The 144,179-nt window shown below is 46.9% G+C and overlaps 2 protein-coding genes across 2 annotated transcripts; both read right to left on the bottom strand.

Annotated features, from left to right (window-relative positions):
• Positions 1-42,419: 42,419 nt before the first annotated feature.
• Positions 42,420-56,529, bottom strand: LOC119440018 (adult-specific rigid cuticular protein 15.7). Its single transcript, XM_037704968.1, has 3 exons — positions 56,509-56,529; positions 49,500-49,640; positions 42,420-43,004 (listed from the first exon to the last, which is right to left on the bottom strand). Exons 1-3 carry the CDS (start codon positions 56,527-56,529, stop codon positions 42,420-42,422), a joined length of 747 nt encoding a protein of 248 aa, XP_037560896.1.
• Positions 56,530-80,490: 23,961 nt separating this feature from the next.
• Positions 80,491-130,056, bottom strand: LOC119440017 (shematrin-like protein 1). The gene is made up of 3 exons (XM_049662712.1): positions 130,000-130,056; positions 82,153-82,299; positions 80,491-81,075 (listed from the first exon to the last, which is right to left on the bottom strand). Exons 1-3 carry the CDS (start codon positions 130,054-130,056, stop codon positions 80,491-80,493), a joined length of 789 nt encoding a protein of 262 aa, XP_049518669.1.
• Between the last annotated feature and the right edge of the window lie 14,123 nt (positions 130,057-144,179).

The raw sequence follows: 144,179 nt of genomic DNA, 5'->3' as shown, positions 1-144,179 counted from the left end.
TTCCAGCCAATCAGGACGTGAAAGATTACGTTTATGCAGATGATATTGCATTCTTCGCAGCCAATAACGACATATATTCTTTATACCAAACATTGCAGATACTTGAGTATGCTTGAGGTATGGCTTGAATCAATTTGCATGACATTAAATGTAAGTAAAACCGCAATATTGTTGTTCCCACTTACGGATCCGGTTTCAGTCTCTATAGTTTACTATCAAGAACCAATTCCCCAGGTTGAGTCTCTTAAATATTTAGGTATCATTTATGATGGAATACTCAACTGGAGTCCACATATAAAAAATGTAGCATCTAAGGCACAGCGTGCTTTAGGTTTATTACGCAGACTGAGCAACCGAAAGTGTGGGCTACGCAGGGACGCTCTCATCATGATATACAATATGTACATGCGTCCAATATTGGAATACGGCTGTGTATTATTCTCAGGAAGCCCTGCTTATAAAACTAAGCCTCTGGTCCTTTTGGAGCGTGAAGCCCTGCAACTGTGCCTGGGACTCCCTAGGTTTGTAGCAAACAATGTTCTTTATCACGAAGCCCGCCTACCAACATTGCCCTGCAGATTCCGCATCTTAACGATACAAACATTTCTAAAATTTTACAGTTTTCCAATTAGACGATCCGAGTATGTATTTATAAACGATCCAAACTCCTTCTTTCTAGCTCATTGGCCACGTTTTCACACCCCACAGATTATTTTTGTACAAAAACAATTAGACAGTTTAAATGTAAAAATTCGAGACGTTATTCCATTCGTATGACTCAAATCAGAGTTTAAAGATTGAATTCGATGAAATTTTCCCACAGAACCCTAAGTTTCATTCAGTCAGGTTATTAAATAATTTATTGCAAGATTACCTTGCGCACGTACACACAATTAACATAATAGCCACTGACGCTTTTGTGAACGATGATAAGGCAGGCGTAGGCATTTTCTCGATGTCGCTTGGCTGGTCATTCTCCTTGAGACTGCCAGATTTTACTCCCGTATTTGAAGCTGAGCTCTTAGCAATGATTCTTGCACTGCGTAAACTCCCTTTACATGAATCCAGCGCGGTAATTATAACAGATTCCCTTTCTGTCTGCTCTGCGCTTACAGCTTCAACAAATTCGCCGGCTCTAAAGACGTTTCTAACATTAGCTCCCCCCCCCCCCAGCTGAATCATGTAAAATTATTATGGGTACCTAGGACACTGCCGATTACATTTCAATGAAATAGCCGGTTCATTAGCGTGAGCATCCCTGAATGGACCAATAATATCGGTCCTTCCAGTGGTGGCACAAATAACCGCGATCAGATATCGGAATTTTTCAATTCGTAGAGATATAATTGAAACAATAACATCATGGACTGAATTTCAACACCTAACATTTCCGTGGAAAATACATTGGTCCCCATCAAGACAATCGGAAGTAATAATCACAAAATTACGCTGCCGTGTCTCACCATTAAACCTATATTTACACAGGGCTGGTCTGGCGATATCGCCGCTGTGTCCATTCTGTCTAGAAATAGAAACCACAGAACACTACTTTTTAATATGTCGCCGGTATAAATTACAAAGAAAAAGACTTCTTGAAATTTCGTTCGCTAAATTAGGGCTAAATTTAATATCACAAATAGTACTCTCTTTCGGTGCCTCGGTATTCGGCTTTAGCCACAGGGACGTGTTTGATGCCGTTTGTGGTTTCATTCAATCAACTAAACGAATAAAATTTTAAATCCATACTTGTACAACTAGAGATATAGCATGACATTTATATTATAAAAAGTGCAGTATATGAAAATTATTCTGTTTGTTCTGATTAGTAAATTGCACTGTAACAGTAGTTTCAAAAACCGTATCTAAAAGTTCAGGTGAAAAATTCTTGGCCAATCCCCCGGAGTGGGTACGAGCCATGTGCTGAGGATATCATCATCATCATTAATCTTGCAGTGCCGCCGTTCCAGAACTGTTAATCATCTGCAGCGAGATGGCTGCAAAGCAAGGTCCTACAGCCGCAGGAGCACGACCTCCACGCCCGGCTGTCCCCGCCGGGAGAGGCGACAGGCAAGAGTCTCCACCGCCAATGCTGCGACATGCTGTGGCAGCGGTGCCAGATGTTCCCGGTGCGGGACTGCCTGCGCAAATTTCCGGCGCAGGATTTGTAGCTCCAGCGGTACCAAGACCGCCAGACGCGCTTATCACGCCACCGCTGCAAGAGCAGGCCCACCTGCCAGCGGCTGCAGCAGGCGCACCGGCCGCTGCGCACCGGGCCAAGGCTTCGAAGCAGAAGACCGCAGGCCGGGGCCACCGGGCGGGGGCCAAGCAGGCGAAGGCGGTTGCGGCCGCACCCGATGAGTTTGAGCAGACGGACGAGCACCTCCGCGTGTTGCCCGAGACGTTCGAGTCGCACCACCCGGTGGCTGCTGATGACCAGCCTCAGGCGGGGGTGAGTGCCCTGGTGATCGCAACCCAATTTACTTAAAATTTTATGCAGGGAGCTTCTGTTATGAACAGCCTGATCCATTGAGCGCTGTTTATGTAGCCCATACGTTCGGTGGTGTGGAAGAACCCTGTGACCATACTGAGCAGTTAGAACTAAAGAGGATACAGCAACAGAGTCGAATGTACAAGCATTTACTTGTCAGTCACTTTCCTCAAGAAGTGGTTGAATCTTGAATCGTAAGGTGCCCGCCAGTGAAATCTGCGATAGTTAGTTTGAAGCTTAAAAAGGGCAATAAAAGTTCATTCATTAATTCATAGTTTGAAGCCGCGAAGAAAGCGAGCGCCGCAGGAGGAAGGCGCCTGGATGTGGAGAAGAAAATCGCGCGTCGGGGAAAGTACGAAGGAGCGCGCCGAGCGCGCGGCAAATCAACGTGCCTTGAGGAAACTATAGGTGGCGTTGAGCGAAGTGGGGGAGGAGAAAAGAGGCGAAGCGTCGTGGAGGACGAGGGTAGGCGGAGGCGCGCTGGGTTGGCCTCCTCTGGCAGTTGCTACGGGTGCTGTGTGCGGAATGTACGTACCGGGTTCGTCTCGTCATAACGGATCGTCGGCTCAATCTCGTGTATGCAAGGGGGAAAACGGGAAGAAAGCGTGCCATATGCTCACCGGCGGCTGCTTTGTATGGCGCAGCCGCGCGAGCACTACCTTTACAGCGATGCCCGATGTGGATAGTCTAGGCTTCTAGACGCGCCGAGGGCCGATATCTTCGTGCGCGCTATAGCACCCATACGCTTGCGTGTCACCAGCGTTCACGAAGTGAAACGTCACTAGATCTTTTTTTGCGTAGTGTATGGGGGCAATCTTTTCAGAGAATTAAGGCCGTGTCCGTGCAATCGGGAGGATTGGTTGGAATTTGGGAGTCTCACGGACACATCGGGAGAGTTGTCAGCTATGAGGCTATGAGCGACGCAGTATTGGATGACGCCGGTGTAGTTTATACCACCTGCAGTTGCTTGACCTGCACGCAAATTAAAGCGCACGAGCGTTTCTCACATTTGCATGCATATGCTTCAAAATTAATTCGGTGTCCTCTCTATCGCCGCTCGTAACTGAACGCGCCACCTCGTGCTCAGCAGCGGAAGACCATATACACTGAACTGCACCACGGCGTGTGTCACTCTGGACCATTACTGAACTTATACACAGGCATTGCACAGATTAACAGAAATGTGGAGACTTGAAGTGGTCAACACACGGCGAACACATTGTCGCTTGAGCAAGTGTTCCGACAGGGGAGTTTATCTTTGTGACTGCCCCTGCGAAGGCGAAACTACTTGTCGGAAAGCTGGCTACGGTTGACATACTTTATTACATTACTGTTGTTCACTTCGACACCCATTGTTACAGTTCAACGCCGCCTTCTTCAGTAGTAGATTAAAGTGAACGTTTGAGTTCGCTTCGTGTCGTAATTGAGCGCCGTGTTTGAGTTCGATTCGTGCCGTAATTGAGCGCCGAACACGGAAGGAGGTATATAGTTGGGAGAAATATTATTTCTGAACAACTGGTAGTCCAAGTCTTCGCTGTGCGAATTCCGCTGGCTTTTATGTCCGTTTGAGCCCGTTGACCTGTTTTATGCGGACTACGAGCATTGGCTACAACGTAGAACGGGCCTAACTATTGTGGTGCAGCCGTCCGGAGAGAAAGGACGGTGAGTTCTTTCTCAATGCAGTCGCTTGCTCCGTATTTTGCTAAGTTGCCGCATCGTTCAGTGTATGGTTTGCCACTATTTAGATTTCTGCTACGAAGTTATACCCATACTCAATCACCGCTCGATGCTCTGACGGAGCAAGATACCTCGCGCAATATATTGAATAACTCTTTAGTATTCCTATTTAACCATTCTGTCTATCTTACTGTTGTCATATTTTGTCCTCTTTTCCACTGGCGTTCGTACTCTTTTCTTGACCGCGGCACACTATAGCACTCCGCCGACAGGTGAGACAGTCACAAAGACCGCGGCCAGTCCTCCTCCATTCATTCACTTTAAACAATTAAGGAAGCATGGCCAGCCGGCGTAAGTTGTGGTGCGCGTGATGCAGAGCAAACTTTATAAACAAAAACAAAGAAGCAGGCAGGAAAGAACGACATTGTTTATTACGCACTCGTCGTCAAGCACACAGACTAAACAATTTCGATGTTTTCCTTTATTAATTTCGTGCTAGGAGCTGAAAGTTACCTTTACAGTCTTCACTAATTCAGTAGACACATGATGAACCAGCCTATGTTTCGCAGAGGTATATTTGGACTTCGCAGTGTTGTTACCTATTTTAAACTCCGTCTTTTTAGGCAATAATTTCAGCAGCCTGAAGCTTTGATAATTATTTTTGCCAAATGAGGCCAATGAATGTTAATGTAGTTAATGTTAGTTATTCTTTAGCGTAATTGTATTCACGAAGCGCAGCAGCCACAAATATTGAGCCATAATATTGATGTGCGCATACTATGAAAAGCAGTGGCCAGTTTGGCAATCTGTCTTGTAAGTATTGACCCTTTTCGCGGAGCAGTTTGTTTTAGAGAAACGAGATGGCGCTCACGGCAGCGCGCCATTCGTCTCCTCAGCGACCGCGCACCAATACGAAACCATTACTGCTTCTACCTTGCTTCTGTGCGATCAGCTCTCGGAAATGCAACCGAGTTTTCGCTAACACACTGTGCTCCAATCATGCTAGATTGAATCATGTGGATTGAAGACGTGTGCAGTAGTTGGCTGCAAAAATAGTGACTGGCATGTTAAGGAATGGAATGAATCTGTGTGGCCAAGTTCGCGGACCGCTGCTGCAACTGTCCGAACGTATTACTAGCACTTCGAGATGTACAGCTTTTCTCGAGGATACAGAAATTTGCTCATCCGCCAGCCTTGTATCGCTCACCTTCAAAGAAAGGGCTTCATACCCAGAACGTCGGCAAAAGTGAGTAGTACCACTCGTTAAACATTGACAAAGGGAGTAGCGCCGCTTCCTGTCATAGTAAGTTTCGTGCACGTTCACATCTGTCTCAAATGGCAGGAAAACTTAAGCCCACTCTATCTATCGTCGACGTATCAAGAATAAGTGAATGGGCTCATACTTGAATATGTGTGCACTGTATGCGCGCAATAAATGACGGACTGCACCGATGGCGCACGAATGGTCGAACCTGAATGTTTCGCGACGGTCCACAAGCGTAAGCGAGTTACTAGCTGTAATATATATTTTCTACAAGGTATTACAATGTAAAAAACAGCTATGTTTCAAGCTTCGTGCGCAGAAAGAACAAATCTATCGGAACTGAGCACACGCGCGAGCGATTAGGCGGAAAATAATCAGATAGCCAGACCGAGGAACTTGAATGAGTCAGAAACTGACAAGCCACTTCTTCAAAATATTTGCCGAATAAAGAACAAAGAGCAAAACACACTAATCCTGTCTGAATTCATGAGCGGAACGTTTGGATAGCTTGATACATATGTAGACCCGCTTTTAGAACAAGCACCATATACGCTGCTTGCGCCGTTTGGGCATAGCTTAATCAGCTCCGAAAGCGCTTTTGCATCTTTTCTGAATCTGTGATCAAAGCTTCGTGTCATTCATCTAGTCACCGTTTACGATATATTCGAAAACAGAGGTTTTCTAAGCCAGGCCGGCGTCATACACTTCCTTTGTAAACAAGGAGGCAACGAAGGCAGTTGAGGCAAGCAATGGACGCGTCACCACGTGATCAAACATGGCAGCGCCCACGAGGTCGCCACGAAAAGGGTCAATAGTTTGTAAATAGTACTGTGCGCAATCATTTCTTCACTTGAACAACGATATTTTAAAATTTACTGCTGCTTTTTACAAAGGCTATCAAGGGTGAGTACAGGAAATGTTCAGTAAAATGCGCATGAGAAACGCTGCAAGTACAGCATTAGCTGGCGTAAATGCCGAAGATAAAAAAATGTAAGCCAGTTCCACGCTTGTGAAATCTGATGAAACAGTGGACCTCCGCAAGCGTGGGTGTATAGCGCAGTGGTTATGACGCCTGCCTTCGGACCGTGAGTACCTGGCTTCAAATCCGGCCTCTTTCTCTCTCTTTCTTTCTATCTATCTATACTTCTGTTTCTTTCTCTCTATGTGTCTCTCCCTTGCTCTCGCCCATAGCAAGTTGTGCTACCGTTGTCGGTACAAGGCAATAATATGGTTCCCATAAACGCATGTTAAAAAGGAAAAGCCGAACGTGCACTAACAAAGACAATGAGCCGATTTATGGCAAAAAAGTTTAAATTGTAGGTTGTCCAGTGGTTACTGGACAACCTAGGGTACTAGGTTGTGCAGTTACTAGGTTGTCCAGAAAGGAATTTCAGAACGGTTTATGTTAGAAACAAAATACACGAAAACGGCAGGTTACCCTAATCTTTGAATTAGGCGTCTCTTAGTGGCACTCACTCCTCGGCATTGGTGTGAGGTACTCAGTGGCTTCTAATTATTCCAACCACTTCAGTTACTCATGTAAGTAAGCTTGTGCTCTGACATCATATCTACAGTGACACCTATGAGTTTTGTAAGGTACTATATTTTTCTATTTTTTCTCAATTATTTTTGATTTCGTCTCAGCTAAATAATTCTAATTATTCCAGAGAGTTCAGCAGCCCAACTTGTAAATAAACTTATGCTGTCATATCATATCTATACTGAAACCCATGAAGCTTGTACTGTACTATTTTTTATTTATTTCGAATTTCTTCTCAGCTGATCAATTCTAATTATTCCAGACAGTTCAGCACCTAAACTTGCAACTTATGCTCTGATATCATATCTATAATGCAACTCATGAAATTTTTTTACGGTACTAATATTATATTTTTTTATGAATTTCGTGCCCGGTCGTCTCAGGAGGCGAACCGGAAGTGCTGTTCAAGAAACAAGCGTGCACTCGAAGCTCGTGCCACTAATAAGAAGTAACCTCGTGTGTCGGGTTGGCTGACAAGAATAAATATTCAAGAGAGAGTCCGAAAGGCTATCGTCCGTGCGGAGAAGGGAGTAGAAAGCGAGAATGAAGAAATGGACAGTTGCTTCGATGAATTTGACGAGTATATAGTTTAGTTAAGCGGGTCGTCTGAGACGTGCCTTTGTGTTTCGGTGAGCTAAGGTTTAAATGGTCTGCATGTACGTAATGCAGTGATTTGGGCTTGTTGGTATGACATTGTTAGGCTCATAGCGCGTGAAAAAGACAAAGACGAAGGAAGAGGTGACACACACACAGGCGCTAACATGCAACAATATTTATTTCGAGAAAAGCACCCACACGTATATACAACTTTTTCGCATACATCATCATGCATGCGCCATTTACAAAAATACCTTACACACCAATACGCAGGTAAGCCAACTCTTTGCATCAAAGGGCAATTGATGGTTGTGAAATACAGTTATCCCCGAGCCAATCAATCATTTCTGCTTCGAGAATTTCACGAGTTAATCTTCCTTGCGCTATTCCCACGGTGGAGCAGTCTCTGTATTCTGGAGCACACGTCGAGGTGTCACCTTCATCTGCCCCGGCTTCAGCCAACACCTTCTAGATTCCTAAGGCCTTTCCGGTGGTTGCGTGACGTGACCCCATGTGTCCGTGCGGGCGCTGCGTTCCGGTATTCCGGAGCTTCGCGCTCGCTTCTGCTGGTGTTGTACGAGTCTGTGATGGGTGCTGTTCCTACTATTCTTCCCCCTTTGTTATCAAAGGAAGGCTTTATGTGGATCTCATCAATCATCAGGGTCATAGTCTTCTCCATGGTCTTTCATTGACTTCACTCGCTCTCGTATGTAGGAAAGGTAGTACGTTTGACTTTGCTCTATTATTGGGTCAGCTCTGTAACTTGAACAAATGCGCCGGATTGTTGAAGGATGGGGCAAAATTACTCTTGACGCCGCTCTCGCGAAGTGGTATGCATGAGGAGAAATTGAGTGAGGAATACTGGCAAACACCAGTAGCTCCGCGCTATAGACAGGCTTTTTGGCAAGGAGAAGGTCCACCTGCTCACTCAGAAATTTCAACAAAGCACAATATTCTTTTGGCGTGCTAGTATCAGCAATTACGTCTTCAAGAAGCAAATTGATAAACCTCAGTACTTCAGCATGTGTTGTACTCTTTTCTCGTTTCAGGTAGCTCGCTTAAATGCCTCTCAAGCTGCTCCAACAGCAAGGATAGAGTAGGAGTGTCGAACACTCTACTTGTAACAGCGCTACCCCAAGGAAGCGATCGAAGTTGCCCTCCATTCAGCACCACAGAAAGTGAGAGATCTGGGAGAAAAGTCAGTGAGCATTTAACGTAAGGTGAAGGATTGTCTTCGATGACAAGGAACCTTACGCACTCGTCAATGATAGCTGCTGTCCAAAAATTATTATTGCAGATACCTGACAGCTTTGTCTTGAAGTCCGCATAGGAAGACTACTTGTTTCTTTTTTGCTCAAGTTCTCTAGACTCAAGTGACTTCTTTACGGCTTCTTGCAAAGCAGCGCTCTCCCTTCTTGCAATCTTTCTCGCTGGCGATTCACTACGTGTTGGCTTTGAGGACAAGTATTTTGGACAGTTTGGAAAGATAGAAGGTACAACATTGTGCTTCAGCTGGCGTCTCTCCCGATCTACTTCTACTATCCTTCCTGTTCATTCATCTCCATGTGACAGCGTTGTTATGAAATCCCCTGCATGGAAGTGCAGCTCACAAATCTGCATGCGCAAATAAAAAAAAGGCGGCCGTTATAAATGCGGTACACATGAAACACACTACGCGTAAATACAACCAGTGAATAGCTGTTCCTTCATAATTGTTTAACTGCGGTATACGCACGAAGTTGGTCAAAGAAAAAAACAATCAATGAAAGGAAATTACATTCTTGTTTTTGAGCTACATATGCTTTCGTTCCTGCATCGCGTCATGAGAATGCCATTTTTATAGTCGCAATAACTGGATACAGAACACGCTTGGCATAGTAGGATGGTTGCACGCACCAAGGTGCAGAAAACAAAACACACAGGCCAAACCAGGCGTGGTTTATGCGAGTAAGAGCAAAATAGAAGTTATTTTAACTATACCGTGAGAACGGTATCCTTTTGTCACTGTTCATTTACATATGCACCCCACTCTTCAATGAATATTCACGAGAAAGGCATGCTTCTTCATCGTCGTGTGAACGTATTCTCATTACGTATGAAAACAGCATTCCCTTTCGACAATTACACCTGTTGCAGCTAAGAACGTAGAAAGGTTCGCACGCCCAATAAAGCAATATTAAACAATTCCTTACCTTCGAATGCACTGTTGGCGTGAAATCCTTCCGTGGGATTGCTCGAAGCCACGTTTTTTTCTGTGCGTCATCACTTGTGAATGAATACACGCGCACTTTTGTCCCATTGTCATAGTTTCCGCGGCACCCAGGAACACAACACTGCCCCATGTTGCACGAACATGCAGTCGTTGCGATGGTATGCAATTCGCGCCAAACGTCACATCGTGCATTAACACGTGCACACCGAAAAAAGAACGCTCACATGGACACGAAGAACACAAATTGGGCAAGTAGCAGCAGCTTGGCGCACAGGCACTGAGTGCCTGGGCAAGCTAACCGAGAACGGCAAGCACGTTTTTCTGGTTTTTCCGTCGGCCTGTTGGCATGACGTAGCACGCGGGGATAGGAGGAAGCGGAGAGGCCTTAAGAATTTTTAGAGGGTGTTGCATCAGCCCACTTGCAATGCCTGCAGTGAGCGTCAAGGAACCCACCCCGCTCTCATCTCGAGCAGGGCATGAGCGGGCGAAGCTTCGGCGTGCAACGAGGCGACTGTGGGCGTCGTGACAGCCAAGAGTTTATCAGCGAGCCCGGTCATCTTGGGCACGTCTGTCTGCCCGGACGCGGTGATTCCTATTCGCACGTTAGCGGGAAGTCCTTGTAGAAAAAGTTCCCGCACTAGGCTACTGTCGAGGCTTGCTGTGCGGCCGGCCAGTTGCTGCTTGTAACGCAAAAGTTGGCCAGGTTCGCGGTCGCTCAGTACGGCGTCAAGTAGAAACTGCTGGAGACGCTCCGGCTCTGATAGGGTTACGTGTCGAATAAACATCTCCTTGAGTGCCTCGTAGGCGTTTTCTGAGGGTGGTGCAAGCAGTAGGTCACGCACCTCGATGGCTATCGCAGGCGGAATGGCGTCCACCACGTGAAGGTATTTAGTGTTGTCGGCGGTGATGCGGCGGACGCGAACGGTGACGGGACTTGTACGAGCGAATATTGCGGGTCGCCGGTCCAAAAGGGAGGCAGCTTGACGTCTAAGACCGATAGCGTGATGCTGGTGACATCCCCGTGTTGCTCCATGTGCGGGTCACCAAATTTGGGCACGTGCTCGGAACGAAGAGACCAGCGTGGTAACCAAATGCGTGTCGTGCGCGCAACGAAAACACAAGCGTGCGTCCAGGTCTCTCGATGACAACTCTTTATTTCCTTTCTGATGGCAGCTTCTCCGGACGCTAGTTACTCTTTTCCTCGGTTCTCGCGCTCGCAGCGCTACTTCTGAATTGCGGTGGATTTCGAGTTTACCACAAGGTAAATGATTCTGTTCACTTGCGGTTCTGGGAACAAATGATTGGGAGCCTGCAGTGGTTTAAAGATATGGTATGCTAACCTTATGCGGTGATAAAGCGGGTGTGAGCAAATGGTGCTGGAAGTATAAACAAGGAACGAAGAACGGCGTTGTCAAAATACAGCTTGTGACAAATGCATGACTACCTTCTACGACTGGCTACGGAGGGAAAATTAAGAGTAGCTTTCATTTCTGTGACGGTATAGGAATGCGATTATACGAGTAGTTGGCTGAAATGAAACGTGCTCGACGATTTTCTTCTGTATCAATAGCCTGTATCAGTGTAGTATCATTGCAGCAGCGGGCATAGGACCCTGTGGTTTGCTGGGAGTTATTGTTGAGAAAGCAGGACGGAGAGATAAGATCACGCCTAGTAACGCGCATGCTTTTGGTATTTGGCAATATTTAGCTCCATATGTCACGTGCGGCACCACTCTGTTACGTTGTCTTGATCGTTCTGAAGTAATTCCACGTCTTAATCGTCAGTTATTTGTCAGTAAATAAAACAGTCGTCTACGAACAAACAAATTCGGGAGGCAATGTTATTAGGCAAGTTGTTACTATAAATGAGAAATAGAAGGTGGCCAGGGACTGATTCTCGATGTACGCCAGAACCGAGTGGAGCTGGAGAAGGGTAAGAGCCGTTAGCTAGTAACGTACCGTAGACGCAAGAAAGGAATTCACGGATCCACTCAAGGACTTGCAGGTCAACAATTAACGTACTTAGTTTATGTAATACGAAAGAGTGATTAGCTTTATCAAAAGCCTAAAGAAATCTAAAAAAAAATACAATTCAGAATAACACCAGAGTGTGTATATATAAGTCATTTGTGAATGTGATAAGTTGAGATTCGCAGGAGAAAACTTGCGGAAGCCATGTTTCAAGGTCGAGAAAAAAACTTATATCTTCCACAAAGTTGACAAGATTTGTAAAAATGATAAGCTCAAAATTTTTACATGGAACTGAGACACTTGTAAGTGAAATAGTTCGACAGTTTAATGGGTTACTTCTTTGTCCCGATTTGAAAATTGACACGATTTTACTTATTTTCTAGCCTACGGGTGAAGAACCTGAATCGTACGAAAGCAAACAAAGAGACTGTAGAATAACTGAGAAAAGCTGTTTTTGTGTTTTAACACGAAAGTGTTTTATGCCGGGGTCCACCAAGACTTCACTGACGTATTTCCGTCACGGAAATACGTCACAGAACATAATACAAAGAAAGAAACCAGAAGAAAAAGTTCCACAAACATGCAAAATTTGGAAATCGAACCCACGACCTCTCGGTCCGCGACGATAAATCGCCGAGCGTTTAACCCATTGCGCCACAAACGCATTTGCAGAGAGCTACACAGACGCGCCTTATATATCTAACACTCCTCCGTGTACCCGCGCTCTTGCTCGGGGTGGTGCCGCCGCCTACGAGCAGAAAAGAGAAGTACTGCATTATGACACTAACGCGCACCGACAGTGAACGCTTCGGTGGTCTCAGCGCTACGACGCCTCGATGCCAGCATTCGAAGGGACGCTGGCATCAAGAAGCACTACCAACGCCACTTAGGTGGCGTTCACCGTACTCAGCACAGCGGAGCGTGGCCTCCGCAATTAGCTCTGAAAATGTTTCTGAAGTTGATCGCGGAGGCTGCAATTACGACGCGCTGTACGCGCTGATTTGACTCGGTGACGATTCAGTTACGTGCTTTGTCTTGCGCGTTGTATTAGTGTGTCAGTTACGTGCTTCGTCTTTCGCGTTGTGCTAGCGTGTGCAGCGTAGTGCAGCTTCCATATGCACGACGGTTGCTCATGGTCATCGACGTTGGTAGTCGTGATGGAGGAGACGTGCCACCAGGCGTCAGCGTGGGTGCATCAACGCCTAAGGGCGCTTTAGCCACAAAACACCAATAGACATTATATATCAATGTGCAATAAACATTACACTACTTCTGTGAAGACACGTTTCACTTTCGTGTTCTATACCGATTCCTATATAAGAGGGATCAACCACATTTTTTTAGAACTCCGTGTTAATCTGATCTACCCTACAAGTGCAGTTTGTCGATCCACTAGTGCTGCGATTTCTACCCAATAAAACTATCGGATCCATGGCAGAGTAGTTGAACTATGAAGGGTTGTGTATATTATAAGATGTTGTATGGGGGCAATCTTTCCAGAGAATTAAGGCCGTGTCCGTGCAATCGGGAGGATTGGTTGGAATTTGGGAGTCTCACGGACAAATCGGGAGAGTTGTCAGCTATGAGGCTATGAGCGACGCAGTAATGGATGACGCCGGTGTAGTTTATACCACCTGCAGTTGCTTGACGTGCACGCAAATTAAAGCGCACGAGCGTTTGTCACATTTGCATGCATATGCTTCAAAATTAATTCGGTGTCCTCTCTATCGCCGCTCGTAACTGAACGCGCCACCTCGTGCTCAGCAGCGGAAGACCATATACACTGAACTGCACCACGGCGTGTGTCACTCTGGACCATTACTGAACTTATACACAGGCATTGCACAGATCAACAGAAAGGTGGAGACTTGAAGTGGTCAACACACGGCGAACACATTGTCGCTTGAGCAAGTGTTCCGACAGGGGAGTTTATCTTTGTGACTGCCCCTGCGAAGGCGAAACTACTTGTCGGAAAGCTGGCTACGGTTTACATACTTTAATACATTACTGTTGTTCACTTCGACACCCATTGTTACAGTTCAACGCCGCCTTCTTCAGTAGTAGATTAAAGTGAACGTTTGAGTTCGCTTCGTGTCGTAATTGAGCGCCGTGTTTGAGTTCGATTCGTGCCGTAATTGAGCGCCGAACACGGAAGGAGGTATATAGTTGGGAGAAATATTATTTCTGAACAACTGGTAGTCCAAGTCTTCGCTGTGCGAATTCCGCTGGCTTTTATGTCCGTTTGAGCCCGTTGACCTGTTTTATGCGGACTACGAGCATTGGCTACAACGTAGGTCGGGCCTAACTATTGTGGTGCAGCCGTCCGGAGAGAAAGGACGGTGAGTTCTTTCTCAATGCAGTCGCTTGCTCCGTATTTTGCTAAGTTGCCGCATCGTTCAGTGTATGGTGTGCTAACAATGTCTGTTTTCTACTGCAAATATCAGCTGCCGCTCATTTTCGCAGCAACAACAGCAGCCACGCCGAAGCCACGGCCATGGACCATACGTTCGTCCTCGTCCATTGCCACCAGTGTGGCGACCTCAGCTACCGCTGAGGCGTCGCTCGCCGTCGTTATGGTCACCCGCGATGAGGCCGCCACTGGAGAAGCCCGCCCTGTACTCGGGCAGCGCCAGCGCGGTCGTGGTGCATGGCTACATACAGCCGCCTCCCCAGCAGCAGGGCGCAGGCGTAGTTAATGTGCAGGAAGGTGCCGGCGACTTCCTCTGCGCCGCCTACATGACCGTCGCACTCGCCTTCGTGCTGCTCTGGTTATACCTGGCCATTAGCGCCACCTACCGGAAAGGGCAAAGCGTGGCCGCCATCGTGGAATTCTCGACGATGGACGCGGACGAGCGGGAAATGGAGATGATGCTCGGTGCCGAAGAGGCCGTTGGTACCGCCAAGTCCCTGGCTCGTCACACCGTGTCGAATGCCTCGGACCAAGAGAGCGTAGCCGACATAACGACCACTATTTAGATTTCTGCTACGAAGTTATACCCATACTCAATCACCGCTCGATGCTCTGACGGAGCAAGATACCTCGCGCAATATATTGAATAACTCTTTAGTATTCCTATTTAACCATTCTGTCTATCTTACTGTTGTCATATTTTGTCCTCTTTTCCACTGGCGTTCGTACTCTTTTCTTGACCGCGGCACACTATAACACTCCGCCGACAGGTGAGACAGTCACAAAGACCGCGGCCAGTCCTCCTCCATTCATTCACTTTAAACAATTAAGGAAGCATGGCCAGCCGGCGTAGGTTGTGGTGCGCGTGATGCAGAGCAAACTTTATAAACAAAAACAAAGAAGCAGGCAGGAAAGAACGACATTGTTTATTACGCACTCGTCGTCAAGCACACAGACTAAACAATTTCGATGTTTTCCTTTATTAATTTCGTGCTAGGAGCTGAAAGTTACCTTTACAGTCTTCACTAATTCAGTAGACACATGATGAACCAGCCTATGTTTCGCAGAGGTATATTTGGACTTCGCAGTGTTGTTACCTATTTTAAACTCCGTCTTTTTAGGCAATAATTTCAGCAGCCTGAAGCTTTGATAATTATTTTTGCCAACTGAGGCCAATGAATGTTAATGTAGTTAATGTTAGTTATTCTTTAGCGTAATTGTATTCACGAAGCGCAGCAGCCACAAATATTGAGCCTTAATATTGATGTGCGCATACTATGAAAAGCAGTGGCCAGTTTGGCAATCTGTATTGTAAGTATTGACCCTTTTCGCGGAGCAGTTTGTTTTAGAGAAACGAGATGGCGCTCACGGCAGCGCGCCATTCGTCTCCTCAGCGACCGCGCACCAATACGAAACCATTACTGCTTCTACCTTGCTTCTGTGCGATCAGCTCTCGGAAATGCAACCGAGTTTTCGCTAACACACTGTGCTCCAATCATGCTAGATTGAATCATGTGGATTGAAGACGTGTGCAGTAGTTGGCTGCAAAAATAGTGACTGGCATGTTAAGGAATGGAATGAATCTGTGTGGCCAAGTTCGCGGACCGCTGCTGCAACTGTCCGAACGTATTACTAGCACTTCGAGATGTACAGCTTTTCTCGAGGATACAGAAATTTGCTCATCCGCCAGCCTTGTATCGCTCACCTTCAAAGAAAGGGCTTCATACCCAGAACGTCGGCAAAAGTGAGTAGTACCACTCGTTAAACATTGACAAAGGGAGTAGCGCCGCTTCCTGTCATAGTAAGTTTCGTGCACGTTCACATCTGTCTCAAATGGCAGGAAAACTTAAGCCCACTCTATCTATCGTCGACGTATCAAGAATAAGTGAATGGGCTCATACTTGAATATGTGTGCACTGTATGCGCGCAATAAATGACGGACTGCACCGATGGCGCACGAATGGTCGAACCTGAATGTTTCGCGACGGTCCACAAGCGTAAGCGAGTTACTAGCTGTAATATATATTTGCTACAAGGTATTACAATGTAAAAAACAGCTACGTTTCAAGCTTCGTGCGCAGAAAGAACAAATCTATCGGAATTGAGCACACGCGCGAGCGATTAGGCGGAAAATAATCAGATAGCCAGACCGAGGAACTTGAATGAGTCAGAAACTGACAAGCCACTTCTTCAAAATATTTGCCGAATAAAGAACAAAGAGTAAAACACACTAATCCTGTCTGAATTCATGAGCGGAACGTTTGGATAGCTTGATAGATATGTAGACCCGCTTTTAGAACAAGCACCATATACGCTGCTTGCGCCGTTTGGGCATAGCTTAATCAGCTCCGAAAGCGCTTTTGCATGTTTTCTGAATCTGTGATCAAAGCTTCGTGTCATTCACCTAGTCACCGTTTACGATATATTCGAAAACAGAGGTTTTCTAAGCCAGGCCGGCGTCATACACTTCCTTTGTAAACAAGGAGGCAACGAAGGCAGTTGAGGCAAGCAATGGACGCTTCACCACGTGATCAAACATGGCAGCGCCCACGAGGTCGCCACGAAAAGGGTCAATAGTTTGTAAATAGTACTGTGCGCAATCATTTCTTCACTTGAACAACGATATTTTAAAATTTACTGCTGCTTTTTACAAAGGCTATCAAGGGTGAGTACAGGAAATGTTCAGTAAAATGCGCATGAGAAACGCTGCAAGTACAGCATTAGCTGGCGTAAATGCCGAAGATAAAAAAATGTAAGCCAGTTCCACGCTTGTGAAATCTGATGAAACAGTGGACCTCCGCAAGCGTGGGTGTATAGCGTAGTGGTTATGACGCCTGCCTTCGGACCGTGAGTACCTGGCTTCAAATCCGGCCTCTTTCTCTCTCTTTCTTTCTATCTATCTATACTTCTGTTTCTTTCTCTCTATGTGTCTCTCCCTTGCTCTCGCCCATAGCAAGTTGTGCTACAGTTGTCGGTACAAGGCAATAATATGGTTCCCATAAACGCATGTTAAAAAGCAAAAGCCGAACGTGCACTAACAAAGACAATGAGGCGATTTATGGCAAAAAAAGTTTAAATTGTAGGTTGTCCAGTTACTAGGTTGTCCAGAAAGGAATTTCAGAATGGTTTATGTTAGAAACAAAATACACGAAAACGGCAGGTTACCCTAATCTTTGAATTAGGCGTCTCTTAGTGGCACTCACTCCTCGGCATTGGTGTGAGGTACTCAGTGGCTTCTAATTATTCCAACCACTTCAGTTACTCATGTAAGTAAGCTTGTGCTCTGACATCATATCTACAGTGACACCTATGAGTTTTGTAAGGTACTATATTTTTCTATTTTTTCTCAATTATTTTTGATTTCGTCTCAGCTAAATAATTCTAATTATTCCAGAGAGTTCAGCAGCCCAACTTGTAAATAAACTTATGCTGTCATATCTATACTGAAACCCATGAAGCTTGTACTGTACTATTTTTTATTTATTTCGAATTTGTTCTCAGCTGATCAATTCTAATTATTCCAGACAGTTCAGCACCTAAACTTGCAACTTATGCTCTGATATCATATCTATAATGCAACTCATGAAATTTTTTTACGGTACTAATATTATATTTTTTTATGAATTTCGTGCCCGGTCCTCTCAGGAGGCGAACCGGAAGTGCTGTTCAAGAAACAAGCGTGCACTCGAAGCTCGTGCCACTAATAAGAACTATTTTCTTCTGTCTCAATAGCCTGTATCAGTGTAGTATCATTGCAGTACCGGGCATATGACCCTGTGGTTTGCTGGGAGTTATTGTTGAGAAAGCAGGACGGAGAGATAACATCACGCCTAGTAACGCGCATGCTTTTGGTATTTGGCAATATTTAGCTCCATATGTCGCGTGCGGCACCACTCTGCTACGTTGTCTAGATCATTCTGAAGTAATCCCACGTCTTAATCGTCAGTTATTTTATTGCGATAGCAATTATATGGACACTTCCACCGGATTTCTGCCGTCGCCGTCGTCGTCGCCGTCGTCGTCGCCGTGAGGTTCCGTACAGATAAAATCTTCGCCGCGCGCCGTATGCCCGAGCGGAAGCGTGCGGGGACGCACGCTGTAACGGAGAGCGAACGCACTTAATCTTCCACGCGCAAGCAAGGAAGTGGGAAGCGAGCGCCCGAGGGAGGGGGGGGGGAGGAGGGTCGCATTTTTACTCTGCCAACAACCGCGCTCGTCGCTCGCTCGCACCGTCTCTTATCTCCACACGGCTCTGACCTTTATGCGCTTTGCATTCGTCGCTCAGTTTCCGTTGAAGCGATAGACCGCACGTACATCGCCCGCTGCGGCGTATATGCGCTTGCTGCCAGCGTTTTGACAGTCGTTGTCTGCAGTCATTCAGTGTGATCTATTCATGTTTGTTTGTGCGCGCTCACACCACAGTTAGTAATGGTCGGGCCACATTTTCCAACGCACCCTACACATGCAATGCTGCCCGGATCGGCAGTGCAGCGCTACAGGTGTGTCCCTTCGCACGCGCTGCCCACGGGAAGCGCTTCTCATCAACACCACCGTTTCACACGCGCCTTCTCGTGGTCATCCAGTCTCTTTTCATGTCGGTCTACTTACGCCGCAGCACACCTGCTTACTTAATCAGCTCATGTTTACTACAATTCATATTGCTACCAAAGCCGCTCACCTTACTTCGTATGACATTGCTGTGTTGCTATCGCATTCATTGCTTCGCCCTTAGGGCGAAACTGTGACATTTTTTTTTCAGTAAATAAAACAGTCGTCTACGAACAGACAAATTCGGGAGGCAATGTTATTAGGCAAGTTGATACTATAAATGAGAAATAGAAGGTGGCCAGGGACTGATTCTCGATGTACGCCAGAACTGAGTGGAGCTAGAGAAGGGTCAGAGCCGTTAGCTAGTAACGTACCGGAGACGCAGGAAAGGAATTCACGGATCCACTCAAAGACTTGCAGGTCGACAATTAACGTACTTAGTTTATGTAATACGAAAGAGTGATTAGCTTTATCAAAAACCTAAACAAGTGTAAAAAAATACAATCCACAATAACACCAGAGTGTGTATATATAAGTCATTTGTGAATGTGATAAGTTGAGATTCGCACGAGAAAACTTGCGGAAGCCACGTTTCAAGGTCGAGAAAAAAACTGATATCTTCTAGAAAGTTGACAAGATTTGTAAAAATGATAAGCTCAAAATTTTTACATGGAACTGAGACACTTGTAAGTGAAATAGTTCGACAGCTTAATGGGTTGCATCTTTGTCCTGATTTGAAAATTGACACGATTTTCTCATTTTCTAGCCTACAGGTGAAGAACTTGAATCGTACGATCGCAAACAAAGAGTGTGTAGAATAACTGAGCAACACCGTTTTTGTGTTTTTTAGGAACTCCGTGTTAATCTGATCTATCCTACAAGTGGAGTTTGTCGATCAGTGCTGCGATTCCTACCCAATAAAACTATCGGATCCATGGCAGAGTGGTTCAACTATGAAGGGTTGTGTATATTATATGATGAAATGACTGAACAATAACATCATTCAATACACAGGCGTTGAGAGCTGTCGGCACCTGATTTGATTGAGGTATACCTAAACTGAAAGTCAACATGCCACGATCGCTAAGGCCGGGTAAGTGGGTGACTGTAGAGATGGTGGAATTCACTGGCGCCAGATAAAGGCCTAATTGAGAGATAAGCTTTGTGAGACACGTGTTGGGAATACAAATATCTGCGATAGACTGAAATCAGCGCAATGAGTAATCAAATGATTAAACTCGGTTGATGAGGGATGTGAAAATAAGTACACGCTAGACCAGTTAATATTGGAAGGACGGCTAGCTGGTTCATACTTGAAGGATGGCTAAAACTGCGCGAAAAAACGTGGGCAAGTGGAAGGAACACTCAGTACACCACGAGCGCAGATATTCGATATTTCGCGCTGGCCGAACATTCTGTTTTTCTTCCGCTTGTCCTCGTTCTTTCACGCAGTTTTAACTTTCCTTTCAATTAATGTCGGGAAAGTGAAGATCCCCCATCAGAAGAATTTCAACACGAGGATGTCGTACAGTAATTTGGCAGTCATGACGACTTTCATTTTTGCTGTACTGCTTGATGGTGAGCGGTAACAAACACCGATAATAATCTTTTCAAAGTTCGTACTCAAACACCACACTGCTTGCAGATCAGCTGGAATAGGCACAAAAAAGAGCAGTTTTTCATTATTTGCAAGTAGTACACCGCCACCAATGGAATTTGTGCGGTCACTGAGATAGATTTGATATTATTGCGATAGAAATTATATGAACACTTCTACCGGATTTCTGCCGTCGTCGTCGCCGTCGCCGTGAGGTTCCCTTTAGATAAAATATCCGCCGCGCGCCGTATGCCCGAGCGGAAGCGTGCGGGGACGCGCGCTTCACGGAGAGCGAACGCACTCAATCACCCACGCGCAAGCAAGGAAGCGGGAAGACAGCGCCGGAGGGAGCGCGCGGGGGGGGGGGGGGGGCGCACTTTTACGCTGCCAACAACCGCGCTCGTCGCTCGTCCGCACCGTCTCTTATCTCCACACGGCTCTGACCTTTATGCGCCGTGCATTCGCCGCTCAGTTTCCGTTGAAGCGATAGACCGCAAGTACCTTCGCCCGCTGCGGCGTATATACGCTCGCTGGCAGCGTTTTGACTGTCGTTGTCTGCAGTCGTTCAGTGTGATCTATTCCTGTTTGTTTGTGCGCGCTCACACCACGCTTGTTCATTCAGTTAGTAATAGTCGGGCCACATTTTCTAACGCACGCAACACATGCAATGCTGCCCGGATCGGCAGTGCATCACTACAGGTGTGTCCCTTCGCACGCGCTGCCCACGGGAAGCGCTTCTCATCAACATCACGGTTTCACACGCGCCTTCTCGTGGTCATCGAGTCTGTCTTCATGTCGGTCTACTTACGCCGCAGCACACCTGCTTACTTAATCAGCTCATGTTTACTACAATTCATATTGCTTCCAAAGCCGCTCACCTTACTTCGTATGACATTGCTGTGTTGCTATCGCATTCATTGCTTCGCCCTTAGGGCGAAACTGTGACATTTTTTATGGCATTATAGCAATCCTGTGTTGGACACCTTGGCGGATAACCACCTTTCTGTAATGGCTGTGATATCAGCGTCAAAGACATCCATTAGGCTACAAATTTGCCTCTTCCGGGCATTCCACTACGCATGTTCGTAAATAGTACAGCTAATAGAGTGTTGTGCGTTTTCTCTGAGCCACAACCTCTCGGCGCTCACCTACCGCCTTTTTTTTTACTGTACCACACTTCCCAATCGAAGGAAAAGACTAGACTGTTAGCTTTCGCGGTTACAGCCTATTTGTTGAACAGAATCATTATTCGCGTTGTAATAATAAGATTTTCCTTCAACGCAAGCTTTTATAGCGACTGACTTGAAGCCTTTTGTCGAATTCAACCAGTTTTTTGGTAGCATGGCATGTTGCAGGGCAGAAATCTTCACTCATTATCACACAACTTTCTTTGAACTTCGAAGTTTCAGAAGAATTTGTTCCTTTGTTTTATGACGGCGAACTTCAAACCGATGCGGTTCTTCAAACCGTTAAAGCGTACTATCCTCTGGGCTCTTGCAATATTGTCGCTGGTTCATTATTATTAAGCGTATCAATAATTATTTCCATCACTTTTTTTCGGAGACTGGGATACGTTCTCTCAGCCGACGTCCTGTCTTCCGCATTATCATGCCTTACACGCAGTTCATGTGACGAATTCGCAAAATTTAGCGCTATTTTGTGTAGCTCATTCACTCCGCTCTGCCACGACATCGATGTTCACTGTTCAGTGTTCAAATTTTGCAAGCCTTTCAATAATTTCAGAGATCGCTGGAGTGATTCATATTGCAGCCATTCACATTGCAGCCATTCACATTTCAGCCATTCACATTGAACAAGTACAAAAACATCGATAATTTCAATAAGAAAGAACTCCGCTCTTACTTTGTACGCTTGTAATGTATCTGATGTAATTATTATTCTGCCTGTGTGTATGGTTCTGAGTATGTAATGTACAACCTGTTTCGTTTTTTTGTTGTTTTTTGTTTTTTTAGGAAATGTTAACCTCGTGAATTCAGTATCATGCTATGTTGTATAGCTAGTGTTGGATTGTTTTGTATAGCTTGTATTGCTTATGTAGTGTTGTTTTAAATGCATTTTCGTCCATGAGGAATTCCTGCGACAGTTAGAATTATGTGAATTATGTACATGTGCGCACACTGTTTGCTGTGATATTGCCTTGCCTGGTCTTTTGGGTCACGTCAAGCTACGTATGTAGCTTTTAACCCAAAATAACCGCCCAGAATGTAAACTGGAGAATAAATTGATTTGATTTGATTGTTTCTTCCTCTAGTTTAAGCTCAACGATTGTGTCAGACAACTTCCGTTGTACATCTTGCATTCTAATGGTGCTCTGGTTTAAATCTTTAACAGTTCCCAGTATTTTAGTTAGGGAATCAAGATATTCTTTAGGGGGCCAGGATTACCTTCTACGTCGCCACTTAACATCAGTCCAAATGAACAAAATGGACCTGTAATTTTGGCGGGGCAGGGGGTTTGTTGTAAAGTAAGCACTCTGGATTCTGAAGGCATCAAAATTGCGCGGAAGCAGTCAGTCGTTTGTTTAATAATGTGTTATCAGACGCTTTGCATTTCTCTCTCATTTGTATACGCGACTCAGCGTACATATGTGGTCCAACATAGTCTTTGTGGCATAGCCGGGAGAGCAAGCAGGTATATTTAGTTTTAATAATTTTGTACTCTTGGAAACTGTCAGAAGAAAGTCAAAGCTTATTCTCGGACAAAATATGATTTATCATTAAGGCAGGTATTCTGCCCTTCTCGCATATACTGAATAAATATTCTTGCAGAGGCCACAAAGTAAGCCTTCGCGACGATAACTGCCATGATAACAAAAGTAAAGGAAAGAAGCACACTGCATCAGGGGGGGGGGGGAGGGGGCGTCGTGCGGCCACAATCACTGGGATGAAGCACACACATGGCGGAAGCACATTTAAAATTTTGCGGAAGCGCGGAGCATTGGTCATCTCCACTCCCAGAACGTATATGGACGTTATTTTTTAACGTTGAAGCTGTTCAAGCTGGAGGTAGTCCGGTGGTGTACGCCCGCAATGTGGGCCGATCCTGGAGGTGCACAGAAAGGGTCGAACGAAGCTCAATGCCACATACCCCTGTGAACTAGCGAAGCTGTTTATGCTCGATGATGGTCCGTCGAGTGTACTGAGTGCACGCCGCAAAACCTCCACCTGGCGGTGACGCCACCATGCGTCGACAACAACGCTTCGCCCCGACTGCGCCGACCGTGCCCAGACTCGCCACAGCTGCGTGAGCCATGACGTCATCGCGCGCGCCGCATCACTTCGCCTTAGCTTTGCTGAAGCATGACGTCACCGCACCGTGCGGAGTGGCTGTCGCGACTGCGCAGAGGCAGACTTAGCCGTGACGTCACTGTGCCGACCCTCGTGATATATAGCTCCGCCTCGCCGCCACGGCGACACAAAAGCCCCGCCGTCTCCGCACCGAGCACATCGCCGCGAAGATAGGGCGGCCGAAAAATAGCGTCGCTCCCGAAGAAAAGGAAGCGCGGTGCGAAAGCTGTCGCGCCGCTACTCGAGAGCGAGTGCGACGACTTCGGCCCGATACCATGTATCGCGCCGCCGAAGCGGCAGCGAAACGTCAGCGATTCGCAAAAGATCCGGAGTTACGAGCCCGCGAAACCCAGCAAAAGCGTTTGAGCGTCCAGAAGCGTCCAGATACTTTAATTACCGAGTGTTCGTTGCTCCTTGGGTTCTGGGTGATTCCGGGGTGGTCTTGCGCAAAGCGTAGCCGATTCTCGAAGCATAATCTCGCAAAAACTTGGCCGAACCAAGATAAAGCTAAGTTGGGTCGCCAGCTTCGCTGTTTGCCCAGTCTTCGCACCCCTAGTGTGAAGCTGCCCCCATTTTTTTGCGCGATAGCAATTATATGGACACTCCAAGCGCATTTCTGCCGTCGTTGTCGTCGTCACCGTGATGGTCAGTATAAAGTCCAAGGGCGATGACACCGTCCCCGCATGCTGTATGCTGTATGTGCGACTGAAAGCGCGCGAGGGTATCCGGCGATCGCGCCTCAATCTTGTCCATGCAAGAGAGGGAAGCTGACAGGAAATGCGCCGTCTTCCGTCGTGCCAATGACCGTGGGCGTTGCGAGCGAGGGAAGAAAGGGCAGCGTAAGGACTCTGACACCTTAAATTTTACTTTGCATGGCCGTGCGTGGTCGCGCGCCTAATCGTGAAAGCCATCTGCAAGCGGCTCATACCTTTATGAGTGCGGCGGTCTCGTCGCTCAGTTTGCGTTGAAGCGTGATACACAGCACGAAGGTGACTTCGCTCGCTGCTGCTGCTGCGCTTGCTGACGCTATCGCTTTGAGAGCAAGTGTCAAACTGGCGAGTGTTCATATTTGCCTGTGCGCGCTGACACCATGCTTGTTAATTGAGTTAGCAAAACGGATATTTCCACGTTTATACGACCGAAAAATCTACTATGCGTACTTGGTATATAGCTGTCTACTAATTTACTATTGCAAACAATTTTTCGCCTTTCGGGCGAAACTGCTGCCCTTTCTTAATTTGGTGACCTTTACTCCAGCTCGGACGGGCAATCTAGATTTGATTTGCACTCACTATAAATGTATCACCCCTTTCGCTGTTTTTCCGGAAATAGTTTTATGCTTCTCTTTAACGGTGGTTGCCGTGCCTGCTTTTGAAAAACGCATGGCTCCACGTCCAGTCTGAACAGTGCGCAGCATTCCAGCCGCGGCGCACACACCCAAGCGCGTTCATGCACGCACTAAGAAACACAAATAAACGCATTCGTACTGCTAGACGGAAGATTCATAGAAAAATAGGGAAGGCAGAAACACGTTGCCGTTTTCTTTATTTCTCTTCGAATATCAGGTGAACCAGTACGCACCGTGCCGTGATGAGCATAGTTATAAAAGATACACACACGTGGGGTCGTTTTTCGAACATTTGACACGCGGCCTTTACGGGCTGTTTTGCTAGCTTCAGTCACAGGATGTAAGAGTGGTTTCGTCCGGCGAATCAATGTGCGTAGGTGGCCGAGCTGCACGACAAATTTTGCATGCATTCGCGGGCGTCTTTAACGCCCGCAAATAGATTTTTATGTAGCACGTGTTGACACTCCCCCCCCCCCCCCCCACCCTTTCGCACGACGGAAGACGGCCTGTTCCCAGTCAGCTTCTCTCTTACGCGCGCCAGAATGAGCCGCATTCGGAGTTGTCCATGTTTCTCTACAGTTTTATCATTGATATTTTGGTAATTAGGACTGTACTTCTCGCGTTAGATAATCACAATTACCTAATTAAATCTCAATAACGAAACAATTACTGGTGGGTAGTCCACTTTACTGCAAACAATATGCACTAGGTTTTCTTCGTGTAACGCAATTGCTCTTTTTCTAAGTCTGGGTGATATGATAGTTGGGACACTCTTTTTAGCATAGCACAAACGCGTGTAAAAAGATTGAAGATTAGCGACTAAATAGTCTCTAGCTTATGCAGCATCACAGATGGCCTCGCAACGCACATGCCATTGAAGTGTCAACGCGCGTGTCACCGGAAAAAATAGCAAATAATTTTTCATATTGGTAACTTGACTGTATCGAAGTAACTCGATTTATTGTATATTTGCGCCTGTGGTTGCACCTAACGAAACATTCGACGGCTGGGGTACCCTGATTTTTCACGCGCAGTTCTACAGAGCTTTCGTAAACATAAAACAACTGATGTGAGCAAAATGAAAGCCCAGAGATCTCAGAGTTTTCTGCCTTCGATACCAGTTTCGATGTGAGGAACATAATTTAAACGCAACAAGTTGCGGTGCTGCGATATATGGCATAACTGTTACAGGCACAGTTATTCACAACATCGTTTCTCCTCATGGAACAGCGGCACATACACATTGGGATCATGGTGAAGTGTTTATTCATTCAGGAAAATGTAAAACGTATTTGTCTCATAGTAACGGGGTAAAGGCGAGTAAAATATCGCTGAGATAGAAGAGTACATAAGCTGATGGGCGTGGGGATGGGTGTGTGGGGAATGGGGGGAGTATACATAAACCAAGCGGGGATAAGAAGAAAGTAGCGGCACACATAGATAGGCTAAAAGGGAAGCTGGGCCTTCTTCTCAGGAATTTGCAATGTTGGGCCAATTTTTCTTTATTCTGGCAGGCTCTCAGGAATTTGTAGAATTCGTGCGAAGCGTGTCATTACGCGCCTGCTGCGATGACGAAATCCATACGAAGAATTCCAAAAAAACTTTCGGTTGCCACATTATAGATATTGGTATGTGCAAATTCGAGGAGAAATTCTTGTTTGACTGCTGTTAGCGGCCGATAGTTAATATAAGTACGTTTATCAGGTATGAAGACTCGGGATCACCATCGTTGTTATATATCGCTGCAATATTTATCGGTATAGAAGTGAGGTTTCGAATTATTCATAGCCTATTTTATTTACAACTCTGCAAGGTAATACCAAGGTTTTTTACCAGCTATACCATGAATGAAAACAAATATAGGAAAAAAGCCAGGTATGCGCTTCATATGTAAGCAACTGCCGCTACGCTTTTTTTTGTTGTTGTTATGAACATAAACAATCACATTAGTTGCGATAACCTCATTAATGGAAGCAAGACTGAATAGTAATGGTAACTTGGGCTCGGAACATTTACGTCGAGACACTGTAAAAAAATGCAAGAAAATAGAAATTCATTTCTTACTTCAGAAATTTTTTTCAATGTAGAAGAAACAAGGATTATCTTAATTTACACAATGGCCCTTTAGCTTGTGGCAAAAAAAGACAACTTTTTTAGGTATTAACAGAACTGGTCCAAATATGATAAAGTGAGTGAGTGAGGAAAACAACTTTAATCGGTCCACAATAGGCGCGAGTAAACTACGAGCGAAATAATGTTTGTTAGTTCCTTTACTATCCTGAATTACAATGTGTCTGTAGCTTTACTAGCCACGTAAGTATAGGCAGATGGATCTCGTATGGGTGAACCAATTAGTCTTATTTTATGAATATGATTGAGGAGTTATGAGGGTGAGTCATGTCAGTCAGTATATGGCTATATAAACTCGTAGAGTGGATGCTTGGATGTTGTGGATGCTGTGATCTGGCACCATGGCAGGGGCGATGGCCCCAATACGCAGTAATCACATTTCCTATTATTTACGTAACGTGCAAATCTCTACGTGTATAATCCGTTACAACCACACCTCAGCATTTGACCCTTTCGTACTACATGAAAGCTGCAGTAATGAAGGGAGTAAACGTTACTCCCTTAATAGAATTAACTATATAACATTTATTTTCTGTAAATTACGGAAACACAATAAATAGATTTGGTGAAATTACCGGAAGATGTATCTAACAAACGTGATCACAAAACATAATTATGCCACAAATAATGTCGTACTCTTTTTTTATCACAGAAACATTTGAACAGCTGACGACGGCAATCAGTTCGCTCGGGCTCCTTTTTAATTTAGAAAGAAAAATGTATCAAGGTAGTCAATAAATAATGGCGGACTATCGCTTCCGGGGCGTTATTCGCAATGGTGACGGTGATGTTGATCCCCTTTGAAATGAAATGGGAACAAGTATTCCCCTATACTGCTTGATCTGAATCGTAACGTTCGTACTTAAAACATATATCACTATACTGCACCATTAACAACACGTCTAATGACTTCGGTTCAATCAATGTCTTCCCCGCTTTTCTTCCACCGATAGCCTAATCGTCTCTTACTTCGCAGCAGTCGGTATCGCGACTACCAGACGCACATGTCACATTCGTTGACACGTGGCATCGTACGATACTACTGCTACATTCCGTGACACCTGGTGGAATACAACTCAATTGCAATGCATTGTTTGCACGTATCGAGACTACGCGGCGAATATAGAAGCCCACGGAATTTAAGAAACTCACAATGAGGATCTCATGGTAAAATTGAACGAAATTGCGAAGCAAACCTGACTTCCTCCTGTGTCCCGAAATGAGCTCGAGAACGGCCATCGGCTACCCGCTAAAGCAGGCAGGACACGTGGAGTTATCGTGCGATTTGCAAACCAAGAATTCAGCGCCAAGTGGCTGCCAAGGGGGCGAGGGCTGAGAAGTGAAAGCAGCAGTGCATACATGTGTGAGAACATGACCCGGCAGGCGAGTGAGCCTTCAATGGCCAAGGAATGGGCGAAGAAATCGGGTTTCGCGTGCGTGCGGCATTCAAACGGTAAAGTGTTAGGCGAGCAAATGGAGAAAGGGCGATGGTCATTCGAGGAAGCGAGGATCTCTCACGTTTGACATGAAGGCGGGTAGCATTATGCACGTGCGTCACTGGTGGCCTTGGCTCAAGCTGGCGTACTCCACTGCCCAATTTCTACACCATATCCCAGTTTTAAGAAGTGAATTTAGGACTTTCTACTTTTCACTTAAATGTGAGAAGCATAGTGAACACATTTGATGAAATTATTATTTTATTATATCAATTCAACTGTTTATTTGATTTAATTTGCTTTAGTGAAAGATGGTTCTCATCAGATGACGATTGTATTATGGTTGGTGGTTGTGACTGCATCTCTGCATGCCCATTAGGAAAGCGTGATGGTGGCGTCTGTATGTATATCCGCACAAACCTGCCATATAGAATAATTCCTGAATTATTGTAGATCATAGCTATATAGAGTGTATAACGATAGAGTGTTTTGATGTGTTACTTTCTGTTATCTACCGCCCTCCTTCTGGGTGAATAGAAGGATTTTTGAATTTCACTGATAAGCTGCTGGTCTGCTCTCCAGAATCTGGCTTGGAAACTTTCTTATTTGGAGATTTTAATAGCAATGTGTCACTGTATAACTCTTGCTATGTATGGCTTAATGAACTAGATATGGGTCGCTCAGTAGCGAGCCGGATCTTTTGAGCCGCTCTTCTTAAAGAGCGAGTGAGCCGTGGTTCAGTAAAAGTGAGCGGCGGTGCTTTTGGAGAAAAGGAGCCGGTACTCTCTCCGAAAGAACCGCCGCTCACTTGAACCATGACTCACTCGTTCTTCAAAAAGAGCGGCTCAAAAGACAGCCGAAGGCGAGAGGGTCGAGGCGACTCTTGCAAGGAAGGGCGGGAGGGCAGTTGCCTTCTCGCACTGCTAATAGATGGCCCTTACATTGCACCCAGCAGTAGAGACGGAACGGTTGCCACGGCTCGGGAGAGAGCCGGCTTCCTATCTCCAAAGAAACAACCGCTCACTTACTGAACCACCGCTCCCTCGCTCTTCAAAAGAGCGGCTCAAAAGATCCGGCTCGCTCCTGAGCGAGTTCCGCTCAGGAGCGAGCGGTGGTTAAGTATGTCAGCGGCGGTTCTATCGGAGGCTCTCTCTCGTACTGCGAGCCATGAGTAACCGTTCCTAGAGAGCGCTCAGGAGCTAGCCGGATCTTTTGAGCCGCTCTTTTGAAGAACGGGGGAGCGGTGGTTCAGTAAGTGAGCGGCGGTTCTTTCGGAGAGAGAAAGCCGGCTCTCTCTCGTACTGCGAGCCGTGAGGAACCGTTCCTTGAGAGCGCTCAACAGCGTGCCGGATCGTTTCAGCTGGTCTTTTGAAGAGCGAGGGAGCGGTAGGTTAAGTGTGTGCGCGGCGTTTCTTTCTGAGAGAGGAAGCCGGTTCAGTGGACCATGCCGGACCGTGCCGTCAGAGCCTTGTCTTCTGCTGGGTTTCGAGATTTCGTTTTCAAACCGACGAGTGGTGGCCGGCGGGGGCAGACTCACGTTACTCGTACTCGCTCGCAGTGTGGTGTGCGCAGCAGTCCCTTTGTTTTTTGCGCGTCCCGTTGCCACCGAAGGGAGAAGTAAAGAAGCCTTGAGAGGAAAAGAGCGCGAAAAGACAGGACAAGAAGACAAGAAGGGAGAAAAACACCCGCACTGGTGTGTGTCTGCCTTCTTGTATTCTTGTTCTGTTTTTTCGCGCCGTTTCCCTCTCGAGTATGTACCGACTAGCCCAAGCCTCTACGGTGTTGTAAAGAAGCCTTAATTGACAAAGGATGGTACCTGTTCGTTGCCTGCTGCTGTTCGTAACGATGTCTCACGACTCTCACCGATCGCACATCGTGCGCTGGTGCAACAACATTTCGATGATTGTCTTCAGTGTGTTTAAAGACAAGAGGTGAACGTACAGTTTACGTACTGCTCTTCATTTGTGCTAATTAGCGTAGTCATGAAAATGTCGCCCATGGTATCCACTTCATTGCATTTTCTGAGCGTGTATCATAAGCACGTCAATAAAACTAGGCGAATGATCTGTTGTGTTGTAATAGAACTTCATTTCTTCTTTTCTTTTTTTTTTTGTCCTGGCGCATGATGGCATGGTCGCCAGTATCGCACGTGCGCTGAAGAGATAAAAAAAACGGAAGGGTACGTGCGGTAGTCTTGTGGATCTTTAGTATGATTTTTGTATTGTACTTCAAGAGATGATTTCGACATTCATTTTGCATGGCGTTACAGCTCACTCATATTATAGTGAGCGTGCTTATGAGAATAAATGAATATGAAAGCTAACGTACAATAATTTTGTGTTCTTATTTTGACCAAAGTTGATTTTAAAGTACCACAAAAACAGAAAAGCTCCTGTAATGATGATGAAGTTACTTTTATTTCTGAGAAAAGTACGTCGCAGTGTGCCTGTTACAGTAATATAAGCATTTTCTATATCCTGAATATGAGAAAAGAAAGTTTAATTACAACTAAAAATTCATGCTTTTAAGATATGTAAAAATAATCTCTGAACATAGCGAAAATACCAATATCAATTATACATATATCGGTTTTTTAAAGCAAAATAACTATAGAATATGCATGACACAGGTGAAACGTTTAAGTGAACCGGTGATCCCTTGAAATAAACCGGTTCATTTCAGTGAGCTGAGCCGTTCCGAGCCGCTCACTGATGTGAGCCGTTTTGCCCCTCTCTATAATGAACTATTCGAAGTATATGGCTGTATAAATGTAATTAACACAACAACAAGAATAATTGCTACATATGAAACAAATTTGGACCTATGTTTCACAAGCTTCAAACCGCATGATGCGAAAGCAGGCGCCATTTGTTGCGACATCAGTGACCATTTCAAAATACATTGCTTCTTACCAGGCAACCGTGTAATCCCAAATAATGATGAAGTATTATTTAGGAATTAGAGCATAATGTAGAACTTTTCAGGAACCTTGGCAGTAGTCTTAATTGGAGCACTATTATAGAAGAAACCGATCCCAATAAGTCCTACAAGATCTTCTTAGACTAATTTTTATCCACCTATGGAAAGTGTTTCCCCCCTAACGGCGTAAAAAAAAGAAATCAAGAAAAACAGACAATGCCGGATGCCGTGGAACTCAACAGAACTATACAACATAATTAGGTTCAGAAATAGCCATTTTTAATCATTTCTGTCGTCAAAATATGAAATGATCTACGCAATTACAAAAAACTCTGTAATGAACTGTACAAAGACCAGAAAGTAGCAAAATCTGAACATTATATCATCAACTTCGCTACTCATTCAGCAAATCCACGCATCCTGTGGGACACAATGAGCCAAATAACAAAAGGGCCATGACAAGAAGACTCAAGTTTCAAAGGCCGGGCACGAGGGACGCAGACATCGCCGATGATTTCAAGAAACACTTTCTAACTACAGGTGGGTTTACAAATGACAACACAAAAATGTATTACGAGAATTATATAGCCACAGACTGTCCATCCAGTGTTTGCTGGTTTGATCGAAGTCGAGAGATGCATTTTTCCACATGAAATGGAAAATTTAGTTTTGTCATTAAATGATAACTGTGCATGCGGCCCTGATCAAGCCGAAGCCGCTAAAAGCTACAAGTCACATTGTCACCTTACCTCTGACGCACATTTATAATTTGATGCTAACTTCAGTCGGTTTTCCCTATCAAATAAAAGTTTCTGAAGTGTATGCGATTCATAATGGTGGCTTGTTCTACAAACTCAACGACACACCACTATCTGTCCTTTCTGTATTTGGAAAAACACCCGAACAGACTCAAAATAACAGGATTGCAGGTTTTTAGAGCGCAGCTTTTAGGCGCGCGTCCCTACGGCGAGCGTCGGCGTCCCTCGTAACCAAGCGAACAAGCACAGCGAAGGATGAAAGAGAGAATGCGGAGCGCAGCGGAGGATGAAAGACGGCGAAAGCGAAAAGAGTGCGAGGAGGGTGCAGCGGAACCACGAGGCGCGAAGCAGAGGAGGAGGTTATGCCGAAAGTGTGCGAAGAAAAGTGTAGTGCCGCGCAAGTCGGGCTCTGCGGCGACGATGGCTACGAGAGGGCGCTACAGTAGCGCGCGTCAGCTATTCACGGATGGCGCCAACGATCCCATCTATGAAAACAAAGCGCTCCATGAGCGGAAGTCTGTCTGCGGCGGCGGCTGCGAATCGCGCCCACGCGTCACCCACGCGCTTCCACTCGCGATCTCATGATTAGCGAGGCAGTCGCGTTACACTTCGCTCCGTTTGCAACGGAGACAGATTGTCCGCCCCAGCCAATATATCGCGAAGTGAAAACACATATAGAGCTGCGCTCAGATTTCGCTCTCTCTCTCTCTCTCTCTCTCTATATATATATATATATATATATATATATATATATAGCGAGTATCGTAATCGTCGGTGCATATTTTACCGAGAAACCGTATTATGGTAAAAGAGCAGCATAGATTCTGCAAAAACAAATTTAGAAACCGCTTTATTAGTATCAAAGAATACACTCTCGGAATCTTTGAAAAAAACTTATACACTAGGAATATTTCTTAATGGCAGGTATGCATTTGACTGCATACAACACGGCCGGCTTTTACGGAATCTTCCATGCTAAGGTATTCTCTGTACCACGTTGCAACAGATGCAAAGTTATCTAGCATTCAGAAAGCAATACTCTACAGTAAGTAATATAGAGTCTCAAGTTGAATTCATTGAGGATGGTGTTCCCCAGGGATCCATCCTCGGACCTGTCTGATTTTTGCTGTTCTGTAATGATATTTAAATGTTGAAGGGACGTAAGAAAATAATACTGCATGCTGATGACACACACCTACTTTTCTCAGGTTCAGATGTGAACTCTATAAAGAAGGTAACGTATGCACATACAATCGAAATATATGGCTAAACGCAAACAAACCTCAGTTATACATAGCTAAAAGAATGTATATGCCATTCAAACCTAAAGAAGTAACAAACATATTGGTAGACGACTTTACTGCGACATCCAGACTACTTTACTGCGAGATACTGTACTGCGAGAGCAGCGAGATTCTGCAATCGACAACAATAGAATTCGTAGGAATGCATTTTTACGAACATCTTGCTTGGTCTCCGCCCCCCCCCCCCCCCACTGACACGATGAAAAAATTATTTTCAGAATAATCGGAATTAAAAAACAAACTCAGGTATGTCGTTACATCGAATGTTACGCGTCAAATTTACTATGCTCTAGTTCACTCACGCCTAACCTACTGTTCCTCCGGTGTGACTAACAACGACAAACACAAAGCTTTCAGGGGCTCAGAACCACATTTGGTTGAAGTCGAAGGATGCATTTGAAATTAAATTAGACTATTCCAGAAATACTTTGGCGAGAACAGTTCTTCATTGCGTTCGGCAGAAGCATAGTTATTGGTAATCCAACATATCTTTCGTGGCGCTTTCTCTCCTTCTTCAACGATTTGCATGCAAAGGCTATGGCGGAGCGTGGTGTGCCCACTACACTACACCTATTAAACGTCCGTGGCGCGCAGTTCAAATTTGATTGTGGATGCCCGTGTAGACGCCACAACTTCCGATTTTGGCGCCTACGACGCGCCAAACGTAGCCAAACTCGGCTGCCCTCAGCGAGCCTCAGTGCCGTGCTCAGTGCGCTCAGCCAGCCGCGGTATCTACGCTACGTAGCACACCGCAGCCACATGCAACTGCAGCGTTTCCTTGGTACACAACAGGTCTAGAGTGCGCGCTCGCACTTATAGGCCCCTGTCTGGCTGTGCAACGTGGTGCGGACCGACTTTGTCCTGCACCAGCTTGACCGACCGATAGTAGCCATATCCAACTTGCGCATTTTGAAGCGCTCATTACGAAGCGAAGTGTGCCAAGGCGTCCTAGCCAGGAGCGGCCAGGCGTAAGCGCGCTGGCACACGTGTGTGTGGTCTGAGCTTAAGTTTTCCTTGGTTCCAGGCTAGTTGAGTGTTCAAAGCTGATTGGAATTATCGAGCCGACGGCTACGGCAAGAATAAGCAGGGCGGCGAAAGCTAAATTCTGACGCGGGCGGCCGCGGCCGAGCTTGAGCTCGCGATTGTAGGCTACTTCTGAAAGTACGTAATTATTATCGAAATTCGAAAGCAGATTTTCGAATATTTAAGCCTCTTTATTAAACTGCGTCAATAAAAAGACACAGTAAACGCAGGAACATGCGCACTGTTCCAAACGCCCTTCCTGAATGATGTCATCAAATGGCCAATAGCAGCCGCGTATGATAATCTGCTCTAATATAAAATAAAGCGTCCGGAAAAGAGCGAGGAGCAGGCATCTGTTGACAAAATTCAGAGCCCTTCCCCTGTTGAGGAAATGGGGCCAAGCGAATCTTGTGGCAAGACGACGCTGTCGCAGCCGTTCAGCTTCTTTTGCCCTAAACTAAGGGTTGATCGCTCTTCGCTGACTTTTGGCCTCAACATCGCTCTCCCGCAACTCGGGCTCCGCGGCTCTTCGCTGAAGTTTCGTGTGAGCTTCGGAAGCCCTCACGCTAGAATCGGCACGTCTACGACGAGCCCTTTCCCGAGCGAGTTCGGGGCACTGTTGCTCAAACGTAGCCTGCTTCTCGACGGAACGCACCACGCGAGGACTTCCCATCCGGACGCCGAAACTGATCTGAGGCGAGAAAAGCCCACTGGAACGTGCACGTACCCCCTTTCCTTTTCTTCCCCGCGGCGCACCAAACGACCCTGATAGGTCGCACGCGTGACGTGATCCGGTGCTGGCGCAGCTGCTCTTTCTTTCTTTCCTTCCTTCCTTCGTTCTTTATTTCTTGTACCTGGCTCATACCCGCATATCCAATGCGGTTATGCGCCACACGTGATTTTTGCGTGACCTACGCCGCCACCGGAATCTGTAACGCAATACAAGCTTCGCTTGAAAAGAGAGCGTTTGAAAGAGAGGTGGTGTCGCGCTCCTCTTGCGAGATCGCAAAATTTAGCTCAGATATTCACAGCTGCGTATGCTATCCGCAAGACTGTATTGCTTCACCAATCCCGTGGCGGATTGCTTAGCCCGACGCTTTTCAATCTAACCATCATTATATTTGTTGACATCCCGTAAAGGGGGGGGGGTACTTTACGTCTTTGCATCTATGCGGACGAGATCTTCATTTGGGCATCAGGTGAAACACGACTTCAGGCTTCGCGCTTGGCTTTAGAAGGCAGCCACAATGACATCTTGGTACCTTCGTGAACAAGGACTTGAAATTTCATGTGGAAAGTGCGCAATGGTGGCATTCACCAGAAAGCCAATGTCTGCTTACGAAATATCAATTAACGGAAAACTTATGCCATACAGCAGAAGTCACAGGTTCTTGGAATTCGTAATTGGCAGAGACCTGTCTTCGACTCCACACGTGAATTACGTGAAAAAGCGGCTGACTGCTATCTGCCACTTGTTCAGGTTCCTTGCAGAAAAAAAGTTGAGGAGAATCTATACACGCTATGTTACAGCTGCACATGGTGTCGTTCGTTGGATTCCTGCAGTACAGCCCGGCTGCGATATCCAACACCGGCAAGACTAACCTGCGTACGATTTAGAGCATTCAAGCCCAAGCCCTTAAGATATGTCTCCGATTACCAGGCACTACGTTAACGGCTGAAACAATTTCCATTGCGCAGGATTACCCAATCATGACGCACATTACCGTTGAGACAATGTGGACGCATTTCAGACACTATGCTACGACCCTTCCAACTACCTGGCGAGCCTCACTGCTGAAAGGCCCCGCTCGACATTTAGCGCTACTGTCAGTGCACATCGTCCATCATTTACTTCAGGGTACCCACCTGCAGCCAAGCCAGTGTTTTCTCCGTGGTGTTGGCGCTGTCCCCAAGCACATATAATGATTCCAGTTCTACAGAAGAAGTCCGATCAACCAGCCCCTACTCTAAAACAACTGAGCTTACTCCTCGTGTATGAAAAGTACACCAACCACGTGCATATCTATACCGATGGATCGAATACGTCATCCAGTTCTACTAGTGCGGTGGTTATACCAACGCGAGGAACAACACTGCGATTCAAGACATAACATTTCACGACCTCAACGGGGGCAGAACTAACGGCTCTGCGTCGTGCACTGGAATTCATTGATTTTGAAAGACCCAGAAAATGGACTGTGTTTTCTGAATCAAAACCCGCATTACAGTGCATGCAGTCAGTTCTCTGACGCGGATGTCATGAACAGCTGACATACGAAATTGTGAAACTTCACCATCACTTCCGACTAAAAGGCCACGAGGTTGTCTTTCAATGAGTACCTGGTCATTCTGGAATCAGTGGCAATGATTCCGCAGATAACGCGGCTCGCGCATCACATCAAGAAGAGCACAGCGTTTAAAATCCGCTTTCGAGAACAGACGCCGCAAGGCTAGCTTCGACACCTGGTACGCAGGCTCTCACTGACTGAGTGGAACTCACCTAACTTAAGACTTACACGACTGCATCGATTAAACCCCTCACTGCTACTCCGACTTCCATTCCGACTTCGTCGACGTGAAGCTTCGCTTCTCTGCCGCCTTTGGTTAGGAGTGGCCTTCACAAAGGCACACTCTAGATTAATTGGAGTGACGAACAGTACAGCATGCGAGGTCTGCGGCACCGACGAAACTATCGACCACCTGCTGCAATCGGCCGGTTTCCGTGCAGGTGCTGCTGGAACACCGCCGCCATCGGTCGTCGGCCTATAAAGCGATGAAGGCACTTTTGTGCTTCTCGAGGACGACGGGCTTGTGTGAACATATGTGACTATTAGTGCAATACCACACGCGTCAGCTAACTCACCGCTAATTTCCTTCTTTCATTCCCTCCTCTCTCTCCCTGTTATCTTTGTGTTCCTCTTTCCCATTTCTCCGGTGTAGGGTAGACAATCGGACGTTATTCTGGTTAACCTTGTGCTTTTCTGCTTCCTCCTCCCAAGACCGACGGGTGCTCAGGTACCCTTTAATTACCTTCTAATTTTTCAAAAGCGCGCCAGAACGTGCAATTTCAAGCAGTTCACTCTACAAAAGCCCATGACCATATTTTAAAAACTACTAAGTATAACCTATGAAGCTGTTATACAGACACAAACTATGGAGATACAACATCCGTATCGGATCAACACATCACTATTATTGGATACATGTTATCTGAAACAAACCCCTTAGGAACTACGCCGTCACTTAATACACGAACCGAGATCAAGCACCAACTACTGAGACCAACGATTAACTTCACAAATACCAGACATGGTAAACCAAAGCCAGCCATACTACTTTTGCTAGAGCATGGAACTTCGTCTAAAGCATTAAAAAAAGAACAAGAGAACTGCTAGTTGAAAAATACGTAAGTTTTCACGATGTCTAGATTTCATGATGAATAATTTATTCTTTTTTTGACAAGATGTATCTTTATCGCTGTGCAGTAGTGCTAATAGTGTTTCAGAATTGTTTTAGTACTGTTATTCTCTCATGCGGTCAATGATTGTGTGCATGTACAATCAACTCGATTTTCTGTTTTGGCCTGTAGAGCATAAGTGTCTGGTTGTAAGGTGTCATGCGGTTCATCAGTGCAGCCAGGATGTGCCATTGCACTTGGACCCTTTCTGCACTACCGCCGGGAGCGGCCCGTTTGTCAGGGAGGGGCACGTTTGTAACCCAGCAACTATTTCTTTTATTTTACATTCTTTAGTAGCTTGACCTGCAGGGACGGGCCCCTACTGTATGTTTTACTTTATTCTTTGAGATTTGTCATCTCGCTCTTCCTTTCCTCCCTTCCTCCCCTCCTTCCTATCTTTCCTTCTATGTTTCTCTCGTCCTTTCCGAAGAGTAGGCAGGCGTTGTGCCCCTTCTGATGGCAGTTGCCAGCTTTGCTTCTCGCTTTCTCTTTCCTGTTGGTTATACCAACGCGAGGAACAACACTGCGATTCAAGACATCGCATTTCACGACCTCAACGGGGGCCGAACTAACGGCTCTGTGTCGTGCACTGCAATTCATTGATTTTGAAAGACCCAGAAAATGGACTGTGTTTTCTGAATCAAAACCCGCATTACAGTGCATGCAACAAAAGAAGAAAACAAAAGTCAGGCATTTCGTCAGCATTTAGCCAACATGCGTGGCCTTCCCAACCGGGCGCCGAGACTGATCTGAGGCGAGCGAAGCCCGGCGGAGCGCGCGTCAATCCCCTTTCCTTCCCTTTCCCTCTCCGCGAAACACCAACCGACTCTGATTGGCCGTGCACGTAACATGATCCGGCACCGGCGCAGCTGCAACAGCTGCTCTAGCTGTGGGAGCAGTCGGGTTTTTTTGCGTGACCACAACAACGCCTCCGAAACTTGTGAGCCATTACAAGCTTTGCTTTAAAAAGAAATATAGCATAGTTTGCACTGCTGGCGCAGTGCTATAAAGGGACCGCAGAGCTGATGGGCACCTGGCTAGTCCTGGCTTTTGGGCTAGGCTAAGCACTACCATGTCAACCCCAGTATTTACCGGAAATCATTGATTATTGATCGGTTATTGATTAGCTATTGATTAGTTGTCAGTTGGCCATCGCAAGGTATTGGCCATGTATTTGGGCTAGGTTAAGCACTACCACGTCATCCCCAGCATTTCCTGGAATGTATTCATTATTTGTCTATTATCGATTAGCTATTGAATGGCTATCGATTGGTTATCTCAAGGTATTTGCCACGTATTTGAGCTAGGCTATGGACTACCAAATCATCCTCAACATTTTCCGGAATGTATTGATAATTGAACGATTATCGATTAGCCATTGTTTGGTTATCGATTGACAATCGACGACTGAATAATCTTAAGTAGTTCCAACCATGCTTAGCTAGACTTAGCCAGGCTCAGCTTCGCTGTTTCACAGGGGTATGTGCCATTGCGCTTGGACCCTTTCTGCACTACCGCCAGGATCGGCCCGCATTTTTTCCGACGCATCATGGACTTACGGCCGGCTTAGCAGCCCCGCTGTTAAAACAACAACTTTAAAAGTGGAACGCGATAGCATTAAAAGATCCGTGGCTGCTTCGCACGCTTCCGGACGACAGCAGCCTATATAACCGTAATTTTTACGGTTACACGCAGGCGAGCTTTCTGGTAGAAACACGGCCTCTTGCGTGGGCCGATCCCGAAGGTTGTGCACAGCCGCATCAAAAAAATTCCATCATTTTTAGGGTACTATTTTTTTTTCGCACTTTCAATCATTCAGTCTGAGAATATTTACCATAAAATGCATGCGCTATCGGTGCTTCGTTCCATGACATTTGTTTGTGGGCTGTCATTCTCAAAATTTCGAGGAATAACTTTGTCAAGAACGTAAGACAACGTATGCGCAACTTTAGTGATAGAATAGGGTGGCAATATAACCCGCATATACCACATGTCATGTAGCAAGGCGTGGCGTACGCATATACCTAATTATATACTGAAACTGTCGCACATGGGCATCTCTGCCGACACCGACACCGGGGTTTCTGCGACACGGGGCCCTTAAGGTTAAAGGAACGCCGCCATACCGCTCGCTGGAAGTGACACATGACATGGTACGCGCAGCTCCTCTGCGTTGCCTAAGATATAAGCCCAAACCACACGTACGTTTGCTAGTGACAGCGCTTCTAAAAGCGCAATCTGGATTTATCTACTATTATTTGGCAAAGCTCGTGCAGAGCGACGCCGGCCCGTATAACGTAGCCAGGCTGCAGCACACAAGCGCGAGCCTCGTACTCTCGTAGTTTCTCGTAACTGCACAGCGCAGATACCGTCGCAAGGTGCCAGCGACGAGCCCGCTCGACGTAAAGCCCCTCTACCTTCGGCTTCAGCTCGACGTCGAGACACTCGGGCAACTGCGTGCTTCGCTTGGTTTCTGTGGGTGACGTTATTGTGGGGCCGTCGGCTGCCCGCGGCACCCTGCAAAATCTTATGTCATAGCGACACCACTTGGTCCGCGCACCGTCGGCTTAAGTGCGGCTGAAAGGCTGCTAATGAGAAAAACACACTGCTATTTTGGCAACATTGGTTTGATGGTAGAAACTGTTTAAATCAAGTGAAATGGCGTTGCAGTTGGGCTTTAATTTCTGACGGGACTTCTTCGTTATTGACATAGCGAAGAACATTGCTTTCTGCGTAGCTAAATGAAATTAGATGGCGTTATAATAAATAAATTTCAGACGCACTTAAAATGCAGAATGCGAAAGAAAAAAGAACTTGCGACACGTTAAAAACACTTGTCATTCCGGGATTATATTCTAATTGCCGCGCGACTGCGCTCCAGGCACTTTACGTGTATTCGCGGGCTTCTTTCAGGATCTGAAAAACACTGAGCATCAGAAAGCTGTATCGGGAGTTTTTCATATTGCTCTACAGTTTTCTCACTGACACTTTTCATCTAATAAGAACATTTGAGAAGTTAATTTGTTAATTAGGACTGATTATGTATTTAGGCGGAATGCAAAACATAATCTCACTATCTCCAAGATACAGCAAACAACATTACTTGGTTCTGGTACTGGTACTCCAGCTACGTGGCATTAGCATATTTTAAAATCTTGGTGCATGATAGTTGGGACACCCTGTAAAACAACGCGGATACACGGAAAATTAAGAATATTCATCGAAATAAAAAAGAGACAAATTAACGGTGCATCCATCTTCTGGACATTTCTTGCGACATTAACGTGATTCGCTATCCTTCTCATGATGGATGTTTAATTGGTGATGACATTTTTTTATGTTATGGTGATCATTGTTAGAATGACCCTTGTATCTCCATGCCAACCGTCAACCAAAAAACCTTACGCGCACATCAGCTGACTCACGAAGTGGCAACCTCGCTGCCGACCACAGTGGTGAATGACACTACGGCACAGCATATGTCGTTGTAATCACTGCAACCCAGTTGAGACTCCGTAGCAACCGCACTATTCCTAGTATTCTGCAACTAAGTTGCAACGGCTATCCATCGACCGGCCGCGTTCTGCGCTGCGGCATCTTTTGCGGATTGAGCGCCATAGCCTTAATATATTTAACGCCACCTAAACCTTGAGTCCACATGCCATATCCATTTTGGGTGATTGGTCAAGCGTGGGCACGTACCAGTATCACATGCACATTGCGAAGTTGTCTACGCGCACATACCCGACCAAAGTTGCCCACTCGACAGGGCAGCAACCAGCATTTACCTGGGGGCCCCATCTAGTAGACAACTTGGGTCCACTGGGTACGTGGAAGAGGTTAGATGCGTTATGCAACGAGCTAAAGTTTGCAAAGAATCCCAATCGCTATAAAATCCCGTAAAGGTTGTTCCTGCGCATTGCACTACCCATTGTAATTGAAAGTTGATAAAGTCTGACAAGAGAAATGCATTAGTCCGGTCGCGGATATATGCAGCAAATTCGCTGGGCAGTTTGAAGCCGTTTAGCACCCTGAGGGCTGCTACACAAAGCTAACAAAGAAATGGTGATTGAAAAAAAAAAGAAAAACGTTTACTCGCGTGTAGAGGTCAAGAACCATATGACTTTATTTTCACTGTTAGACTTCGAATTACTGCGAAGTATGTAATTTGGAGAAGGCCACACACACACTCATTATTAAAGATAGTCTCTAATGCTCACGTGTTGTTAGTGAAACGAGGTAATGGTTTCCTGAAAATAATCTGTGATTTTTTCCATGCAGAATGTTAGACTTCGGACCGTGACATTCGCCTGCTGTTTCCAAACGAATGATCTCCATTTTGGGACACGCGTTTTTGTCCTAATGTTATCAGTTTATTCAGAAAACGCCACCGTCATTTCTGCACTTTAGTTATAGTGTCACAGAACGTTTCCTTAACGACGGCGCCGGTATCCGTGATGAGCCGAAGGCCTACTTCCGTGTCCCGAAGGGGCGCCATATGTTCCCGGCGCGTAACCCGGCGCGTAGCCGGCGGCACCGTAGCCGTACGGGGATTGGCCGCCGTAAGCGTATCCGCCAAGTGCTGGGCCACTGGCAACGTAACCGTGACGCCCGTACGGTGAGTATCCGTAGACTCCAGCAGCGCCTCCGTAAGGGTTGTATCCGTATCTGCCGTAGCCGCTGTAGCCACCAGCGTTGTACGGTGCGGCTGCCCTAGCGGCATAGGCTGCGGGTGCACCAATCTGTGTAGCGGCTGAGGGGACCGGAGGGACGACTGGCGCAGCGTTGAAGACCACGTCGGCGCTGGCACCAGGGGCGGTTCCCGGCTCGTTGGTGTCCACAGTGGCCCGGAAGCCGTTCGCGTCGGCCACGTAGTTCACCCGCCGGTAGAGGCCGTTCGCATCACGGTAGCCGTACGAGCCGGTCTTGGCGTTGTTTGAGTCACCTTGCTCGCTGTGGAACTGTCGGTTGCCGTACTCGTCCACGTTGTCGTAGCCGAAACTGTACGGCTGAGGTGGCTGGAAGGTATAAGAATAACGAAAATATTTCGTCAGGCCACAGCTATGTAAAAGTTTAGCATATAACACCGTTGAGATGAATTGGAAACACAATTCTTGACTATATTCTGACGAGTGCCTAAAACATATTGCAGAACCCATAACATCAGCTAAGCATTGCAGCTATGGCGTCGTGAATTATATCGTTATAGAGGTCCAAACGAAGCAATCTTGAGAAGTTTTAAGCTACAAATTTACGAGAAACTCGGGAAACAGTGCCTTTACATCAGTAGTTAGTGTTCTCAAGAGGCTTTATTCTTCGGTAAGATTGTTTGGCAGTAAATAAGAAGGACTATGCCTTTTTTGTTTGTATTGAGCAACATCGTTATCGAAGAATTAGAGTATTCGTGGTCGCGGCGTTCTCCATGTGTTTATTATTGGCGTAATCCGTACCGGTTGTCCATCCTAATGCTTTGTTGTACGGAGCGTTTACAAAATGTGTTTACAGCTTTATGATCGCGAATGGCAAGCTTTAAAATATGCAGGACACCGTCGACATGCAAACAATCGCCATCTTACTAAGCCAGATAACGTGTTTTTATGCTCATTTCAGAGGAGCCCAAACAAAGAGTCAAGAGAGAATTTCACTTTGCAACTGCATCATTGATAAAGTAATGAATGAAAGGACGAATGACAGAGCGCAAAATATACGGCAAAATTTAGCTGGCAAAAGCTAGACAGAGAGCAAAAGGGAGAAGAAGGTTTAATGAGAGAAAAAGCAGAGAAGTTGTGGGGGCAAGAAGGATAATTGCTTTGAGCAGTAATCTCCCGCACAAGCTCTTTTGACGTTCATTTAATTACTAGCTACGAGTTGGGAGAGCCAGAAAATGGCCCAAAATTGTACAGGCATAAGTTGAAAGCATAAGTCGTTATGACTTAGTAAGGCGAAATATTGACGCGAAATAAGTTGGCACGTGGTGACACTAGCCCCTTGAGGCGAGAATGACGAAGTTCGTGGTTGCGCGCGCGCTCTCCGAGGTCCAGCCATTATTAAAGGCTGACGTGTTTTTCGCCTATCTGTTGCTGGACAACTATTCTAGCTGTACTAGCTGGGTGATATTTCTGGTACCATGCTGGGTACCGTCGATGTTAAGATCTCGGAGCTTACCCCAGACCTAAGCCCCTCGAGTAGTTCGGCCAGCTTACCCCTGTGCACGTACGTGCCAGCCGACGTCTCCAGGGACTCCAGCCACAGCACAGTCTGCTACCCGAACGAAGTAGAATGACGAACCAACCACCTCCTGCAGCTACTGCAGCATCGCACGTGGTCGTCAATCAGATCCGGACGCCGAATCCGTTCCACGGGAGTGCCTCAGAGGACGCCGACGACTGCCTTGACCATTTTAACCGGGTTGCCAACCACAACGACTGGACCCACGAGCGTAAGCTTCGCTACGTGTACTTCGCTCTTGAAGATTCCGCTAAAATATGGTTTGAGAACCACGAGGCGACACTGACGTCATGGGAAGAATTTCGTCGGCAGTTCCTCAATGCCTTCGCCAGGGCGGACAGGAAGGAGAGGGCGGAGTTAGCAATGGAGTCGAGAATTCAAGGCCCGAATGAGCGAGTGACGGCGTACGTAGAAGACGTGAATCGGCTCTTCAGACGTGCGGACCCCTCCATGACTGAAGCAAAGAAGGTGCGCCACCTAATGCGCGGCGTCAAAGAGGAAATCTTTCCTGGCCTCATTCGAAATCTGCCGACGACAATGGCAGAATTCCACGACGAAGCCACTACCATGGAAAAGGCCCTTCAAGAGCGGGCCAGGCGATACAACCGCGACGCCGTGATTTCAAGGGAGCTCTCTGCCGTTACTCTGGGCAACGACGTCGGCGCCTTGCGAGAACTCATCAGGGCTGTCATCAAGGAGGAACTGCAGAAGATGCCGACGACCACTGCCTCTGTGGGACAACTTTCAATTGCGGAAATGGTGCCCGCCGAGGTCCGACAGGCCGTCCATGTTCCTGAACAGTACGAGGCACCACAGCAGGGACCGCGTCCTCAAATGAGTTACGCTGAAGCAGTACGCCGTCCACTACCCTCAAGTGCGTATAGCATGGTACACCCAGCTCAGCAATTGGACGTAAGCTTCAGGAATCGCAGCCCACCGTACATCGCCGAAGCAAGAACTAGGAAGAGCGACGTCTGGCACAGCGCAGACTACAAGCCCTTTGGTACCATTGTGGCGAAGCCGGGCACATCTACAGAATGTGTCCTTATCGTCATGTGGGGCTCCGAGGATTCTCGCCGAATGCACCTCGTCCACGACCTGGTGAGCGGCCGCCAGAAATAAAGAGTCTCATCGCGAATCCTCGCAATGGTGAACAACGATGGCACGAGCCCCGTTCGTGGTCTCCTGCTCGTTACAGGTCACCATCCCCAAGCCAAGCCTTCTCTCGCGGCGCTCTCAGACGCCGCTCGCCTAGCCCGGCGGCTCGGGAAAACTGAGTTCAGCGACCTCCGGAGGTGAGGCCGCTGACGTCGACTGTGCGCAAGATCCTCCACTGCGACGGCAACGACGAAAACAGAACGACGCAGACGTACAGACGCAGTCAAATACCGTACGAGAGCTAATAACGTCGAACATTCTTGTCACCGTAGACGACGAAGAAATAACAGCGTTAATCGACACTGGAGCGGAAACCTCAGTTATGAGCATGGACCTTGCCTGCAAGCTGAAGAAAGTTTCTACCGAGTGGACTGGGTCGCAGATTGGCACTGCCGGAGGCCATCTGCTAACCCCGGTAGGAAGATGCACAGCCCGAGTGAGCATTCGTGTGTTTACGTACCTCGGAGATTTCGTTATCCTCCCAAGCTGTTCGAGGGACCTAATACCGGGAATGGACTTTCTGCAGGCTAATGGAGTCGTGATTAACTTACGAAAGTCACTGGTAACGTTTTCAACGGCGCAGGCCTTAGCAGGGAGCAGTACTGACGACACGTATGTCAACGCCTTGAGGATTGTCGACGAGAACATCACGGTGCCGCCACGCAGCAGCGTATTGACCCTCGTAACCTGCGACGCATGCGACGACTCTGAGGGTATTGCCGAGGCAAATATCCCGCTGTTGCTCGAAAGACACATCTGCATCGCCCGGGGCCTTGTTAGAATACAGAATAAGTGCTCGCCAGTTTTGTTGACAAACTTCAGCCATGAGTATCAGCACGCCCCTCATAGTACAGCTGTGGCCTTTCTGAACGACATTGCTGACTTCTCTGACGTCGGCACGTTACAAGCGACTTCACCAGATGCAACAACTCACGCCAGCTTGAGTTCCCAGGTCCACATTATAGCTGACTTAGCAGATGTACAGAAGGATCAGCTACTCGGCCTAGTGACAGAATTCTCTGACTGTTTCTCCACAGAATCTAAAGTCCAGCGCACCTCCATTACGCAACACCGGATAGTTACAGAGGAGTCGGCGCGGCCTGTTCGTCAGCACCCGTACCGCGTGTCACCTATGGAGCGGGAGACGATTAAGCGTCAAGTTCAAGAAATGCTCAATGATGACGTCATCCAGCCATCGACAAGTCCGTGGTTGTCGCCTGTCGTACTAGTAAAAAAGAAAGAGAACGCGCTCCCCTTCTGCGTTGACTACAGACGGCTTAACCGAGTCACCAAACGCGACGTTTACCCCCTGCCACGTATCGATGACGCTTTGGACCGTCTGCGTCATACTGAGTTCTTTACTTCGTTAGACCTAAAGTCAGGGTAATGGCAAATCAAAGTGGACGAGCGTGACCGTGAAAAAGCCGCCTTCGTGACTCCCGACGGGCTATATGAATTTAAAGTCCTGCCTTTCGGTCTCTGTTCCGATCCTGCTACGTTTTAACGAATGATGGACACTGTACTCGTCGGACTAAGTGGAAGACGTGTCTAGTCTACCTAGACGACGTTGTTGTGTTTTCCAGCACGTTCGATGAAAATCTCACCCGACTACGAAGTGTCCTTACCGCAGTACGCAAGGCAAACATCACCATCAAGCCTGAAAAATGTTACTTTGGCTTCCGGGAGCTCAAGTTTTTAGGCCACGTGGTCAGCTCCCAAGGAGTACGACCAGATGCAGAAAAGCTCGCTGCCGTTGCCGAGTTTCCTCACCCTAAAGACAAGAAGGCTGTTCAGCGGTTCCTGGGCCTCTGCGCTTACTACCGTCGTTTCGTTGAAGACTTCTGGAGGATTGCTGAACCTCTCACGAGACTGACGCGACAAGATGTGCCCTTTGCGTGGACGGAAGACCAAGAGCAGTGCTTCACCGAATTGCGCAAACGCCTTCAATCCGCTCCAGTGCTGGCGCATTTTTATGACACCGCGGCAACTGAAATTCACACAGACGCAAGCACCGTAGGACTCGGGGCTATTCAGGTTCAATGGCAAGACGGCTCAGAACGTGTAATTGCGTACGCGAGCCGTAGTCTTACAAAAGCAGGAGCTAATTATTCAACCACAGAAAAAGAATGTTTAGCAGTCGTGTGGGCCATTAGCAAGTTCCGACCTTACTTATACGGGAGGCCATTTCGAGCGATCAGTGACTACCATTCGCTCTGCTGGCTTGCCAATCTACGAGACCCGTCAGGTCGCCTCGCTCGTTGGAGCCTCCGCCTCCAGGAATACGACATGACTGTTGTCTACACATCGGGCCGTAAGCATAGCGACGCTGACTGCTTGTCACGTTCTACTATTCCCTTGACATCCTCCGACTTGGAGCACGATTTGCCGTTTCTTGGTGTCGACGTGGTGCGCATGACTGACTACCAACGTGCAGACTCTGAACTGCTTCCAGTCATCCGATATCTCGAGGGAGCTGACGTTGTTGTCCCACGCCCACTTTCACGAGGATTGACATCGTACTGCCTGCGGAACGATGTCCTGTACAAGAAAAATTTCGAGAACAGCCAAGAAACGTTCCTTCTCGTCGTTCCGACGGCGCTGCGCGATTAAGTTTTACACGCTTGTCACGACGATCCCTGTGCCGGCCACTTAGGCTTCGCGAGGACATTAGCGCGCATACGGCAGAAATACTATTGGCCACACCTATTTTCGTCGGTTCAGCACTATGTGCGAACGTGCCGTGACTGTCAGAGGCGTAAAGTCCCACCCGTCAAGCCTGCCGGCCTCCTTCAGCCTTTGGATCCGCCACCGGCGCCGTGCCAGCAAGTGGGAATGGATCTTCTTGGTCCGTTCCCCACGTCTTCCTTGCAAAACAAGTGAATAATCGTGGCAACCGATTATTTTACTCGCTATGAGGAGACAAAAGCTGTGCCGCGGGGAACTGCTGCTGAAGTCGCCAGCTTCTTCGTCCACAACATCGTGCTTCGTCACGGTGCACCCGCTGTGCTCATTACTGATCGCGGTGCAGCGTTTACAGCGGAGATGTTGCAACAAGTCACGCTGACGCATACCGACCACCGAAGGACCACAGCCTATCATCCCCAGACTAACGGCTTAACAGAGCGCTTGAACAGAGCATTGGACTACATGCTATACATGCATATTGATGTGGAACACAAGACATGGGATGAAATGTTGCCATACGTGACGTTTGCTTACAATACCGCTGTGCAGGAGACCACCGAGTTTACACCATTCGAGCTCGTTTACTGACGTCGCGTTACAACCCCCTTAGACGCCATGCTCCCGGTAGACCACGGAACCACAAGGAATGGCACCAATGAAGAGTTCGTCGAGAAAGCAGAGGAAGCTCGCCAGCTTGCTCGGAATCGCATCCTCACCCAGCAGAATACCGACGCCTGCCGTTACAACCGGACCCGACGGAACGTCCAGTACTCACCAGGCGACCGCGTGTGGGTGTGGACACCTATCCGACACCGTGGGCTTTCGGAGAAATTGTTGCGCCGCTATTTCGGCCTCTACGAAGTTTTACGCCGCCTCAGTGATGTGAACTATGAGGTGGTACCTCAAAGCTCTGATCCTGGTTCGAACCGACGCCGTCCCCGTGCTGAAGTCGTCCACGTAGTACGGATGAAGCCGTACTACGCACGCGAGGGATAAGTACCCTCACAAACCGCTTCAGCTTTGTGTACATTCCTCTATGTTGTTCTTTTTTTCATGATGGCACGCTTGCTCTTATTGCTCGCCAGCTGCGCTTGAAGCGACCGGGTCGGTCGCTTTTGAGAGGGGAGCAATGACGTGAAATAAGTTGGCACGTGGTGACACTGGCTACTTGAGGCGAGAACGACGAAGTTCGATGTTGCGCGCGCACTCTCCGAGGTCCAGCCATTATTAAAGGCTGACGTGTTTTTCGCCTATCTGTTGCTGGTCAACTATTCTAGCTGTACTAGCTGGGTGACAATATATCCTTATTACCGAGTGCGTCAGAAAATACATGCACTCATTTTCACGGAAGTATGAACTGTCAGGGCAAGTGACCGGAAATATTACATGCTCCCTTAAATGGCCTAAACTAAGTTTTCATAGAGAGAGATAGTGATACCCACAGAGGCATCGTATCTTCCGTAAGGTGTCCCTGCAGCAGCATAGCCACCGAAGCCGACGCCTCTGTATCCGGCTTGTGCCGACTGCTGGTGGTGGTGTAGTCCGTAGCCTTCGACGACGAGGTAGACGAGTACCACTTGCAACTGGGATTAACAAAAAGAACTTTTGTAATCTACAACAGCACAAAAACGTTCGAGCGAATGTCACGTTGGGCCTCGCTCCGAGGTGATATCAGCTCGCCTGTTATACGCTCTGTGAACAGTGGTACCTAAGTGAAAAAATACAGCGTGTGATGTATTAAAGGGGCCCTGAAGCACTGTTCTATCTTTCATGCATTAGTTTTACTAATAAAGCACGTCTTATCACGAATCCTTCAAGAATGTGTAGTTATCGCACCGATACCAGGATTTCCCTCTCTCTCCGTCTCCTACAACGTGCTGGAAGCTACACAGTGGACAAGCCAGGAAGGCGAAGCCCCGCCCAAAGCTTGAGTATCGCGGCTTCGAAACCAGCGAAAGCACTCGATGCAGCACCCCGTGGCGGCCTTGCTAGACTACGCTGCGGAGCACGCCGCTGCAACCACGGAGGTCCACGCGCAGACGACGCAGCTACGCAAAGTGAAAAGATAAATTGATTCTGCTTTTCTTGATATCGCAAACACATATATTTTTCATTTACTTAACTCAAAATTAGGAATTATGCATTAGTGGCAATGCTCTCAAGATCACGGAATCAGCCAGTTGCGTTGATAGGTCCAGCTGCTTTCGATGACGCTGCATGAAAGCATAGCGGAAGCGACAGCAAGCGACAGTTCGGTGGTTTCGAGACTAGACTGTAAATTCCCTGCTGCATGTAGTACAGTAATATTTGGCTCGTATGTTGACAGAAGCCTCTGCGACAGTTCGGCAATGTTTCCTTACTAGGGCCTCTTTAGAGCGAGGGCACTTATTATTCGTTTCCTTTTCCGTCTTTTGAACAGAAGGGACTTAAAATGCTTGAATGGTGCATTAAATGCTCTCTTGTAAGCTTAATTTTGGTGCATACAATGAGATCACTCGCTTATAGCTGATAAACTTAATTCTGTGTCAAGTCAAGTATTTGTAGCGTCCCTTGTAATCTGGTTAGGATAAGTGTTTGCGTGTGCTTCTCGGAATCATATTGCGGCCTTCCTGCTTAGTGTAGTCGTATTTTATGCGTTCTCGATAAGGTACTTTACTTCGGTTGAGTGCATCATGCAGGAGCCTAGGGAGGTTTTGAAGCGAACAGATCCACTTCCTTTACGACGTGCATATTTATTGATTGCATTAACAAAAGGTTATTGAATACGGGTTGATAAAAATGGCCCTCTTGAGCCTTGAAATAAAGCATGCGCGAGTTCTTCCTTATGTGGTTATGGAATGGAGCAGCAACATGTAACTCGGAAGCACTGTTGACAACGCTCGCAGAAGTTGTCACGCAAGATCTTCTAAAGCTTTTTCTGTAATTTACGTCCAGATAAACCAAACTGCTTGTAAACGTGTCCGGCAGTGTAGCTATGTACCTACTTCCTGCATTGTGCAAAATATATTTATGAATTTGAATTTCCAAACCGCAGCGGTCGCATTTCGCTGAGGGACTGTGAAACGCAATTACGCTCGGGCATTTAATTTAATTGCACGTCAAAGAACCCTACATAATTGAAATTTGTGAAACCCATTGCAGCGTCTTCAAGAGCCTCAGTCGTCCTTTGGGCCGTGAAATGGCATCATCATGAGTTGACCAATGCTAATGTTCTAATGGTACATCAGGGTATCACACAGTGGGGGACGTAAAAAGTGCAACCATATGTATGACATCAACATAAAATAAAGTTAGAATACATAAGAGAAGAAATTAACACTGCACACAGAACAAACAAGCGGGAGTACTTTGCAACACGCTGCCATCGTGTTGACTTTGCTTTGATGAACGTGGCCTGAGGAGCAAACAGCGCGAACGCCGATGACAATGTTCACATAGAAAATTCTCAGAATAAGAACTGGTCGAAGACGAAAGAACAATTGGGGTATGAAAATGCGCATTTAACCGATTTGCACCTGCTATGAAAACACCTGCTATGACAAGAAATAAATAAAATGAGCGCAAGAGAAACCCTGCGGAAGACAGGGAGCACTTGTACTGCTTCCTGTCTTGCCTATGTCTTGTTTGCGCTCTTTTCATTTATTCCACATCATGAACATCACTGCATGCAACAGTAGGTGGGGCAGGAACGATATCGTGACAGTTTTCTTTTTTTTTACCACTTCGCGCGAATCCTCAAAGAAGGAAAAGAGAAGCCAGCCTTCACTAAACGAATGTTGCCCGTTCTGAACTCAATGTTATAAACCATTCTCAGCGCTGCAAACATTTTTGCTTTCATGAAGATCCGGCAGGTTAAGCCAAGACAGCTGCGGCCCACCGAGTGACGTTGATGCGACAGCAAATGTCTTCTGGCTGCTTCTCGTGGGAACCTGGGTTTTATACAACAGCCAGCGACACTTGTCTCAATGTTGCGTATGCGTCACACGAAGTCGCAACTTATTTTGTTGGTTTGCAGTGGCCGCTTTGCTTTCCCATCTTGCAAAATTGCACTGTCGTGCGGGATGGCGCCATGAGTCCTCATTTTACGTAAGAGGCGTGTCCGCTCAGGAACAAATTTTGACGTGTATGTCGAGTCTGACAGCATTTATGCGAGAGATGTTTGAAAGCTTGAATTTAAATGTTTGAAGTTTCAAACTGCCTCTAATTGTTTGCAGAGGCATATCGCTGCAAATTTATGCGTTTCGCTAGCCGACTCGCGAACGGGCAGCCTTTGACTGCCAGGTAACAATATTGTTACGCTGCGCTGTGGAGCCGAAGAAGAGGAGGTCGAAGAACTGCGCGTGTGTTAGAGAATGCCCGACTGCCTGCGATCCCGTCTCTATGCCCCCTCTATCATCTTGTAAATAAACCCATCTCATCCGCAACAACTTTGGTGGAGGTGCGGGGTAATCGCTCTGGACAACCTTCTTCTACGCACATTGCGACGAAGCCGGCGCTTGGTCGGACTACCGCCTGAAGACACGGACATGAACGAACCGCAAGCAGCTGGCGGCAGCCATGACACAAGCATGCAGATGATAGTGAGCGCCCAAGGCAAGTCATCTGCTGGATTCCTCAAAAAGAACCACGCACCTTTTCCGGCAAAGCTGATGAGGATGTCGACGACTGGCTCAAGTATTATCACAGGGTAAGTGGTCACAATAGGCAGGAACTCTACGGCGCGACTTGCTAACGGCCTTTTCTTTCTTATCGGAACCGCACTTCGCTGGTTCGATAACAACGAGAGCACGATGACTACATGGGAAAGGTTCGTTGAGGAAATCAAGTGCTGCTTCGGGGACTCACTTTCAAAAAGAAAGAAGGCTGAACATACGCTTTCGCGAAGAGCACAGTTGCCCGGGGAAACATGCACAACTTGCATCGAAGAAGTATTGAAACTGTGCAGAATTGTCAACACGGGCATGTCGGATGAAGGTAAGGTTGGACATCTCCTGAAGGGTTTCGCTGAAGATGTCTACAATTTTCTTATCTCCAAGGAAGACCTGCGTACTCCTTCTGATCTAAGACATCACTGTCGTGCTTTTGAGGCGCTGAAGACGCGACGAGTATTGCCAAAATTTGGTAGACTTGACAACGTCACCACGGTCGCAAGTGTGGACGTCTCCACCTCCCACGACATCTCTTTGTTGGTACGCCAACTCGTTAAGGAAGAACTGGCGCACTTTCAAGCACCAGGTGAGGAAGAGACACAGGATGGGAGTACCAGCAATGTACACTTGACGCACGCTGTACTGAACAGCCGGTACTTTGCCAACTGCAAACTAACAACGAAAATCATCCTTTGCTTGATGAACGTGTCCGCGTCGACACGACGGAGTTCCGGCATCCTTCGCGTAACTTCGGACGCCGTCAGGCCGCACCACCCCAACGCATTTCACCCCGAAACAACCAGCCTCAGACCCCATTTTATGACAACCCTGTGTACCACGAGCCACCCATTTGCTTTAGCTGCGGAATCTGTAGACATATCGCCAGGTATTGTCGCAAACGGCAGCAGCACGTTTCGGCCATCCCCGAGTATCAATCTGGAGTGCACTACAGTACGCCGTGGCAGACCGCTGCGTCTCTTCGACGACATCCGCGTGAACACGTATCCCGGCGTGAGTCTCCAGCTTCCGACCGCAGCCTTACTCCACCTCCGACCGGCTATCGCCGCTCGCCATCGCCTCGCCGTCGCTCACTTTCACCACCAGTCCAGCTGGGAAACTAGCTGGTGCGACCAATGGAGGTGTGGGTCGCGGGACGGTCACGTAGTCCTTCACCTGTCGCCATGCTCAAAACAAAGTGTGTGTCTGTGTTGATGGTTTAAGTACTCATGCCTTAGTGGATACCGGTGCTACAGTTTCAGTGATGAGTGTGTTGTTTAAAAATCGTCTTGGACACAAGGTTATGTTCGCGTGGGACCGAAAGACTACTTTTTCTTGGAGTTGGGGGTGAAACCCTGCGGCCCGTTGGTGTTTTCTCTGCTCTAGTGAGTGTTGGTGGACAAGATTATCCAACTGAATTTATTGTTTTTGAACACACTACCCACAACATCATCCTTGGGATTGACTTTCTTGGTGAATGTGGTGCATTGTTAGATTGTGGGGCTGGCGAAATTTCTCTTCGAAGTCATGTGATATCACCAATACCAGAAGTATCTGACGTGGACACGCAGGGAGTCTTTTCCGTGTCCCATGACATCCTTTTACCGGCTCAAGCTGCGGCATTTGTTCCACTGATTTCGACGGATGGCCCTCCGCATCGCTGTCATGGTTTATTTGAGCCGTACTCCCCTACCATGTTGAAGAAAAATATATTGGTTCCTTGAACCATTATGGAATGTGTAGATGGTCGTGCACACGTGTGGGCGGTGAACACGTCTATGGAGCAAGTTTTACTGCCGACTGGACTCAAGCTAGCCACCTTTGACTCAGAGGCGATTGTCTCTATTGATGCCGTTGACGCTTCTACCGACGCGAGTGCAGCGAATCGCGACTACACCTTGGAATTCTCCCGGATGACGAACAAGTCGCTATCCTCTTCTGAGCGGACAGAACCGCAAAAGGTGCTCGTCCGCTATGCGCGAGTATTCGATTTCGCGTAAGACCAGCGTCCCATTTCGCTTCCTGATTCATGAACGCAACACCGCATAAACACGGGCCAAGCGACGCCTATTCGCCAGAAGCCGTACCGCGTCTCTCCTGCAGAACGAAAATTAATTGACGAGCAAGTTCAATAAATGCTACGGAAAGGTGTTGTCCAGGAGTCTTGCAGTCCCTGGGCAGCTCCAGTGATACTAGTTAAGAAAAAGGACAATTCTTGTAGGTTCTGCGTTGATTATCAAAGACTTAACGCCACCACGAAGAAGGACGTATACCCTCGGCCACGCATCGACGATGCTATCGATTGCCTTCATGCAGCCTCCTATTTTTCCTCCGTTGACTTCGGTGAGCGCCAGACTCTCGTTCTCGGTTTTCTCGTCTACAAAGATGGTATACGACCTGACCCTGACAAGACTGCTGCAGTGCGCGATGTCAGCCAACCGAAGACAGCGAAGGACCTCCGAAGTTTGCTGGCCCTTTGTTCGTATTTCCGCCGGTTTATTCAGAACTTCGCCCAACTTGCTCACCCACTCACGCGCCTCCATCCCAAAGACATTCCGTACGTATGGACTACAGATTGCGAGGACGCGTTCCGTCAGCTGAAGTACTTACTCACCGCTGGGCCAGTCTTGCGCCATTTCGATCCCGAGGCTATGACTGAGCTACACACTGATGCTAGCGGTGTGGACGTTGGCGCCGTCTTCGTTCAACTTCACCATGGGCGCCAGCACGTCGTTGCATACGCAAGTCGGACACTGACGAGAGCGGAGCGAAATTACACTGTCACCGAATTGGAATGCCTGGCAGTAGTCTTCGCCATCCAGAAGTTTCGGCCATATCTGTACGGTCGCCATTTCCAGATAGTGACGGACCATCATTCCCTTTGCTGGCTTGTTGGACTGCGAGATCCTTCTGGACGGCTGGCACGCCGGGCGTTGCGCCTTCAGGAGTACAACTTTTCTGTCGCCTACAAGAGCGGTCGGTGTCATACCGATGCCGACTGCTTGTCTCGTCTCCCGTCGCCACATTCCAACGCTAACGACGACGACTTCGACAACTATCTTGCCAGAATTACCGAGTTTCCTGACGTTGGTAGCTTCAATGTGAACAACGTCGAGATCCTACACTAATACCCCTATTGGAGGCTGCCCGCACGTCAGGTCAGACCACGCCGTTCACGATGTGTGACGGCCTGCTTTACAAAAAGAATTACTCTGCTTACGGCGCTTCGTTGCTCCTACTCGTTCCCGAATGCCTGCGTACTGCGATTCTTCGTGCTACGCATGACGATATCACATCGGGTCACCTGGGCTTTGCCCGCACGCTTCATCGATTACGCCAGCGCTTTTATTGGCCGAAGCTATGGAAGAGCACAAGACAATACGTTGCCAGTTGTCCAGGTTGCCAATGTCATAAGAAGCCGGCGACTGGTGGCTCCTGCTGGCTTATTGAAACCTGTGAAACCTCCTGCTTTACCCTTTGAAAAAGTTGGTATAGACTTGCTGGGCCCCTTTCCCAAGAGCTCTACTGGCCGTCGCTGGATTATTGTGTGCGTCGACTACTTGACGCGCTATACTGAGACTGCGGCGCTTACCTCTGCCACTGCCGCCGATGTGTCGTGCTTTCTCCTTCGTTCTGTCATTCTGCGCCACGGCGCTCCACGTGTTGTGATAAGTGACCGTGGACGGCAATTCACCGCCGACGTTGATGAAGATTTGCTGCGCCTTGGCGGTTCTACTTATCGCCATTCAACGCCATACCACCCACAAGCAAATGGCCTCACCGAACGCACAAATCGTACTCTTACCAACATGTTGTCATTGTACATCTCGGCTGATCACAAGAATTGGGATGCCGTGCTGCCCTTCATCACGTACGCATACAATACAGCCAAGCACGAAGTAGCCGGGTATGTGCCTTTCTATCTGCTGTATGCTCGCAGTCCCCAAAGTTTCTTGGACAAAATTTTACCATTCACACTCAACGAAGACACATCCATTGCAGAAACATTGTGTAGTGCCGAAGAAGCACGCCGGCTTGCTCGACTACGAACACTTTCTTCGCAAGTTTGAACCAAGGCACGCTATGACGCCCGGCATATACCTGTCACTTTCGCTCCAGGCGATCACGTTTTACTGTGGACACCTCTGCGGAAGAAAGGCTTGTATCGCAAGTTTATCTCAACGTACAGCGGTTTATTCGTGATACTAAACCGATTAAGTGACGTCAACTACGTCATAGCAAAACAGACCTCCAGTAATCGCCGGTCGTGGAAGACACAAGTGGTTCATGTGGCCCGCCTGAAGCCCTACCATCATAGGGCTCCCGAATCAAGCGGTACCAACCATGTGGTTCCTTAACTCGCTCGGCGAGCTTCGTCTGCGCCGGAGGACGATGTTACGCTGCGCTGTGGAGCCGAAGAAGAGGAGATCGAAGAACTGCGCGTGTGTTAGAGAATGCCCGACTGCCTGCGATCCCTTCTCTATGCCCCCTCTATCATCTTGTAAATAAACCCATCTCATCCGCAACAATATCAAACAGAATTTACAGATCTGTGGCAGATAAGATATATCACTTGCAAAAAAGGCCACTAGACGACTTTAGCCGCTGGAGATGTCGAGGTGCTAGAAATTATAAATCAAGTTATTCCAAGTCCGTGCTCTTTTTCCTAATAAAGTTTCGGGTATCTGATAAATTATACAACTAGTGAGACGTTCGTGCTGCAAACGACAATACAGACCTCGTGTTTCGTTGTTTTGCAATTGGTGCTTCGTTCATTTTAGTTCCTGCTACCTCATCTTGAATCGTGGCGTCTGCGACGTGGATTTCACTGATGACCTGTGGCGTAATTGTCCAATCTGTAAGTTTTCGTTTTACTAAAGCGAACTTTCGCAGATGAGATTTTCAGCACGGTGTGCTTTATGCTTCAGGCTGTTTGTACGGTCCTCTGTTTAACGTATGATGTTTCACATCGCATGTATATCATTCGATGTATGCATGTACCAGGGTTAGCAGCAACTGCGACGTTAATCCGCATTATAAATAATGCGGATTAAAATTATAAATAAGACTTTTGTGCAAATACTAGACATTTCGAACACAGATCAAATATTATTTGCTATTCGACTCAAGTATTTAATTCGAGCATTAGCTATTTGAACCTGTCGAATATTCATTTCTGTTCTAAAATAAGTAATAACAATACCTGTTGGAGTCTCAAAAAAAGATCGATGCCATTGAGAATTGTTCCGATTGATTAAGTTGTATGGGAAAGCCACGGTTGTTTCCCAGAGGCACCAGTTTCCAGTCGAACGCACCGGGCGGCTCAGTAATGTGCAGTCGTTCAATCAGGATTTCTCGTTTTAGGCTACCTATCTACCAATTTCCTTACTTGACTTAAAGAAAGCAATTTATTATTTGTCCAGCCTCACCATATTAGCGTGATTTCAATGCGATGCGCAGTGCTCCAGTATCACAATTTTTTTTAACTAACGCAACACTATACGCATACATCTGTTGACGTGCTGCTTCCTTGTTTCACACGTGTCCTTTCTAGTTGTTAACTGCATTACATAGATGAATCAAGTAGTGTAAATATGCCACCCTTTTCGAAGCGAACCTTGTATACGCTAGCTTGCGCCGCCGATGTAACGCTAAAGAAACAGCTGCTCTTAGAGCTGCACAGCTGGTCGGCATGCGCTCGTGCCACTTCTCCCGCGTTCGTCGTCGCCATCGTCTGCTTGCACAGTTGGCTGCGTTGCCACTAATCATTCCACCGTAGAATTTCACGTCTCTTCTGTCGTCTTAATCGGGAGGCCAAGTCTACGGGGATATGAGCCATTGCTTAAAGAGGCACTGAGCCTATTCAATGTCTTACGTAACGTACAGATTTAATTTTGAATAAACATCGTGGAAATCCATCTAGAAGGAACGCACTCGGGAAAGGGCTCCTCGTCGACGTGCCCCATTCTAGTTTGAGGGCTTCTGAATCCTAGGCGAAACGGCAGCGAAGAGCGGCAAACCCCGAGTTGAGGGAGCGCGATGTTGAGGCCAAACATCAGCGAGGACCCGCCGACCCCGAGTTGCGGGAGAGCGATGTTGCCCACGTAGCACAAAAAGTCTTCAAAACGTCGTATTAATGGATTCAACGTCTAAAACAAATTTTTAACCAAAATCGACGCTTTGAAAATGTCGCAGGCACGACAGCTTAAAAACGAAGGGTGAATACGTTTTGCAAACGTTTTCATAAGACTAGCCGTATCTGTTCAATTACCTAGCGTCCCGGGTTTTCGACGGCGCCGTTTTTGGTGGGAGGAATTCGTCATTTATCGAGCGGCATTCGTTGTGTCAGTTGCTGCTGTATTCACATTGCATTACCATGAGTTCAGCTAGGAAAACGAAGCCTTTTGTGGTGTTGACCTCTAGTCAGAAGAAACGAAGGATAAAAAATGAAGTTGACACCGCAACCGGAAGTGTTTTACACCACGAAGGAATGCAGCGCAAGTGCAGTAACATTGAAGCCGCTCTTCGTGACACGGACAACGGCTCCACGTCGACCTCAGAGCAGCGTTGCCAGTCAGCATATCGTGCTGCTGTTAGTGCTGATCCTTACAGCGCATCCACAACATCAATAGTTCTCACTTTTTCATAAACTTTATCATCACCCAATCTTTTCTGATGATATCTTTCAGTGCCTTGCAGTCATTTTTACTTACCACGATTACCAGTGCAAAGGTAAACGATCGATATGTTGCTCTCATCGCTTTGCAAATTTATTCATATGCCGCCCAATCGTCGAATGGAACCACTTGTTATCGTACGTCGCTAGTGAAGGAAACGCAGCAAAATTCGAAGAGCTGCTACATAGTGAGCGCACTGCCTTACCGCACTGCCTGTCCTAATTGATTTGTGTTTACTGTATCTCGCGTTTTGTTTTCACAGTTTCTTACAAACTGAGATGTAGCTTGCCGATAACGTTAAAATTTTATCCTGTATCATCTTGTAAGCAATATTTATGTGCTAATTTATTAGGCTCTAATAATATTACGCATACATAATGAGTATCGAGTTAATGAGCGAGCATCACTTTCGTTGCCACCGGAGGAATACATCGGTACAGCCGTTACTAGGAACGGTGCTCTGCAGAAAGTTTTGTGGCGAATGATACTGTGTGCACCATGTATAGAAAAGAATGTGCAGAAACCATCGTCGGTGATTGTCAGTACAACCGAATAGCCCGAACGAGCAAGCGAACGAAAGAACGAGAGAGATGCGAGGGAAATATAGTTAGTGAGAGCGAACGAACTAACGTTTTCCTTGCAAATCAACAATCCACCTGACCGACCGCCGACATCTGATCAAGCATAAAAACAGCCGGAAACAGAAATATATGCGCTTTAATTTTGCTGGAAGTCCAATGGTAAGGGCTCACCACGCTTGGGCGCATTTCGCAGTGTGATCACACCCGCTGAGAAGCGCTGATCGTCTCTTAAGACGCTGCAACACATTCGGCAGTGACAGCGTCCGAAATACAAGGGGGAAGGGGCTGCGGTAATGGAAGGCCTGCGGAAGACATCGTGGCAACTTCCAGCTCAACGCGGCATCGAACAAACGAGCCAGGGCACCGAAAAGAACAACGGAAGATAGCGCAGCGTCTGGCGCGACGCGATTCTCCGTCTCCGGAGAATTGTCCGTCTCCGGAGAGAAGTCTCCGCGGAACCTTACATCGTACCGCCCGATTGCACTTGCGAGTTGCATCGGTGCGGTCATGGAGCGGATGTTGCTATCACGTATGGAATGGTACCTCGAATAGCATGACATTTACCCTGACGCTATGCTGACTTTCGACGTGGAGGGTCTTCAATTGACAGCGTCATTGATCTTGTGACCTCCGTGCAACAACAAAACGCTCGGAAGCGCCTCTCTGTGGCACTCTTCTTAGATGTAAATGGTGCCTATGACAACGCAACCCACGAAGCCATCCTCCAAGCACTTGAGGCTGCAGAACTTGGACGCCACGTCTTTAGGTGGATTAGGAGTTATCTATCACGGAGATCTGTGTTTGTACTCACTGAAGATGGGCCGACAAATACATATATCTCCAGTCGCGGTGTCCTTCAAGGCAGAGTGTTGAGCCCTACTCTTTTCAATCTTGTTCTAGTCGGGCTCGCCGAAACGCTACCACAGACGGCTAATGTATCGCTCTACGCAGACGATATTTGCATCTGGGTGTCCGGCCTGACAAGGCCGCAAGTGCACGCCAGAGTACAGAAAGCAGCAACCCTGACAGCAGCATACCTTCGCTGTCAAGGCCTGACGATGTCCACAAAAAATGTGCACTAGTAGCATTTACACGAAAACCGATCGATGTATTTATTTATACCCGGTGTACATCGAGGGCCAGTCACTTGAGTGAAAGAAAACACACAGGTTCTTACGCGTTATTGTGGATCGCGACCTCAGTTGAAGTCCCCATGTCTCCGACATGAAGAAAAAGTTGCAGTGGCTTAGCTCGGCTATGCCAGGATAGACGTAGCGTTAGCAAAGGTTCAGCTGATTATTCTTAGCTTTCCTGGTTGTCTCCTACGCTCAACCGATAATTGCCAGGCACCTACTTCGGGATCCGATGAGTCAAGCTTCTCCGTTCTTCTGCGCTGTTGAGGAGCATTTGCGCTCTCCTTCTCCATGGCTATAACACACTGGAAAACGCCAGTCAGAAGCGCAGAGGCTCCAGTGCAGTGTCAGACGGCGACTGCACAGCGAGCGCGCGCCGGCGCCAGTGCGTCTACCACGGCTACGACGACACTCCTCTGGAATGCGCAGACCGGCGGCGGTGAGTCGCGCGCGCGGCGGCGGAGTGCGCGAGAGGTGCTGGCTCCGGTGGCTCCGGTGCGCAAGCCGTGTGACATCACTGATCCTTGCGCATGCGCAGCACGGCTCTTGATGTGCCGCGCGAAACAGGCTTGGCTAGGCCAGTGTAGCTCACGCTACAAAACTCATTTGTATTGAGAATATGTTTAAATTCGCAGATGGAACATCGTGGGGACCATCCGTGCACTCAATGTTACAGCTATACACAGCACTTTTTTTAGGATTCCTGCGATACAGTCTTCATGTCTAGTCTAACACATGCAAGACTAATATCCTAGCACTACAGAGCGTACAAGCCCCAGCACTTCGGACATGTCTTGGCCTCCCGAGATGTTCATCGACAGCTGCAACGATTCTCATTGCACAGGAGCACGCGATCACCACTCATATCGTCGGTGAGACGCTAAGAGCGCACATTCGACACATTTCACGGCTACCATCCCATCATTTAGCCGATTTTCCAGTGCGAAGACTACAAAACGTTCGGAAGCGCCTCTCTGTGGCACTCTTCTTAGATGTAAATGGTGCCTATGACAACGTAACCCACGAAGCCATCCTCCAAGCACTTGAGGCTGCAGAACTTGGAGATATGCCGAACTGAAGATATGCCGACTTTCTGCAGCATTATGACAAGACACCATGCCTCAATACCATCTGGCTTCAAGCCTGCGAAACGCCCCACATCGGCATTGTGGTGTCTCCGGCAAATTCTCGTGTGCCTCTCAATTCCTGGGATTAGAAAAAAGGCAGACTTCTCCACACTAGCCCTGAAGCAATTTTCTCTGCTTGTCATCAACAAGTATTATTCGGACCGCATACACATTTACACGGACGGTTCCACGATTTCCAACAGCTCTGCCAGAGCAGTAGTTGTTCCATCCGACGGCGTCATTTTGCAATTTAAATACTCGCTCAATACCACGTCTACAACCGCAGAACTTGCAGCTCTTCAAGGTGCAATCAATTACGTGCTCTAGCAGCCGCCAAATCGTTGGGCCATTTTCAGTGATTCCAAAGCAGCCCTACAAACTCTACAATATTCCCTACGACAAGCGTTACACTAGCAGCTACTGTACGAAATTAGGCGCGCTCATCATCACGCGCTCAAAGAAGGACATGCCATTGTATTTCAATGGTTGCCAAGCCATTGCGGAATTGTCGGCAACGACAGCGTAGATGAAGCAGCCCACTCGGCTCATTACAAGCATCAGCTGGTTCCTATACCACTCTCAAGAACGGATGCTGCGCACAAAGTTCAATCGACTGCTTGCCACGTCACACTTCGGCGATGGAATTTACCGGGTTTCACCAACTCACGTTTGCACTCTCTTGACCCTAACTTGCGACTTCGCCTACCACCTGAACTCTCGCGTCGTGAAACAACTTTACTGTGTCGCATGTGGTTGGGTGTCGCATTTACCAACGCCTATTCGTTCCTAATAGGGATGACCAACCGTGGGCGTGCAATTTGTGCGGGTGCGACGACACGCTTGAGCACCTTCTGTGTCACTGTCCATCTTTTGACACTCAACGACTTATTCGCCAAGCTAAACTGAACCTGTTAGATAACAGAACGCTCTCGGAAGAAAAGATTCTTGGACCATGAGCTATGCATTCTTGCATGCAAAAGGCCAAAAAGCCCTTCTGGAGTTCGTGAAGAGTACTCGATTGTACGAACGCTTGTGACAGCGGAGATTCTTCTGTGACTGTCTCTGCGAATGACTGACTCTATTTTTTTCTCTCCTTATCTATTCTTCCCCTTTCCTCCTCCCAAGTGTAGAGTAGACAACCGGGCACGCCCTTGGATAACCTCCCTACCTTGCCCTCTTCGTTTCTCTCTCTCTCTTACAATATCGCGCAAAAAGATGTTTGTCAATCTTAAACCCCCCTTTCGCACTCACAAGAACTGGTTTGTGCGACTTGTTCTTTCGCACGAGGATCACCACACAAACACTGCAAGAACACCGTCAAATTTCTGGATGTTAACTCTCGAACAGTGAAGAACCTGTCATCATCATCATCATCATCAGCCTATATTTTATGTCCACTGCAGGACGAAGGCCTCTCCCTGCGATCTCCAATCCGCCTTTTTCATTTTCCTGTGCTGCCCTCTGCCGCGCGCCGCTGGAAACGTTTTGGTAGGGGCTGGGGCTTTCGCCGGTTTTTTTGTGAACCTGCGCCCGTGTTAAGTGCGCATCGGTTGTGCGTTTCGTGGATTGCGAATAATTATTAATGGCTTCTGGGGGGGCAGCATGTCGTTCCTGGAAGCCATGTAGAACTCACCAACTATATACATGTAGGGTGAGCAGGCCTGAGTGTGCTCTTTTGTTTACAGTACGGCCGATAAAGGCACGCTGAGTTCCCTGTGCCGTAGCGGCTGCTTTGGAGTTTGTTGGCGCTAACTCCTGCACTTGCACCTCGCTTTTTTTTGTAATTCTTTTTACACATTCTTTAGACATTTCGCATAAATAAGATGTTTTCGAGTGCGCAGTCTTCCGTGTCGGATTTAGCAAAGCGATGCACTTGTTTACATCGGCATCTACAGCCACAGATCGTTGTTAGCGTCAAAAAATGGGGGAAAGGTGCATGTATGAAAAGGCGCTGATATGAAAGAATGTCAAAACGTACAATAAAACACACATATCTGCTCATATGAGCCGCGTTGTTCCATCGTGAGACGAGTCAGTATGAGCGGCTGAGCCACTTAAACAATGACGGCTGTGATCCAGTTACAAATATTGGGCTGTTAATTTATTACTGATTCTCGCTTTTCTTTAATTTCGCGATAGTTAGTTTGCGCGTGTCATAAAACATTATTAGAGCAAACTGCGCTTGCATAAGCGCTCATTTAAAGGCCGTGTTGTTCTCCTGCAAGAACGCGGATGTCATCGCTGACACCGTTGGTATATAACTGAGCGAAGCGGCTGTTTATGCTGATGTACCGAATGTACCGTCTCTTGTTTCGGGTTTGACGCAGAGATAACGAGTACATTTCAGCATGCCAACACGTAAAAACCCACTCATCTACGTTGCGAATACGACCGGCAGCCTACGGAAACGGTGACGTACAGATATTGGCACAGGCGTTGGGCACAGCGCTGTGTTCCCGCTTGCAGCTTATTGTGTACGCGGCCATCGACGCGAAGGGTAGTTTATTTCAAATCGCTAAAGCTAGAACTAGACTATAAAAACAGTTTCCTTCATCCTAACTTGCTTACTTTTTAGTACAGATCCGCCGGTAGCGGGCGCGAACTCGACGGCGCCAGGCCTGACCTCCGCTGAACAGGATCAACATTGGCTCAAACTTATGTGCACGGATTGAGAGGGTCGAATCTTGTGCATTTCAACTTCGTAGGCATGTTTTGACTAACTTTGAACGCGATTATTTATATATACTAACGAAGCCGTTGCGGCTATCGCGTTATCGGTTCGACGGCCGATCGCGCGGGGTTCGGTCGAATGATGGTCGGCACGCTGATTTTATCGGTGCCGTCGACAAGAAAGCCCGTCGCAGTACGACAACTCGCGCTCGTAGGTTACGTCTTGTAGGCCTGGTATGATAAAATGGTCTCAGCGACACAGTGCTGAATGGTCGGCCTATCGTAGGCGTGCGCGTCTTGTCGGTCTCGTATCGAGCCAGTGTTACCGCGCCTTGAACGAGTACGTGAAGTCGGGCACACGCTGCCACTACCAGCAAGCGAGGACTGACGCTACAAGAAGTCTTCGTCAGCAACGTGTTTTTAAGTGTCGTCCAAGTGTAACGCAGGGGTTTATCGATAAATTTGCTATCACAGCCATCAATGCAAGGCGGCAACTACGTGGTTCCCTGTGCAGTCTGGACGAAGCCCTCACCGCTTTCTGTTAAAAGTGGAGTTGCAGTCTTACGCTACGCACATTTTCGGTACCGCACCGACGTCGAGCTACCAGTGAAGTTTCAACGAGGTACACAGCACGAGGTTGCACTTGCAGTAGCGCGCGTGCGAGCGCATTTTTTTCTTTAGGGGGGGGGGGGGGGACGTTTCCCCGAGACGGGGCCGCACGGCCGCGCGCGCAACCCTTCCAAAACGTTTCGCGACTAATCCGCCAGGGCAGGGCGCATGCGCCGTAGCGCCGTGAAAAAGGCGGATTACCCCTGTCTTGCGCTAGCGTATTCCAACTTGCGCCTGCAAATTTCCTAACTTCATCATCCCATCTGGTTTTCTGCCGACCTCGACTGCGCTTCCCTTCTCTTGGTATCCATTCTGTAACCCTAATGGTCCACCGGTTATCCATCCTACGCATTACATGGCCTGCCCAGCTCCATTTCTTCCGCTTAATGTCAACTAGAATATCGGATATCCCCGTTTGCTATATGATGCACCCCGCTCTCTTCCTGTCTCTTAAGGTTAGGCCTAGCAGTTCTCGTTCCATCGCTCTTTGTGCGGCCCTTGACTTGTTCTCGAGCTTCTTTGTTAAACTCCAAGTTTCTGTCCCATATGTTAGCACCCGTAGAATGCAATGATTGTACACTTTTCTTTTCAACGACAGTGGTAAGCTCCCAGTCAGGATTTGGTAATGCCTGCCGTATGCACTCCAACCCAATTTTATTCTTCTGTAAATTTCTTTCTCGTGATCAGGGTCCCCTGTGAGTAATTGACCTAGATAAACGTACTCCTTTACAGACTCTAGAGGCGGACTGGCGATCCTGAATTCTTGTTCCCTTGCCAGGCTATTGAACATTATCTTTGTCTTCTGCATATTCATATTGAACCCAATTCTTACACTTTCTCGATTAAGGTCCTCAATCATTTGTTGTAATTCGTCTCCATTGTTGCTGAATAGGACAATGTCATCTGCAAACCGAAGGTTGCTGAGATATTCGCCGTTGATCCTCAATCCTAAGCCTTCCCAGTCTAACAGCTTGAATACTTCTTCTAAGCATGCAGTGAATAGCATTGGAGAGATTGTGTCTCCTTGCCTGACCCCTTTCTTGATAGGTATCTTTCTACTTTTCTTGTGGAGAACGAAGGTAGCTGTGGAATCCTTGTAGATGTTTGCTAAGATATTCACGTATGCCTCCTGTACTCCTTGATTACGCAATGCCTCTATGACTGCTGGTATCTCTACTGAATCAAATGCCTTTTCATAATCTATGAAAGCCATGTAGAGAGGTTGATTGTACTCCGCAGATTTTTCGATTACCTGATTTATGACATGGATATGATCCATCGTAGAATATCCCTTCCTGAAGCCAGCCTGTTCTCTTGGTTGGCTGAAGTCAAGTGTTGCCCTGATTCTATTGGAAGTTATCTTGGTGAATATTTTATACAATACTGAAAGCAAGCTAATGGGTCTATAATTCTTCAGTTCTTTAACGTCTCCCTTCTTATGGATTAGTATAATGTTGTTGGCGTTCTTCCAGCTCTCTGGTACACTATAAGTTGTGAGGCTTTGCGTATAAAGGGCCGCAGGCTTTTCAAGCATGATATCTCCTCCATCTTTGATTAAATCTACTGTTATTCCATCTTCTCCAGCAGCTTTTCCCCTGGTCATGTCTTTCAAGGCCCTTCTAACTTCAGCGCTAGTTATAGAAGGAGCCTCTGTATCCGGTTCATCACTATTTTGAATGAAAGTAGCTTGGCTGTTTTGGGCAGTGTACAGGTCAGTATAGAATTCTTCCGCACCTTTTACTATGTCATCGAAATTGCTGATGATATTACCATGCTTATCTTTCAGTGCATACATCTTGCCTTGTCCTATGCCAAGCTTTCTTCTTACTGATTTAATGCTGCGTCCATATTTTACGGCTTCCTCAATCTTTCCCACGTTATAATTTCGAATATCCCTTACTTTCTTCTTGTTGATTCAGTTTTGACAGTTCAGCGAATTCTATCTGATCTCTTGAGTTGGATATTTTCATCTTCTGTCGTTTCTTTATAAGGTCCTTTGTTTCTTGGGAGAGCTTACCTACTGGTTGCCTTGGTGCGCTACCTCCGACTTCAATTGCTGCTTCTGAGATCCATGCACCTAGTTACGGTTTCATTCATTACTTCTATGTTGTCTTTATCTTCCTTTTCTAAAGCTGCATATTTGTTTGCAAGCACCAGAATAAATTGGTCTGCTTTTACCCTTACTGCCTCTAGGTTGGCCTGTTTCCTCTTGACTAATTTCACTCTCTCTGTCTTCAAATTGAGAGAAATCCGAGACCTCACTAACCTATGGTCACTGCACTTAACCTTACCTAACACTTCTACATCCTGCACTATGCTTGGATCGGCAGAGAGTATGAAATCTCTTTCCTTGTTTCTCCATTAGGGCTTTTCCAGGTCCACTTCCTGTTGCTGCGCTTCCTGAAGAAGGTATTCATTATTCGGAGCCTATTCCTTTCCGCGAATTCCACTAACATCTCTCCTCTTGCATTCCTAGAATCGATGCCGTAGTTGCCAATTGCTTGCTCACCAACCTGCTTTTTCCCCACTTTTGCATTGAAGTCGCCCATGACTAAAGTATACTGAGTTTGCACCTTTCTCATTGCTAGTTCAACATCTTCATAAAACTGTTCTATTTCTTCATCATCATGACTAGAGGTTGGGGCATAGGCTTGTACTACCTTCATTTTGTACCTCCTATTCAGCTTAATTACTACAACTGCTACCCTCTCATTTATGCTGTATAATTCATCAATGTTGCCCGCTATGTTGTTATGCACTAGAAAACCTACCCCGGATTCTTTCTTATCTGGAAGACCTCTGTAGCAGAGGACGTGGCCGTTAGTCAGCACTGTGTAAGCCTCACCAGTTCTAACCTCACTAAGGCCAATAATATCCCAGGAAATGCCTGATAATTCTTCAAATAGTCCTGCTAAGCTAGCCTCACTCGAGAGGGTGCACGTGTTGAACGTTGCCAGGTTCAGTTTCCATTGGCGGCCTGTCTTGTGGAACCTGTGGAACGTACTAAATTTTACTGACTAGAAACAAGTTAAAACAGTTGCTCCGGAGTATATTGACCATTTCCAACCACTCCATTTGCTAGTCCGATCGCGCAATTCGGCCACCTGTTCTTGCCAGTTTGCTTCGCTGTTCTTGTAGAATTGCAAGGCTGCCCTAGATATTTAACTAGTGCGTTATCAAAATTGATGTTGGTGAAAATTTCTCGGGTCCCAGGCTATTCATCATGCCAGAACCCCGGGAACTTTCCCCAATTCACCGCACTTCCGCTTGCCGAACAAAACATTTTTAACCTTTTCCACCGCAAGCACAATGTTCTCATTGTCTGTTCAAAATATAGCAATATCTTCTGCCTCGGCGAGAAGCCATACTTCGGCCTCTTGGAGTTTGTTTCCACGCATACATTGTCTTTATAACACTTACGCAAAAAGGCTCAATATATAAACAAAACAACAGAGGTGATAAAGTCCATATATCTCTGCACACTTATAGGCGCATCTACTAGCCTGTTTACAATTAATTGTGTTAGGCAATCCCTCTACCGAGTGGGCCGGTTAACTTGAACAGTGATCTTAAAGAACAAACAAAAAAAAACCCAGGCGCTGAAGGGCATAGTAGCCGGAGTCGTGTGTACTTACAGCCAGTATTTTTTTCATCACGAAGTATTATTTATTTAATTGCTTTTAATTAGTGAACTTTTTCATTATTGCTTGAATCGCAAACATCTCAATTACAAAGCCCGAAAAGCTGAAGATGCTCGCCAACGCAGGCAGGCTAATCTCCACATCGTGAAAAGAATAGCTAACACAAGATAAACACAAGGGAAACACCGGCGAATCACTGCTCCGCACTTCCCCAGCTTTCACGTTGCGTGGAACTGCATTACCGCCGAGTTTTTTTTTAATTTCTTCCTTGCGCAGCCTGCCCTCGTGCTTGGTGTTCTACGTCACCGTCGTGTTTTGCCGAGCACTATAATCATATCCACGTGCTCTTGGTCTTCGCCTTCTGTTTCTTCGTGAGTGCAATTCGCCTCCCACACTTCACACATTTCTGCTGGGTACAGGTCTTTTAGAAGCGAGATTTTTCTCCGAACATCGCCGGGTTTTCTCCGAACATCGCCGAATAGGCCAACCAATAACAGTGGAAGAGTCGCGCGTCACAGACGCTTGGTTCGTTGAATACCCACCACATGGCTCTAGTCTCCGCGCAATCTGCGGCAGCTGCGGTGCTGGCCATGCGGCGGAAACACACACACAAAAAAAGCAGAAAGCTCCCCTTACCGCATTCGCGGCTGCACGGTAAAAATTGACAGTCACTTTAGCATACGCCAAAAAGGGCGAAGGCGAAAGCGTGCGTGCTCAGGAGATATTCATTAAATTACCATTGTCATTCAAATGCGTTGTTTCTTCTTCCTACTTGTTTTCTCCCACCAAAGGTCGCTGGTTCGAGTCTCTTAATTGACGCTACCTTAATTAACTATGCCTTAACTAACCTCGCCCTATTTAAAAACAAAGGTTGGGGGTTCGAGTGTCCTAATTGACTCTATGTTAACCGTACCTTAATTAACTTCGCCTTAAAGACAAAGTTGGTGGGTTCGACTCCATCATAAGCTCGAGAGTTTGACTGTCACCAAAGGTGGTGGGTTCGAGTGCCTGAATTAACACCAAGACGGTGACCCGCGCACAATCAGTATTGTGCCGTGAGCGTTGCTTGCTTACTCATAGAAGACGATGACGACGGTGACCCGCACACCGACGCAATTGTTGCGTGAGCGTTTGCATATACAGGGTGTTTGACTTAACCTGGGCCAAACTTTAAAAATATTCAAATGCGACGTAGTCCGACAGAACTAAGGTGGTTTTGTTGGCACCGCATAGAGATACGCAGATATTTTTTTGCATTCCACCGTCACTTACAGACAGTTGCAGACTAGGACATACGTCACACCAGCAACACTAAGCAGGATCAATCCTGACATTCCTACTGCATGCCCACACTGCGGCCACGAATACAACTTCGAACACATGCTCTGGCTGTGCCCTGCCAACGCGGGCACGGACTTTCCTGACCAGTCCTCCTGGGACTCAGCGCTCAGAAGTACAGAGCTCATTCGCTCAGCTGAAGGCTTTCCAGAGGGCCCGGGCCGTCGCCGAAGGACTCTGATTAGCGGCACCTACCTGGGTGGAACCACCGAATTGATTGGCGGGGCCTCCGGCCCCGCTTTAATTCTTTCTCCTCAGGACCTCAATAAAGTTCGTACTCACTCACTTGCATTCCACCTCACTACATATTTAGTTTTAAAGAATAAATCAACTTCTCAAATAATTAATTACATGAAAAGTCTCAACGAGAAAATTGTAGAGCGACATGAAAAACTATACAGTTTTGCGTCGCTGAATATGTGCTACGTAAAAGTGTTTTTCCGAGAGTGACAGATGCCTGCGAATACACGCAAAATTAGCGCCTGACTGGCCGCTCGAGGCATTTACCGTGTATTCGCGGGCATCTTTCACGCTCAGAAAAACACTTTTACGTGGCCTATTTTGAGCAACGCAAAGCTGTATCGGGAGTTTGTCATGTTGCTCTGCAATTTTCTCATTGAGACTTTCCATCTAACAATAATTATTAGGAAGTTGGCTAAATAATTAGACATAATTATCTGATTAGGCTGAATGTAAAAATAATCTGCATATCTCCCAGCGACGCCAAACAACATTACATTAGTTCTGGCCATTTACATAACATTTGAATTTTTTTTTTAAAGTTTGGCCCAAGTAAATTGAAACACCCTGTAGCTAAGGCACGATCCGGGTCGGTGTATTAAGTGAATTACTACACCCAGTCGTCATCGTGTACTATTTCGCGTGGAGACAGGGTTTTCACTAAAGGACGTTCAAGGTCGACAGAACGATGAGATATATAAGGCCCGCCTTAATAAGGAAATAAACGCTTCTTGCGGATAGAATGGATTCTATCTGCGCGACGTGTGGTTGCGCATGCTGCCTATGAAACTATGATGCGTTCCAGGCGTCTGTTGTACTTGTAGTGAATAATTCCGCCTAATAAAAGGCTCGGTATAATTTGTGTGTGTGTGTGTGTGTGTGTGTGTGTGTTTGTGAGTGTGCGTGCATGCGTGCGTGCGTATAATCGTGGTGCGACTCTGTAAGCACTTACACAAGGCTTCGCTGTTGATACATTCCAACTCATTGGATCTGCTGAATTTTAACAGCGGAGCTGTCTAAGCTGGCCGTTATTACGGCCGCGAAATATGTGGGCCGATCCTGGCGGTTGGGTAGAAAAGGGCCAATCGCAATGGCACATACCCAGCTGTGAACTGGCGATGCTGAGCCATGCTAAGTCTAGCTAGGCATGGTTGGGCCTACTTAAGCTTATTCAGTCATCGATAGCCAATCGATAGCCAAGCAATAGCTAATCGATAATCGATCAAGAATCAATAAATTCCGTAAAAATCTGGGGATGACTTGGTAGTGCTTAGCCTTGCCCAAAAGCGAGGACTAGGTAGCAGCCCACCAGATTTGTTGTCTCTTTAGCATTGCGCCTCCAATGCAAGCTACGCTAGTTTTTTATATCCTTTAGCATCGGACATCAAAAAATAACAAAACTCAACACTCAGTCTCTGAGTGTATCAATCTCGTGCCGTGCCGACGTTAGGAATGGATCAACGCCTACTTTTAAACACGCGATTGCGTGAGTGCCTAGTAGCGCCGTAGACATGATGAGACTCAGTGAGAACAAAAATTCGCATAGATGTCGTATGTCGCGGACATCGCATCTTAAAGCGAATAGGATATAAAAGGGTTTTAAGTGTCTTTCGATCTAGAAATGATGTGTACTTTACCACGAGCGCATTTGTGGCGCTTATCCAACTGGACAAGTATTGAGTACTCGTGTAAATTTTGGACAACTTTTTCCTGGTTGAGAAAAATACACCACTACCTTTCATTGACGCAGCGAACACAATGCAAAAATGAACAAACGCCAGAAAAGCAGCCCACCGCGTAGTCTCTACCGTCTCTTGCGTGCACAGCTTCAGTAAAGAAATGAGCTATTACGAACTTACTCAAAAGTCGATTCTCACAGCTAGGCAATACCTAGAGCATTCTCACGCAACCAGTCTGCTGCTTTACAGACGGAAGCAGCGATGAGCAATATCATCAAACTATAATAAGAAATATATTGTCACGTACAAGTGACTGTGAAGAAAACAGTCGTAAAACTGTGTATGTCAAAACTGTATCCTTATTTGGCGAACCTGTGTCCACAAAAGCAAACTACACTAAAAGAACAACAACGATAGCGGCGAACACAGTCGGCATTCGTCGAAATATGATCAGCGGCGAAACGCGTCGGCTTTTATACATGAGTCATGGAAGGTTCCAGAATAATCCCTGGTGCCCGCGTGCCTTCCAGAAAGTACTAGACAATACGCGTCGCTCATACAATCAGATTACATACGCGTCGGTGACAACTGACAACGGAGAGAAGCATCGATAACGTTCGATACACTTCCGATACATGCAAGCGCGTCTTGTCCCGAGCTATATAACGTTTAACATTTGTTAGCTGGTGAAAAGCGGTCACCGGAGAAAGTTAAACATGTGCACGTGTCAATACCCTCCCCTTAAAAAGTATCGACACGATGCTACAAACATGAAACCGAAAACAAAACCAAGCGTACTAAAGAAAAAAGGCAATAAAAAGCAACAAAGTACTTAACTTCGTCAGCCGCGGTAGCTCAATGGTGAGAGCATCGCACGCGTAATGCGAAGACGTGGGTTCGTTCCCCACCTGCGGACAGTTGTTTTTTCCTCCGTTTTCATTTACATTTATTTATCATTTCTTTAATTCAATTAGTAAGTACAAGTAATAATATTTAGTAATAATAGTACTAGTAATAGTACTAGTAACAAGTAATAATAATTAGTAAGTGCAAGTAACTAATATTTTTGGACCAGGCTATAAAGAATCCAGGAATGCAAGCGGGGATCTCCTCTTGGAGCTCCGTGATGTGAAGCAATATGAGAAACTGCCCAATCTAGTATCATTTGGGGACGCCCAAGTGACAGTAACCCCAGATCGTACTATGAACACCACCCGTGGCGTTGTCTCAGATGATGATTTAATGGAGCTAACGGAGGCTGAACTCTTGGAGGGCTTCAGCGAGCAGAATGTGATAAGCGTTAAATAAATTCAAATGAGGCGCGACGGCAAAGAAATCAAGACCAAGCACCTAGTACTTACTTTCGGTTCAAGTGTCCTGCCCGAGTCCATCGAGGCCGGGTACATCAAACTTCGTGTTAGGCCATACGTGCCAAATCCTCTGAGGTGTTTCAAGTGCCAGCGATTCGGGCACAGTTCACAGAACTGCCGAGGCCGGCAAACTTGTGCTAAGTGTAGTGCCAAAGAACATTCCACCGAAACTTGCAATAACACTCCACATTGTGTCAACTGTGATGGTGAGCTCGCTGCATACTCACGGTCGTGCCCGTCATGGAAGAAAGAAAAAGAAATTGTGACTATTAAAGTCAAAGAAAATATCACATTCAAGTAGGCACGTAGGCGGGTATCGTACCTGCCCAAGAACACCTTTGCCGATGTGGCGCGTCAGGGGGCAGCGACACAACGGCTTCCAGCGCCTGCGCGGCCCGCAAGCAGCGAGCCGGCAGTGACGCCATCCGCCCCCTCGGCGGCTGCAGCTAGCGCTGCTGCGCCAACTCACAAGAAGGGGCCATCGACCTCTGGGCTGGTAGCCTCCAGGGCCTCGTCCCTCGAGGCGAGGCCTTTCCGTCAAACCAACCGCTCGCAAGAGCGCGTGTCCAGCGCCTCGCAAGACGCGATGGACACAAGAAGCGGCCAGACGGCGCCGTTAGCGCCTAAGGAGCCGCGAGAATCTCGCGATCGCTCCAAAAAAGAAAAAGCCCGCATCACATGGCCCGACAAGGGCTCTGCATGTTAAGTTAGTCTGTTGAGCGCACAGCACAAAAACACTTTCAACATGAATACACAAATAATACACTGGAACGTCAGAGGACTCCTACACAACCTCGATGACGTCAAAGAAATCCTACACAGGTTTAATCCTAAGATGCTGTGTGTTCAAGAGACACGCCTTAAATCTACACAATCCAACTTTCTCCGGCAATACGCCATTTCCAGGAAAGACCGAGACGACGCTCTTGCGTCGTCCGGTGGTGTAGCAATAGTTGTAGACAAGTCCGTAGCTTGTCAACATGTACCCCTTCAGACGGCCCTTGAGGCAGTGTCAATTCGGGCAATTCTTTTTAATAAACTGGTCTCTGTATCTTCTATATACATACCCCCACACTATATTCTCGAAAAAACTGAGTTTTATAATCTTGTTCATCAGCTGCCAGAACCCTACATACTTGTGGGTGATTTTAATGCTCATAACACGTTGTAGGGAGATTCCCGATGTGACCCAAGAGGTCGTGTTATAGAAAACTTTCTTCTGAACTCTGGTGCGTGTCTCTTCAATGGGAAGGAACCAACATATTACAATCTTTATCATAATCCTTACTCTTCAATGGACCTGTCAATTGGCTATGCCTCTCTTTTCCCCGATTTAAAATGGCGTGTGCTTAAACATCCACTTGGAAGTGACCACATCCCAGTGGCACTGGACTTGTTGAAACAACATGACTCCCCTCCGCATGACCCTCGCTGGAAACTAGCCGTAGCGCACTGGAATTGTTTTAAAGAATGCACATACTTATCACGAGATTTTATAAGTAATTTTAGTATAGATCATGCTGTAATATATTTTACCGCTTTTATTATTGACGCTGCAGAAAAGTTCATCCCTCAAACAAAAGGTCGTTCATGCGAAAGACGAGTTCCCTGGTGAAACGTGGACTGCAGGCAAGCTCGGAAAAAGCAAAACAAAGCCTGGGGCATTCTGCATCGATACCCAACTGCAGAAGACCTTCAATTCAAACAATCTAAATCACAGGGAAGGCGCACGCGACGGCAGGCTAGGAGAGCAAGCTGGGAGAGGTTTTTGTCGGGAATAAATTCGTATACCCAAGAAAAGAAAGTGTGGAATGTGCTCAGAAGGTTAAAGGGACAGGAACCGCATCCGCTGCCTTTGGTAAATAATCAAGGAAACAAGTTAGAAGACAAGTCAGACGCTCTCGGAAGACATTTTCAGTATGTCTCTAGCTCCGCGCACTATACACATTCCTTAAACACAAATAGAAGAACGGAAGACACTGGACCGCAAATGCAGAGGAAACGATCTATACAACCGTCCATTCAACATTGCCGAGCTTAAAGCAGCATTGAACGCCTGCAAAAGCTCTGCGCCGGGCGCAGACAGGATTATGTATGACATGATCAAGAATATGCACACGGACACACAGATAACATTGCTCGCACTTCTTAATCACATTTGGGTAGCCGGACACCTTCCAGCGGCATGGAAGGAAGCTATCGTTGTCCCAGTTTTGAAACAGGGTAAAGACCCATCCTTGGTAACAAGCTACCGTCCGATAGCACTTACAAGCTGCTTGTGTAAGCTTTTTTGAAAAAAATGATACATCGCCGTCTTTTGCATTTCCTAGAATCAAACAACATGCTGGATCCCTACCAGTGTGGATTTCGAGAAGGCCGGTCCACAACCAACCATCTTGTGCGCATTGAAGCAAACATACGCGATTCATTTGCTCATAAACAATACTTCTTGTCAGTTTTTCTCGACATGGAAAAGGCCTATGACACCACATGGCGCCATGGCATTATCAGAGACTTATCAGGAATGGGTATCCGTGGCAACATGCTCAGCATAATTGAAAGCTATCTCTCACACCGAACTTTCCGAGTTAGAATTGGTAATGCCCTCTCTAGGCCATTTACACAGGAAACTGGGGTACCGCAGAGTGGCGTACTTAGCTGTACCCTTTTTATTATTAAAATTAACTCTTTACGTTCCGTTATACCACAAAGTATGTTTTACTCAGTATATGTTGATGATGTTCAGATTGGACTTAAATCGTGTAACATCGCAGTCTGCGAGCGACACGTTCAGTTTTGATTGAACAATGTCTCAACCTGGGCGAATCAGAATGGCTTCAAGCTCAATCCACAGAAAAGCTCCTGCATCCTCTTTACAAGGAAGAGGGGCGTTAATTGTCCCAGAGCCCACTATCCAGCTCCATGGTCAGCGCTGGATAACAAAGTCTCCCATCGCTAAAGGGGCTGGGGATTGGGGGTGTTGGCGGGAAGGGGAGGAGGGGGATCTTGAGTTCTGTGCTCTGGGCCAAGATGTGCGGCAGGGTGGTCTTTTTTGCAAAAAGGACAGAGCGTATCGTGCTCCGCAGGGTACATGCGGTTCATCAGTGGGCGATGCGCAAGCGATCCGCCTGCGCTCTACTTATCCAGGCTCAGCTTCGCTATTTCACAGGGGTATGTGCCATTCCACTTGGAGCCTTTCTGCACTACCGCCGGGAGCGGCCCGCATTTTTTTCGGCGCATCACGGTCTTTCCGCCGGCATAACAGCTCCGCTGTTAAAACAACAGCTTTAAAACATTACAAGATCCGTGAACAGCATTAAAAGATCCGTGACTGCTTTTCACGCTTCCGGACAACAGCAGCTTATATAACCGCATTTTTTACGGTTACACGCAGGCCAGCTTTCTGGTAGAAACACGGCCTCTTGCGTGGGCCGATCCCGAAGGTTGTGCACAGCCGCATCAAAAAAATTCCATCATTTTTAGGTTACTATTTTTTTTCGCACTTTCAATATTTCAGTATGAGAATATTTAACATAAAATGCATGCGCTATCGGTGTTTCGTTCCATGACATTTGTTTGTGGGCTGTCATTCTCAAAATTTCGAGAAATAACTTTGTCAAGAACGTAAGAGAAGGTATGAGCAACTTTAGTTGTAGAAGGGTGTGGCAATATAACCTGCATATACCGCATGTACATGTAGCAAGGCGTGGCATACACATATACCTAAATATATACGGAAACTGTCGCACACGGACAACTCCGCCGATACCGACACCTGGGTTTCTGCTACACGGGGCGCTTAACGTTAAAAGAACGCCGCCATACCGCTCGCTGGAAGTGACACATGACATGGTACTCGCGGCTCCACTGCGTTGATTATCCCCTCCAAGCTGAGGAAGTGGCAATAGCACTCGCGCTCTCCCAAACACAGGTTGAAGTCACAGTGACCGACTCCTAACAGGAGTGCCACAACTTCGCTAGGGGCATAATTCATGCCACTACGCTCAAGATCATCAATCAAAAGCCGCCAACCAGATCAGTCTTGATCATCTCGGCGCGAGCTCATGACGGCATTCCTGGCAACGAGGTCGCCAACCACGTGGCTCGAGATTTGACCCACCGAGCCGACGCCGAGGAATCTGAACCCGAGCGCAAGCACCCTCTAATCTCGTACGTATCAAGACATTACACAACAAAACAAGCTAACCCGCAGAACATACGCACCCCCACACAAGTCACTACCTAGAGAGCAGGAGCGATTCCTCCGAGCTCTACAGGATAATACATTCCATACCCAACCAGAAACCACCTCATAGCCCCTACACAATTCTCTCCGCAATGCCTCTTCTGCGCAGAGCCTACGTCCCTCACGCACATAGTAGGGGGTTGCAGAGAAGCACCATTGAATCCTCCGAACCATTACCACACCAACGAGCTTTGGGAGAGAGCCTTGGCCAGCTCCGACCTCGAAGATCAGCAAGGTGCCGCGACGAGCCCGCTCGACGTAAAGCCTTTCCACCTTCGGCTTTAGCTCGACGTAGCTCGCCGTCGACACACTCGGGCAACTGCGTGCTTTGCTTGGTTTCTGCGGGTGACGTTATTGTGGGGCCTTCGATGCCCGCGGCACCCTGCAAAATCTTATATGATAGCGACACCACCAGGTCCGCGCATCGTCGGCTCAAGTGCGGTTGAAAGGCTGCTAATATGAAAAGCCCACTGCTATTTGGTAACATTGGTTTGATGGCAGAAACTCTGTAAACTAATAAAATTCTGCTGCAGTTGGGCTTTCATTTCTGACGGGACTTCTTCGTGATTGACATAGCGAAGAAAATTGCTTTCTGCATAGTTAATTCAAATTATATGGCATTATAATAGACTATTTTCAGACGCATTAAACATACGGAATGCGAAAGAAAAAAAAAACATGCGACTAGTTGAAAACACTTGTCATTCCAAGATTATATTCTAATTGCCGCGCGACTGACCGCCCGAGGCACTTTACGCGTATTCGCGGGCTTCTTTCAGGATCAGAAAAACACTTTTATGTAGCACGTAGTGAGCAACAGAAAGCTGTATCGGCAGTTTTTCATAGTGCTGTGCGGTTTTTTCATTGATACTTTTAATCTAAATATACCATTTGAGAAGTTAATTTGTTAATTAAGACTGATTAAGTATTTAGGCGGAATGCAAAACATAATCTCACTATCTCCAAGCGACGCCAAACAACATTACCTTGGTTCTGTCCAGCTACGTGAAATTTGCATACTTTCAAATCTTGGTGCATGATAGTTGGGACACCCTGTATTACAACGCGGATACATAGATAATTAAGAATATTCATCGAAATTAAAAAAGAGAAATTACCAGTGCATCAATCTTCTGCACATGATTTCCGACATTAACGTGATTAGCTATACTTCTCACGATGGATGTTTAATTGGGGATGACATTATTTTTTATGTTATGGTGATCATTGTTAGAATGACCCTTGTATCTCCATGCCAACAGTGAACCACAAAACCATACGGGCACATCAGCTGACTCACGAAGTGGCAACCTCGCTGGCGACCACAGTGGTGAATGATACTACGGCACAGCATATGTCGTTGTAATCACTGCAACCCAGTTGAGACTCCGTAGCAACCGCTAGTATTCTGCAACTGAGTTGCAACGGCTATCCATCAAGCGGCCGCGTTCTGCGCGGCGGCATCTTTTTGCAGATTGAGCGCCATAGCGGTAATATTGCCACGGGGATGAGAGTGGCAAAAATGGATAGGAAAATTATATTTACAAGATATATACAGAGAGAGACGGCTGCAGGCAAGATGGCAGAACAACAACACAAGCGCTGCCCAGATCGTCGTCTTCACCGTCTTTCTGGCGCATTCTTCCATGCTCGGCATAGCGCGTAACAATATATTTAACACCACATAACCTTTGAGTCAACATGCCATATCCATTTTGTGTGATTGGTCAAGAGTGGGCACGTACCAGTATCACGTGCGCATTGCCGAAGTTGTCTACGCGCACATACCCGACCCAAGTTGCTCAATCGACAGGGCAGCACCCTGCATTTACCAGGGGGCTCCATCTAGTAGACAACTTGGGTCCACTCGCTACGTGGAAGAGGTTAGATCCATTAGGCAGCGAGCTAAAGTTTGCAAAGAATCCCAATCGCTATAAAATCCCGTAAAGGTTGTTCCTGCGCATTGCACTACCCATTGTAATTGAGAGTTGATAAACTCTTACAAGAGAAATGCATTAGTCCGGTCGCGAATATCTGCAACAAATTCGCTGTGCAGTTTGAAGCCTCTTAGCACCCTGAGGGCTGCTACACAGAGCTACAAAGAAATGCTGATTTAAAAAAAAAAAGAAAAACGTATACTCGCTGTAGAGATCAAGACCCTATGTCACTATTTTCACTCTTTGGCTTCGAATTACTGCAAAGCATGAAATTAGGAGTACGTCACACATGCACTCATTATTAAAGATAGTCGCTAATGCTCACGTGTTGCTAGTAGAAACGAGGTAATGGTTTCCTGAAAATAATCTGTGATTTTTTGCGTGCAGAATGTTAGACTTCGGACAGTGACATTCGCCTGCTGTTTCCAAACGAATGATCTCCATTTTGGGACACGCGTTTTTGTCCTAATGTTATCAGTTTATTCAGAAAACCCCACCTTCATTTCTGCACTTTAGTTATAGTGTGACAGAGCGTTTCCTTAACGACGGTGCCGGTATCCGTGATGAGCCGACGGCCTACTTCCGTATCCCGAAGGGGCGCCATATGTTCCCGGCGCGTAACCCGGCGCGTAGCCGGCGGCACCGTAGCCGTACGGGGATTGGCCGCCGTAAGCGTATCCGCCAAGTGCTGGGCCACTGGCAACGTAACCGTGACGCCCGTACGGTGAGTATCCGTAGACTCCAGCAGCGCCTCCGTAAGGGTTGTATCCGTATCTGCCGTAGCCGCTGTAGCCACCAGCGTTGTACGGTGCGGCTGCCCTAACTGCATAGGCTGCGGGTGCACCAATCTGTGTAGCGGCTGAGGGGACGGGAGGGACGACTGGCGCAGCGTTGAAGACCACGTCGGCGCTGGCACCAGGGGCGGTTCCCGGCTCGTTAGTGTCCACAGTGGCCCGGAAGCCGTTCGCGTCGGCCACGTAGTTCACCCGCCGGTAGAGGCCGTTCGCATCACGGTAGCCGTACGAGCCGGTCTTGGCGTTGTTTGAGTCACCTTGCTCGCTGTGGAACTGCCGGTTGCCGTACTCGTCCACGTTGTCGTAGCCGAAACTGTACGGCTGAGGTGGCTGTAAGGCATAAGAATAACGAGAATATATCGTCAGGCCACGGTTATGTAAAAGTTTAGTGTATAGCACCGTAGAGATGAATTGGAAACACAATTCTTGACTATATTCTGACGAGTGCTTAAGAGCATATAGCATAATCCATAACATCAGCTAAGCACTGCAGCTATGGATTCGTGAATTATACCGTTATAGAGGTCGAAACGAAGCAATCTTGAGAAGTTTTAAGCTAAAGCTACAATTTTACGAGAAATTCGGGAAACAGCGCCTTTACAAAATTAGTGTTGTCAAGAAGGCTTGCTTTTTCGGTGAGACTGTTTGGCAGTAAATCAGAAGAACTATGCCTTTTTTGTTTAGAGGGCAACATCGTTATCGAAGAATTAGCGTATGCGTGGTAGCGGCGTTCTCCAAGTATTTATTATCGTGGTAATCCATACCGTTGTCGATTGCAATGCTTTGTTGAACCGAGCGTTTGCAAAATGTGTTTAGAGCTTTATGATCGCGAATGGCGAGCTTTAAAATATAGAGGAAAACGTCGACATGCAAACAATCATAATCTTACTAAGCTAGATAACATGTTTTTGTGATCATTTCAGCTGAGCCCACACGATGGGTCAATAGAGAATTTCACCTTTCAACTGCATCACTGATAAAGTAATGAATGAAAGGACAAATGAAATAGCGCAAAATATACGGCTAAATTTAGCTGACAAAAGCTACGACTGAGAGCGAAAGGGCGAAGAAGGTTTAACGAGAGATAAAGCAGAGAAGTTGTGGGGCCAAGAACTATAATTGCTTTGAGCAGTAATTTCCCGCACCTGCACTTTTGACGATTGCTTACAATACTAGCTACGAGTAGGGAGAGCCAGAAAATGCCTAAAATTGTACAGGCATAAGTTCAAAGCATAAGACGTTGTGGCTTAGTAAGGCTAAATATATCCTTATTACCGAGTGCGTGAGAAAATACATGCACTAATTTTCACGGAAGTGTCAACTGTCAGGGCAAGTGACCGGAAATATTACGTGCTCTCTGAAATGGCCTAAACTAAAGTGTGCATAGAGAGAGCTAGTGATACCCACGGACGCATAGGCATCGTATCCTCCGTAAGGGGTCCCTGAAGCAGCGTAGCCACCGAAGCCGACGCCTCTGTATCCGGCTTGTGCCGGTTGCTGGTGGTGGTGTAGTCCGTAGCCTTCGACGACGAGGTAGACGAGTAGCACTTGCAACTGGAATGAACAAAAAGAACGTTTGTATTCTACAACAGCACGAAAGCGTTCCAGCGGATATCACGTTGGGCCTCGCACAGAGGTGATATCGGCTCACCTGTTATACACATGTTGAAACAGTGTTACTTTAGTGAAAACACACAGCGTTTGATATATTAAAGGGGCCCTACAAGTATCTAATCATAGAATGGTCTTACTAATAAAGCACGTCTTCTGACGAATCCTTCAAAAAATTGTAGTTATCGCACCGATACCTAGATTTCCCATTCTCTCCGTCTCCGCTAAGGTACTGGAAACTACACAGTGGCCAAGCCAATAAGGGGAAGTCCCGGCCAAAATTTGAGTGCCGCGGCATCAAAAACAGCGATAGCACTCGTCGTGACTCCGCGTGGCGGCCGAGGTAGACTGCGCTTTTCTAGCTGCTTTCGATGACGCTGCATGACGGCATTGCGGAGCGATACAAATTGACTCTGCCGTTTTTGACACGAGACTAAATTTCTTGCTTCATGCAGTTCAGCAATATTTCGCGTACTTGCTGAATGTAGCCTTGGCGACTGTCGGGGAACGTTTTTCTTACTATATTCAAAAAGTGTTTCTGGGCCCATTTCAGGGACACTTATTCGTTTCCTTTTTCGGTCTTTTGAGCAGCATGGACTCGAAATTCTTGACAGGTGCATTGAAAGCGGTTTTGTACTCTTTATTTTGATGTTTACATTGGTAGTACTCGTCTGTAGCTTCCAAACTGAATTCTGTGTCAAGTAAAGTATTTTTAACCTCCCTTGTATTCTGGTTAAGATAGGTGTCTGTACGTGCTTGACGGAATATTTTTGCGCCTTTATATTTGTTGTAGCCGTATTTTATTATTTTATGATTAAGTTTCTCACTTTAGTTGATTTCATAATGAAGAGGCCTGGGGCGTTTTTCGAGCGAACAGGCTGCCTTTGTCTACGACTTGTACATTTACTGACAACATTAACAGAAATGAATTGAATACGAGTTGATAGAAAAGGCCCTCTCGAGCCTTAAAATAAAGCACGAGCGAAGTTCTTCATTCTGTGTTTATGAAGCAGAGTGACAACGTGTAACTCGGAAGCATTGTTGGGAGCGATCGCACATGTTGAGCAAACCCGAGCGAGTTGACACGTAAGACCTTTTACTGTTTTTTTGCCACTTATATCCGGATATATTCAAGGGCTTGTACACGTCACTGATCAATTTCAATATTTAAATGGTACATCAGGAGTACAGTGGGGGACATAAACAGTGAACCATAAGTACAACGTCAACAGGTAACTAAAATTAGAAGAGATAAGAGAATAAATTAAGACACCACAAATAACAAACAAACGGAAATACTTATGCAACACACTCGTGACGTGTTGACTTTATCTTAGTTGGAGACGTGATCTAAGGAGTGAACTCCGCAAAAGCTGATCACGACCGTTCACGTAAACATTTCTCAGAGTCAGAACTTTTCGAAGATGAAAGAATCCTTGGCGCACGAAAGTGCGTATATAAGTGATCTGCACCTACTACCAACACATCAACTTTTCCCGCAAAAAGACGTGTACTTTAGGCTACTTGGTTCATGACGCGGAATAAACACAGAAAAGAAAGGAAAAACACGGAAAAGAAAGGAAGCACTTGTATTGTCACCTCTCCTGACCGTGTCGTCTTTTTTCGCTCTTTTAATTTATTCTACATCATGAACATCATTACATGCTACAATAGGTTGGGGTAATACTATATATTGAACAATTTTTTCCACCATTCTGCGTAAACCCTGAAAAAAGGAAAAGATCAGCCAGTCTTCTCTGAAACCAAGTCATCGGTCCGGAAAGTAGTCATAAAAGAATTCTCACCGTTGGAAACATCTTGGCTTTCACGAAGGTCCTGCAGGTGAAGCGAAGACAGCTGCTGCCCACAGATCAACGTTGATACGACAGCAAATGTCTTCTGGCCGCTTCTCTTGGGCACCAGGTTTTTATACACCAGCCAGCGAAACTTGTCTAAATGTTGCGTATGCGTGACACGCAGTTGCAACTTATTTTGTTGGTTTCCAGTGCTACCTTTGCTGTCGCATCTTGCAAAACTGCACTGTCGTGTGGGACGGCGCCTTGAGTCCTCATTTTACGTAAAACGCGAGTCCACTCTGGAACAATTCTCGTCCTCTATGGCGAGATTTACTGCATTTCTACGAGCGATGTTTGGAAGCCTGCATTCAAATGTTTGAAGTTTTCAACTGCCTGTAACGGTTTACAGAGGCGTGTCGATGCAAACTTATGTGGTTCGCTATCCGACTTGCGAACGCTCAACCTTCGAAGGGCAGTTGACAATGTCAAACAGAATTTACAGATCAGTGGCAGTTAAGTATATATTACTTGCAAAAAAAGGCCACTAGACGACTTTAGCCGTAGGAGATGTCGAGGTGCTAGAAATAATAAATCGAATTATCCTAAATCTGTGCTCTCTTTCTTAGTAATGTTTCGTGTATCTGATAAATTATACAAGTACTATAATGACTATAACGTTCTAATACCATTATATGGACCTCGTGTTTCGTTGTTTCGCAATTAATGCTTTGTTGACTTTAGTTCATGCTACCTCGTCCTGCAGCTTGCGGCTGCGACGCAGCTCTAACTGATGACGCCTGTGCGCGTAACTGTCCCATTTGTAAGGTTACATTTTATTAAAGTGATGTTTTGCAGATAGGATTTCCAACACGGTGTGCTTAGTGGTTCAGGCCGTTTCAATGGTCCTCTATTTATAGTATGACGTTTCACATCACATGTGAATTGTTGTATGTATGCCTGTACCCGGGCTAGCAGCATCTACTACGTTACTCCGCATTGTAAATAATGACATGTGTGTAAATATTAGACATCTAATGTGAACACAGTACAAGAGAGCACTCTTGTACTGGTAGTCGAAGGTTCGCGGCCGTACAAGAGGAAGAATGGGGAAAAGTTTGTGGTCGCCTGTGGTGCAGTGTTGTAGGCGAACGTGATGAATGGCAGAATGAGGTCCCAATCAGTGTGATCAGAGGCGACGTATTTGGAGAGCATGTCGCCAAGGGTGCGGTTAAATCTTTCCGTCAGACCGTTAGTTCAGGATGGTAGGCGGTGGTGGTGCGATGAACGATGCGACATTCAGTAAGGAGCGCGTTTACGACTTCGGAGAGGAACACACGTCCTCTATCGCTCAAAAGTTCGCGAGGTGTACCGTGACGGAGAATAAAGTTTTTCAGTAGAAAGGATGCGATATCACGAGCTGTGGCAGCAGGCAGAGCGGCTGTTTCTGCATATCGCGTCAAGTGGTCGATGGCGACGACTATCCAGCGGTTTCCGGAAGCCGTGCTCGGAAGGGGTCCATAGAGGTCAATCCCAATGCGATCGAAGGGCCTGGCAGGACACGGGATTGGCTGTAGTGGACCAGAGACATGCTGAGAAGGAACCTTGCGGCGTTGGCACTGAGGGCAGGACCGAATGTACTTGCATACAAAGGTGTACATGCCACGCCAATAAAACCTGGAGCGAAGCCGGGTGTACGTCTTGAAGACACCCGCGTGTGCACACTGCGGGTCAGTGTGGAAGGCAGAACATATTTCACCACGAAGATGTCGCGGTATGACGAGCAACCACTTGCGGACGTCGGAGACGTTATTCCGGCGATAGAGAAGTCCATCCCGCATTTCGAAGTGCGAAGCTTGACGGCGCAAAGCTCGAGAAGGTGGAGGAACAGTCGACGGGTTAGAAAGGAAGCGGATAAGAGCACTAATCCAGGCATCCTTGCGTTGCTCCGAAGCCATGTCGCAGCCTACTGGGAACGAAAGTACGTGGTCAACGGCAGAGAGGCAGACATCGCTTACGGTTGACACGGGCGAACGGGAAAGCACGTCGGCGTCGGTGTGGCGGCGGCCAGACCTGTAGACAACGCGCACGTCGAAATCTTGCAACCGCAAAGCCCAGCGAGCTAATCGACCTGAGGGGTCCTTCAATGTGGACACCCAACAAAGTGCATGGTGGTCTGTAATTACGTCAAAGGGGCGGCCATAGAGGTAGCTAGGGTCGAAATTTACCAAGTGCCCAGATTATGGCCAAACATTCTTTCTCCGTAACGGAATAATTTGTCTCTGCTTTGGTGAGGGTGCGGCTTGCGTATGCAACGACGTACTCGTCGAAACCAGATTTGCGCTGCGCGAGCACAGCGCCGAGCCCAACACCGCTGGCGTCAGTGTGTACTTCGATCGGAGCACTCGGGTCGAAATGACACAGTATAGGCGGCGATGTTAATAGACGACGCAACTCTTGGAAGGCATCGTCACAGGCAGGGGACCAGGCGTAATTGTTCAAGTCGCTCCGTAGAAGCTGATTCAAGGGAGCGGTGATGGACGCAAAATTCCGAATGAAGCGGCGAAAGTAAGAGCAGAGGCCAAGGAAGCTGCGAAGTTCTCGTACGGAGGAAGGTTTGGGAAAATCAGCAACTGCACGGAGCTTGGCGGCGTCAGGAAGAATACCGTGTTTAGATACGACATGGCCAAGGATGGTAAGCTGACTCGCGCCAAAGTGGCATTTCTTCAGGTTGAGCTGAAGGCCGGCGGCAGTTAGGCACTGTAACACTTCCTCCAGCCGACAGAGATGGGTGGGAAAATCGGGCGAAAAAATAACCACATCATCTAAGTAGCACAGGCACGTTTTCCACTTGAGACCACGCAACAGGTTGTCCATCATACGCTCAAATGTGGCTGGGGCGTTGCAAAGCCCGAAAGGCATGACACGAAATTCATATAGGCCATCTGGTGTTACAAAGGCCGTTTTAGGTTGGTCTTCGGGTGCCATGGGGACTTGCCAATAGCCGCTACGTAAGTCGATAGAAGAGAAGAACTCTGCGCCTTGGAGACAGTCAAGGGCGTCGTCAATTCTCGGAAGAGGGTAAACATCCTTGCGAGTTATTTTGTTAAGACGACGGTAATCGACACAGAATCGAATCGATCCGTCCTTCTTCTTAACAAGAACAACGGGAGATGCCCAGGGGCTATCCGAAGGCTGAATGACGCCGCGCTTCAGCATGTCAGCTACTTGGTCATCGATGACACGGCGCTCTGTCGCGGATACACGATAGGGTCTTTGTCGCAGTGGCGCACTAGTACCCGTGTCGATGCGATGACAAACAGTTGACGTGCGGCCCAAGGGAACATGCTGGCAGTCGAAAGACGAACGGAACTTGTCGAGAAGGCGTAGAAGCTGGGCGCGTTGGGAAACAGTCAACGTGTCGGCGATGGAGCTATGGAGAACATCGGGCGAAGTCGGCTCCTGCGTGGGGTTACAGGTCATTCCGGCGACCTCATGAGTGGCGGTGGAACCAGTAGGCATGTCAATGATGGCAGCAGGGTCGACACACTGGACGCGGCCAACGCATTCCCCACGAAGCAAAGTGAGAGGACAGGACAATTGGTTGGAGACGAGCAGTCTGCTGATGCCGGCATGAACGTCCAAAACAGCGAAAGGCAGCGGGGAACATTTGCGACGAGCGAAAATGGCGGATGGCGTAAAAAGTGCGCTGGCATCAGCAACAAGGTTGCATGACACCGTGGCTAGGGCAGAAGAGTGCGGTGGAATGGTAACGTCTTCGGCAACAAAAACTTTATCGTCAGGTTCACGAGCGTCAAGGAGCGGGGCGTCGCACAGCGTTTGAAGTTCCACCTCAGCACGAGAACAGTCGATGACGGCCTTATTAGCGGAAAGGAAGTCCCAGCCCAAAATAAGATCATGGGAACAAGAACACAGCACCAAAAATTCGACGATGTAGAGGAGGCCGTTGATCACAACACGAGCAGTACACGCAGCTGCAGGCGTGATGCGGTCTGCGCTCGCAGTACGAAGGGATACGTTTGACAGTGGCGTCGTAACTTTCCTGAGCGAACGGCAAAGTGTGGCACTAATAACCGAAACTGCGGCACCAGTGTCAACGAGGGCGAGTGCAGCGACGCCGTCCACATATACATCAATAATATTAGTCGGAGAAGGGAGAGGCCTTGGTCTGTTCGTGGGTGACGCAGTTCTGGCTTCTGGAACTGCGGCGATTAGTTTTCCCGTTCCGGCGTAGAAGGACGACGACGCATCGGTGAAAGCGAGCGACGTCGGGGCGATGGCGAACGGTGGTCAACAAGAGGGCGGTGGTCCGAGTAAGAAGACATCTGGCCAGGGTTCTGAGGCACGGAGGACGACGGGTATGGTGAACCGTATGGTTCGGTGTCGAAGCAACGGCGGTAGGATGTTGGGCGGCGACGGCAAAATCGTGCAATGTGGCCAGGTAGACCACATGCAAAACATATTGGGCGGTTGTCAGGGGTGCGCCATTGTCCACTGCTGGGTGGGTACCGCGGCTGAACGAAGTGAGGGGCTGGACGCAGTGGCACGGCTGATGGGATTGGCACAAAGGTCTGAGGTGGCGGCCGTGCGAGAGCCTCGGCATAGCTAAGAGGTGCAGTCACCTCGGGAAAAGCAGCGGGAGTCGGCACCGGTGGAGTCTCGCGGGCAGAAGGGAGAGCTGCGCAAACTTGCTCTTGGATGACCTGGCGAAGGTTGGCCGGCAAAGACGAGGGTGGTGACGTGGCTGAGGACAGCAGCGAAAGCTGGCGAGCGACCTCAGCACGGACGAACTCTTTAATTTGGTGAAGCAGGGAGTCCATGTCAGGAGCCACAGCCACGCTCGCGAGGCTTTCATCGGACACAGGTGGGCGCCGTGTGAGAAGACGCTGCCTGCAGAGCTCGTCGAAACTCTGGCAAAGCTCAATGACCTGAGAAACTGTGTCAGGGCTTTTTGACAGCAGCATATGAAAGGCATCGTCGGAAATGCCCTTCATGATGTGACGTACCTTGTCCCCCTCCGCCATCGTCGGGTTGACACGCCGGCAGAGGTCGACGATGTCCTCTATGTAGCTGGTGAACGTTTCACCAGTTTGCTGGGATCGGCTGCGCAGGCGTTGTTCAGCGCGAAGCTTGCGCATGCCAGGGCGGCCGAAAACGTCTGCAATGCTGGTTTTGAAGTGAGCCCATGTGCGGAGATCGGCTTCGTGGTTTCGAAACCACAGCTTGGCGACGCCCGACAGATAGAACATCGCGTTGTTGAGCTTCTGGGTGTCGTCCCATTTGTTAGTGTTACTGGCGCGTTCATACGATTCCAGCCAATCTTCAACGTCTTTCTCATCGGTGCCGCAGAAGATGTCAGGATCCCGCTGACGCTGGGCACCGGCACATACGATGGCTGGAGTAACCGGTGGGGATGTCGGGCTGGGGTCGTCAGGCATGACGGACGGCAGAGTTCGGGTGCGTAATTCCAGGTTGGGGGAAACCGCAGCACCTCCACCAGAATCTAATGTGAACACAGTACAAGAGAGCAGCGGGCAGCGTTGGCAGCGTGTCTCAACCAGAGCGGCTCAGGCAATCTCGAGCTCGCGCTGCCCGGATGACTGGCGATGTGCAAGTCCAGCAATCTGGGACATCGACTACTGCGGTGAAGTCGACCCTGGGGCGATGCGGTCGGCGTAACTCTATGGGCAGCATTTTTTAAAAATCGATTGCTGAGCAATGGATCGTTTTTCGTGATTTGCACTTTAGGCACTCAATGCCGACAACGTTCTCACGCTATATGTCGAGTGTAGTTTAATTCCGCCGGCTAGATTTTTTTCCTGGGGCACTTTTGTAGACCCATTTAAAATGCATGGGGTGATTTTTAAAACGTCAATTACAGCACAGTAAAAACTAATCCGCTAATTGCACTCTAGTGGCGCATACTGTAGGTCTTTCTATATGTGTAGGTTCAGTTTCGTTTTATTCCGCTGGCTGAATTTTTTTCCTGGGACGCTTTTGTTTGGCTACTATGCGGCAAAGCATCTCTACAGGGGCAAAAGATTCGTCCGCCGTTGAATTGATGGGAAAGAGCTTGTGGACCATGCTAAAAATGGACACGAATGTGCAGCTCTGATGCATATTTGCGCCCTGGCGTATAAGGAAAGATGATGGTGTCAGAATCTGCAAGAAGGAGCGGGCCAAATGGCTTTATGGAGTGCCATCCAAGCGCGAAGCCTGGTTGCGCGCCCCCCTTTTTCTCAAGTTTCGGTGCATGGTAAAGTGTTTCATTTGGTATTTAGAAAGGTAAGGTGCTTAGACAGAATTAGTATTAGGCAAATTTTTGACACAAGAGGACATCGCCAAATAGAGCACATGTTACGTGTGTTTACGTGTTACTTGTTAGGTGTTTACTTAATTTGTTACGTGTGTTACGTGTGTTTAGTGCAATGTGCCGACAATGCGAAGGTTTGAATATTATCAGTGTAAAAACAGATTGTAAGGAAAAACTCATGATCTATAGTGCGCGTGACGGAACGAAATAAAGAGGAAAAGATAGTCCCTGTGTTACAGCGAAAATCAGCAGCTTCGTCTCGTTTAATAAACGATGCCATTTTAGTTTTAAATGCATAAGCATTTCTATGCCTACCAAATGAGAAATTTGTCCGTCCGTCACATAAGACGAATGCAATGGCTCATAACCACGTAAGGCAGAGGCTACAAGCGCTCAGCGAAGTGAACCGAACAGCGCATGCATTCATTGAGGTCACCCATACAATACACAGAACAGCACATGTTTCAATAAAGAACAAGTTAAAAACAAGCATCCGAACCATGAATAAAACATTGCATGCCCCCCTCAGCAATTGTAGTGGCAGTTTTGCAAGAGCTTCGCTGGACATTCAGGTTGATAAGGACCGATAATAGTTGACAACGGTCGGATCATGTTCGATAAGGTTGATAACGACCGATGAGGGTTGATAAGAGTTTATGCTGGTCGAATCAAGTTTCATGACATTTATAATGAAACCGGGCTGCGTGGTGATTGGCAAGTGGCACAATGCTTCCGCATACTTACACAACTCCCAGGGAAGTTTCCGCGTGGTTTCTTTTTTTCAGTTCGGACGTATAACTAAAATAATGCGTGCCTGTTAAGTGTACGCTAATCTCGCACGTTATACGCCAAGGTAAGGTTGTGAAGGTTTGAGAAAGTGAAGCCGGAACCGCTGAACTACACCGGGTCAATTGTTGTAGGGCCTGCTGTGAGCCACACGATTGCTTAGCTGCGCAAATAGGTAATCGCTTGACAATACTTCTCGGAGCCCCGCCTTGTCGGGAATATTTACTCTCGTAAGGTGACTCTTACAATGTCCTCGTAGCGCAACAAAACACTGGTCTGACAGTCGTTCGGACATGACTAACCTGATTCCGGGCTTTTAAATGCTGTCGCACCAAATCGCTTGGAAATACGAAGAAAACATACAATGGGTTTGTTTCTCCACAAACTCGGTCGTACTGTGGGGACACAAGCTTCTAGTTTATGGCAGCGGTATTTCCCGTACACAACTTTTTTTTTATTATTGTGAACGCAATTATATGTACATTCCAGGCGCATTTACGCCGACGTCATCCGCGTCACCTTCGCTGTCGCCGCGATGTTCCGTGTGAAGTCCGAGTGCGATAACATCGCGGCCGGATGCCGTATGTTGCCGGTGCGAATGGAAGCGTGCCAGATTTATCCGAGAAGCCTGGTGGCTTAACCTCGAAGGTTATGAAAAAAGGCGCACAACAATGCATCATGCAAGTGGGCATGGTAGCAGCAGACACGGCAACATGCTGAGCAATCCTTTTTGCTTTGCGCTGCAGGTCTTTCTCGGAGCTCTGCTGACGCCGCCTGATCTTCATCAAACGACACGTGGCGACCATTTTCAAGAATTTGATGCTGTATCAGTGACACTGCTCTACGACGGTGTCATCCCAGGACAGGATCATCCTTGGCTATCAGCGACTATACCTTTGACGACATCGGCGACGTCATGTCACGTGGCACTTCCAACGACTATAAGACTACCGCCGGAGCCATTCTTCGCCAGTGGGCATGGTAGCAGCAGACACGGCAACATGCTGAGCAATCCTTTTTGCTTTGCGCTGCAGGTCTTTCTCGGAGCTCTGCTGACGCCGCCTGATCTTCATCAAACGACACGTGGCGACCATTTTCAAGAATTTGATGCTGTATCAGTGACACTGCTCTACGACGGTGTCATCCCAGGACAGGATCATCCTTGGCTATCAGCGACTATACCTTTGACGACATCGGCGACGTCATGTCACGTGGCACTTCCAACGACTATAAGACTACCGCCGGAGCCATTCTTCGCCAGTGGGCATGGTAGCAGCAGACACGGCAACATGCTGAGCAATCCTTTTTGCTTTGCGCTGCAGGTCTTTCTCGGAGCTCTGCTGACGCCGCCTGATCTTCATCAAACGACACGTGGCGACCATTTTCAAGAATTTGATGCTGTATCAGTGACACTGCTCTACGACGGTGTCATCCCAGGACAGGATCATCCTTGGCTATCAGCGACTATACCTTTGACGACATCGGCGACGTCATGTCACGTGGCACTTCCAACGACTATAAGACTACCGCCGGAGCCATTCTTCGCCAGTGGGCATGGTAGCAGCAGACACGGCAACATGCTGAGCAATCCTTTTTGCTTTGCGCTGCAGGTTAGTGATTTTAAATCTGAACATTGTTACCGAAGTGACGACCGTTTTTTAGTGCTGCTGCCCTGCCCACTAGGTGTTCAGAGCCTTCTGTCTTCTGTCTTTTCATTATTAAAAGATCTGTTGTGTTGCGGCGATATTGAATCAAATCCTGGTCCGACAGAAAAAGAGATGCTAGTGGAATTACTATCTGGCCAGAGCAAGATGAATTCAACAATGGAGTACCTGCAGGTATCCCAGAACAAGATAGAGGACAAACTTTCCTCTTTAACTGAGCGGATTGACGGTATTGAGAGACAGTTATCCAGCCTGAAAGTCTTAGCCACGAAGGTACAAGATATGGAAGCCGCAATATCAGAACTTCAGGGGCAGCTCACTTCAGTTAGGAACCAGATGGACGACTTGGAAAACAGAGGCAGGAGAAATAACCTGATCATTTATGGTATAGAGGAAGATAGCATGGAGTCTGGTCAGGAACTGGAAATGAAAGTAACCGATGAAGTTTTTCAGAAAAAAATTGGTTTAACGGTGAGTGGCGTCGAAAGATGCCATAGACTGGGTAAAAAGCAAGCAGGCAGGGTGCGACCAGTTATTTTGAAACTCCTCGACTTTCGTGAAAAAATGTCAATATTACGATCATGTCATAAGCTCAAAGGCTCAGGAATATCGATAGCCGAGGACTATTCAAAGCGAGTTCGGGAAATACGCAAACAACTCTGGAAAAGTTGTGAGAAAGAGAGAGCAGATGGAGCCAAGGTAAAACTAACTTTCGACAAACTAAGCATTGATAGCGTCCTATTTGGTTGGGACGAATCAAAGGGTTCTCGCTACAGGCTTAAAAGAAAATCAAACTGACTTTCGACTAAGACATCCCAGACCCTGAAAGTATTAAATGTCAATTGTAGGAGTATACTCAACAAGACCACTCAGTTGGAGGCTCTTCTGCTCTTGCACAACCCGGATATAGCAGTCTTGACTGAGACCTGGCTAAATGACACTGTGTTTGACAGTGAGTTCGTTCCCACCGGCTACAGTTCGTATCGAAAAGACCGTGATGCTAGAGGTGGGGGTGTTAGCATACTTTTTAAATCATCCTTGCGAATTTTTTTAATGCCTGAAATACCCAATGTAGAGTGTATTTTCTGTACAGCTTACTATGCAAATATTAGGTATGTTATTGCGGCAATATACCGACCCCCTAATTCTACCATTGCCGTATTTGATGAGCTGAGGCAATATCTGTGTACGAATGTAAAACCTGGTAATCGCATTATATTATCAGGAGATTTTAATTTGCCTAATGTAGACTGGGTAACATTCTCACTTAAAAAACATGACCCTCTAGGGGAAGCTATGCTGGACATTGCTTTTTCCTTTGACTTATTGCAAATTGTGGAACAAAGCACACGAATTCAAGGCAGTTCTCAGTCAATGCTCGACCTTTTTTTTGTCAGCGGATCAATTAGCGCCAAAACTAATTGCGAGATAGTACCTGGCATATCGGATCACGAGGCTGTACTACTCACCGTTGCAGACGCCGTGTTAGAAAAGAAATCTGAATGTTCATCTTACCGAAATTTCTCTCGAGCCGATGATGTATCAATTATTGATATACTTTCGCTTAATTTTGACGACTTTTCGAGTAGCGCGGAAGACGTAGTGTCGCTGTGGTGCAGGTTTAAAAAAATAGTAAAAGAGTGCATTGATCGCTTTGTGCCGTTGTCGATTAAAAAGAAAAATCGCAATAATCCGTGGATCTCCCGCGAGACATTGCGGCTCCAAAGGAAACTGAAACGTGTAAAGAAAAAATTAAAAATTGAAAACGAGCAGTCGGTAAAACAAAAGATCGACGCCATTTCCTCTCAGCTTAAAAGTCAAGTACATGCCGATAAACAACGCTACTATGGTGAATCGCTGCCAACTTTCATAACCACGGCTCCAGAGAAATTTTGGCGTTCTATTTCTCCGACCTCCAAGGAATGTGTTGTATTTCATGTTGATGGTAAGGCAGTTCACGAAAGCAAAGAAATAGCAAATGCGTTTAATAAACACTTCAAGTCCGTCTATACAAGTGATAATGATGTAATGCCGCCTTTCGAAATGTCTGTGCCGCCTATATCCGATGTCCAAATAAGCGAACCAGGTATACTAAACATGCTCTTACAACTGAACATTAAAAAATCTTCTGGCCCGGACAACATTCCAAACGCATTTTTAAAACGGTATGCAGAATGGGCATCTAAGTACTTGCACGTTCTGTTCACAAGGTCATTGTGCGAGGGACAAGTACCGAGTGACTGGAGGACGGCCAGAGTGAAGCCACTACATAAAACAGGAAAAAAGCACTGCATTCAAAACTACCGTCCAATTTCTTTAACATCTACGGTATGTAAACTTTTGGAACACATAATCCATAATCATATCTCAGAATTCTTGGATAACAATAATATACTAACAAAGCATCAACACGGATTCAGAAAAGGCTACTCTACAATTACCCAATTGGTTTTAACAGTGCACGACTTTGCGAAAGCAATTAACAATGGGAAACAAATAGATGCTATTTTCATGGATTTTTCAAAGGCTTTCGACAAGGTCTCTCACAAAAAACTACTTTACAAATTGAGCAAGATACTGAAAAACTCCCGACTAATTAATTGGCTCACAGCATACCTTGATGGCAGAGAACAATTTGTTGTTTTTAATAATAATTCTTCTCAACGACTTCCGGTAGACTCTGGTGTTCCGCAGGGCTCGGTCCTTGGACCTCTCTTGTTCCTTTTATTTATTAATGATATGCTGCATGGTATTCCAGTTATGGTTAAGCTTTATGCTGATGACTGTGTATTGTACTCAGAAATAGACAATATTACTGACCAGGAGTTGCTGAACAATGCTTTTCGACAAATTGTCGACTGGTGCGATGCCTGGCAAATGTCGATTAATTACGATAAAACTGTTTTTATGTCCATTACACATAAGAAGCATAAACTAACGTTTCCGTACGGTATTAATAACATCATTCTTTCCGAAGTAACACATTATAAGTATCTTGGACTCTGGATCACAAATGACCTCACTTGGACTAAGCACCGTGAATATATAATAGCTAATGCTAACCGCAAGCTCTTTTTTTTAAGGAGGGCCTTGAAACTTTCTACTCCCACTGTACGCCTACTGGCATATAAAGCTATAATTCTGCCGATGCTAGACTATGCATGTGTAATTTGGGACCCTTTTACTAAAACTGGCACTAACAAGATAGAAATGGTGCAAAGAAAAGCAGCTCGTTTTATTTATAACAGCTTCGGACGCACTTCAGTAACAGACCTCTTAACAAAAGCAAACCTGCCACCATTAATTCAAAGAAACCGTCTATCACGACTAAAATTCCTTTTTCAGCTCATCAATGGTCATTATAAGACAGATCTCACGGGAATAATTACTTTTTCATCGGGTTATGCTACTAGGCAACGACATAGCCGAACAATAACCCCATTTATTACGCGTAATAATTGTTTTAAGTATTCTTTCTTCCCACGAACAGTCGTTGAATGGAATCACCTAACCAATGACCAAGTTTTAAAATCATCACTTTCGGCATTTGTTTCAAGTATTGAGTAAAAATTTGTTATCTTGCTGTGTTACTGCTATGTTTCAAGCTCTGTTGACCTGATTTGTATTGTGTTCGTTGCCTATGCTATAGTGTTCTTTACATATGTATTGTTTCCCACCCTGCTAAAATCCCCACTGGGGATTGCAGTATTGATAAATAAATAAATAAAGCACATCTCGCTGTGTATTGTGTGTATTACATGGACAAACAGTTGCACGCAGGGTAACGTTTAACATCAACTCACCACTCTCGCATTGCACTAAATGCTGAAGAAAATAAACATTCACTGTTAACACCACCGCGTACTATCGTCAGTCAAAGCAAACAGCAGAGAAGGCTTCGCTTACTCTGCTTCCCACACTGAGTCGGATCCATATAATTTTATTGCGATTGCAAATATATGGACACTCCAGGCACATTTCCGCCGTCATCGTCGACGTGATGTTTCGTATGAAGTCCAAGAGCGATAACATCGTGGCCGCGCGTCGTATGGTGTGGGTAAAGTGAAAGGGTGAGAGGGTGAGCAGAGAATGATTGCTCAATCTCGCGTGAGCAAGGGAGGAAGGCGGGCAAAAAATGACAGCAGATCCACGAGGTGAATGATGATGAGTGGGCGAAGCTCCGGAGGAAATCATCGGATCTCACGCTTAAGGGGACGCTAGCACGAACGCGTTAGAAACGTGCAGTACTCTCTAGTAAGGGGGAGCGGCCACAGCGTCTTACGCAGCCATTTACACATGCCGGAACGTGCACCGCGTTTGCCGACGCCATCACATGACTGCTGAGAGAGTATACCCCCCGTATTCATAAACGCTCCTCGACTTGAACTTGACTTGCCACCGCTTTGGGCAGCGCGTTCGAAACGCGTTGAAGGTAAGGTGGAGGCCACAGCGTCTTACACCAGCTTCTTACACGGGCCGTAACGCGCTAGCACAAACGCATTAGAAACGCGCTAGAAACGCAGCCTTTCGTTAATGTTGGGTATTTATAGCCATCGTGGTGCGTTTATCCATGTCCGCTTCGTGGCGTAGTGGGCTAACGCCGCGCGCTCGGAAGCGAGGGGTCCCTGGTTCGATTCCACGCTACGGACACAACTTCGAAATTTTTTTCTCATTTTTCTCAGACTGGTTACACACTACTACTACTACTACGACGGGGACGGAACGGGTGCCGCTATAAGGAGCTTCGCCCCTAAAAGCGCTCCGCCTTCCATCGCGCACAAGGCCGCAGGGAAAGTGGGGGACGCTTTACTCCCGTGGCGGCTAAGTATGACGCGGCTGAGCGCGGCCACGCGGCCCCGATCGAGAAAGCGATCTGCGCTGGGTACAAAGTCTAGGCGGGCCGATGGCTGGGACCCTATAACGTAAAACTATTCCTATCTGTCTTCCTTCCAATCTCCTGATGTCCAATTTACGTAACCGCCAACGCAGGCATCGGGCGGTGACTCGCAGCGTTGTTTGAGAAGGCTATTGAAACGCTCTCCTATTTTATAGGAGGTCACTGTTGTTTGCTTTCAGAAGCAATAGCATTGCCTAACTTGACATATATTTCTGGCCTGATTAGCTAACCAAGGGCGAGGAGCACGCAGAAGTGGAGGTAGTAAGGTGGGGCCGGGCTAGCGCAGTGAAAGTAGATAACCTGATGAGGAGGGTGTTGCCCGCGTCTGCGTTTGCCCTGCTTCTTCGTACTTAGCTTTCGGTGTCTGCTAGAAAATCACGCAGGCGTGCAATGGAAACGTACCAATGCAGCTAAAACTAATCTTCAGTGAAGAAAATTTGACATAGCGATGTCGTTTACGTACCGAAAGGGCTCGACAACCATATAATGTCACGCAAAATTTTTAATATAGGCAAATAAATCCATTCTCTACGGCAGCTCCGACTAGCCAGTGCCAGAGCGATCGGCGGGTACCCACCTTCTATTCATGTTGGAACGGGGCAGTGTCCGGCTATTTAAAAAAATTAAGTTTTGATCGGCGTAATAATGAATCTTTAGTGCGTACACGCCACTTTGACGCAGTGATTTTTCATGGTTTTTGGACGTGAGGTGATAGACAGGCGAAGTGGGCGCAGCCCGAAAGACCTTTGACTAATTGCGGATGGCTGATGGTAAAAAGGTATTGAATCGAAAAATGATATTTTTCTGTTGTTCGTTCTCACATGCATAATTAGTGTGCACACGTCATATAAGAGTGAGCAGCTCTCGCGGTTTTTAACAGCGGAGCTGTTTAAGCCGAGCGTTACTCCGTAACCGGCGAACAGAAATTGTGGGCCGATCCTGGCGGTGGTGCAGAAAGGGTCCAAGCGCAATGACACATACCTCTGTGAACTGGCGAAGCTGAGCCTCGTTAAGTCTAGCTATGCATGGTTGGGACTACTTAAGCTTAGTCTGTCATCGATAGACAATCGATAGTCAACCAGTAGCTAATCGATAATCGATAAATGATCAATAAATTCCGGAAAATGCTGGGGATGGCTTAGTAGTGCTTAGCCTAGCCCAAAAGCCAGGTCAAGCTAGGTGCCCATCAGCTCCGCTTTCTCTGTAGCATTGCGCCTCCCGTGCAAGCTACGGTAATATTTTTCCTTTACGTTGCGTGAAAGACAAGTAAAGTTGTGCAATCATGGAGGCCTGATTGCAAAAATAGAATAGAAGCAGTTTGGAATAGCTTTTCGTTAAAGCAACCCTAATGCCTCCCCTCCGTGTGCGATGTATTCTCGGCGCAATTAGTTCGCGTTGAAGCTAGAAGTAGCACGATGGACAATTCGCTCTCTGTTGCTGCCGCTCTCCCCCACGCCATCGTTTTGACAGCGAGTGTCCGCGCTTATCGAGAGAGATGTGTTCGTGTGTGATTGTGCGCGCGTGACAACGTGCAGGTTAATTTAGTTAGTAAGCGAATGTTTACAGCAGTTTATGCAGCTGATAAAAGGACTAACCTTAGTTTGCACAGCTGTCTAATAAATTTCTGTCGCAATCAGTGATTCGCCTGTCGGGCGAAATTGACCTTATTGTTGATAATATTGTAGTAAATATTATTATTACTTATTACGCTCAAGCCAGGCGCAATACACATACAAGTTTCGAATACAGGCGCCGTTCTGTCTTATTGCGACTGAGTGCCGATATCTTTTTTCGAGCAAATGGGGCACAGCGTGTCGTTTACAAAAAGCAGCTTGGTGTCTGCCACTGCGTATACGGTGGCATAGACATGTTGTAAATCCAGTTTTCTATTGGATGGCGCATATCAGCACGCCGAAAGAGAATTTCGGGTGGTGGGTCAATTCCTTGTTGGAAAAATGGATATATTCTCTCGCGCAAGCCGTAGCTTTAAAAGTGAATCCAAAGTACAAGTGCCCAAAAATGGTGGTATTAGGTAGTGTGCGCTCTTTCCCGTCTCTTGTTGTTTTCTTCCTGTTTGTTTTGGGCAGCGTCTCATTACATTAAAATAACGTCACTGTCTCGTTCGACGGAAACACCTAAACATTCTTGCAGTAGGTAGAGTCATCTGCGTTCGGCGTTCATAGAAGTAGTCCCCGTCCGAGGTGATCAAAAAGCACAGTGCTACTTCATCTTTCTTTTTCTTTTATTAAACGTGCGACATTTAACGGTAGTGCGCGCAGGCGAGTATTACAAGCTTTGGCGCTGTAGTTGTTTTTTGTTGAAAGTTGCACACGTGGCTCCACCCTCGTGCGGCCGACACATGGACTGTCAGGGTATGGTCATTTATCGGACAATGCCAGGGCTTCTACTTTGATTTCTCGCCAAAGAACCATCCCACCCCCCTAGTCGGTCAAATACCAGTTACAACCTTACCACAAACAATACAAATTGGCTTTGTGCTTTTGAAAGCGGATAGTGATAGTCTATCAACTCACTGTCTTTAGATCTTAGCAATTGGTTTCTTTCTAGCCCATGCTGCACTAGAAAAAAGTCGGCAGAAAAATTTTTTCTGGTTACAATAAGCATTCTCAATATGAAGTTGTTAAAATTTTCGACAATATTTGTCTTTTCCCGCAATGCGACGTGTGTGGCGGCGCTGTGTAGAGCTTCGGGAAAAAAACGGTCAAATACGATATTCAGCAGCTGATTGATGCACTCTCGTTAAAAGCTAAAAGCTTTTTGAGTGGCATGACACCATTTACACATCCTTACGTTGTCATTTTCTAGGCACATGAAGAATTTGTGCTCTCCAAATCAATTTTCAATGGTGTAAGTGCTGCATTGATTTGCTTCTTTTATTTAATCTACTAAGCTAGAAAATGCCGCTAGTCAGGCATAATAGAGCACAGAGAAAAGACACAACTGCACGCGGCATGGTCTTATCCTTACAATAAATGCTCTAACGAGACAGATCATGAGTCTAACTACAAAATGATATCTCGCACCAAAGGAATGAGGGAAAACCACTAGGACACACTAAGTTCGACAATCGTATTGTTAACAGGTGATTCAAGGATGACGCAAGGCGACAACTGTTGCATATGACGGCGTGCATACCACTAGACCATAAATAGAATAACATGACTTTAGTGAACTAAGAACCAATATGCAGGCCATGCGGTAAAACTTTATTATAGGAACACATTTTCAGCATTGTTCGTACAACTCAACGCTTGAAGCCTGTGTATATTTGTGGCGGTACGTATATGCTTTATTGCTGCTTGGCCCACTTTGGTTATTAGCCTGCATAACACCGTGACTAAATTTCGCCTCATCGCACGCACATTTAAGCCTCCTTGAAAACAGAACTAGGACGATTCAGTCACTGGAACAGTCTTTCATTTATTTATCACACAGTCCCATATTCGCTCGAGGAGGATTATAGCGGGGAGGATGCATACACGCATTAAAATTTTTTCAAGGTAACATTATAAGAAGTGATATCCAAACCTAACAAGATCTAAAACAGAGAAACAAAGCACCTGGGGCCGAATTAAGAAAGCTTTTCGATCGTAAGTGCTGCACCACGATTGGCTGACACCTGCTTCTGCGAACAGTTTTAGCGTGAGAACGTTCTTGTGAATTCGGCCCCAGTATGTAGCATACAGTAGTTACAATGAGCCTAAAAGAAACAGATATTGAAATAAAGGCGTGTAAAATTGTTATACATTACCAGGAATTTGGTACATCGCCGAACAGCGCTTCTAGCGGCCGCCTCTGGAAACATACGCGTTTTCTATGGGAGAGCGTCGTTTTTTCCAAATAACTGATCATAGAAGCCATCTTTTAAAATATTCCCGTGGAAATAGGCTCTAGGCGCTTAGCCCGAAATCTCATGCAAGTGGTACCATTACTTTAGGCAGAAAACCCGTTCCAAATTGCGGGCGAAGTTTCAAGTATGGGAGTCTATTGAAAAGCCAAAGTTGTGGAGGCTTTTTGGCCAGTAAAAAGCAATTTGCGATGAACCTATTGCATCGATTGAGGTATTCCTGGGGATTTATCAACTTCAATGAATCAGCTTTCAGCTAGTTGCAGCAGCAGCTCTTGAAATGGCAAAGAAGTCGTTCCAAAATCGCAGTTTTCATAATAAGGTCGCGGAAGTTAGTGTGGTTCATACATAAACCTAGTTTTCGCCAACAGCAGCGCTTCGAAGCGTTAGCCGATAAAGGGACTTTAGCAGCCGAGCGTGTTGAGCGACAACAGATCAAGATCACTGATACCCCGACCGTGAGTTCGCAGGTTCGAAGCCAGCTGCGCCGCGCTTCTTCTTATCACTTTGTCGCTGCTTAGTTTGGCGGTTTTCCGCCAGATGGCATATTCCGAAATGCAGGTCGTTTGGTTTCGGTTCTTGTTTGGCTTATTTCCACTGTACGAACGTCTTCCTGAAAAATAGCTGGCTGGTTTCGAGAACATGCGAACGTGCTTCCAAACATCTTTTGCACTTTAGGTATATTGTATTTTGGAGAATAAACCCAGGTAACGTGTTTTGAAAGTTCATTTCTTTCTTAAAGCGAATATTTATGAAAACATTAATAAGAAATATTTTGCCTTTTCAGCTATGTCTTGGGAAAGGCGTGTTTGTGCGACTCTTGTGCGGCTTGAAACGTACCACAAAAATAAATAGCGTCCAGTGTTTGCAATTAAAAGACACAGAAGTAAAAAAGTTGGCTGCAGCCCCAGACGCAGCATTTTTACAAAGGAATACAGTTGAAGCTATTTGAATGAGTATATTTGCATTATATCAAAGCAGAATGTTTGCGCATACCTGATCTTCGGTGCAAATGAAGGCTGTCCGAATTATTGCACAAGCTTGTTTGCTTCGTACAAACCAGTACCTCGAAACAAACATTCTACCGTCAATATGCAGCGCACGTGTCTTATCATTTGAACCATTCCAATATACTTTCACCAGATTCCAGAAATACTAAAGGTCTTCATATCCTTTTACCCTTTTACCACAACTTACGCAGATGAGTATTGGAAATTATGGGAAAAGACTCTGGGACGTGTTAATGCAGCCTGTCGTGTAAAAATAGAGAATGATTTCAATCACAGACCACACCCTTTTTGAGTTATGCCCACAAAGTTGTGCAAGAAGACACTGTTTTCGGCTACAATTACCGAAGTTGCCATATAGCATTCTGCTGTTGTGTTCTTGACTAACTATATTGCTGAATCAGGTCACAGCACCATGATATAATTACTGATGCAATTCGTTAGTAATTCTGTGAGAATATTCTCCTACCCTAAATTTAACATGTTTGAACAATTGAAGAAACATGAGAAAGCACCGTGAGAGTTTGCAGAAATGTTCATTTATTAGAATCGTTTATGACCCATATCGGTACGGCCGTTTTGTCATGATCACGCTAGCGTGCACTGAGCATGCTGGCGTGATCATTTTGTCTACTGCCTGTAAATAAAATACAAAAGTGTCGTTCCTTGTGCGTGAGTAGCACAATGGCAGCTGAACCTTTCATATGGTCCCACTAAGCCAAACCTTCCCTTTTCTGCCATGGTGCCAGAGGACATGTCAATTTCAAACTTGATTTTTGCCCTTTCAGTTTCCTAGAAAGCGTAGGGAGGTACACAAGACGAACAGGCGAAGTTTTGAAGTAGTCCTGAGATTTGAGTAAAATTTCATAGGCAATGTTATTATTCTTTATTTGTTTACAAATTTATGACACCTCGTTGGTGATAATAATGACGTACTACATAGTAGTCTAGTTCTTATACTTAATAAATCATGTCTGAGATGGCTGTCCTGAAAATTAACCAAGTGTAAACATTTCATGACGTTGGCTGGAAGGCCATTCATTAAAAAAAGTTGTGCGCAGAATAAAGAAAATACAGGTGTTGAATGGCACAGTCACCGTCAAACGTTTACGCGGCCGAGATTCTGCAAATAAGTTCATTTTCAACGCAGCTACGCCCACAGCCAGTAAAAGCATGCAACACTTTTCTTTACTCTAGACCAGCATACGCTGCAAATCCGAATACCACGATGCGTGCCTCAGGTGTAGAAATATATTTTTTCAGCTTCAGGCGTGCGAAAGCTTTGGACGCTTACTATACGTTCTGAAGGCCAGACTGCTTTTTAGCTTATACGTGATGACAAGCGCCGAGCTCTTGATGATGGAATATTGGAGCGTAGAATCGTAGAACTTGTGCAAGGTCAGGTGACTTCACGACGCAAACCTAGCGATAGAAGCTCAGCATGTTTTTTGTTTATTAACACATATGATAAATGAATAGTCAGAGTAAATTAATGTTACTGTCTGTTTCTGGACAGACTCGAGTGTAATGCATACGTTCTATATCTCTGAAGGTTCCATGCTAATTCCATACAGGGCATTCATATTCGAATTTTTGGCCTGTCTTACGCCTACCGAATCTTTAGCAATGACAAGAGGTAGGCAATTGCTTCTTGGGATGTAGCCGAGGCCATGATAGATGTGATTAGTTATGCGGTATATGTGAGTAGGCTGACTGGGATTATTACATGAAGTACGCCAACGTACCTAGGTTAAGTCACGGTGGAAAAGAGAGCCCTTTATTGTATATATTGTGACGTCTCGGTTGGAACGACGTTTATTAGGCCCGGGAGCTCGTCAGCGAACCAGCGCAGCACACAGGCGATGGTGATGAACACATATACAGGCGAAGAGGAGGATAGGTAAAAGCGCGAGGATGATGATGATAACATACAGATGAGGAAGATGTGTGTAATAAACACCCACAATATGTTGAAGTCATGTGAGAGTGTCTCTGCTAAAAAGTTATAAGTTTAATAATATCAGGACTGAATAGCCTTCTGTTAAGCTGTTGGTAAAAATACTGTGTACGAAGTTCTATCGTGGTTTAAACTGCAACCTTATCAGCGCTTCCAAAAGAAAGGGACTACAAGTCCATCTTTCTCGGGCGTTCATTTCACCTAGGTACCACCGCCTGACTCGTGACCTTTATATTTTTAAATCTGCCCCGGTGAAGTAAGTTACGTTGCGGAAAAAAACTTAATACCCTTTCTAAAGAATGAACCATCACAGCTTCCCGACAAAGTGCGGTACGATGGCGCAAGTCGTCTTGTGTGATCACGATAAGAACGACAGTCCGTCGTTAAAAATGACTTGTCACTCCCCGGTTGTCTTTTTTTGTCAAGGACGCGACTAACCCGTAGAAGGGTAATCCTGAATTGGCATGATGCTAGCGACTTTTTTGATTCCGGACGAGCGCGTTCTTTGTGTGTAATTCAGGCGCCTGGCATCGAAAGGCTTACACCTTTAAAGAACAAAAGGCTTTCAGTAACTTCGGTAGCTCCACAGAAAGCGCGGACAATCAGTCCAATTTCAGCAAAAGCGCTCTGAACCAAGACACATATTTGCGATAAAGGCTCTCCTATATTACCCATAGCGAGAAATGTATCCACAAATTACACCTCATTATCCCGATGTGTTTATGAGCCGCACTCTGCTGACTGTATTCCGTGGTATGACAAAAAATATACTTTGTGCAGTGTCAGTAGCCTAAACGTAAAACAGGAAAATGAAGTCATCACAAAGACTGTCACATATCATAAATTGCAAGAAAAAAATATGAAACTGTACTTCATAATACTCGCAATGCAAACTTCGATGCATGTGATTCATTTCAATTTCCTATCTGTTCCAACCCGCCGTGGTTGCTGAGTGGCTATGGTGTTGGGTTGCTGAGCACGAGTTCGCGGGATCGAATCCCGGCCACGGCGGCCGCATTTCGATGGGGGCGAAATGGGAAAACACCCGTGTACTTAGATTTAGGTGCATGGTAACGAACCCCAGATGGTCCAAATTATTCCGGCGTGCCTCCTATCTACGGCGTGCCTCCTGATCAGATCGTGGTTTTCGCACGTAAAAGTCAATAATTTAATTTAATTTTTAAAACCTAGATGTTGCTAATCATAGTGGTTAAGGGGAAATAAACATGCACTCTTAGCGCGCGCAGAAACTACGACAGTTTCTAGTGAGGGGAGCTTCGCGCCGTGACGCAGCAGACCCCTTCAAGCATTGACAGTGCCGCATGCTGCCGGCCGAAGTATAGGGCGGTGGGGGCAACTCGGATGTGGCGGGGCTGCCGTTGCTACGCGAGGATAATTGGATGTGACGGACGTTTACGCCGAAGATTAAAAAGATTGTTGATAATAAAGCGATAGCTGTGCACTATGACGTAGCCAAACATGGCGGGTTTTAACGGTGGATCATGAACGCTATCACAGAGAAGGTTTACTGCAAAGAGTTATATGGCAGGTAGAGGCGCGGTGGGGTTTAAAGAGATAGCTCTGTGGCGGCCGTGCGCAAAAAAATTGTACCTTAAGTATCCTTACCTGATTTGAATGCAAAAGCATTATGACTTCTTTTTGTCATTACCAATAAAGACTTCTTAAGTATTGCAACCTGTTTGCGATCCTTTCTTCGCTTTATTTTCTCTGCGTTTATTAATCACCAGACCACAACCATTCAGAACTCATCGCCAAGTAGCTACGAGTATATTATGATCCACTTTAATCCGTCTTAACCAAATTTATTCCATTCTAATGTAGTTTACTTCGCTTTAATTCACTTTATTCCACCTTAAGTCACCCTACTCTAACTTGTAACTTTAATTAACCTCACTCTAATTCACCTTATTTCACAATAACTACACATAATAAATACTAATTAACATTGTCATACCATTTACTATCTTCTCTATTACTACTGATTTCATTCAAGACGCTGATGACGTCACATTGACTTGTGATACCACTCGTTGTGGACGACGCCGGCTTTTCTGCCTCATGGCTCATGTAATGCTTTCGCATTAATGACTACTGTAGACGACAATGGTCCGTCTGCACGGCACAGAGTAAACAGCTTTCCCACTTTCGTTGCGATTTGCGCAGCCCCGGTGCGCGGCGTCCAGTCATGCTCAGAGTTGCTGCAGATAGTTCTTGTGCGGCGACGAGGGCGAGCCTGTATACTGCTGGAGTGCACGCGATAGGAGTGAGACCGCTGTTCCGGCCTAAGCGGCCAGAAGTGCTTCCTGATGCCGTGATGGGAACGCGCCTTTGCCGATACGGATGGCACAAGAGCTGAAGCAAGTGGTATACCGGCGTTGTTTCCGCCATGTTCTCCGCTCTGTGCCGAATAAAACGACTTATATCTCTTGTCACGGCGTGACGACGTTCAGCCAACGGCGGTGCCGGTGGCGCGAGAGAACGAGAGGCCCTGCGTATACAGGCGCACTATCCCTCACCAGTACACGGGAGCCCAAGCCCAGAGTCCACTAAAGTTTGCTTAAGAGATTTAATGGTGGAGATGTGGTTTATGGTAAATGAAAAAAATAATAATTACGATAAGTAAGCCCGAGAATGTTGATTCCACTGTCAATCTGCATCAAATCGACAGATTTAACACATGACAACTTTTCTATAATCGCAATGGAACATTCGCATCACTTATGCTAAAACACTGCGTTAGATCTCATGTAAAGCTTTAATTCTTGTTGTACTTCCTCTATAATAATTAATTAATAATAATGTAATAGTAGTAGCAGTAGGGGTAGTAGTAGCTGTAGTAGAAGTAGTAATTTTTATCGTTATCTTCGTTTTTACAAGCACGTGGAAATGATCAGTGGTTGTTGCTCAGCAAAAACGATAGGCAAGAGCTGACATGGAAGAAGTAGAAGAAACGAAACGGACGCAAGTTTGAAATGGAGACACTGGAGCATCTAAATCAATAAATGGCTATGATTACTTTGCTGTTTCTTGATCGGCTGCTATGGCACCACGGCTTCTTTTAGCGATGACTGGCAGAAAAGTAACGCAGTTCTGGGAGTGCAACGCTTTAGCGTTACAAATGTTTATGCTACCTCAATTTTCAACAGATGGAACACGGAATTAAAGGGCGGCAGCACAGGTTGTAGAAGTCAAGTAAATATAACGCTCAACGAGCGTGCCAACGACCGCTTACTCCTACCGTTAAGAGTATCAGATGCGTTTTATGAACTCGAAAAGCGAATTCGCCGTCACATGTTGGAAACAATGAAAACTCGGAAAGCGCCGGTGCAACATGGTCAGCAACATTAGCCACACCCGTATTAAGTACCTAATCATGCTGTGGGTTCCCCAGGCTGTGAGACGGCTAAAAAACATCTTCTTTCTGGGGTTTTACGCGCCAAAACCAGTTCTGATTATAAGGCACGCCGTGGTGGAGGGCTCCGGATTAATTTTGACCACCTGGGGTTCTTTAACGTGCACTACAACGCAAGCAGACGGGTGTTTGCGCATTTCGCCTCCATGTAAATGCGGCCGCCGCAGACACCACGAGAAACAATTGCTTGACTTGTTTGCCCAGCGTAAAATACCGGTAGTTTTCGCTGACTGATTTTAACGACCCGAATCTGAACAGGGGGCATTGGGGGATGCCGTAGTCAAGAGTACGGAATAATCTTGACACACGAAAATACTAAATATGAACGTGACTGCCAGTTAGCAGCTGATAATTTTCTCCAAACATTTTCAGGAAGGGCGCCCGATGTGATCAATCAGCTGGACCAGGGCACGCAAAGTAAAATAAGAGAAAACAGAAGAAAGTCAACAACCTATTATTGAGGCGGTTCTTTTTTGTGGACGACAAGGCCTGGCTCTCCGTGGCCATAGGGACAGTGTGTCACCTTTACTTGGGAGTGTGGAGAGTTGCGTGCATGCGCTACTCTCGATGGAGGAGAGACACGACTGGCGGCACAGCAAACGAGGATTTAATACGTACAGAGACGGTGAACACACGCGACACACAACACTAAAGCCGAAAGTCAAAACTAACATGCTTACTCAACAGAAAGTGCAAAACTAACTAAATGCAACACTACTAGAAGATAACCTATCTCTGTCTCGGAGCCTAACTCCGTCTTAGAGTCTCTGCGTCAGTCTTAGCGCTGCCTCGTCAAAGTCTGGCCACCTTGGCCCCGGCCTAACTGCGTCGTGAACAAAACGTGATCGTCTCTTACGGATCGTCTCGACGTTCTAGTCGCACACGTGTCGGGCTCGTCGGAAGCGTTGAGAGTGCCGTAGGTGCCGACGCCTCGCGTTATCTCTTTATCGGCGGTGAGCTCGTCGGCTCGTCGGCGATGGCGTTCGGCGTTGCTTAGGTCCAGCTGCCTAGGCCTACCCTCGGGATGCGTCGCAACTTCTTCATGAGTGCCGACGTGTCATCCCGAGGAGATTAGAACGTGCCGGTCTGCAACAGAAGGGGGATCCTCTCTGGGATGCCTGGTCCTGCCGTGAGAAGCTGCAGCCCGTCCAGGAGCCTCGCCCGAACTTGCCGAGGTCGACGGCCACACCTTGGACGGCCAGCGTCGCGGACTCAACCAGACCCCCAAGTCTCCCGTCGCCAGAACATAGCTGGAGATGCGACCTTCCTGACCCGGTGCCACGTTGAAACTCCACGGACAGCGCCGTTCATCTCTCGACTACGCCTCGGTTCGTGCGCCTCGCGCGCTCGCGCCGTTCCGAACACCAGGCATCGCGTGCTCCTCCTCTTTTTCGCGCCACAGGCGGCTTCTTACATGTGACACAGTGGTGGTATAGATTTAAGCAAATCCCCCCTGAAAATATTGGTATTTTCAGAGCGCTTCTTCATCTTCGAGCTGATTGTGGAGATACATATCTGAAGAACCATTTGGATGTTGCCCCAGTAATACGTCGCATTTAAGCCCGGATGTACAAAACCAAATTATAGAAATTTGTGGTAAAATTATCAAAAAGAAAGCCTAGATGCAAAAGTAAATGGTGCAGGCTGCTCCTCCATATTTGCTGACGAAACAACGGATATTGCCGGTATCCAACAACCTAAACAAGGATCTCTCATTGCTACTGCAGGTTCTATGTAAATGTGTAGAAACGGCTTCAGATTCTAGTCACCCTTCCAGTGACCACTTCAAGCGCAGATAGTATATATGTAACATGAGATTACTAAAAAACTACTTGCGCTCTACAATGTCTGAGGAACACATGGTTAGGCAGGCGCTTATATACGTCCAGAGAGACGTCGGCATGAACGTGTCCGAAGTCATTGACCACTTCACTAAACTTCGCCGCCGAGTGAAGTTTGTCCTTTAGATAGCGAAGCGGCAAAAATCAATGCAAGTAAAAGTTCTGTTCCTTCAGGTTCATAAACTCGTAATTATGAAAACGTATGACTGTTCATTAGCTAAAACCGCAGAAATGTTCGCCGTTTATTCAAACAGTTAGCATCATGATCAAAATTATCGTGTGAAAACGAAAGTTACGAGGACATCAATAACCAATTTTTACCGACCTTGTTTATTGAAAGCACGGCGCTCGCGGCGTTTCCCAACAAACACACTCGGACATTGGGTAGTTTAACTTGCCGCATCATCTGTGGCTTTCGTTTGGTCTTTTTCCCTTTTAGCTACCCGCTTTTAGTTCTTTTCTGAACCGAAGCAATACCCTTCCTTAATTTTGGGTGCAGAAAATTTGTCGCCGCTCTGCAGGCAGTTAAATTACATATTTTAGTACTGATTTCTGCATTATTCCTCTATTATCTACCCATATGGTGCTGTCGCGACCACCGCATGGCCTAAGTACATATCATGAGTTACTTTCAGACATAGCGCAAAAAAGTACCCACAACACACACGAAGACACGACAGACGCGGACGAGCGCTACTACTAACCGTTTATTTCAGTCAACAAACCGTCCCATTTATAATATGAACCACGTACACCAGTGTCACGCCCCTTTCCCATGCGAGGTGACAAAAAGAAATCTAAAAAAGTTAACAGTACTATCTGCATCAGGCAACAGAGTTCAAATAGTTCAGTTCGGCAACGTGCAAAAGAATTGACGCTTCGCTTATAGAAATATCTGAGTTCTTGTGGATGTAGAATGCTTCTAGAGCCACTCGAGCAGTGTAGTTTGTTGATTTGCCTAAGATAGTGGTCTCATAAAATCGTGCCTCGCAACCACACGTAATGATGTGGGCAACCAAATGTGCATACCTGTCCTCTCTTTTCTTAACTTTTAGCGCATGCTCCCTGAGCCGGTCGTTTATGCACCGTTCGGTTTGGCCGATGTACGCCTTCCCGCACAACAAGGAGACAGAGTATACCACTGTTGTCGCACACCCCACGAAGCGGCTATCATGGCTGGTTTGGCAACCTCCTTTCCTGTCACCGCAAATTCGAGGGCAGAGCCTGGATTACTTATTAGGAGCCGTGAAGACCACAGGAATAAGATGTCTGTTCGCGACCTTCTTCAGGTTGTGCGAGACCTGATGCATATATGGCATGGCTACGGGTCTCGCCATCCATCGCTGGGTCTCAGCCCTTTCCGCTGCAGCTCTGTTCTTTACCCTCTGCAGGATAGACTCGGCCACCGCAACAACAAGCAACTCAGGGAATCCCGCTGCTAGTAGGCGACCATTCTGATTGTCAAAGCTATGCCGCATTGAATAATGCGGGCATGACTTACGGAGCGCAGCATCCAGACATTGTAATGCGATGCCCCTTTTTACTACTTTAGAGTGGACAGAGTCAAAAGGCAGGATACACTTCTTAAACCGTGGGAGGTACTCTCAGCAAACCTGGCCTACACTAAATTTTAGCCTGAGATCCAGGAATTGTAACCCCTCAGTTCCAAGCAATTCATGAGTGAAACTCAAACCCTGCCCAGCTTGAATAAAAACATCTAAAATACTCCCAGTGGCAGTGAAACCGTCCTCTTTGTTTAAAACAAATAAAAAGTCATCGACGTACCGAAACACTTTGAATACCTTCCCTCCATTAAAAGTCAAATCAAGCGCACTGTCAATATCAGCTAAAAATATGTCGCATAGAATCGAAGCCACGCAAGACCCAATACACACTGCTCTACGTTGCAGAAAAGTCTGCTCGTTAAAAACAATCAATGTTACACCAAGATAAAATTCTAAAAGCGTTAAATTATGAACCGACAAGCAAGCGGAGTTTTGGAAATCGCATTCGCCACTCTGTTCAATGCACTTCCTAACAGCAACTAAAAGCTTATCTTGAGGTACTGAATAAAACAAGTCCTCAACGTCGACAGACAAGCCATAATCTATACTCTCGTTGTGTTTCACATATTCAGTGACTTCTTCAGATTTCCTCACGCGGAAAGGATCAACAGCCGTGAGTCACTTAAGGCTGTTCAGTAAAAACTGAACAGCCCCTTTCGCTAACAATGGTTCTGATAGGGACATCTACCTTATGCGTTTTTGTAGAAAAGAAAACCTTCAGACTGTTCCGTTTACTATTTCTAATAGCACTAGCCCCCGCAGGGGCGTCTGCGTCAGCAGGCGTTTGGTGAGTTGCGCCACCACGTACCCGAGCACACGAGGGTTGGACCCTCCCGCGTGTAGCCGTGCGTGGCTTAGCCGTGTCCGGGGAAAAGAGGATCCTGGGGGTTGAGCCGATGCCGGGTGCTCGGACCTTCATGGCCCCTCGGCTGAGGCAACACACTTCTTTGGCCTCCGCTTCACGTAGACGGCACCCCTGGACTGACCCACCCAGAGGAAATCGGTAGTCGCCTTTTCCTGTCCTTCTCTTCAATCTTCGTCTTTCTCCCTCACTTTTAATCTTTCCTGTCTTCTTTTCTCTTCCATTTACTTCTAACTTTTCTGGCGGCGAGGGTTAACCTTGTGTGTCATAACCACCCTTGGTTATACGTATTTGGTTATAGCGGGAACGTACAGCTGACGTTTGTGGGACTTGTGTTTACAGGTCCTACATCGTCCCCTTGTTGGGCTCCATGGTGGGTGGCTGGCGTTCCTGCCGAATGAATATTATTTTTATGGCTTACTCTTTCCCTGCGTTACCCGATCGCCCCCAGAAAAGGGGGCGCACCGAAGAACTGTTTCAATTTTTTGGGCACCACAAAGAAAACTTTCCCCGCTACCACGTCATACACAGCGTAAAATCTGAAAAGGCAGTGAGAGCGATCTCTCCCTTCCTCGTTTCAAAATGCCTGACAGAGACAATAGGAGCCGGCTACAAAGCTACGAAATTGGCTAGCGGCGACCTCCTTCTTGAACTCCGAGATATGAAACAACTTGAGAAACTACAGAACCTAGTATCCATTGGAGACTTTCCCATCACTGTGACCCCGCACCGCACTATGAACACCAGTCGTGGTGTAGTTTCGGATGATGATTTGATGGAGCTAAGTGAAGCAGAACAATTAGAGGGCTGGAGTGACCAAAATGTCATCAATGTCACAAGAATTAAGATGAGGCGTGACGGAAAAGAAATTCTGACCAAGCATCTCATTCTAACCTTCGGCACAAGTGTACTGCCCGAGACTATCGAGGCAGGCTACGTGAAAATCAGAGTCAGGCCGTATATTCCTAACCCCCTGCGATGTTTCAAATGCCAGAGATTTGGCCATAGCTCACAGAGCTGTCGCGGTTGAACTACTTGCGCCAAATGCAGTGCTTCTGAACACACGTCTAATACGTGCAATAACACCCCACATTGTGTAAACTGTGAAGGGGAGCACGCCGCGTACTCGCGGTCCTGCCCATCCTGGAAAAAAGAAAAGCAAATTGTCACGATTAAAGTTAAACAAAATATTTCGTTCAAAGAGGCACGAAGGCAGGTGTCCTACCTGCCAAAAACCAGCTTTGCCGATGTGACGCGTCAGGGGGCTGCGCCACAACGGCCTTCGGCGGCTGTCTGGCACACGCGTAGTGAGCCAGCGGTGACGCCATCCGCCCCCTCGGCGGCTGCAGCTAGTGCTGCTCCGCCATCTCAGAAGAAGGGGCCATCGACCTCCGGGCTGGTGGCCTCAAGGGTCTCGTCTCTTGAGACGAGGCCTTCAACGCGAACAAACCGCTCTCAAGAGCGGGTGTCCAGCGCGCCGCAAGAGCCGATGGACACATCTTCTAGCCAGACGGCGCAGCCAGCGCCTAAGGAGCGGCGAGAATCTCTCGACCGCTCCAAAAAAGAGAAACCCCGCATTACAGGGCCCCTAAAGGGTTCTGTAAGCTAACTCTCTTTTCGTAAACACACAGCACAAAACTCTTTTTAATATGGGCACTCAAATAGTTCATTGGAACGTTAGAGGTCTCCTTCAAAATCTTGACGACGTTAAAGAACTCCTCCGCAAATTTAGTCCCAGGGTGCTGTGTGTTCAAGAAACACACCTCAAACGTACAGATACAAATTTCCTCAGACAATATGCTATTTTTCGCAAAGACCGCGAGGACACTGTTGTGTCATCCGGTGGTGTAGCTATCATAGTCGACAGAGGTGTTGCCTGTAGGGAAATAAAACTTCGTACGCCCCTAGAGGCAGTTGCTGTCCAAGGGGTGCTTTTTGACAAGCTAATCACTATCAGTTCTATATACATCCCTCCCAGTTATCAACTTAATAAAACCGAATTTCAAAACTATATAGATGAACTTCCGGCTCCATACATTGTTGTCGGAGATTTAAATGCACATAACACTTTGTGGGGAGACTCGCGTTGCGATGCGAGAGGTCGCCTAATTGAAAACTTTCTTTTTTCCTCAGGAGCATGTTTGCTTAATAAGAAAGAGCCAACGTACTACAGCGTGGCGCATAATACATACTCCTCTATAGATTTAAGTATCGTGTCGAGTACAATAATTCCGTACCTGGAGTGGTCCGTTCTCAAGAACCCCTTTGGGAGCGACCACTTCCCAATTATAATAAACTTAACAAAACAAGATATATGCTCACCACACATTCCCCGATGGAAGGTTGACACGGGTAACTGGGAACTTTTCCGGGAACTTACATATCTAACCACGGATGATATTTCCTCCTTTAATATAGAAGACGCTGTGGCCTATATAACTGCCTTTATAATTGACGCTGCCACGAAATGCATCCGTCAAACTAACGGACTTGCGAATAAACGCCGCATTCCGTGGTGGAATGAAGAATGTAAACAAGCCCGGAAAAATCAGAACAAGGCTTGGGTACGACTTCGCGACTCACCAACTGCCGAAAACTTGATTACTTTCAAACAAATAAAGTCCCAGGGTAGAAGAACGCGTCGACGAGCTAAAAGGGAGAGTTGGGAAAAGTACATCTCTGGTATAAATTCTTACACTGATGAGACAAAAGTGTGGAATAGAGTAAATAAATTAAAAGGCCAGGAGGTACACCCACTCCCCTTAGTCAGTACCCAAGGTGAGAGCCTGGAGGACCAGGCAGACTGTCTGGGCGAACACTTCGAACATGTATCCAGTGCGTCCCATTACACAAAAACATTTCTGAGGATCAAAGAACGCGAAGAGCGCCAGCCCCTTAAACGTAAAGAATCATCGAGTGAGGCCTACAACTATCCATTTACTTTAACTGAACTTAAGGCATCCCTCGCTTGCTGCAATAACTCGGCGCCAGGTGGTGATCGTGTCATATATGAAATGATTAAGTACGTACATCCTGAAACTCTGAAAACACTCCTGTATCTTTTCAATGCCATGTGGGCGGATGGGTATATCCCGTCTTCGTGGAAGGAAGCTATAGTCATCCCCGTGCTTAAACAAGGCAAAGACCCATCCCTAGCCAGCAGCTATAGGCCAATAGCGCTAACAAGCTGCCTGTGCAAACTATTTGAAAAAATGATAAACAGGCGCTTAATCTGTTTCCTTGAATATAACAAACTACTAGACCCCTTGCAATGTGGTTTCAGGGAAGGTATGTCCACAACAGACCACCTTGTTCGCATTGAGTCTTATATCAGGGATGCTTTTATACATAAGCAGTTCTGCCTCTCAGTGTTTCTCGAACTACGGCATTCTCTGAGATCTCTCGGCGATGGGTGTCCGTGGCAACATGTTAAATACAATCGAAAGTTACCTATCTAATCGCACATTCCGCGTAAGAGTGGGCAACGCTTTGTCTAAGTCATTCACCCAAGAGACCGGTGTGCCACAGGGAGGCGTGCTTAGTTGCACACTATTTATTGTAAAAATGAATTCCCTGCACAAAGTCATTCCACGCACAATGTTTTATTCAATTTATGTCGACGATGTGCAAATAGCCTTCAAGTCATGCAATATTGCCATCTGCGAACGACAAGTGCAGCTTGGAATAAACAAATTGTCCGAATGGGCAGACGAAAATGGTTTCAAAGTAAATGCCCAGAAGAGCACGTGCGTACTCTTTACTAACAAGAGAGGCGTAACGCCAGTCCCAAGTATTGCAATCAAAGGAGACGCACTCTCTGTGAGCAGCGAGCACAAGTTTTTAGGAATCATTTTAGATTATAAACTCACATTTATTCCCCATCTTAAGCATCTGAGGGCAAAATGCCTGAAGACAATGAACCTTTTAAAGCTTCTGTCGCGTACGACTTGGGGTAGTGATCGAAAGTGTTTGCTTAACTTGTATAAAAGTCTTGTCCTCTCACGCCTTGATTACGGGTCAATAATTTACAATTCTGCAACGCCAAGTGCGTTAAAAATCGTAGACCCCGTCCACCACCTGGGTATCCGTCTCGCGACCGGTGCTTTCAGGACAAGTCCAATCCAGAGCCTCTACGTAGAGTCGAATCAGTGGTCACTTCATCTGCAGCGGTCATACAGCAGTTTTACATATTTTCTGAAAATACAAGCAAACATTGAACATCCTTCTTATTCAACTATAAATGACGTGACCGCTGCCACACTCTTCCATAATCGACATGCAGCGAGAAAGCCGTTCGCTTTGCGTGTGAGGAATCTTAGTGAGGAAATGGGTGTTCCACTGCTTGAGCAATGTCCTATGGCTCCTGCGAAACTGTTGCCGCCGTGGCAGTGGCAGCTCATAGAGTGTGACACATCGTTCGTAGAGGTCACTAAACACGCGCCAGAGGCACACATTAGAATCCATTTCTTAGAACTCCAATCTAAATACTCGTGTACAGAGTTTTACACAGACGCTTCCAAGTCACATGCCGGGGTAACTTATGCAGCCATCGGTCCATCGTTTTCGGTATCCGGTGTGCTGCACCCGGAGACAAGTATCTTCACGGCTGAGGCCTATGCTATATTATCGGCTGTAAAGTATATAATGAAATCAAAACTTAAAAAGACTATCATATTTACAGACTCGCAAAGTGTTGTGAAAGCATTGCAATCACTCTGTAAACACAAAAACCCTGTACTTGATGAGCTCTATTCCATTCTGTGTAAAGCGTATATATCTAACCAGCATGTGATTATATGCTGGGTGCCAGGCCATAGAGGCATTGAAGGTAATGTTCGAGCAGACCAAATGGCCACATCTGTTATATCTCAGGCTATTAACCCTACAACTGCTGTTCCTGCAACAGATTTGAAGCCTTTCCTGCGAAAGAAACTGCGAAGCCACTGGCAACGCTTGTGGGACGCTGAAATAAATAATAAGCTTCACTTCATTAAACCACAGTTAGGTTTCTGGCCTCCCGTAACGAAAACACGACGAACTGATGTCCTATTCTGTCGTCTCAGAATAGGACATACATATGGCACCCACAATTTTTTGCTTACTGGTAGTGAACCACCAACCTGGGGTAGATGTGGTGAGAGGCTGACTGTCCTCCATGTCCTCGTGGAGTGCCGGGAAGCCGAAACAGAAAGGAAGAAATATTTTTCACAAGCGTACCGGTATCATGTCCCGCTTCACCCCATTATGTTTCTTGGCGAAGAACCGATTTTTAATGCCAAAGCAGTCGTCGATTTCTTGAACGATGTGGTCCTGCATGTTATTAGCCCAACTAGTTCGTAGCGCATCCTCTCTCCAGAGGATGCCGCTGTGATAGTTTCTTATAGCACATGCCTCCAGGCCCTTGTGGTTCAAGGGCTCTGTCTAGGCAGTAGTGCTTCTTAATAATCACTGCATCTTAAATATTTTAAATATCGTGTCATGCTTTCTCAATGCATTCTTCATTGCATAGTACACCTCATTAGTCATTGCCATGATTTTAGTACATGTATATTTTACGCACTTTACAGCGATTATTTTTAGGCCCCTTTACAGCCCCGTCACATCTACTTCTCAGAATTCATCACTTCACTGCGAACTAACAAACACTGGCATGGCGCTCTTTGGCCATACCTGGCCCTTGCGCCACTAAACCACACACATTCATTCAATAGCACTAGCACGAGCATTCAATTCCAAGTCCTTAAAAAATTTGATGAACTTAGTCTTAACCCTCACTGCACTTTTCTAAACAGCCACAAAGTTCTTGTCCACTGCCGCTTGGGCTTTTTCATTGAACATGCCTTTCGGCATCACAACAAATCCACCTTCCTTGTCAGCTTCTAGGAGAACCAAACTGTCCTGCCAAACTGAAAGTAACTATGTAAGACCAGCTAGCCCAACAGGCGGTCCTTCCGGAACATATCATGATTTCTGCGATCATAGTTTTGTTCTTGCCTGGATCGTCTGTCTTTCTATGCGTAGAGCTACTATGTGTGACTGCACAACATGTCTATTTGTCTTGTTTGACGCATTACATACAGTGACGTTTGCTTAAATACGTAGATTTATTGGAAACTTATACATATATTTAAACATCTTGTTGCGAGGCTTTGTGTATGCAAACAGTGCATTTTGTTCCAGTGACACCTTTGTGCCCTTTATAAACTTGTATCTTCGCATTTGTATATTCCATTCTATTTTCGTATTTCTAATATACATCTTGCAGAACTCCACCTTCTTACATGTACTCACTGTTGCAACTGTATTATCGGTGTAATTACAATACACGACCGGTAACAACTGCTCATGCACAATCTAATTCAACGAAGGACAGCGTCATCGAGGTTTTTCCCTGGCCGTTGCATATGTACAGTCACGAGCAAAAGTTTGTGGACCAAAGGTATGGTATGATGGTATGATAAAACTTTATTACGGTCCCTCGGAACGCGCGTCAGCACGTAGCGGGCCGCTCCCACGTCGGTACAGAAAGGCCGAGCCTCTCTGCTGCCACGATTTTATTTTTTTTCCCTTCGCAGCCTGGGCATTCCGGCTGAAATCAAAAGCGCAAGCCTAGGTGTGCGTGTTGGATAAATACAACGTATTAAGCCAATTCGGGGCCGCGCAACTGCGCTTGAATATATTTAAATTTTTTGCTGATGCCATGGTCTCCAAACTTCTGCTCGCGACTCTACAAAAACGTAAACAATGTTCGTGGATGACAAAGATTTATCAAAATATTTGTGCTCAACTTGTTCTTTTCATGGCCTTTACGTTTTTCACACCAGCTGTATGCACTGTTTTGCTGGTTTGGAACTGATATAGTTCTAAAGTTCGTGTGATATTTTCATTACTTATTAAATAGACCAAAAACGCGATAGCATTGATATCCGTTATTTCTTCCACAATTTTTGGGACATACGAATATATTCTTTTATGAAAAAATACATATTTTGCTTGACAGTGGGTAGCATTCGGTAGTTTGTTTAAAGCCTATAATATACAATGACATTGGCAATGACAATGCAGTTATTATTGGTGTATTTGATTCCTCGACAAATTCTATGAGGAGGAGGCCGCGCTGCAACGTGAGCCTCCCCTCTCCGAACAAAATTTCTGGCTATGCCATTGTGCAGTGAAGGAGGTCTTCGAACACTGACCAGTTACAGATGATTTTCTGCATTTACACCCGTCGCATACCAAGAGCTTAGAAAAGGTGTTCGGCTGAAATGTACCAAATTTTCTTTACAAAACCACTAATTTACTTTGTCCACAGGAACCTCCCTGAGAAAACTGACGTCAATCCGAGCATTTGTTGACGTGATTTTACTCTTTGTGGCGTCGGCCATTTTCGTTACGGCGCGGTTTCACCAAGGTCACCGCCAATGGCACCGAAAATATAGCCATGCACCTAAGGCTTTCGCCTTCGAAAAACGGAAATTCCGTGGCAGTGAACATAACTCAGCCAGGCACCTGCAGGCAAATGCGCAAATGAACTCGCAAACTGAGGCCAACCGAGATTAAGGGAATCAATCATGCGACTGCATATCCTGAAACATGCGCTCATCACCACCATTTAGCAAGCTTACATTATTATTTTAGAATAAGCTTTCGAGAAATGAAACGAAAAAATGGCATTTTTGCTTTTTACATTCGATCGGACAAAAAGTTGGACGAGGAAAAGATGGACAGAAAAGGGGGGGGGGGGCGGAAGCCGCTCTTTCAAGGTTCTGCATCTGCTTTCTCGAAGCAGGACTGAGCCTTTGAACGCCTATCAATAGCAGCAAAACTGCTGATTCACAGTAGACTAGCTGGCCGCTCCTCTCATACGCGCGGCGGTTATCAGATCAGCCATTCCTGATTCGCGCTCGTCCGTGCTCGACGGGGTCAGCGGTCCCTTTCTTTTCCGTTTTTTTATTGTTAAAACGTGTGTTCTGTTGTCGTCCAGTACACTTCGTGCGTCATCGCGCGAATTTCGAATCTTAAAGGTCCGTACGCCACGTGGTGTAAAATCTGTGAACTAAAGGCGATGTCCGGAATTGCTGGGGTTGGCTGCAGCGCTGGGCATTCGTCTTCACTACAGACATTTCAAACACAGATCAAAAAGTATTTGCTATTCGACTCAAGTCTTTAATTCCATCATTTACTATTTGAACTTCACGTTAAAGAAACACAAGTGGTCAAAATTATCCGGAGCCCTCCACTACGGCGTGCCTCATAATCAGAACGCGTTTTGGCACGTAAAACCATAGAAAGAAGAAGACTATTTGAACCTATTGTATATTCGTTTCTGTTCTAACATAAGTAATAACAATGCCTGTTGGAGTCTCGAGAAAGAGATATCGATGCACTTGAGGATTTTTCGGATAGATTATGTTGTGTAGGAATGCCTTGGTTGTTTCCCAGATGCACCAGTTACCATACGAACGCACGGGGCTGCTCAATAATGTCCAGTCGTTGAATGAGGCTTTCTCTTTTTAGGCAGCCTGTGCCCAAATTTGCTCACTTGTTTTAAAGAGAGCAACTTATTATTTCGTCAGTCTCGCCATATTAGCGTGTCTAAAACACAATGCGCGGTGCTCTCCCGTACAAAAATGACTGTTGATTTACCATTGACGTATTGTTGGGTAATTGATCAATCAACGGACTTTCAACAACATTTCAAAAGTGTTCGAGTTCGCTAAACAGTTGTACAATGATATTACCAGTGAGAGTTTCTCAATAGATAACTTATTGGGTAATTTGTGCTGATTTTTGTAGTTGTTTTTTGTTGTGTAGCAGTTGAGTCCAGCATATAATAATTAGGCCGCGCGTATGAAGGCAACATTTGAAAACTTTATTAAGAAGCATTCTTTGCCTCATTCCTGTCACTTTGCGGTAGGTAAGTTGGTTCTTGTTTTGGCTCGCTTTCGTAAAAAGAAAACAATATGTGACCGACTTTGGCATTGACGTTGACCGTCGAGCACAGCAGCCCGGTGCTCCAACCTTTAGGCTACGATAGCACGCACACGTCTCTCGTTCCAATAGCCGTCAGCTCTTTGAATGCTCGGCGCGCGCCCCCCATGCCACTTCCTCGTCTTCTTGCGACAGCTCGCGCTTTGAGCAGTGTTGCCAGGTCCGACGAGGCGGCGTAGCCAAAAGCTAGAGAAGTTGTAGCCCAAATGTAGCCAAACAGAAAAAAAGTGCAAAATATTTCGTAGCCAAATATAGCCATTTTTATTTGCAATTTTATTTGTGTATACATTTTCACATTCGACTACAGCAATCGTTTTTTTGCACAACCCGTCATAACAAAATGTCTGTGCCGCCGTCACGGTCGGCATTTTACATCAACAACAGAGACATCATGCTTGACAAGAACACTTTTTGGTTGGGCGCGGAAGCTCTCAAGTTCCAGCGAATCACCGCAGAAGGTGAAATCAGTGCTTTTATTTTATGACAGATAGTACTAAGTTATTATATTTGGTTATTTGCAGTAATATTAACTACAAACTCTGGTTTTTAGCTGTCGTGAATGCAAAATAATGTTTAGCATCATCAATCTCTCACGTCATCTCTGCCTACGGCGTAGAAGTTCAGCTGTCCAGGGATCTGCGATGGCGACGGGCTCATGGCTTCTTTTTTGAAGAGCTAAAGCAAGTCTTTCGTGCTACGATATCTCGCGTTATTTGTCGTATTGTTGTATCTTGTTTTCTATTTTTTTGTTTTTGTTTTTCAATTAGCTTGTGCCGGATTAGCTGGGACACACACTCTAGTGTAGGGCAGCTCTAGTGTCAATTGACATAAACCTGGCCGCCATCTTAGGTCTCTAGCATGCAAAGAACATGCGTTAAGAAAAGGGACAGACAGCAGATGCCACTCACTGTCTGAATCGGTGTAACCGGAGCTTTAAAACATTACTGCTCAAACCGGCACACTAGTGTAAGAAGCGCGCAGTCGTTTTCGGTGACGTGCACGTCCCGACTACCTCGCTCGAAAGGGTAAAAGCCGCGATGGCGCACAAAGAGCAATGGTAAACAACAAATTGATAACAGTGGTAATGCTGTGAAAACCGGTTACTGTCAAATAGGAATCCATGTTGATGGCTAATAAAGTTTTAGAATAGGGGCCCCTAAAGTTAGGGGTCCCAAAGAGGAATTTGCGGGTGTTAGCGTTCGGGCATGCAGGAATGAAGAGTTTTGGAATAGGCATTTTGCGTTTGCCGATAGCGTGTTGCGTTTGCAGCGTCACTATGGCGTCAAAAGAAAGATGTTATAAATATTAAAATTAAAGATACCATTTCATGATAAGAAAATTTAGACTTTCGTGTTTTCGCGTTTAATTACATTTTAGAACGTATTCTATTAGCAGCATGCAACTTGTTGCGCTTAGTTTTGAGTAATCAACTTTACGCACCTTCACCCAGCCAAGTCAATCCGTGATAGGCCTACGAGCCATGAAATCGACAATTTAATTCGGAATCAGTGGCGTATAATTAATCAATCTTCATTACACATGCTAGTTGAGAGAAAGCGATAACCGCCGTCACTTCTTCTAGCCTACGAACTTCACGCATTACCGCGAATCGAGCCCAGTTTTGTGTTAGGTTAGAGCCGTCGCTTAAATGTGCGCCGCCATGTTTGTTGACGAAAGCTTTTGGGGCAGCTTTTGGGGCTGCTGTTGAGGATCCCACTAAATCGATGAAATAGCGTGCCCGACGCTAAACCTAAACACAGTTTCCGTCTTGCGCATGCGCAGTGGCTTCAACGCTATTTCTTTGGGGCCCAAATACGTTTGAGGTCCCTATTCTAAAACTTTAATAATTTCTGGGGTTTTACGTGCCAAAACCACGATATGGGAGCCATGACGCACTGGGAGACTCCGGATTAATTTTGACCACCTCGGGTTCTTTAACGTACACCTAAATCTAAATACACGGGTGTTCCTGCATTTCGCCTTGATCGAAATGCGGTAGCCGTGGTCGGGAATCAAACCCGCGTCCTCGAGCCAGCAGCACACCTCACAAGCTAAGCAAACACGGTGGCTGAAGTTCATGTGACGTGGTGCTCTGATGTCTTCGTGGCAAACATGTTTAGATATTAGCAGAATGAGTATCTGCATCCATGACGTTACGGGCAAACCAACTAGAAGTAAGAGCACCAGAACCCACCTTTGGCTCGGGGTCTTGCTCCCATTATTTTTTATATGTTCTCGCATACTTGGCCCACTTCCCCATGTTTGAATTCTCCTCTCTGTGGAGGATCCGGTCTTACGTCCAACGTATCGAAATGAATCTCGAATCTAAGCAGGAAGGAAAATTCATCTAGCAGGAAAGAGAAAATGGCAGTAAAGCTTCGCGTCAGAAACGTGGTCGAAAGCTGTGCCCGGCGCGATACTTCATCCGGAAGTCATGGCCATGAACAAACTGGCGCGTGTCATCCACCCGTGCTTTTCTTCTCTCATGTCGGCGCCACGATCGGCCGACGGCCCCGACCCTATGTTATTGCTCTCCCTTTCTGAGCATAGCCATGTTAGTACAGTGTACTGTGAAAAACCCACTACTCCCAGATTCATTCCGATGCCCTGGGATTGGGTGCCTAACGGTCAAGCAGGGTGTAAGTTAAAATCAAAGATCAAAGCCACCGGCCCAGACAACGGCGCAGAGAGGGAAGTAAAGGCGGGGGGGGAGGGTCATTTCGCACACACGCACAGCCATGCGGCCGGCTCAGCCAGCTAAAACAGAGCCTTCGAGATTAGCTTCTACCCGATCAGAGCCACCTCTCGATCGTGGATTAGGGTGCCACTGATAGCCCAAACACAGCCAAGTCGCAGATTTTCAGTCGCCCAAATATAGCCACATAGCCAACTCGTCCAAGTCGACGCCAAAAAAATTTTCCCGTAGCCAAATTTGGCTATATATAGCCAAACCTGGCAACACTGGCTTTGAGGCGCCGTGTTAGACTGTACTATGTGCGGGACCAGCCCGCTTTCGTAGCCGCTTACGCTACGTAGAAACTGCGACGTTGAACCAGCTTCATGATCGCCCACGAGTGATTTGTTCGCCGGCGAACAAATGCCATAGTCGTTTCAACATACAGCAGATGGCATAGCCATAAGTGCGATCCAAAATGCGCACGTTTTAGGCAGCAAAATAATGTGAAATTCACTTGCCAACACGGTGACTGCGTGCATGGGTAGTTTCCCAAAAGTAGACACGGCGGCAGCGCGGATGGTGGCGACAAGGCAGGCGACGACAAGCTATGACGCTAACTTTGGACATCGGACGCGCTGTGGGAACCGTGGGATTCAAGCGTGCAGAGGCTTTAAACATACACTTGAAAGGTCTTCGAATTTCCTGTGCCGCACCATTTATCTCGAAATGAATTATATTTTTTTCCGACGGCCGGGGTACTAGAGATCAAACAACAAACGTGCTTTGAGATCACAGTGCGTTGAAAGAGTTTCAAATTCAGCAACATCCGCAACAGTACGAGTCTGTACGTTGCCTCGACGGCTGCTGCCGACACTCGCCTTGCAGAAGCATGCGATAAAATTCTCGCCATGGAAGCATCCCAAGCCTGCATCTCTCGTATGTTCAGTGAAACAAACGGAGGCCAAAGAGAAATGAAAGAAATAAAACAACAGTTATATGCGCCCACATTATACCTTACTTCGCACCGCGTCATCTGCAAAGATGTTGCAAACTACTTAAACAAGTTATTTTTCGTAAAAATAAAGAAATTAGAAATAATTTTTACTCACAGGTGACGCAATGAACGCCAAACCAGTGTTTGAGTGTGTGCGCGCGTTTGTGGCTTTGTTTTGAGCTCTCTTTTGCAACAGCACCCATGGTGTGCCGTTAGTTTCCTAGTCGCAATTTTGTTAATTGTATCATTCATTGTTTACGCTAAAAATTAGGTTGTCCTCCAAATTTATGATATTTTGTATGAACAAAAATGATCAATTATTACTTATAGATTTTAGCGGTTATTTTAGTAGTAAGGAAGGAAGAAAAACATTTATTAGGTCCTGCAAGTTGTGAGTTGCCTCATTAAGTGGGCTGCTCCCACGTTGGGACCGGCAGGCAGAACTTTCTGGCCGCGTCGTGGGCTTGCTGGACAGCCAATAGTTACTCGGTCAGGTACGGGCTGCGAATCGCTTCCTTTAGCCTGTCCCGATCCTTGGCTAAGTTTTCATTGGTTCGGTTGCACGACCAGAGCATGTGTACCAAGTCAAGTGGTGCATTGCAGTCTGCACACTTTGTGCTAGGATATTTTTCTGCCATGTAGAAATGTAGTCTTCTTGGTGTAGGATTAGTGTTTGTTTGTAGTAGTCTTAAAGTAGTTCCTGTATCCTTGTGCCTGTGGCCTTTTTGATGTGGGGTGCTAAATTCTCTTCGGCTGAGATAGAAATGTTTTGTGAGCTCGTTGTATGTAGAGGGGCATCCCTGTTCTCTTGGAAATGGTCTGTACCCTCGAAGGTGGCGCCGCGGATGGTCAGTTCTCGCGGGCTCTTATGAGCCATCTCGTTGAGATTCGGGGTGTCCTTCTCGATATTGCCTGGTTTTGCTGGGAACCAGCATAAGGAGTGGTAATAGATCTTGCTCTTTTTGATGATGTGTAATGCTAGTTGTGATATTGGACCTTTCTGAGGAGCTCGGACTGCACTTCGTGAATCGCTATAAATATATCGTCTACTTCTATCAATTAGTGAAAGAGCGATCGCTACTTGCTCCGCCACCTCTGGTTTGTCTGTGTTGACCGTGGCTGAGTTGATGGTTCTGCCTTTGTTGTCTACCAGTGCAACAGTGAAAGCTTTTATGTCCACATGTCGGGCGGCGTCTACGAAGCACACTCTTCGCTTTTCTTTGCGAATGGTCCAGAGTAGGCAGGCTCCTCTTCCTAGTCTTCTGTCTACATTGTGTTCACGGTTTATGTTGCGGGGCAATGGTCTGATTTCATATTGTTTGCGCAAGTCCAGCGGTAGGTCTGCATATAGGGGGTTGATCATTGCTGCGTCAAAGTCTAGTTCTTGGAGTAGGGCTCGACCCGACCTGGTGTTTGATACTCTTGTGATTTGAGTTCTTTCTTGCGCTTCTGCAATCTCCTCTAGTGTGTTATGTATGCCAAGTTGCATTGGGCGTTGCGTGCTTGTGCAGTTAGGGATACCTAGCGCTTGTTTGGCTATGTTCCTGAGCTGGACATTCAGCTTTTCTATTTTAGTAGAAAAGGTTTTATTACCTTAATACGATAGTCACGCTGAGAACGCTTTTCGACTCAGTCACTTGTCTAAACTTGTGCGGTGGTTCGTGCCGCGCGGTTTTTGGTGGAAGCATTTTTGTTTGTTTTTGGACATCATGACGCATGTTTTAGTTAAATTGCTCTATGATGATAGGTGGGATGTTTATCCGTTGAAGACGTACGCTGACGCAGCTACTGGTCTTCGGCTGATGTTCGAGCCTGGCAGTTTTGATGAGTTGCGTGGCAAAATTCATGATGGAAGGAAGGCGAACAAAGCCACAGCCTAACTTCTGCACACAGGTAAGTGATTTCGTTTTCTTGAGCACTTAGCCGATTTTTTAAAATTTAGACTTTGACGAGCGTAGGATGCTAAGCACACCGTTCACGTTCTGCAGGCAAACCGCATTCCCGGGAGCAAAAGAGCACGAAACTAGCACTTGCTGCCGCCGCTGCTTCGATTGAAATGTTCGTAATGTTGTGTAATAATTTGCTTTCGCAATCGATGCTTCGCCTTTGGAGCGAAACTGCGAAATTTTTAAAAATATTCTTAATACGTCGTGGCTCATCGTATACCTTACGGCTAGTGTGCACCTTTTCTCGCGTAGTCGTTAACTGCGCCTCAATTTGCGTTGTGGCTAATGTCGCCGTGCGCTGCAAATTTCGCCTTTTCGGGATGTGCGGAGAACGGCGTACCGGTAAGTCCTGCATCGGCGCGGTGATTACACGGATACACTTGATAAATCAGAAGAGGCGTGGTGGCGACGTCGGCTAAGCTCATAGCCGCCGATGGACTCGCCTTATCAGCCATCGCCACCCCACCCGCAGTAAGCATCTTCATCAAACGTGGCACGTTGCCGTTTAAGGCATACTGCACGCTTTTAATAGGCGGCAACCCAAACGCGCCGCCTTTCTCTGATACCTGTTTAAGCTGGGCCGATTCGAATGTGCGTTGCTTGCAGAAACAAAAGGAACGCCAGACGGCTTATTGGCGCCTCAAGCTAAGCGCCGCACTCGAGCACCGTCGCGTCGAGGAATGGCACGTTCATGAGGACAGCTCACTGCACAGACGCAAGCGTGCAATGCGCACAGGACACGTACGCGGCGCGTTGCACACAAATTGCGCGGAATGTTGTTAGCGACGCAGCAGCGGATACTAAGCTTCAAAGAAGGGGTCCCGGTTCTCACTAGCACGCTCGCGCGAATACTCAGCGAATTTTTAGGTCTGCCTTGCTGCTCCCAATGGTTCGGACTGCTGCTTGGTATCTGCTGTGTACTATAGCACGGTCTTTCGTTTTGTGAGAGAGGCGGGAATATATTTCACCGGTGTGAAACAAACATCGCTGTACGTATCTTTGGCAAAATTTACTGTAACAACCCGTTTCTTCATTTTCGCGGCAGACCTCTTAAAAGAGACGCAAATGTTTAATTGCCAGTATAGTGTGTACTGCTATTAGGGCGTAGTTATCTATACTGTGTGGCAGATTTTTAATTTGCATAATCTCTAATTCTGTCTACATTCCCTTCTCCAGAGGTCACACATGCAGCAAATGCCCCGGTGCTAACGTGTCGTTCGTCGAGAACAGCTTGGCGTCGTTTCTAGCAAGAGACATCCAGTGACCGACTCCCAACAGGAGTGCCACAACTTCGCTAGGGGCAGAATTCATGCCACTACGCTCAAGATCATCAATCAAAAGCCGCCAACCAGATCAGTCTTGATCATCTCGGCGCGAGCTAATGACGGCATTCCTGGCAACGAGGTCGCCAACCACGTGGCTCGAGATTTGACCCACCGAGCCAACGCCGAGGAATATGAACCCGAGCGCATGCACCCTCTAGTCTCGTACCAAGCCTTTCCACCTTCGGCTTTAGCTCGACGTAGCTCGCCGTCGACACACTCGGGCAACTGCGTGCTTTGCTTGGTTTCTGCGGGTGACGTTATTGTGGGGCTTTCGATGCCCGCGGCACCCTGCAAAATCTTATATGATAGCGACACCACCAGGTCCGCGCATCGTCGGCTCAAGTGCGGTTGAAAGGCTACTAATATGAAAAGCCCACTGCTATTTGGTAACATTGGTTTGATGGCAGAAACTCTGTAAACCAATAAAATTCTGCTGCAGTTGGGCTTTCATTTCTGACGGGACTTCTTCGTTATTGACATAGCGAAGAAAATTGCTTTCTAAATAGTTAATTCAAATTATATGGCATTATAATAGATCATTTTCAGACGCATTTAACATACGGAATGCGAAAGAAAAAAAAACTTGCGACAAGTTCAAAACACTTGTCATTCCAAGATTATATTCTAATTGCCGCGCGATTGCCCGCCCGAGGCACTTTACGCGTATTCGCAGGCTTCTTTCAGGATCAGAAAAACACTTTTATGTAGCACGTAGTGAGCAACAGAAAGCTGTATCGGCAGTTTTTCATAGTGCTGTGTGGTTTTTTCATTGATACTTTTAATCTAAATATACCATTTGAGAAGATAATTTGTTAATTAAGACTGATTAAGTATTTAGGCGGAATGCAAAACATAATCTCCCTATCTCCAAGCGACGCCAAACAACATTACCTTGGTTCTGTTCAGCTACGTGAAATTTGCATACTTTAAAATCTTGGTGCATGATAGTTGGGACACCCTGTATAACAACGCGGATACATAGAAAATTAAGAATATTCACCTAAATTAAAAAAAGAGAAATTACCAGTGCATCAATCTTCTGCACATGATTTCCGACATTAACGTGATTAGCTATCCTTCTCAAGATGGATGTTTAATTGGGGATGACATTATTTTTCTATGTTATGGTGATCATTGTTAGAATAACCCTTGTATCTCCATGCCAACAGTGAACCACAAAACCATACGGGCACATCAGCTGACTCACGAAGTGGCAACCTCGCTGGCGACCACAGTGGTGAATGATACTACGGCACAGCATATGTCGTTGTAATCACTGCAACCCAGTTGAGACTCCGTAGCAACCGCATTATGCCTATTATTCTGCAACTGAGTTGCAACGGCTATTCATCAAGCGGCCGCGTTCTGCGCGGCGGCATCTTTTTGCAGATTGAGCGCCATAGCGTTAATATTGCCACGGGGATGAGAGTAGCAAAAAGGGATAGGAAAATTATATTTACAAGATATATACAGAGAGAGACGGCTGCAGGCAAGATGGCAGAACAACAACACAAGCGCTGCCCAGATCGTCGTCTTCACCGTCTTTCTGGCGCATTCTTCCATGCTCGGCATAGCGCGTAACAATATATTTAACGCCATATAACACTTGAGTCAACATGCCATATCCATTTTGGGTGATTGGTCAAGAGTGGGCACGTACCAGTATCACATGCACATTGCCGAAGTTGTCTACGCGCACATACCCGACCCAAGTTGCCCACTCGACAGGGCAGCACCCTGCATTTACCAGGGGGCCCCATCTAGTAGACAACTTGGGTCCACTGGGTACGTGGAAGAGGTTAGATGCATTATGCAACGAGCTAAAGTTTGCAAAGAATCCCAATCGCTATAAAATCCCGTAAAGGTTGTTCCTGCGCATTGCACTACCCATTGTAATTGAGAGTTGATAAAGTCTGACAAGAGAAATGCATTAGTCCGGTCGCGAATATCTGCAACAAATTCGCTGTGCAGTTTGAAGCCTCTTAGCACCCTGAGGGCTGCTACACAGAGCTAACAAAGAAATGCTGATTGGAAAAAAAAGAAAACGTTTACTCGCTGTAGAAATCAAGAACCCTATGTCTTTATTTTCACTCTTAGGCTTCGAATTACTGCGAAGTATGAAATTTGGAGTAGGCCACACATGCACTCATTATTAGAGATAGTCACTAATGCTCACGTGTTGCTAGTAGAAACGAGGTAATGGTTTCCTGAAAATAATCTGTTATTTTTTACATGCAAAATGTTAGACTTCCGACCGTGACATTCGCCTGCTGTTTCCAAACGAATGATCTCCATTTTGGGACACGCGTTTTTGTCCTAATGTTATCAGTTTATTCAGAAAACCCCACCGTCATTTCTGCACTTTGCATATAGTGAGACAGAACGTTTCCTTAACGACGGCGCCGGTATCCGTGATGAGCTGAAGGCCTACTTCCGTATCCAGAAGGGGCGCCATTGGTTCCCGGCGCGTAACCCGCCGTGTAGCCGGCGGCACCGTAGCCGTACGGGGATTGGCCGCCGTAAGCGTATCCGCCAAGTGCTGGGCCACTGGCAACGTAACCCTGACGCCCGTACGGTGAGTATCCGTAGACTCCAGCAGCGCCTCCGTAAGGGTTGTATCCGTATCTGCCGTAGCCGCTGTAGCCACCAGCGTTGTACGGTGCGGCTGTCCTAACGGCATAGGCTGCGGGTGCACCAATCTGTGTATCGGCTGAGGGGACCGGAGGGACGACTGGCGCAGCGTTGAAGACCACGTCGGCGCTGGCACCAGGGGTGGTTCCTGGCTCGTTAGTGTCCACAGTGGCCCGGAAGCCGTTCGCGTCGGCCACGTAGTTCACCCGCCGGTAGAGGCCGTTCGCATCACGGTAGCCGTACGAGCCGGTCTTGGCGTTGTTTGAGTCGCCCTGCTCGCTGCGGAACTGCTGGTTGCCGTACTCGTCCACGTTGTCGTAGCCGAAACTGTACGGCTGAGGTGGCTGTAAGACATAAGAATAACGAGAATATTTCGTCAGGCTACGGTTATGTAAATGTTTAGTATATAACATCGTAGAGATGAATTGGAAACACGATTCTTGACTATATTCTGACGAGTGCTTAAGAGCATATTGCAGAGCCCATAACATCAGCTAAGCATTGCAGCTATGGATTTGTGAATTATATCGTTATAGAGGTCGAAAAAAAGCAGTCTTGAGAAATTTTAAGCTACAATTTTACGAGAAATTCGGGAAACAGCGCCTTTGCAAAATTAGTTAGTGTTCTCAAGAAGGCTTGCTTCTTCGGTGAAATTGTTTGGCAGTAAATCAGAAGGACTATGCCTTTTTTGTTTACAGAGCAACATCATTATCGAAGAATTAGAGTATCCTTGGTCGTGGCATTCTCCAAGTATTTATTATTGTCGTAATCCGTACCGTTGTCCAGAGCGTTTGTCATACAGAGCGTTTACAAAACGTGTCTACTGCTTTATTATCGCGAATGGCGAGCTTTACAATGTGTAGGACAACGTCGACGTGCAAACAATCCCCATCTTATTAAGCCAGATAACGTGTTTTTATGGTCATTTCAGCTGAGCCCACAGAAAGAGTCAAGAGAGAATTTCACTTTGCAAGTGCATCATTGACAAAGTAATGAATGAATGGACGAATGACAAAGCGCAAAATATACGGCTAAATATAGCTGGCAAAAGCGAGAGAAAGAGCGAAAGGGAGAAGAAGGTTTGATGAGAGAAAAAGCAGAGAAATTGTGGAAGCAAGAACGATAATTGCTATGAGTAGTAATCTCCCACACCAGCACTTTTGACGTTTATTTACAATACTAGCTGTGAGTCGGGAGAGCCCGAAAATGGCCTAAAATTGTACAGGCATAAGTTGAAAGCATAAAACTAAAGTGTGCATAGAGAGAGAAAGTGATACCCACAGAGGCATAGGCATCGTATCCTCCGTAAGGTGTCCCTGCAGCAGCGTAGCCACCGAAGCCGACGCCTCTGTATCCGGCTGGTGCCAGTTGCTGGTGGTGGTGTAGTCCGTAGCCTTCGACGACGAGGTAGACAAGTAGCACTTGCAACTGGTAATAACAAAAAGAACGCTTCTAATCAACAACAGCACGAAAACATTCGAGCGGATGTCACGTTGGGCCTCGCACCGAGGTGATATCTGCTCGCCTGTTATACATTCTGTGAAACAGTGGTACCTAAGTGAAAACATACAACGTCTGATGTATTAAACGGGCCCTGAAGCACTGTTGTACCTAACCATACAATAGTCTTACTAATAAAGCACGTATTCTCACGAACCTTCAAGAAACTGTAGTTATCGCACCCATACAGGATTTCCCTCTCTCTCCGTCTCCTACAACGTGCTGGAAGCTACACAGTGGGCATGCCAGGAAGGCGAAGTCCCGGCCAAAACTTGAGTGTCGCGGCTTCGAAACCAGCGAAAGCACTCGTTACAGCACCCCGTGGCGGCCTTGCTAGACTACGCTGCGGAGCACGCCGCTGCAACCACGGAGGATACGCGCAGACGACGCAGCTACGCAAAGTGAAAAGATGAATTGATTCTGTTTTTTTTATAACGCAAACACATATATTTTTCATTTACATAACTCGAAATCAGCAATTATGTATTAGTGCCAATGCTGTCACGATCACGGATCATCCAGTTGCGTTGCTAGGTCAAGCTGCTTTCGATGACGCTGCATGACAGCATAGCGGAAGCGACAACAAGCGACTGTTCAGTGGTTTCGAGACCAGACTGTAAGTTCCCTGCTGTATGTAGTGCAGGTATATTTGGCTCGTATGTTCCCAGAAGCCTCTGCGACAGATCGTCACTGTTTTCTTACTAGGTTCAAAATATGTTTCCGGGCCCCTTTAGAGCTTTTGACGAGCAAGGGACTCAAAATACTTGACGGATGCATTAAATGCTCTTTTGTACACTTTTTTGACTCATAAAATGAGATCACTCGCTTAAAGCTTTTAAACTGAATTCTGTGTCAAGTGAAGTATCTGTAGCGTCCCCTGTAATATGGTTAGGATAAGTGTTTGCGTGTGCTTCTCGGAATAATATTGCGGCCATCGGTTTGGTCTATTGGTATTTTATGCGTTGTCGATTAGGTACTTCACTTTCGTTGAGTGCATCATGCAGGAGTCTAGGGAGTTTTCGAAGCGAACAGATCCACTTTATTTACGACGTGCATATTTATTGATTGCATTAACAAAAGGTAACTGAATATGGGTTCTTAAAAATTGTCCTCTTGAGCCTTGAAATCAAGCACGCGCGAGTTCTTCCTTATGTGGTTATGAAATAGTGCAGCAACATGTAACTCGGAAGCACTGTTGACAACGCTCGCAGAAGTTGTCACGCAAGACCTTCTAAAGCTTTTTCTGTAATTTATGTCCAGATAAGCTAAACTGCTTGTAAACGTGTCCGGCAGTGTAGCTGTCTACCTACTTCCTGCATTGTGCAAATTATATTTATGAATTTGAATTTCCAAACCGCAGCGGTCGCATTTCGCTAAGGGATTTTCAAACGCAAGAACGCTCGGGTATTTAATTTAGTTGTACGTCAAAGAACCCTACGTGATCGAAATTTGTGAAACCCATTGCAGCGTCTTTAAGAGCCTCAGTCGTCCTTTTGGGCCGTGAAATGGCATCGTCATGAATCGATCAATTTTTATATTCTAATGGTACATCAGGGTATCGCATAGTGGGGGACGTGAAAAGTGCAACCATATGTATGACTTGAACATATAAATAAAATTAGAATAGATAAGAGAAGAAATTAAGAGAGCACACAGAACAAACAAACGGCAATACATATGCAACACGCTGGCATCGTGTTGACTTTGGCTTTGATGGACGTGACCTGAGGAGCAAATAGCGCGAATGCCGATTACAACGTTCGCCTAAAAAATTCTCAGAATAAGAACTCGCCGAAGACGAAAGAACAATTGGGGCATGAAAATGCGCATTTAACCGATTTGCACCTGCTATGAAAACACCTGCTATGACAAGAAATAAATAAAAAGAGCGCAAAAGAAACCCTGCGAAAGACAGTGAGCACTTGTACTGCTCCATGTCTTGCCTATCTATGCCTTTTTTGCGCTCTTTTCATTTGTTCCACATCATGAACAGTCTGTTTCGCACTTAGGGGAAATCTCGGAGTGCATTGCATCGCGATGCGGCGAGCGCTGGAGTCGGGTGCTGGACTCGGAAGTAGCTCGCGCAGGCGCAGACGGTTGAGCCGCGTTATCTTGAACCGCGTCGACTGCTACGGCGGCGCGCGTTGGCCGCATCGTTGGGAAGCGTGCTAGTGTCAAGGGCAGTTGATCGTTACTGCGGGCACTGAGCCGATAATCCTAACTAAACGTTCTGCGACGCCAACCTCTGAGCCTTCATAGGCAAAAATGTGGTTCTACACACTCCTTTTGACAGCACGCTTCGTTTGTTCTTGTTATTATGAAACAATGGCGTTTATTGATTCGGTACAGAACGCCAACATGGCGGCTTCTTCCTACCACGTCCCAACGCCGAATGCCGGCTTCTGGCTCTGTGCGCCCCCTGGGGATCCAACTGGTCTTTCAGTGGTGGCGCTAGCTTCCGTCACAACACTCCTTCCGTCCCAAGCTTGAGTTGCGGTGAATACCGTTGCACGGGTCGGCGCGTTCTGACAGACCGCCGAAGCACCGGTGTCCTGGGAAACAGCTGGCGTGCCAGCAGAACTGGCACTTGCGTGGTCACTCGTTTCTGCTTGCCAAGGTAGCACGCTTGTCCGTGCGTCGCCTCCTAGAGTGGCAGAACGCCCTGTCATACCACGCACCGGTGTCTGGAAAACAGCTTCAGCGTGAGCAGGACTGGTCATTGCGTGGTCACTCGGTTCCACCGGCCTAGGTAGCATGCTTGTTTGTGCCTCACCCCCCAGAGTGGCAGCACGCGCTGGCGTCGTTGCTTCTCTTTCGTCTAAAAATGGCTGCAAATTTGGCACTTGTATTTGCTGCCTATTGTCGCTGCCTCTTCCCGATGTGCGCGACTCCTCTGTGCCTTCGAGGCGGCGCCGCAGGTGGTCTGCATGTCGGTTCCACACTGTGCCATCTGCCAGCTGCACCTCAGTTGATGATGAGCTGGTGGCTCCTCCGACGACTGCTGGCACCCATCTGGGTCCTGGCCTGAAGTTTCTTGCCCAGACAGTGTCGCCAACCAGGGGAACTGGTTCTCTTCTGGCAGCAGAATCGCTGCGCACCTTCTGCTGTAACTGTCGGAATTGTACCTTGCTGCGCAAGTCTGGCTTCAGCAAATCTAACGCTTTCTTGAGCCGTCGACCCATCAACGACCGGTGAGGGCATGGGGTGTGCTTCTGTACGCTAACAAATTCTAGCAACTCGACACTCAAAATTCCCAGGCTGCGTCTTCTTGAGCTTGTCTTTTACAGTTTGTACCACCCTCTCAGCGGCCCCATTGGATGCGGGATGGTATGGTGGGATCAAAATAGGACGCACCCCATTACGAGCCAAGAACGACTTGTAGGTTGCACTTGTGAAGGCAGGTCCATTGTCGCTCACTATGACGTCTGGTAATCCATGGCAAGCAAAGATCTTGCGGAGGCATGCAATTGTCGACTCCGCCGACGGTGACGCCACTCGGACCACTTCCACCCATTTGGAGAATGCATCCACGAGTACTAAGAAGTACACACCTTGAAACGGCCCACCAAAATCGACGTGTAAACGAGACCACGCTCGCTCAGGGAACGGCCATGGCGCCTGCTGTATTGGCTTGGGAGCATTCCGATACACCTGGCAGACCTTGCACCTGCCCACCTTCATAGCAATGTCTTCATCAATGCCCGGCCACCACACCGTGACTACGGGCCACTAGCTTCATTTTCTCAACTCCTGGATGGCTCTCATGCAAAAGGTCCAACACTGCCGCCCTTAGTGATACTGGGACAACCACCCGGCTCCCTCTTAGCACACAGCCCTCCATCACCGAGAATTCCTCCATTTGATTTGCAAAAGGCCGCCACTCTTGCCCTGGTGGCAAGTGTTCTCCCGACCACAACGCCACACGCAAGGGAGCTAACACTGGGTCCTGATCGGTTGCAGACTCCACTACAGCTGCTGAGAGGACACCTGGGTATGCCCCTTCCAACATGAACAAGTCCTGAATTCTGGAATCCTCCAGTGGAGCCCTAGCAAGCGGCAGTCGACTCAAAGCGTCTGCATTGCCCAATCTCGCTCCTGGCCTGTAGCATAATCTGTAGTTGTAGCCGCTCAATGTCAGAGCCCACCTCAGCACTCTTGGCGAACTTTGAAGTGGTATGCGGCTCTCATGGCCGAACAGTCCCAGTAACGGTTTGTGATCCGTGAAAATGTCAAAGGGTCTTCCCCACACAAATTGGTGGAACTTCAGCACACCGAACAGCACTGCCTGCGCTTCCTTATCCAATTGGCTGTAGTTCTTTTCAGCTGCCGTTAATCGCCTTGATGCAAACGCCACAGGCTTCTCCTCTCCAGACGGCATCCGATGTGCCAGTACCGCTCCAATGCCATAAGGTGATGCGTCACAACATAGTAATAGAGGTAACTTGGTGTCATAATAAACTAACACCTCTGCAGATGTCAGTAACTGCTTGCTTTGCGTAAATGCTGCTTCCTGTCTGGCCCCCCAGTGCCATGACGTGTCTTTTTTTGAGCAACACGTGCAATGGGTGCAGCACCGTTGATAAGCTCGGCAGAAATCTTCGGTAAAAATTGAGGAGACCGAGGTAGCTCTGCAATTCCCGTGTGTCAGATGGGGCCGGTGCTCGTACGATGACCTCGATCTTCTCAGGTGCTGGGTGCAGGCCGTGCTTATCGATGACATATCCCAGGTACTCCAAGCTTGTTGTCTCGAACACACATTTTTGAAGCTTTAACCTTAACCCTGCGCCACTCAGTCGCCTCAGCACTTCTTCCAAGTTGTTACGGTGGTCCTCTTCGGAGACCCCAGACACAAGTATGTCGTCGAAATACACGACAGTCCGGCGACAACCGCGAAGCAGACACTCCATTTCCCGCTGGAAAATTGCCGGTGCCGATGCCACTCCGAATGGCAGTCGGTTGTACTGAAAAAGTCCCTGCTGTGTGTTGAGAGTCACCAATTTCTTCGACTCCTCATCCAACTCCACTTGCTGGTATGCATCCCGCAGATCCAACTTGGAGAACTTCACGCCTCCCGGCAGCTGTTCCCAGATTTCTTCGACCCGTGGCACCGGGTACGTCTCGATATCTGCTGCCCTGTTTACCGTGACCTTGAAGACCCCGCACAATCTGGAACCAACGGCGCTGCCCATTCCGTGGTCCGCACTGGCCTGAGGATACCTTCTCGCTGCAACCGCTGTAGTTCCTGCGCCACCATGTCCTGCAGAGCAAATGGTACTGGTCTCGGCCTGAAGAACCGTGGTTTCACATCCTCTGGCACTCTTATCTTGGCCTTCACTCCTGCAAAGTTACCGAGACCTTCTGAAAACACATCAGGAAATCGGCTTATCAGGTCCTTCACGTCATCGACCGAGTGCACGTTCAGCAGACTGTCGAGCGGCATACCAAAAGCTTTAGCCCAGTTCCTTCCTAGCAGGGCTCGCGTACCGCTCTTGACGACGAACAATGGTAGTCGAGCGTGTTTTTCTCCGAATTTGGCCAGCACTGTCGCTTTCCCCACGACCGCGGATTGATGGCCGAAGTAGCCTCTCAGCTTGAGATCGGAATTTTCTAGTACCATCCCTCGAAACAGCCTCGTGAACTCCGCTTCGCCAATCACCGAGTAGACGGCCCCCGTATCAACTTCCATACGTAGCGACTGACCTTCCACGAGTACCGTGGCACAAATAGGGGGCACCTTCGGCTCCAGAATATTCACAGCGTCAGCCTGTGGGACAACGGTATTCGACGAACCGCCCTCTAGCGACCACAAATTGCCAACGTCTGACTCTTCAATTTCTTCATCGGATGCCGCGTCTACCGGTTCAACGACCTTCACCGCACGCCTTGGTTGATATCTGGCCGGTCCGACTCCTTGCCGTCCAACTTTATGTTCCGTGCCCTGCAGATTTGCTCCAGCTTCTCGTGCACTTGCGCATTTCTTTGCTGCATGGCCTCTCCTTTGACAACAAAAACACCGCAGATTCCGGAACCTGCACGACCGCTCGTGGTGCCGGCCGCCGCATCGATAACAATCACCGCCAACCTCGCCAGTTCTTGACACTCGGTTAATGGCCACTCCGTCCACCTGGCCTGTCATTATTTTGGCGCCCGAAACGGCGGCTTCCATGCTGGCAATAATCTTGACAGCGCGTTCCAGTGTGAGCTCAGACTCTTCTAGCAGGCGGCGTCTCATTGCATCATCCCGGATACCATGTACGATTCGGTCTCTCAGGTTATTTTCCAATTTCCCGCCGAACGCACAAGGGTCTGCCAACTTACGCAGCTCCGCAACGAAGTCCTTGACCGCTTCGCCCTCCCTTTGTGTCCGGCAATGAAAATGGTACCGTTGTACTACCAGAGACGGTTTCGGTGCGTGATGATTGGTAAGCAGCTGCAGACTTTCCGTGAGCGGAACATCACTTGGTCGTCGAGGTGCCAGTAATTGTCGCAGCAACGAGTACGTCGGTCTTCCACATGAACTCAAAAACACTGCACGCTGCTTGTCATCCGAGACGCTGTTGGCGATGAAGTGTTGCTCCAGCACTTCCACGTACTCTTCCCATCCGTGTCCTTCCCCTGTAAATGGCTCCAACTTCGCCATCACGACTGGTCGCCTCTCACCGTCCGGGTCCAAACTAGGTTATTCCTCGTCGCCAGTTGTTATTATGAAACAATGGCGTTTATTGATTCGGTACAGAACGCCAACATGGCGGCTTCTTCCTACCACGTCCCAACGCCGAATGCCGGCTTCTGGCTCTGTGCGCCCCCTGGGGATCCAACTGGTCTTTCAGTGGTGGCGCTAGCTTCCGTCACAACAGTTCTTTCGAAAGGCCGAGGTACTGAGTGCATGCACGCATATTTCTTCACTGCGTGTGCTACCGTAATATGCAGCGACAAGAAGGAGACACAAAAATGTCCGCAAAACGTTTAGTTAACATTATCGGCTCAGTGCCCGCACTAACGATGAACTGCCCTTGACAGTAGCACGCTTCCCGACGATGTCGCCAGCGCGTGCCGCCGCAGCAGTCGACGCGTTTGAAGATAACGCGCCTCGACCGTCTGCGCCTGCGCGAGCTGCTTCCGGCACCCGACTCCAGCGCTCGCCGCATCGCGGTGCAATGCGCTCCGAGATTTCCCCTAAGTGTGAAACAGAATGAACATCACTGCATGCAACCGTTCGTGCGGTGGGAACGATATCGTGACAGTTTTTTTTTTTACCACTTCGAGTGAATCCTCAAAAAAGGAAAAGATAAGCCAACCTTTTCTAAAAGAAAGTTGCCCGTTCTAAACTTATTGTCATAAAACATTCTTACCGTTGCAAACATTTTTGCTTTCACGAAGATCCCGCAGGTTAACCCAAGACAGCTGCGGTCCACCGAGTGACGTTGATGCGAGATCAAATGTCTTGTGGCTGCTTCTCGTGGGAACCTGGCTTTTATACACCAGCCAGCGACACTTGTCGCAATGTTGCGTTTGCGTCACATGAAGTCGCAACTTATTTTGTTGGTTTGCAGTGGCCGCTTTGCTTTCGCATCTTGCAAAACTGCACTGTCGTGCGAGATGGCGCCTTGAGCCCTCATTTTACGTAAGAGGCGTGTCCGCTCTGGAACAAATCTCGACGTCTATGTCGAGACTGACAGCATTTCTACGAGAGACGTTTGAAAGCATGAATTTAAATGTTTGAAGTTTCAAACTGCATGTAATTGTTTGCAGAGGCATATCGCTGCAAATTTATGCGTTTCGCTAGCCGACTCGCGAACGCGCAGCCTTCGACTGCCAGGTAAAAATATCAAACAGAATTTACAGATGTGTGGCAGTTTACTACATACCACTTCCAAAAAAGGCCACTAGACTTTAGCCGCAGGAGATGTTGAGGTGGTAGAAATTATAAATCAAGTTATTCTATGTGCGCGCTCTTTTTCTTAATAAAGTTTCGGGTATCTGATAGGTTATACAGCTATATAGTGGGGCGTTGGTGCTGCAAACGATAATGCGGACCTCGTGTTTCGTTGTTTTGCAATTGGTGCTTCGTTCACTTTAGTTCGTGGTGCCTCATCTCTCAGCGTGGCGTCTGCTCCTCGGCTTTAACTTATGACCTGTGGCGTAATTGTCCCGTCTGTAAGTTTACGCTTTACTAAAGTGAACTTTCTCAGATGAGATTTTCAACACGGTGTGATTTATGGTTCAGGCTGTTTCTATGGTCCTCTATTTAACGTATGATGTTTCACATCATATGTAAATCATTCGATGCATGCCTGTACCAGGGTTAGCAGCAACTCTGACGTTAATCCGCATTATAAATAATTACTTGTGTGCAAATATTAGACATTTCGAGCACAGATCAAATATTATTTGCTATTCGACTCAAGTATTTAATTCGAGCATTAGCAATTTGAACCTATCGAATTTCTGTAGCGTTCCTGTTCTAATATAACTAATAACAATACCTGCTGGAGTCTCGTAAAGGAGATCGATGCAATTGAGAATTGTTCGTATTGATTGTATTGTGTAGGAAAGCCACGGTTGTTTCCCAGAGGCAGCAGTTTCCAGTCGAACGCACGGGGCTGCTAAATAATGTGCAGTCGTTCAATCAGGATTTCTCGTTTTAGGCTACCTATCTACCAATTTTCTTACTTGACTTAAAGAAAGCAATTTATTATTTGTCCAGCCTCACCATATTAGCGTGATTTCAATGCGATGCGCAGTGCTCCAGTATCACAATTTTATTTTTTAACTAACGCAACACTATACGCATACATCTGTTGACGTGCTGCTTCCTTGTTTCACACGTGTCCTTTCTAGTTGTTAACTGCATTACATAGATGAATCAAGTAGTGTAAATATGCCACCCTTTTTCGAAGCGAACCTTGTATACGCTAGCTTGCGCCGCCGATGTAACGCTAAAGAAACAGCTGCTCTTAGAGCTGCACAGCTGATCGGCATGCGCTCGTGCCACTTCTCCCGCGTTCGTCGTCGTCATCGTCTGCTTGCACAGTTGGCTGCGTTGCCACTAATCATTCCACCGTAGAATTTCACGTCTCTTCTGTCGTCTTAATCGGGAGGCCAAGTCTACGGGGGTATGAGCCATTGCTTAAAGAGGCATGAGCCATTCAATGTCTTACGTAACGTACAGATTTAATTTTGAAGAAACTTCATGGAAATCCATCAAGAAGGAACGCACTCGGGAAAGGGCTCGTCAACGACGTGCCTCATTCAAGCGTGAGGGCTTCCGAATCCCAGGCGAAATGGCAGCGAACCCCTAGTTGAGGGAGCGCGATGTTGGGGCCAAACGTTAGCGTCGTCTAGCCCTCCAGGAAACCGACAACGGTGGTGCACGCCTCGGCAACGCTAACGCCAACAAAGATGCAGTGCGTGTGACCGGTTGTGGTTCGAGCACAACGTGGCACTTGCCAGTGCATTTCGTTCTGAGGAACACCGGAGAAACACACGACAAGCTTCTCTTACCGCCATTCTATCTACAGGGGAAAGGCTACTAATTTTACAGCGAAGTTGTTAAAAGCTATATAGCCTATAATGGCTATATAGCCCATAACAAAAATGACTGTTAAATTACCTGTCATATATTGTTGGGTAATTGTTGAATCAGCGGACTTTCAACAAATTTTCAAAGTTCATTGAGTTCACTCAACAGTTGCACAACGATATTACCATTGAGAACTTCTCAATAAATAATTTATTGGGTAATTTGTGTTGATTTTCGTAGTTGTATTTTCGTTGTGTAGTATTTGAGTGCCGCATATAATAATTAGGACTCACATATGAAGGCGACATTTGAAAATTTTATTGCGAAGCATTCTTTGCGTCATTCTTGTCACATTGCGGCAGGTAGGTAGGTTCTTCTTTCGGCTCACTTTTATAAAAATTCAGAGCCCACCCCCTGTCGAGAAAATGGGGGTAAGCGAAGCTTGTGGAGAGACGACACTGTCGCTGGCGTTCCGCTTCATTTACCCCGAACTAAGGGTCGGCGGCTCTACGCTGACGTTTAGCCTGGGTTTCGGACTCCTGCACGCTAGAACTGGACAAGCTTCGCTTACCCTGCTTCGCTTGACAGGGGAAGGGCTGGTGATTTTGCCTCTTTGGGTCTCACGTGTGACAAGGGTAGTTCAAGGACGCGTTACAGGTCCCCGACCTCACAGGATTGTGTGAAGTTTAGCTTGGACCTTTTCTACATTATCACCAGGATCGGCCCACATGACAGGGATACTCATTGAGCTTGGAACCTTTCTGCACAATCACCAGGATCGGCCCACTTTTCAGCGTGACACAACCACCACCGGCGACTGTTGCAAGCCTATAAAGCTTCGTTTAAAACAGAATAATGTGTGACCAACGGTGGCATCAAACGTTGGCCGTCCAGCACAGCAGCCTGATGCTTTAACCTTTAGGCCACGAGTGCACGCATACGTCTATCGTTCCAAAGCCAGTCAGCTCTTTGAAACGGTCGGCGCGCGCACTCCATGTCACTTCCTCGTCTTCTTGCGACTGGTCGCGCTTTGAGGCGCCGGGTTAGACTGTACTATGTCCGGAAGCAGCCCACTTTCGGAGTTTCTACGCTACGTAGAAACTGCGACGTTGAACCAGCTTCATGATCACCCAAATTCATAATGTTGTAACACTTGTTCGCCGGCGGACAAATGCCATCGTCGTTTTAACATACATCAGATGGCATAGCCATAGGTGCGATCCAAAATGCGCACGTTTCAGGGAGCAGAAGAATGGGAAATTCATTTGCAAACGTGGTGACGACGCGCATGTGGAGTTCACTAAAAGTAAACACGGTGGCAGCGCGGCTGGTGGCGACAAGGCAGGCGACGACAAGCTATGACGCTACCTTTGGGCATCGGACGCGCGGTGTGAACCGTGTGATTCAAGCGTGCTGAGGCTTTAAACATACACTTGAAAGGTCTTAGAATTTCCTGTGCCGCACCATTTATCTCGAAATCAAATATATTTTTTTCTGACTGCCGCGGTACTAGAGATCAAACAACAAACGTGCTTTGAGATCACAGTGCGTTGAAAGAGTTTCGAATTCAGCAACTGCCGCAACAGTACGAGTCTGTACGCTGCCTCGACGGCTGCTGCCGACACTCGCCTTGCAAGAAGCACATGCCATAAAATTGTTCCCATGAAAGCCTCGCCGAACTGTCATCTCCCAAGCCTTCCCCCGCAGGGGCGTCTGCGTCAGTAGGCGTTTGGTGAGTTGCGCCACCACGTACCCCAGCACACGAGGGTTGGACCTTCCCGCGTCTAACCGTGCGCGGCTGAGCCGTGTCCGGGGAAAAGGGGATCCTGGGGGTTGATCCGATGCCGAGTGCTTGGACCTTTATGGCTCCTCGGCAGAGGCAACACACCTCTTTGGCCTCTGCTTCACGTAGACGGCACCCCCGGACTGACCCACCCGGGGGAAATCGGTAGTTGCCTTTTCCTGTCTCTCTCTCCAATCTTCGTCTTTTCCTCTCACTTTCAATCTCTCCTGTCTTCTTCTCTCTTCCATTTTCTTCCAACATTCCTGGCAGCAAGGGTTAACCTGTGTGTGTGTGTCATAACCACCCTTGGTTATACGTATTTGGTTATAGCGGGAACGTACAGCTGGCGTTTGTGGGGCTTGTGTCTACAGGTCCTACAGCGTCCCCTCGTTGGGCTCCATGGTGGGTGGCTGGCGTTCCTGCCGAAAGATCATTATTTTTCATGG

The sequence above is a fragment of the Dermacentor silvarum genome, chromosome 2 (assembly GCF_013339745.2).
Source record: "Dermacentor silvarum isolate Dsil-2018 chromosome 2, BIME_Dsil_1.4, whole genome shotgun sequence".
In the NCBI taxonomy this organism is placed as follows: domain Eukaryota; kingdom Metazoa; phylum Arthropoda; class Arachnida; order Ixodida; family Ixodidae; genus Dermacentor; species Dermacentor silvarum.
Note: the sequence above shows the minus strand (reverse complement) of the source record. Positions and strands in the feature narration are given on the sequence as shown.

Excerpts from the sequence above, each read along its gene's own strand:
- LOC119440018 (XM_037704968.1), bottom strand. The coding sequence starts at position 56,529 with ATGTACAATGACAACATGTTG. Across the intron at positions 49,641-56,508 it reads TGTACAATGACAACATGTTG|TTGCAAGTGGTACTCGTCTA; the intron begins GTAAGAGTACGA and ends TGTTAATCCCAG. Across the intron at positions 43,005-49,499 it reads ACGGAAGATACGATGCCTCT|CCACCTCAGCCGTACAGTTT; the intron begins GTGGGTATCACT and ends TATACCTTCCAG.
- LOC119440017 (XM_049662712.1), bottom strand. The coding sequence starts at position 130,056 with ATGGGGCCCCCTGGTAAATGCAGGGTGCTGCCCTGTCGAGTGGGCAAC. Across the intron at positions 82,300-129,999 it reads GAGTGGGCAACTTGGGTCGG|TTGCAAGTGCTACTCGTCTA; the intron begins GTATGTGCGCGT and ends TGTTCATTCCAG. Across the intron at positions 81,076-82,152 it reads GATACGATGCCTATGCGTCC|CCACCTCAGCCGTACAGTTT; the intron begins GTGGGTATCACT and ends TATGCCTTACAG.